The following is a 144,179-nucleotide window of genomic DNA, read 5'->3' as shown; positions in this document are numbered from 1 at the left end:
GTGGTGAGATGGAACAAGGGAATCAACAAGTAATAGAAGGGGCTAACAATTTAAGTGTAATGACACATAGTTCATTTCTTGTACTACAAACCCCTCCTCATAAAGAGAATACTTCTACTCCTAATTAGTTTGAGTTATCTATGAGTAAGAAAAGGATCATAGTACCAACAACTCTCTCGGTGGGTGATATGGTAAGAAAATGTCTTGGGAAGACTCCTAAAGCTTAAAGGGCCAAGATTGAGACTATACTAAATATTGATGAGAATACAGGGTAGTGGGTAGCATAAGAGATGAAGACAAAGGATGAGAAAGGTATAGATGAAATACTTCCCAAAGATTATACAACTAAGAAATCCATCCTTGGTGTTGTTTCCAAGGAAATATCTATAAAGATATGGAGTGCAGGGAACTCCAGGATTACCCATCACATATAAAAAAATTAGATGGATAAATAGGGGCTAAAGCTGTCACTAAGAAAAATAGTTGAATATGTTCATGAAATCCATAGCCCAAATGTAGAAATCCTGCCAACTACCATTTATGTCATCAATGTTGAATCTCCCCTAAATAAGAGTTTTATTGAATAGATCAAAAGGGATTGTTCCATTTCCCAATCCTATGGTGAGTGGTTGAATGTAGTTCATGCCTAGGCAACCAGTTATTTCTCCCACTTTATAAATACTAATGCAAGAGCTAATAGATTGATGACTATCCTAGGATCAAAGATGAATGCTTGGGAATCTGAAAAGATTAAATGGGATAAGTATTTCATTGACATTTTAGATGTTCAAGAATAGGACATAGATAGATTCTTGAATGAAAATTTAGAAGCTAATTTTGATGTTGATGTTCTATTCATCACCACGGTTAACCTAGAATGGAGAAACATAGTTATTGAACAAGGATTAGAATAATTCTTTGAACTACTAAAAGAAGTGGGGTGTTTGAAAGAAATCCTAGCAGCCAATATTAAATGCATTGATGTCAAGATCATGGAAAATGAAGATCAAAATAGAAAACTTCCGAAAGAGGTGGAAACAACCTTCTTCTCCAAGGTTAAGTTTTTGAAGGAAACAAGTCAAGTCTCAATGAAGGACTTAACTATTGTTTCTAGAGAAGATTCTTTGATGATCATCTACACTGATCATTTGGATATATAAGATAAGAACCTTGATCACATCTACAAGATTATGAAAATGTGGAAGCTTCACCTAGAGCAGCTTGGCATTCTACAACAATAGGAATTGATCATTTTTCTCATAGTGCACAAAGGTTGTAAGGAAAGTGGTGGTAGTTGTTCTAATTCCCAAGACCCTCGCACCAATGTTACTAATACATCTAGAGCTTAGGAAATGATCGAGGGGCCGCTTATCTTATTTTCCTATTTTTAGTTATCTTTTCTTTAGAACTATTTTTGTTTAAACAATTGGAAACTCCTTAAGTAGTTTTTTTTGAAACTAATTCAGTTAGCCCTATGTGGCTATATTTGTTATGTTTTGATCAACCTGAAAGGTCGACTCTTTGGATTGAGAATTTTATTTTGTTGATTAAGTTAGTAGCTATTTCCTTTTGTTAGATGGATAGTAAAGTTAATGATAATAGAACTGAGCATATGGTTATTTCTGGTGCATCTCTTTGATAATCATGTAGTTATCTTGTTTGATGGTGGTTTCATAAGAAATTTCTTTTTGCATGGATGTTGTTTCATTGACTATGCTAAAGTTATATTTTCATTTGTTTTAGTTTGGTGAGCCTGATCACTATGTAGAATCTTTAAGTATGTGTCATATGGCATATATCAAGTATTAATTACTCAATCTACAAAATTATTTTGTGTTTATGAGAGGATGTGTTCACTTTCCTTAAGTTCTTTTAGGTTAAAAGAGCAGATGTAATAATTCATTTACAATAACTATTGTACTGAGAAATCATTGTAGATGGGAGCAATGTCATTAAATATAGAGTCTTTGTGAGTTTGAAGATTCATTTGTGGTGAAAGTTATTTTCCTATCAATATAAATTGAAATAACTGGGAGGGAAAAACTATTCACTAACAACAGTCACTTATGATTTTAATGTATGTTAAATAAAATTCAAATGGGTGTCTAAAATTATCTTTACATTTTTTATTAAATATATTAAATAAAATTTATAGAAAAATCACATGTTTCAAACCCTCAAACTGACACACAAGTAACTACAAATAAATTTATCCATAATCAAGAATATAACTATATATTTAAATTAAACTTATATAAAATAGTAAAATAATAATTATAAATACCAGCACCATAATTTATCTTAAACCTTCTCTCCTAATGTTTCCAAACAAACTTTCTTAGGATACCAATTATGTCATAAACACAACTTTTAATAGAATTCTACTAGTCTCTATCTGTCAGAAAATTACAAAGAGATTTGAAAACCCCTACCTTCAAATACCAAGTCAATTTGTTAAGAAGAAGAATAAAATCCAATTGTAAACTTCACTCCCAAGCTTTTAAAAAAATATTTTACTTCAAAATCTAAATGTATAACCTATAACTTGTCTTCTAAAATCTATGTTCTAAATTATCTTATTGTTCTCCAAAAATCTTCTCACTCAAAATGACAAGAATGGTCTCTTAATAAAGAAAAATAAATAAATAAAACTAATAAAACTTAAGTCATTGAAATGAGTGAACTTACAAAGAAAGTAACTTAGCTAAAATTAAATAATAGTTTTCTCTTTGTTTTCTTATATTTTTAAAAATAAATAAAATCACTTTACCTTATTTTTAAGAAAATAAATACATAGTTTCCTTTTTTCTTTTTTCTTTCTTTTAATATTAAATAAATAAATATTCTTTATTTATTTACTTTCTTTTCACAAAATAGATTTGTCTTTTTATAATAAAATAAATTATTATCCTTTCCTTTAAATTAATTGTCTTATTTCTCACTCAATTTTTTTTTTAATTTTATTAATTAATATGTAATTAAATTTCATATAATTAGTTTAATCATTAATAATAATTAAAGTCCACTAAATATGTGCAACTTTAAATTTATTATCATTGATTAAATATTCATGATAAATTAATATTTAGTCTTTAATATTTGAGGTTATCCTTTTTCCAACTTTCACATTTAGACTTTTTACAACAAGTCTTTTAAATAAATAAAACAAATATTTAATTAATTTAAATTTCTATTTAATTAAATATCTTGATATTATAATTCTTCATTTTATTTAAATAATATTTAATAATTCTAATATTATGTGATTGATCTAGATATCACAATTAAACCTTTTACCAAATAAATAACATAGTCAATTCCACATAAGCAAACCAATTCAAAACCCAAACTCGAACAACACACACAAAGATAAACTCATGGGTTTGAAAATGGGTAGAGAGTTAGATACGAGTCCTCCTTGCTAGACAAGTGTTTAGGCTATGGTTGGGATTGGACCTAATCATTATGTTCCCATTCTTACTATTGAGTTATTGCAATAGGGCATGCTCATCCTGGCAATTTAGGGAAATCAATGCCTAGTACCTACATCTTGCATAAAAGATGAGCATGTACATGTGCATAAATATATCTAAACTAAATAAGAAATGGAATGGAGTGGTACATCATGTAGATCCTGACTAGCAAGTGACTACGACTCCCTCCCTTAACAACATCAAACACCTTAGACAAAAAAGTAAAATAGATATGCACACCATACACATGGCAGTATGGGGTATGTACCATAATGAATCATGAGTCAACTCATCAAATGCTCAAATATAATAATGCATTACTTTAAATGTGAAACAATCATCATTAAATAGATATCATCTGACATCATTATGAAAGTAATCACATTTACTAACTAAAAATCATTAAATAAACATTAACATGTACGTAATCATAATCACTAAACAAGAAGTGAAATAAAATCAACTATGTAATCATAAATGATATTTTGAAGTTGTGAACTAACATCATACCATATATCTCTAAAATAAACATGTGTATAAAATAAGCCTAAAAGAGTTCACCATATATAATATAAAGAAAACTACGGGTGGGCATTACATCCACCCTCTAGAATTAGGCTTACTCTTGGAAGCCTGCTACTATGACTAGGGTAACAAAAGGTCAAAACATACTATCCAAAAATTATTGCAAACAAGTTAACTATGAATACACTTTTAATCACTAAGAGCAATATGATTTTGGTTTAAGAATAAACCAAAAACTATATTGATCCAAGATTCATTTATTTAACAATTACAAAAAAAAAATCTAGACCAAGAAACCATCTCTCCCACTACACTCAAAATCAAGAATGACATCTTAGAATCCATTAGAAAATGTAGTAAGGATACAATGCATAGATATAATGTAAGATTCTAGAACATAGATGTTATGAGTTTCCAAGTTTCAAATTAAAAAATTATATCATTCCAAAGTATGTTGTTCAATTGTTTGGATCAAATTTTGATGTCAATAATTTTTTTGTTTAATTTTATTACATTTTTAACTAATTATTTAACTAAAGATGCACATATTCCTAGAGTTTCTTGTGTTGAAATTAGGACTCTCATACCAAATGTAACGCCCTACTTGGGAACCCAAAAGAAATAAACCTAAAATGTTACATAATTTATTGAACTATTTTTTTTCTAAAGTGACAATATCAAAGTAACAATGTGGAAGCAATAGACACAAACACAACATTTAAACATGCAATTACAATATAGATTTTATCCCTTAAGGCTCCCTTCATGTTGAATCATGTTTAAGATTTTTTTACTAAATGTTTAAGTCTTAAGTACAATGTCCATAATCATAAAAATATAACATATTAATCTCATAATAAAATGTATGAATACAACCGGTACAATGAAATACATTTAATGGATTGTTGGAAATATAAGAGTTACTGAAAGGGGATGGGTGAATCAATAACCACTAAAATAAATACTAGATCCCTTAAATGTCAATACAAATCAAAACTTTGATTAAAATATATTCTATTATAACTCAAAAAATTCGCATGCACTCGATTTATACTAGCAAATGTTGTAACTCGGTAACTGCTTAACATGAAAATCTTGAAGATATTATTTATGATTAATCTTTATTAACTTAGTTAAATACACATGAAAGAAATAGCATTAACACAATTGACTCCAAGATTTAATGTGAAAACCCAATTTGAGAAAAACCACCAATTGCAACTAGTTATTGATTTTTACTCTTCTAAAGTGAGCCCTATTAGGAGCCAACCCTGTGAAAGGTTACAAAACACACTGTTAGGTGTGAACCTATTAGAAGATTTAATCACCCTATTAGGAGCGACCTTGTTAAAGGTCTTGAGACATTTCAAATAGAAATGCCACCTTGTTAGAGTATTTACAAATAGTTGTTAAGCTAACTTGGTTAAGAGATATAGATCACTGCTACAATGGTTAGAAAGTAACAATGAGATGACCTAATTTTTGATGCAACTGAATTGTTGATTATAGATCTCATATTTTTCTTGTATACTTGATCCTTCCTAATTGAATGTACTTTGTAGCTCAACAAGGATATTATGCTTATCCTTCCACTTCGCTTCCTCTAAGCATCATCAAATCTTCTATTATGTTCCACACATTCAATCCTCAACTTGACTTTATATTTATATCTTACACAATATCAATTCGGATTGAATAAACTTAGAATAATTAATATTCATCTTCTCAATCAGCTAGAACCAACAACTAAATCACTTGAACTCAATATGCCAAAACAAGAAAATCCTTCGTTAGCCAACCCTCCTTGGTAGACACAAACTCATAAACAATTTTCCTATGTTAACCAAGTGAACTTGGTTAACACTACATATTCACAAAGTTCCTTTGGTAACCTAGTGATCTCAGTTAACATTGACTCCATCCAAAATTTCCTTCATTAGTTGAGTGAGCTCGATTAACACTCAACTTTCGCAAACTTTCCTTTGTCGCCCAACTGAACTTGGTAAACACTATCTTCTGAACTTGGCAAACTCTAGAATGCTTAGTAGACATAGGAAATTGTCTATATTGCCTAAGTGATCTTAGCATACACTAGCTACAATGATATGACATTTTGTGTAACGTCAAAGACAACACACAATTAATTATTTTCAACAATCTTCCTCTTCGACATTGATGGCAACACAATATGTCATAATACAATTAAAAATTTAGAGAAAGAATAAACTAAGGAACATATCCTTAGTTTCATTTTGATTCTCATCCTTAATAACTCCCTCTATTAGTGTGAACTCCCCCTACCTTCAATTTCTCCCTCTATCAATAAAACTCTATCTTCAACATCTTCTTCCAATAGAAAACTTTCCTTCTTTGATATCAGACCAAGTTCTCCTTCTTGATAGCTCTTGAAGTGATAAAATTTCTATGAGATATGATAGAAAAATTCTCCCTCTTTGACATCTCATGCCTGTTAGGATTAAACCTTAGACAGAAATAACAATTACATGTAAATATAACCAATATCAAAAAATAATAGATTACATAGAAAATAACACAAGACACCAAGATTTAATATGGTTCACCCAATCCTTGGGCTAAATCCACCAAACAACAAGTCTGATATTATTATGATCTAGTGATTACAACTTGATTACAATCCATAATCCCTTATAGCTCAATACCACCATAAGAACCAAATTTTGCTTCACCCACTATAAAACAATCCCTAAACCTAAGCCCTTTTATACAAGTATTTTAACCACTTTATGGTTATAATTAATAATTATATGTTAGCCCAAAATCTTGATAAAATAGGGCCCAAAAAATCTTATCGAGGAATTATGGAGTACGTATAGTACTTCCCTAATCAGTCACCACAATCTAACAATATCCTACTTGGGGACTAATTAGGCTCCACACTTAACAAAAATCTCCCACTTGGAGACTAATCTTGAAGTATATTATCCAGCTTTAACCGTCCATCATCCAAAACTAATCGAATGAAATGGTACCGCAATTGAATGTATTTTATTTTTGAATGCAAAGTTGAATTCTTTGCAAGATATGGCACTCAAGTTATATGTAAGTAAATAATTATCCCTCTAAGGGTGTCCCAATTCTTCCAAGAATAACTAAAGCTATATCATCTCCTTGGCTACCTCTATAGTAGCAACATACTTTGCCTCTGTTGTGGATAAAGCATTAACCTTCTATAACCTAGAAACCCATCTCATCCTTGCCTCAACAACAGTAAATACATAACCTATAGTACTCTACCTAGTATTAATATCCCTTGCCAAATTTGAATTAACATAGCCTTGTAAGCCAGTAGTAGAGCTCCGAAAGTGTAAACACTTACTAGATGTTTCTCTCAAATTTCTAAGAATCCATTTGATTGCATTCCAATGCTCAATTCTTGGATGACTCATATACCTGCTAATAACTCCCATTGCATGTGCAATATCTACCCTTGCACATACCATAGCATACATCAAGCTTCCCACAGTTGAAGCATAGGGTACCTTTGACATCTTATCCTCCTCTTCTTGTGTCTTGGGATACATCTCCTTAGTCAACTTCAAATGACCAGGTAAAGGTGTGCTGATAGCTTTAGCATTCTCCATAGAGAAACATTGCAACACCTTCTCAATATAATTAGCTTGATATAGCATCAATTTCATGTTCTTCCTATCTCGAAAAATCTTCATACCAAAGATTTGTTTTTCTACCCCCAAATCCTTCATAGAAAATGCATGTTCTAAATGACATTTCAACCCCTAAGTATGATCCATATTAGACCTAGCTACAACCATATCATAAACATATAAACGTAAAATAATGTAGTTGTCATCATCCAACCTCATAAAGTAAACACAATGATCTAAATGACATCTATTGTATCCATGCTCATGCATAAAACTGCCAAATTTCAGATACCATTGTTGAGGTGCTTGCTTCAAGCCATATAAACTTTTCTTCAATCTGGACACTAAGTCCTTACCTTTGATCTCAAATCCCTGTCGCTAAGCCATATATCTCTTCATCAAAATCACCATGAAGGAATGTTGTTTTAACATCAAGCTACTCTAAATGAAAATTTTCAGTAGCCATAATACTTAAAATAGTACAAATAGAAGTCATTTTAACAACAAGAGAGAATATCTCATCAAAATTAGTGCCCTTTTTTTGTGCAAATCCTTTTACCACTAATCTGGCTTTAAATATTTTCTTACCTCCATCCTCTTCTTTTAACCTGTAAACCCATTTATCTTGTAAAGCCCTTTTACCTGCAAGCAACTTGCATAAATCCCATGTCTTATTTTTAAGCAAAGAGTTCATTTTGTCTTTCATGACAAACTCCCACTGAATCTTTAAATCCACCTGGATAGCTTCATCATAACATTCAGGTTCGCTAGCATCAGTAAGTAAAATAGAATACAAGGAAGGAGAAAATCTTTTTGGAGGTCTACTTAGCCTTGTTGACCATTAACATTCAATGGGTTGTGTGGTATTTTTTGTTGTGTTTGTTGCACATCATGAGGAATTGTTGGAACATCATATTTAGAGTATCATCTAGCACTACATTATCATCTTTCTTCTCATTTTTCTGCAATAGATCTTTGTACAACACTTTCTCATTGAATATGACATCCCTACTTCTTACAATATTTCAATTTTCAAAATTCCAAAGCCTATAACCAAATTCATTAATACCATATCCAAAAAATATACATTTCATTGACTTAGCTTCCAGCTTGGTTTTATTTTTAGAATCTATATGAGAAAATGCTTCACAACCAAAGCTTTTGAGAAAAGAATAACTCACCTTCTTACAAGTTCATGCTTCCTCTAGAATACCACAACCCAAAGGACTAGAGGGACCTCTATTAATCAAATATATAATTGTATTGACAACCTCCACCCACATGTCTAAGGGCACCCTAGCATGCAACCTCATGCTCCTTGCACACTCCATTATAGTCATGTTTATGTGTTCAACCACTCCATTTTCTTGTGGAGTCCTTGGAATAGTTTTATGTCTATGAATACCATTAGTGGAGCAATAATCTTTAAATTCATGACTGCAATACTCACCACCATTATCAGATCTAAGATATTTTAATTTCTTACTAATCTTATTTTCAACCAAGCATTTCCATTTTTTTAAAGTTTGAAATATATTATATTTCTGTCTAAGGAAATAAACCCATACTTTTCTAGTTACATCATCAATAAATGTAACATAATAATGAGATCCACTGAGGGAAGATACCTAAGCTAGTCCCCATACATCTATATGTACAAGCTCTAATTTTTTTCTTTTATTTTCCTTCCCAGTCTTCACAAAACTCACTCTCTTTTGTTTTCCATATACAAAACTTTCATAGAAATCCATATTAACACATTTCATACCTGGTAAAAATTTCTTTGAATGTAGTACCTTCATATCTTTCTCACTTATGTGCCCAAGTTTTTTGTGCCACAACACTATATCAAAATCTACAGCAGCTATTTGTTCTCCCTGCTCAATTGTAGCAACTATTCCTGAACATTCATTTTTCTTTGAAACAATGAAAGTCAAAGGAATAATATGACCTATACAAAGATATAAGGTGCCTACTTTCACACCTTTTTCTACTAAAAGAGAACCTTTTGAAAGCTTCCAATTTTTATCACTAAAGGTAACTACACAACCCTCATCACCGAGTTGCCCTACTAGAATTAAATTTCTACTCATCCTTGGAACATGTCTTACCTCATGTAGTAGCCAATGATTCTCATTTTACAACTTAATCTTAACTTTTCCCTTTCCAAAAATCTAATAGGGTTCACTATTCCCCAAATAAATAGGCCCAAAATCCCCTTGGACATAATCAATTTTTTAAAGACAAAAGCAAAGCATCCTCTTCAGATTTGTTACTTACCTCATTTGCCTCCTTGTCTCCATCTTGCTTTACTCCTTCATTTTTCTTTCAAGTCTAGTAGTCTTTCTTCTTATGCCCTATTGTACCACAGTTTAGTAGTCATTTGGTCCTCTTGATTGAGACCTCTTCTCCTTTGACTTTCCTTTTGATTTCTCACGATTTCGATAATTATTTCCTCTTTCAATCATTTTGCCTTTGATTTGTGCATTCAAAGCACATCCTACTGTAGATCCATCTAAGGATTTCCTACGAGTTTTCTTGCTAAAAACAACATTGATCACATCATCATATTTTAGGGTACTAGATCCAAAAATAGAATTACTCATAGCCATTACCAATCCATTCCAACTTTCAAGCAAAGAACACAAAATCAAGAGAGTCCTAATTTTTGCATCAAAATTAATACCCACAGAAGACAATTGACTAGTAATAGTATTAAACTCATTTAAATGATCTATAATAAATCCACCTTCTACCATTTTCATATTAAATAAATGCTTCATGAGAAATACCTTATTTGAAGCAGAGGGATTTTCATACAATTTTGCTAGGGTTTCCATCAACTCTTCTGTCATCTTCATTTTCATAATATTAAATGTTACTGATGGTGTTAGGCATAATTGAATGCTTTCAAGTACCTTTCTATCAAAAAGATCCCAATCATCATTTGACATAGATCCCTAATTCTTAGTTTTGCCTTCCAATGACTTCCATAAATCCTTCTGATAAAGATAGTCTTCTATTTGCATCTTCCATAATTGAAAGTTCTGCCCATTAAACTTGTAAACCCTCAGCTTACCCTCATCTACCATCACTCCCACTCAACTGTGAGACTTTCTCGTAGAGAACAACTGGAAAAAAAACCTTTCTCTAATATTACTTGTTAGGATTAAACCTCAGATGGAAATAACAATCACATACAAATATAACTAATATCAGAAAATAATAGATCGCACAGAAAAGAACATAAGACACCAAGATTTAATGTGGCTCACCCAATCCTTGGGGTACATCTACCAAATAACAAGTCTAATATTATTACAATCCAGTGATTACAACTTGATTACAATCTGTAATCCCTTACAACTCAATACCATTGCAAGAACCAATTTTCACATCACCCACTATAAAACAATCTCTAACCCTAAGCCCTTTTATACAATATCTAGTGAATATCAATGTACCTTATGTATTGATTCATTTGCAATGTGCCTTTTCCAATACTACATCAACTAACTAATCTTCAACATAATTTGGTTGATGCATCACTATACTATATTAGGTGAGCTTCAAATAAGGGAATGACCCCTAACTTACCTCTTAGATTAAAAAAATTGCATCGTTAGGTAATGGCTTAGTGAATATGTCTACAATTTATTCTTTAGTATTCACATATTCCAATCTTACCTCTTTATCTTGTACCAATTCTCTCAAAAAATGATATTTTATAGCAATGTGCTTGGTTTGGGTATGCATCACAAGATTCTTTGATATATTAATTGCACTAGTGTTATCACATAATATAACGATTGGATCCTTGATCACTATCTTTGTACTTGCCAAAAATTGGTTAAACCAAACAATATTTGAATAATTAACTACTGCTTCTAGATATTCTACCTCTACTATGGACTAAGAAATACAATTATGCTTCTTTCTTATCCAAGACACTAGAATTTTACCAAGAAAGAATGCTCCACCACTTGTGCTCTTCCTGTCATCAACAATTCCTGCCCAATCAACATTTATGAATGCTTTCAAATCCAAGTTGCCTCCTTTTTTGTATCATAATCCATATTCTTCAGTACCTTTGAAATACTTTATAATTCTCTTGATTGCCATCATATGATTTTCTTTGGGATGTGTTGAGAATCTTGCCACCATACCGATTGCTAATACAATATAAAGCCTTGTATGCACTACATAGTGCAATTTTCCAATCATTGAGTTGTATGTGGTCTAATCTACCTCTTTGGAATCATCATTCTTGGAAATTTTATGTCTAGTAGACATAAGTGTTCCAACAAGTTTTGAATCTTCCAATCCAAATTTCTTTAGTATCTCTTTGATATATTTTGATTGAGTAATGTAGATATCATCATTCTTCTATTGGATCTACAGTCCAAAAAAGAATTTTATATCTCCAAACATAGACATCTCAAATTCTTTACTCATCTCTTCTAAAAATTCCTTGCATAAGTCATCATTTCCTATAAATAAAGTGTCATCCACAAATATTTCTGCTAGCACAACCTTCTTGCCTGGTCCTTCTTTGATACAAATTGTTGTTATCATTTGTTTTTTGAAAACTAATCTTTATCAAGTAGTTATGAAGTCTTTCATACAAAGCTTTGGGAGCTTTCTTAAGACCATACAACACTTTGTGTAATTTGTTAACCATATCTCTTTTGCTAGAATCTACAAAATCTTTAGGTTGTTCAATGTAGACTTCCTCATCAAGCATTCCATTCAAGAATGTAGATTTACATCCATTTGATAAACTTTAAATCCTTTGTGTGTTGCATATGTTAGTAAAGTTATAACACCTTCTAATTTTGAAATAAGAGAAAAAGTTTCACCATAATCAATACCTTCTTCTTGAAAATAATATTTACATACTAACCTTGCTTTGTTTCTTGAGACTTTTCCATCTTCATTCAACTTATTTCTGAATACCCACTTTGTGCCAATTACATTTTTATCCTTGGGTCTTGTAACAAGATTCCAAGCCTTATTCTTCTCTATTTTTTCTATTTCTTCATTCATATCTTCAATCCAACTTTCATTATCCTAAGCATCTTTAACATTTCTATGTTCAAAATCAAAAAGTAAACATGTACCTTTCAATTTGTTTCTTGTCATTGTTCCATCTAACTTGTCTCCTATGATCTAATCAAGTGCATGGTACTTTCTAACATATCTTGTTAACACATGTACTTTATATTTGGAATTCATTCTACTAATCTCTTCATGATCTTCTATATCAAGTTCAGGTCCCACTGTCTGTTACACGGGTCCATCAGAGTCGGTTTGCTCTAGCATTGGCTTAGTAGCATCTGACTATGACTCAAGTTGCACTAGTTGCAACTAGTATCTTTTGGAGATTTTGGGGACTTGGGAGGTAAATCCTCCTTACTTCCAAATATATTTGGCACTATATCAAGTTCATAGTAAACAAATCTTCTATCATACTCAAGTTCTCTATTGCTTTCCTCTTTTCTCTTTTCTGTAAATTCTTCAATTCTTACATGTGCACTTTTTATGATTTTAGGAGTAGTTAGATTCAAGAAAATGTATGCTATACTTCTTTAGGATTATCCTGGGAATATGTCTTCATCACCTTTGATATCAAATTTACCTTTCCTAGATTCTTTCAATATATAGCATTCGCTACCAAATATTTTCAGGTAACTTACATTGGGTTTGTAGTCATACCATATTTCATAAGGAGTTTGATTTGACTCTTTCTTTAGTTGTACTCTATTCAAAGTATGTACTGTAGTGCTAATTGCTTCCTCCTAGTATTTGCTTCTTTTCTATCATTAAGGTTCTTGCACAATACATAATGGATCTATTCCTTCTTTCGGTTATACCATTCTACTAAGGTGTACTAGGGGTTGATACTTCTCTCTTAATTTTTTTTTCAATGTAGAATTCATTGAACTCGTTAGAAATGAATTTTATGTCTTTTTTTGATCTCAAACATTTTAGTTTCTTTACTATTTCCTTCTCTACTCTTGCCAAATACCACTTAAATTTTTGAAAAGCTTTAGATTTTTCTTTTAGCTACATTACATTCATCATTCTAGAATAATCATTAAAAAAAAAGAATAAAATACTTATCTCCACTATAAATTTCTATTCCAATAGATCCACATAGGTTTGTATGAACCAACTACAAGACTTCTTCAAATTTATAGTTTTTACTTTTGAAACTAGTCTTTCCCATCTTTCCAATTTGATAATTTTTGCATAGACCCATATCAGGTTTCCTCAAACTAGGAATATCTCTTACTCTTATGTTTTTTCTTATCTTCACCAAATTATCAAAGTTCACATGACACAACCTTTTATACCATAACCAACTTTCTTCTACTTGAGCAATAAAATATGAACTCTCACTGAGATCTAGGTAGAATAGATTACCTTTTGTTTGTTTTCCAAATCCAACCATATTCTCTTTTTTATCTAGTAGTTTGGCCTTCCCATTCATAAATTCCACCTTGAATCCAATGTTATTCAACTATGTTACACTCATTATATTATGCTTTAGTCCTTCAACCCAGTAAGCATTGTCCCATCTAAGTTCAATAGTTAGTGAAATACAACCTTTTCCATTTATGCAACAAGGTTCATTGTTTCCAAATCTCACACTACCACCATTATAATGTTACATGTGTTTAAATTTTCATTTATCTCTAGTCATATGATGTGAGCACGCACTATCAATAATCCATGTATCATTTTTACTAACATGAGAGATAAGTTCCATTTTATCTCCTTCAACATCATATTCATCTTTTACAACAATATAAACCATTTCATCATCTTCACTACTATTTGAATCTTTAGCTATGAAAAAAGATTTCTTACCTTTGTCCTTGTAGTCTTTGTAGTTTTTGAAATCCTTCTTGCCTTTGAATTTGTTGTCCTTCTTTTCATCTTTGTCTTTTTTTTTTGGCACCTAGCAGCAATGTGTTGAACTCCTTCACAAGAGAAACAAATTAAAGGAATTTTACCTTTATATTTCTTTTTCCTTTGGGATACCTCCTTGCAAGTAATGCTTCAATGGCTTCAAAATCACTATCAAAACTATCTTCCTCTTCACTTTCAGATTATTTTCTATTTGACTTTTTGACTTTCTTCTTGTGTGATACCTTGGCCTCAAATGCAAACTCAAGATTGCTAGAACTAGGAATATAATTATCATAGTTATCTAGTTCAAATGTTGTCAACCTTCCAACTAGTGCATCCAAAGTTATAGTATGGTTTGGATTACATCTCATCTCTTGAATAGAAGACACTCTGATTGCATAGATAGGAAGAAGGGTTTTGAGTACCTTACTTACCACTATTACATCATCAATTTTTCCTCCATAGGCTTTGATAGCATTGACACTGGCTTTGATTCTATCAACATTTTTTTGCAATATTTTCATCTTCTCTCATTTTCATTTGATCAAATTGTCCTATAAGACTTTCATCTTTGGCTCTCCTTACATTTTCATCTCCTCCATATATGTCTTTTAGCTTGATCCAAATTTCATGGGCAATTCAAAAATATTTAACTTCATCAAATTCAGCATAGTTGAGAGATGAGACAATATCAATCATCATGATATTATGACTTTTATTCTCTGCAATTTCTTCAATAATCATAGTTGTAGGAGCCTTGTATTTAGCATCTAGATTCTTTAGCCATGTATATCCAATGGTTGCTAGGGTGAAAGCACAAAACGGTGTCACCCTTTAGGATATCTTGGAGGGTTTTGGTAGTAACCCTTTCGGTCGTAAGGGTTTCGGCCATAACCCTATCAACCGTACATGCATGGAACTTTCCTGTGCCTATGTGGTCACCAGGGTTATAGCCAAAACCCTTATGGTCATAAAGGTTATAGTTGAAAGCATACATGACATTACAAATAGGCCAAAAGTCACTTTTGGAGGTCATTTGCACAGTTGCAGATTTCAAATTTTGAGGAGCAGATTAGGATGTTTCGGTTGTAAGTGGTAGGTGGTTTTTTTTTTTAAATGTTTTGTCAAGTCTTTTTAGTTATTACATGTTATTATTAGTTAAATTAGTTGTATTTTAAGTGTTTTAGTAGTTATTTAGATTAGTTTTTTTTTACACATAGTTAGATCATATGTTAGATAGAACTATATTGTATTTCTTAATTAAATATCTACTTAATCATAAATGTAGATTTTACATCAAACATAGAAAACTCAAGTTGAGACCTAGATAACTAAATTAATTATATTTGAGAAAATATTAACATAGTACAAACCTATATAGATAATTAACATGTAGTGAAACATTAGGTAGAACTAAACTATAGTAACTTCTAGTTGTTCAAACTTGAAAACTTAAAATTTAACCAATTTCAAACTTAAGAAACTTGGAAACTATAATAACATGCATGTACATGAAACTTAGAAAACTTGTTCAGACCTCAAGATAGCTAAAAATTAGTTACATTTTAGAAAACATTAACATAGTAAACCTATGTACTTTAACATGTAGTCAAAAATTAGCTAGAAGAAAGTTGACTTAATTTCAAATTAGTTTTTTATCACACACACACACATATATGTTCATTTTTTTGTTCACATACATGAGTTATACATCAAGTTGATATATATTTAACATGTGTGTTAAATAAAATGATCTATATTTTTTAGTTACATTCAACTTTGTACATATATATACATACATGTTTTAAATTAAATTTAACTTTTAGTTTTATATGTACTTATATATATCTTAACTCTGCATTTATAGACATAGATCTTCTTTGCATATCATTATGGAATCTAATACTAGTGGTGCACCTACATCCTCAAAGGAGGCTAGTGTTTAGGGAGGGGGTTGTACTGTTGAGTTAGTATAATACGTAGAATGACATCATCCTCTAAGGAGAGACAATGTTTATTTAGAGATACAATTGCTAGTTTATCTCATGCTATAGAGTTTCTCAATTCTATAGTTTTGGCTTCTACCACTCTCCCTAATAGGGATAAGATTGTTTCTATGAGAGATGAGTTACACTGTATGATTTAGACAATAGAGACATAAAACCCATATGCTGATATCAGTATTGAGACTTTTTACTCTTCCCTTTCTCGTAGTGTCATTATCACTGTGAAGTATACATAGATTGATAGATAGGTCTCCACTGCCATGGTGAAGAGTATATTTCCCTTTTATATAGATAGGTCTAGGGTTAGAGGTTATTTGGCTACAAAGTGTATAGGTCAGCTTGTTACACCATTTATATATCCTTGTTGGTTAGCTACATATCACAGGTGGCCACAAAAGGATGAGTTTCCTCTTTATTTCTGCAAACAATTATTTGTCGAATTTCATTTACATCATGATGTAGATTATATAGATTTTATAATTCATGTTGGATAGGGCATTGGTAGATTATCAGAGAGATTTAGACCTGTAGACACCCCTATGCCCATTAACAAATGGGCAATGGTGGGTCATTTCGAGAGCTACATAGATGGTTGCTACGAGTATGACTATTCCAAATGATACAATTAGTACTCAGATCTATTCTAGCATTACCATAGTTGCTACGCAGTTATAGGAGATGTCTTCGATGTGGTAGATATATGTTATGATCTCATGCTACCATTTCAATAGTTGCATCCTCTAGCACAATATTTGATGATGTGTATGGGATAGTAGATGTACCATCTCCACTAGAGGTTTATGCTCTATCAGATGTGGATGCATTGCATCGTATGGCATCCTATTTAGCATTTGATCTTCTTGGTTCACATCAGGCATTATCGACAGTCATAGGGATTCCTCTTAATGACATTGGTGGATGCATTAGCCACATTCTCTCACACACAATAGGGTCATAGGGTTCATAGAGATGGGAGGATATCTATGCACCTTTTGTAGCACCTACTCCTATATAAGGCCCTATAACACCTGCCCCCACACCTACTCAGGATCCTGTAGCACTTGATCCTACACAGGACCCTACAACACCCCCCCCCCCTCACCATACTCAGGCCCCCATAGTATGGCAGAGTCTATTTACCACTATGCTTTCAGATGAGATGGTCAACCTAGACCGAGATACTTTATCACTACAAAATTCAGATATATGTTAGACTGGCAGAGCATTACATGATGCTACATATAAATTTATATGTTTAAATTTATTTGTTGCTATAATTTACACTTATAAGTTTAACATACTTGAGCTTTTACACATGTACTTAGAGACATACATATATTCAAGTGATTCAATCTAACTTATGCACATACATGTGTTCTATAGGGTCTTAGTGATAGTATGTTGCATTTTGGAGATCTTCAAACCCTAATAGATCCTGCATGACATGAGTCACAAGCATGTTACATTTTTTAATATATATTTGATGTGTGTGTGTGTGTGTGCGCGCGCGCGCATATGATATAATACATGCATGTACATAATTTTATAATTAAAAATTTCTTTCATTTGACACAAGGTTCAAACCCAAATCATATAGCCTTTTGGGGTTATGTATCAAGAGGGGGATGTGGTTGATCTTATTTTAGATGTCTATTTTATTGATGTCCAGACATTTTATATATATACATGTTATTTTAGATACTTTGATATGGAGACCTTGATGTTGTTTATATGTTATTTGGATACATTTGATGTGGTATTTTGGAGACATTTTATATGTTATTTGGATATATTTGATGTCATATTTTGGAGACATTTGATGTGGTATTTTAGAGACATTTGATGTGGTATTTTGGATACATTTTACATGGGTACATTATTTTATAGATGTGTTATTTTGTAAATGTACATGTCTTATGTTCATGTTGAATGTAAGTATGTTTTCAATATTCATATTTTTATTTCATATATCATGTGTTATTTTGTACATGTACTACAACATTTAATCAATAAATTTAATACATATTTAAGAACATAATGAGTACTAGTAAAGAATACATGTGTTACAACATTTAATCAATAAATTTAATACATATTTAAGAACATAAAGAGTACTAGTAAAGAATACATGTGTTACAACATTTAATCAATAAACTTAATATATATTTAAGAACATAAAGAGTACTAGTAAAGAATACATGTGTTACAACATTTAATCACTAAATTTAATACATATAAGAGCACAAAGAATACATATGAACATAAATAATGTAATGCACATTATAGAATCTAATAAGAGTGTATTTAATCAGTAAAGGGGTTGTGCTAATCAAATGTCTTAAGGGGAACTCTTAAGGGGAGGTCCTAAGGGGAAGTCCCAATGAGATGTCTTAAGGGGTTGTCTTAAGGGGAAGTCTTAAGGGGGGGTCATAAGGAGAAGTCTTAAGGGGAGGTCATAAGGGGAACTCTAAGAATGGGATGTCTCAAGGGGAAGTCTTATGGGGAGGTCCTAAGTGGAAGTCCTAATGGGATGTCTTAAGTGGTTCTCTTAAGGGGAAGTCTTAAAGGGAGGTCCTAAGGGGAAGTCCTAATGGGATGTCTTAAGAGGTTATCTTAAGGGGAAGTCTTAAGGGGAGGTCCTAAGGGGAAATCCTAATGGGATTTATACATATATATACATCAAACCATATAAAAAATATAAATAACATTACATGTTCATAATTTGTACCATATATCCAAGATCCATGATCAAATATATATAAGTTTATAAAACATATATCCAAAATGATGTGTATGTAGTAAATATGAAAGTATGAGAGTTGTATATAGAAAATAAGTACAAAGAGCTGAACTAGAGCTCCACAAACATTTTATTGTTAGGATCCTCTCTATTTTTAATTATCTCTAGTATATTTTCATGTTCTTCAATAGATAGTTTTCACTTTTGATTTCCATGACATCTTCTTCTTGGTATTGCATCAAATTGCAACTTGATCGCTATAACATGGTTATTGTATTGTAAAACCTTTTCTCCAGGCATGTATTCAATAAATTCAATACCACTGTCGGTTATCTTGTTTTGTTGATAATATGTTCCTTCAACAACAACTGATCCAATTGGATATGATTGTTCATCAGCATCTATAGTTCCTTCTAGCAACTTGTGTTTTTCTTTTGCGGATCTTAGAAGATAATAGTCTACATTTTCTACATTGTTTGCTGAGGCTTAAACAACAAAAACATCTCCTACATGTACATAAAAATAGACGTGTTTATAAAGTGAAAATTTTAATATATATAAGTTTATTTTAATGAATATACATGTGTGTCATATATGTGAGGCCTCACCCCGGCCCATCATAATATAGATATTTTATTAACATTTTGATATTCAAGACTTTGATATTTTGACAACTATTTGAGACTTAGATGGACAGTGGATTGTTTTATCTATTGATTTTGATACTTCAGTAGTGTTTTACATTTATGATATGCACTAAGAACCTGATATTGTGATTGAACAAATATGGATGTAGTTTTATGACATGATACTATTAGACTATAATGCAATGCGAAATGTTAATTTGATTATGATGATTTATGATATGTAGATAAAAGATTATGATATGTAGACAAATGTTAATTTGATCATGATGACTTATGATATGCATATTTTGATAGTTTAACATTTCTAACAAACTATTTGAAAAAGACTAGGGAAGGAAATTGAATTTGAATTATGAAATTATATGCATTTATGATATATGTATTTTATGCAACCTCCTTGGACTACTGATGCTCAATTTTAATGTGCAGGAAGTGGAACCATTGAAATTATTTGGCGGAACAAGTTCCAAACCTTTGTGAACACAGTTTAACTAAGCTGAATCTTTGGAAGATTCAAAAGCCTCATCGTGAAAGTATTTTCCTTCATACATGTGAGTTTCTTGCATGTGGAAATGTTTAATCATAAAGATGCATGAGGGGCATGTCATGGTGATGTGGAATGTGTTTTTATGTGTCACTTGACACTTGTGAATTTTGTGTGTAATGACATGTCATCTAGGGATTTTGGTTATGGTGGAATTTTACCCTAAAATTAATTACCTTGTTAATGAATTAGCAAACCCACTTGACAAGGGGTAGGATGGGTCACCATCAAAGGAAATTCGAATTTGGACTTGCATAGGGTTTTGAGGGGCCATTAGGTGGTCCCAAAGTGTCTTTTATGTTAAAATGAGTTACCCGTGTGATAGTATAACATGTTAGGGACCTAATTTTGACCATGATAGTGACTAGACAGCCTAGGGGACCCCTTTACCCATGCATTTTTCTATCAATTCGAAATTGGAGTTGTCACATGTAATTTCTCCCATGTTCCCACTAATTTAATTATAGAAAATTTAGAGGAGACAAGTTTGTAAGAGGAAGTGGCTAGGTGTCTTCACTAAAATAATTAGTCAGAAGGCCTTGTTAGAGAGTCTTGGTAAAATTAGTGGGTTCTTCACCCACTCTCTAAGTTTAGAGATAGTTGGGGTTTGGAGGGAGATTAAGGGAGCTCTACTACAACAATCATTGCCATTAGCTTGGATCAAGGTTTGTTAATCAAACCATGTTCATTTTCTTTCCTTTTAGTATTGCAAAAAAAATCTACAAGCAAGGAGTATGTGTCATGAAATCATGCATTGTGTGTTGGATCTTTGTATTGTAGATTTTGGTATTGTATTGTGAAAATGTGAAGGTGTATTGTGTTCATGTAAATTTCTTGGCTTTCCTTCTTGATTTTCTTGTCTTGATTTGTATGTTGAATGTGATCATGGGTGTGAAGTCTTCACTCACCCTTGGGAGGGAAGAGAAGCCTTGGGTGAAGGGATTAGTTGGGCTCAACAATGTAGTGGAGAGCCTTTTCTCTTGGAGAGAAGGGGGAAATTTTCATGGAGTATAGGCTCCATTGAAGCCATTATCCTACTATTATGATTGGGGGTGATAAGTGAAAATATGAATTTGGGGGTGATAAGTATAAATTATGAAGAGAAGAATGTATGATGCAAGCCTTATAGAGGCATGGTGAAATTCAAGGTGTGTGAGTTGTATTGACATGGCAAATCTCCTCTTGAAGAGCCCACCTTCATCCAATGTTCTTATGATTCTAATGGTGAATCAATGTGTAAACTTGGAAGGGTGTATTATGTGATGTCTTGTACATTTTCTCATGCATTATCATATGTTTTATGTGTGTGTATCTGGTTTGGATCTTGTTTCCCCTGCTCGGTGGGTGGCTTCATAGAAGCCTAGGATGCGACATGCGCCTCCATGGTTCCATGTTTTGTGGTGTGTTGTAGGTTTTGTGAAGATGAATTCATTGGAAATATTAGGGTTTATTCTTGGCAATGTTGGAAACCAAGTGTGTGTGGAGATACAATTTTTCATGTCATTGTAAATATGTCAAGATGTTAAGTCTCGATGTTCATCTCATTTTGATGTAAAGAGGGATATTCTTATTATTGTATCTTGTTGATAATTTGTGAGGAAAGATTGAAAAATATTTATATAGTTTACTTGTAAGGAAACATTCATTGTGAGTTTCACATTATGTAAATTGATGCAAAATGGAGAATCATATAAATGAAACCACTCCTTCCTACAATTCAATTAGTGTAAATATTTCATAGTGGTTACATCCTTTTGATATAGTTGATTTAATTCAATGCATAAATGATTGTATTGTAAATATATGTGTTTTTCATACAATATGATGGAAGAAAGTTAACATATTTTTATAGTTAATTCATGTGTATGAAGAATCGAGTCACTTGGACTTCAAGTTCTAATAAAAAATTTAAGGGACACCATCACCCCATCAAACATATGTACTAAAATTCCATGGTAGGAATAAGAGAAATTAGCTTGAGAAAAGAATACATAGTCCAAAAGCATAAGGTAACCATCCTATAGGTGCTTATTATGCCTCTGGAAAATGTATAGGAAAGAAAATAATTCCTTCCCTAGATTACAGATCAATGCACGTAACATTGGTTTGGGAGGGAACAATTCTAACATGAAGTTAAACCCTAATCCCCAAACAATCTCATCTTGGAATAATAAAACTTCTTTTGGGGATTAATAGTTTTATAAAAAAAACTTGTTCAATGCCTTTGTAAATGGTTAAGATCCCTCCTAGGTGTACATGCATGTGTTGAAATCATGATTAGCATTTGACATAGGTAGAACCCCCAACTTAGGTGCCTAGCCCTTGGGAAGGGTGAAAAAGGGTGTGTTTAAAATTTAATAAAAGCCTTTTTCCATCTCAACTACCATATAACACCTAGGAAAGAGTAAGAATGGACTTAGGAAGTGGTCCAAGTCTGCAATGAATGCCCAAGTCAAATTGCCTTGGGATACTAGTTGCACTTGACATGATTTTATACTTGAATGAAGTGACCCCACTTGAAAGGAGAGAAGGGCACATGACCCAAGACCATGAAATTCACATGGAAGGGATGTAAACAATGATTAAGTGATGGAGACATATGTAGTTTCATGGGGAAGGAAAGTACTAGGAAGATTAGGATTAAAATTGAAGAAATGAAAGACTTAGGGGGTTATAAAGGGGGTAGGTGGCATGTTAGGAAGGGAACTAAGATAGATGAGTTGCTAGGATATGGTGGGGTGTAAAATAATTAAGAATTACTATGGTACACGATTTGAAGGGGGAATGGGTAAGATGGTTTAGTGAGTTGCTTAAATTATGTATTACGATGCAAGGATGGTGTTAGTTAGTAATTAAAGGATAGGTAGTTAAATAATGGTAGAAATCATATGTAGGAAAATGTGTTTATTTTAGTTACACATTTTGGTCATGGGAAAAGGTTGAGATGTAGGAAATGGCATTTACTTAATGTAGAAATATAAAGACATATTTCCTTGGGAAGTGATAAAGTAGGATAAGATTTAGGGATAGTTTTAAGGGTTGGATATTAAGAGTAATTAGGTGTCTTAGCATAGAATGGTAGTTAGAAAGTATTATCGTATGTAGATAAATGCATGGTGTTAGTGGAGTGTTAGGATTATTATTTGGGTGATAGACCTTAATGAAAAAATGATAGGTTTTAAATTGATAATTAATAGTAAATGGAATAAGAATAATAAAATAATAAAATAATAAAATAAAAGTAATAATAATGAATAAATGAATAATTAAAAGTATAGTATGTGTAAGAATTATTTTGGTAGCAAATACTTAAATAAATAATCTATATAACATCCTTAGTACATACACGAGATTAACATATGAAAGAATATTAGTCATAAGGGACACATTAAGTAGTGTGTAGCTCTTTAGTAATGATAAGATTAGTGAGGACTATAGAAAATTATATATTAAATAAATATAGGATTGAAATTATTATGTAAGTTCTTTATTTACCTTCATTTAACCATCACTTAATTAATAAGAAAGTGGTAAGGCCATATGTAAGGAGTAAATTAGAGAGAAATCTTGTAATTGATCTTTTATTTGAAGCACTTATAGTTACCTTAATTATTTGACCCACTGCTATACTTCATCTTCCAAAGAAGAGAGCTCTAATGGTTCTGCTTGAGTGGATGGCAGGGTACCCGTGGCACTCTTTCTTCTTTGTAACTCTGTTGGTGCAGGAGCACCTAGGCAAGCTAAGTTTGAAACCTAGATATTTCCTTATTTTTGGCTTGTAGTGATGCTAGCCACATCACAAGTGCAATAATAGGACTAGACTAGTCCTTAGGTAAGGTTGGTTAAGCTAGAAGGATACAAAATGGGTCTATAGGCCTAAAGTTGCTCACTAGGTGTTTAGGTCCAAAATGTGAGAAAGTGACTAAAATAAGTTTTTAAAGGGTTAAGTAGGTTTTTGGAGTTCATATATGTCATTAATATGTCTATGTGGTCCTTGGAGCAAGTTAGAGGGTCTAATTCCCTCTAGAGCAAAAGTTGCTCAAAAGTTGTCAATGTTGTTATGACAACATTGCAATGTTTTCTTGCAATTTTGACAACTTTGTCATAATGGTTGGTTGGAAGGCCATAACCATAAAAATTGTTTGAGTTCATGTGAGGGAGCCTACAAGAGGTCAAATGGAAGGATTTTTATAGGTTGGACAAGTTGGTTTGATGAATTTTGCATTTGTACGGACTTTGCACATGGTTTTGTTGTCGGTTTTATGCATTCAAAGCATTTTTCAATAGAAGTGGATTGTATGGCCTGATATTTGTGTGGGAAAAGTTCTGAAATTTTGTTTTAAACCTTTCTGTATAGTTTTTTTGATCATTTCAATCATTTTTTTGTGGTTTAAAAACTCATTTTTGTTTTAGACAGTTTGTTGTTCTGAACAGGGCTGCATTTGAAAAATGGGATCTTAGGGCCACTTCCCACCATTGGAAACCTCTGGTATTTTGGGATTTGTAACTAAGGTCCATGTACATTATGTACCGAGAAGGAGGGCCATTGAAAACAGCAAAAAGCACTTTTAAAGTGATGCCCTAGGCAAGCCAAATGCAACTTGGCTAGGGATCACAGTCGGAAAAACAAGCTATGGAGGGGATTAAGAGTTCAAATGCCTCAATCTAGCCACACAATAATTAAGGAGAAGGTCTAACCTTGCTCCAGTCCAAAGGAGAGGTCTTGGAAAGGTTTCTAAGGCAGTTTTCTATCACAATAGTGATAAAGCCTTTGAAATCCTCATTTTAGCCAAATTTTGTACTTTGGTTGTACGAACAGTTTGGGGGTTGGAAAATTATAGAATCTTGAGCTAATCCGAAAAGGGTATCCATAAATATAATTTTTTTCTGGGTTGTTAAGAAATTTTCCAAGAAATCTTGTTGCTGGCTATTTAGGAGGGCTAATTCCTAGTAGCCTTTTTGGAGCATTTTGGTGTTTGAAGCCTTGTGGGTTGAATGTGCACATTAAATTAGAATTCTTTGGGATCTTGGATCTTAGAAGGAGTCCAAAGAAACCATAGATGACTAGTTAGCACCCTTGGAGGTCTAGGTGGACTTGAGGGTTGATGGTGGACTGGGGAAGGCTAGTGAGCAATGATGTTACTTTGTTGGTGTGCCTCCAACTAAAGGAATAGGATTTCTTGAGCAAGATCCTAGGAAGCATAGGGTGTGTAGAAGCCCTAGTGGGTCAAGTGAATGACCTAAGGAAGCCCTAAGAAAGCTTGGGGTTTGGAAACAAGGTTTTGGTGTTACATCATCTGTGACTCTAGCTAGTTGAGTTCTTCCCTATAGGAGCACTTGTTCCTCCTCCTCTTCTCATTCTTCTTTTTCCTCCTCTTCATCTCCCTTTGAAATTCTTTTAGAAATAGATGGATTAGGCACTAATCTTCTACTGATCCTTTTCCTTTTCTTCATCTTAATCTAGATCCTCTTATGTTTCTTTGGGATAGAAGGAGAAGGGGGCTCTTCTTGTACATGAGAAATAGAAGCTTTTGGTATTTCTCCCTCTTCTAGTTGGCTTGACACAATAGGGGGAAATTGAGGTTCATCCTGGACTTGGGTAGCTCCAGTATCTTGAGACCCTTGTGGACTCTTTTCTTGCTACTGGGGAGGCACTTGTTTTGTCTGAATCCTCTGAGGAGAGGTCCTCTTTCTTTTGTTTTTCCCCTTCCTTTTTAGAGGATGATAATATCCTACCAAGCAATCAAGTTGGTAGACTATCTTCAGCCTAATAGGAGACTGGAGCACAAAGGTAGGAATTTTGACTTTCCTTCCTTTACCCATTTCTAGGTGAGCATGTGCATGGAAGATTACAGTATTAGGAATTGGATCAAGTGAAAAATGTTTCTTGATCCAATCCTTTGTCATTCTAATGACATGTCTCACTCAATGATTAATATCATCCCTTTCTTCCCTGTCAACCTCTACATTTAGAATAGGTCTTTCACCAATTTTATCCATGTTAAATAGGGGGTCTAGTAACTCCTTTGAATCATGTTGCTTTATCTCCTCAAGGATGTTCAACTTGAGAGTCTTCTCTGCAAGATACAAAGTCATCCTACAATAGTCCCTAATACAGAAATCATAGTCATTTGTGGCATTCATCCAATGATCTTCAACAACATCTTTGTGATGGAAGTCCTTTCCTACTAGGCTTTCCACTTTCCCCATATTATCAAAGTATGGTTGAGGAGAGTTGTATTCTTCAAGAGGATAGTTCTCCCATTCCCATTCAAAGGTCAGAATATCCTATTTTTGCTTCACCTAATAGGGCCCAATGACCAATGGCCATTCCTAGTAGGGTCTATGTTGCCTCTTTATCTTCTCATAGGCCAACTCAATTTTCCTAGAGATCTCCAATAGTACCAACTTGTCACTAGGATACCTCGGGAGCTTCTTAGGATTGACAAATGCACTGGCTACCTATAGATACATGAATGTTTTGAACTAGATGAAGTAGGCCTCAAGAGCAATGATCTATGCTTTGGCTTCATTAGATAACCTTTTCCCATTGTCACCCTCAATGAATCATATGATAGAAAAGATGAACGCATCATTCACAATCATGTATTCCTTGCTCTATGCTAAGAGCCTCTTCTTCACCAATTGAGGATAAACTATGTAAGGTCAGGCATTGGGGTCCTATACACTACCTCTCCTATACAAATCGAGATAGTTTTTCACCCTTGCTACAAGCAGGTACACCAGGTAAGAAGTCATGTAAAACTTCTTATTGTCCTTCACCACCCTCAGTTGCTCACACAAGTTTTCACTTAGTGTGGTGGCCCAGTCCAATGGTACCTTTGCCTGTCTGATGGTCTCAATGAAGTTGACCATGAATGTGTTGAGGTGACCTGTTGCAGGTAAGCCCATGACTCTACTCAGGAGAATAATGGAGTATCCAATGTCTTCCTTCATGTATTCTTGAGTCATATCCATTTTTCTAGTTATCCTTCCCTAAGCATGCTTCTCAATCAGGTACGAGGATTGTATAATGTCAATGGCCTCTTGCTGATGCTCCCTATACCATCTCTTAGTCACTTCATAAGAAATTTGGATGAACTGGTCTGCTCTTGGTAGGTGGAGAACCTTCTCACTATTATTAAGTTGCAAATCCAATACCACTTCCCCTGTAATTCTCTTGACCACCCTCTCATCAGGGACAAAGTGTTGTGACAGAGCCATGACTAATTTAGCTAATTGCACCGACACAAGATGTGATGCTACATTCACCAATCCTAAATGAATCAACACGGACACCAAAGTTGACCTCTTTGTTGGCTTATTGCAAATTCTCAGGAATTCACCTAAATCTATGTATCTGAGGTTGATATCTCTGATTTTAGTGTAATCATCATGGAATCTTGACTTTGAAGGTACACCTTGGAACTTAAAGACTATAGGTTTAGGTGCTACTCCAGACATGGACACCATTTGGTTATAGTTACCTGCACATTGTGAGAAAAGCGTAATTAGTCCAGAGATAACGTAAAAGCTCATAAAAAATAAACATGAGTAAAAAAAAAGAATGCCCCCTTTGGGTGATTTATTATTTTTTATTATTTATGTTTTTTTTTAATTTTTAATTTTAATTTTTTTTCTTTTTTTGGTTTTAAAAAAAAAAGTAAAATAAATAAGTAAAAATAAAATGCATGTGGGGAGGGGTTTTGGAGGCGCATTATAGCCCTATGGCCACACAGGCGCAAAACACTACCATGGATCGCCTTTTTCCTTGTTTCCATGGGCATTGCTCTAAGGCAGCACCACACACTTAGTATGTTGGTGTCGAAAGCGCATAGCATAGCAGTGCCATATTTATTTTATTTTAAAAGCGCCAGTGGCACTTGGCGCAAGACTCAAAGGTCACGTGCAATACATTTAGCATCGGTGGCACAAGATTCAAAGGGCCACACTCGACATATTTATCACTGGTGGTGCTTGGCATTGCAGTGCAATGTAATGAAAGTCGTGCGGAATGTATGTAGCGCCTATGGTGCTTGGCACTTGGTGCAAGACTAATATCATACCTGCGACATTGGTCTCCTCTACGAAAAATGCAAAAAGGAATGAGTTTAGAGGGTTTTGGTGATGATTTTATAACGCCCACCCCCTACATTAGGCTGGATGTGCGGCGCGCCACGGTGCACATGCCCATGCATGCGCATGAACATTTTCATTTTTTTTTTAATTATTTTTTTTGTATTTTTTTCAAATTTTCTAATTTTTTTGTAATTTTTTGAATTTTCTAATTTTTTGTGATTTTTTCCATTTTTAAAATTTTTGTGTGTTTTTTTTCAATTTTTAAAAATCTAACTCTAACAAAAATTTCTTCTCCCAACTCTTGAAATATGAGTCCAAGAGTTCAAAAAAGTAGGGGGTCCCCATTCCTAGTGAGGAATGGGGCATGTGTTGTGGACACTACAATAAATAGCCCCAAAAAAAGGAAGAAATGACCAAGATATTTCTTCATCAGCAAACATTCCTCCAACATGTGTCAAACACCAACCAAACTTTGAACATCTCGAGTGTCTTTCGAATGACTTTACTATCAAAATCTTAGAATTTGAAACCTTCAAACTATGTGTGTGTGTTGTGTATATGTTCCCTTTGATGCATCAGGAGGTAGTCAATCAAAGTTTTCTAATAACTCAAAACAATCTTCCACTCCTCCCAGCTCATTCATTTGGAATCTCCACTAAGGCTTTTATCAACCAATTGCTTGACCAGATGAGAGAATTAGTTCAAGGGCTCTTGGCAAGATGCCACGTTCTTTTATTTCTGGCTTTTGAATAGTTGCTCTATGTCATTCAAAATGTTACTTTTGATGAAACCATACTTTGAATACAAGATACTCTATTGTGAGATGCATCTTTTGCCATTTTTTAGATCTTTAGAATCCTTCAGATTTAACACCGTATTTTCCTCTTTTTTCTTTTTTTTTGTTATGTATCTTGACTATGCTTAGATTATGTAGTCAAGACATCAGTGTTGTTTCTTGGATTTGATCCATTGTGAACATCCCTTGCGTTCCTCTTTTAGAACTTTTTGGAAACTCCCAAGCCAATCAATGATCTTAGCAACCTTTTGAGAAGACCCCTCCTATTTGAACCAGTTGAAGTCTGGATAATCTCTCGTCATCTTTGACTTCAATTCAACAACACCCAAAATAATCAAATTTTAAAATTGTTGAGAGCTTGTTGGCCTAGAGCTTTTGATTTCTAGACTGAAAATCCCCTATTTCCATAAGAAATGCCCATTACTTGGTTGGTATAAGACACACAGTCATCGAAATATTTTGACAAAGAAATACCTCTTTCTGAAATCAAAACTAATGAACAGTTAGTGGAATCTCAAGAAAATCTCAAGTACACCTTACCCCCCCAGGACTAATGCAACTTTGAAAGAAAACACACGACTAAAAGAAAATATACAACATGAAAGCAAACACACTTGACAGAATGAAAATCTAAGCTAAATGCAGAAATAAAATCTAACTAATTTTTATTTTTTGGCTTCAAAATAATGCTTCAGAAACTGCCCATTGACATGCAAAGGAAGAAATTCCCCCTATAAGGAACTGAGCCTAAAAGTGTTTTCTCCCAAAATTTTTGCAATTTGATAAGGGCCTATCCACAAGTGTTGAAACTTAGTATGACTACCTGGCTTTTCTTTCACCTTATCCTAGAGTAGAACAAGGTTAGAAATCTTGAATGATTTGATCATGGCTCTCTTGTCAAACCATCTTTTCACAATAGCCTAATGTTTAGCCATGTGCTCCAATGCAGCTATTTGTTTTTCATTCACCTCTAGAAGATTCGTCAATCTAATTTGTACTTTGTCAACATCTTTAGCATTCCCACTCATGAATTTCAAAACTGAAATCCTGAGATTAAGCGGGAACATTGGTTCTTTTTTGTAGACAAGCAAATATGGAAAAGTCCCCAAAGAATTTTTTACTCTCACTCGATCTATCCATAAGGCATATTTTAGTTGTGTATGCCAATCCCTAGGATTCTCCTTCAATAATCATCTTATTACTATGATCAAGTTCTTTTATGTAGATTCTTCTATCCCATTTCCTTGCGGGTAGTAATTTGAAGAGAACTTGATAATGACTTGATTTTCAAATGCCCACTAGGCCAAGAATGCAGATGCGAAAGTAGACCTGTTATCGCACATAAGGGAAAATGGCATTCCAAATCTAGTAACAATGTGTTCTTCCAAAAAGTTTGTCACCACCTTTGTAGTGCAATTTCTAAATGTTTCTACTTTCGTCCATCATGTATAGTAATCCGTAGCTGTGAGAATAAATGGATGTCCAATTGATGATGGTGAATTGACAAGACCAATGAAATCTAGCCCCCACTTTTTGAAGGGGCGTATCTCATACACAGTCTATAAGGGCATTGCTAGATTACTTTCTCTATTGGCACTAGTTTGACAGATATGACAAGAGCATACATGCTCGAAAGTGTCTTTGAATATCGAGGGCTAAAAATAACCCAATCTTAGAATCATGTGGGTCATTACTTTTGCTGAACCATGTCCTATACCATACTTATCATGAAAGTGTTCCAAGACTTCTTTTGCATCCTCATAGCCTAAACACTTCAGATAAATCCCTTCATAGTTTCTCTTGTACAACTTGTTGTCATGCAACATGTAAGATTCACATTTTATCTTTAGTCCCCTATGTTGTGAACTATTCATCCACTTTGGGAATTTTTCTTGTAGGAGATAATAAATAATTTCTTGATAGAAAACATCTATCACCACTCCTTGATTAATGTCAACTTGTGAAACAACCATCTTCTTCTAATCATCCTTACCCATTCATTGTCAAACTTGAATTCCTTTTCATTTGCATCCTGGTTATTAGCTATCATTTTTGACAACCCTTGACTTCTGACTAATCTCATAAATTGAATTTCAAGATCCAATTCTTGAATTATAGCCATCCACTTTCCTCTCCTTTCACCAAGTTCATTTTGCATTAAAAGTGTCTTCACTGCTAGATCAGGCACAATTGCATACACCTTACTTCTTAGTATGTAGTGACAGAACTTCTCCACTACCTTGATTAATGCAAAGGATTGTTTATCAAGGTCTGAATAATTCAACTCTGCATTCTTTAGAGGAAAACTCATAAAAGCAATTGGTCTTTCATCTTCCTTTTCCCTTTTCTGTGTTAGGATCCCTACACAAGAATGTTCAGAAGCAAGAGAATAGATCTTAAAAGGTAACTCATAGTCTAGACTCACCAAAACTAGGGAGATGGAAATAGAAACCTTTATGTCTTCAAATGATTTCTTTATCTCAGGCACCCATTCTGTCTTAGCCCTCTTTTTGAGTAAATCATTAAGGGGATGAACTATCTCTGCAAATCCACTTATGAATTTTTGCATAAAGTTTATCTTTCTAAAGAAAGACTTCAATTCCTTCCGAATTTGTAGAGGTGCTAACTTTAGAATAGATTCAACTCTATATGGATAAATGGAGATTTTGACTTCAAAAATAACATGTCCCAGGAATTTTCCTTTAGTAACACCAAATGAACATTTCATGGGATTGAGAGATATGTCGTATTTATGACACATATTGAATACCTATCTTAGATCAGCAATGTGAGTACTTCAATATTTTGAGAAGATAGTTAAGTCATCCATGTAGATCACTATACATATATTAATCAATCCTTTGAAAGCTTCATCCATCACACATTGAAATGTAGATCCTACATTAATCAATCTGAAGGGCATTCTTTTGTATGCAAAAGTTCTCGACTTTGTTTTGAAAGCAATCTTTAGACGATCTTCTTCATCAACCATCACTTGATTATATCCTGAGTATCTATCCAAGAATGACATCATTTTTGAACCATTAACAATTTACAAAACCTCATCCAGTGAGGGTAGAGGATAGTTATCCTTTTGAGATGCTAGATTCAAGTTATGAAAGTCAACACAAAGACGAATCTCTCCCATCTTCTTCCACATGAGAACCAAATTTTCCACCCATGTGGAATGGCGAATAGGAAATATGATTTTAGCATCTAGTAACTTCTTTACTTCTTTCATGATTAGTGGTTCAATGAGAGGATTTGCTTGTCTTTTTCTTTGTCGGAATGGTTTAGCATCAGGCTTCACTAGGATATTATGCATGATAATCTTAGGATCATAAGTTTTTAATTCTTCATAGCTCCAAGCAATGAAATCTTTATATTTGGTGAGTAATCTGAGCATATCTTCCCTTTCTTGTGAGTTGTGTGCTTTTCCTATCTGTGCCATTTTTGGTTCGTCATTAGTACCCAAATTGTATGAGTCACATTCTTCGATTCCTTTTTCTTGAGTTTCCCTTCTATTAAGTACTAATTAATCACGATCAAAGATGCATTCTAGTTCAACCATTGCTTTCAAAATAGTCTTGGTTTTTAAATTCAAAATCCCATCTTCATCTTCAAGTCCATCATCTTTAGGTTTTTCATGTGGTGTATCATCAATTTCTTGTCCCTCAAAATGGTGACTATTCATGATAAACTAGAGTATATGTTGATCATCTTGAAAGACCTGAAAGTTTGTGATATTATCTGGAATAGATAGAACAGCAACCAATTAAATTGAAAATCTTTTCAACTTGGTTGTTTCAACTAGTTGCAATGCACTGGCTGAGATGGCGAGAGCATTTGTTACCATTTCCTTTCTTCTTGGGATGGATTTGATGTTTAAAGCTTCAAAGTTATCCAGCATAGCCCATACCCTTTTTCTGTAAGCAAGTAATCTTTTATCATTGCAAGAGTATATGGATTTTACTTGTCATATGACCGATTGAGAATCCCCTTCAATTTTAAGAGTTGTGACTCCTTTCTCCAATGCAAAGAGAAGTCCTCAGATTAACACCTCATATTTTGCATCATTGTTAGTACATCTAAACTATAACCGATATGCGGCATAGAAAGACCTACCTTTTGGGTAGACCAATTCAATACCTGCATTAGCCCCCATTTTGCACTTGGAACCATCAAAGTAGAGTGTCCAAATTGCATTTTCCTTGGGTTTTCTAACTTTATGCTTGTTCATCTTTAACTTCTCTTTCACTTGAGCCTTGAATGACTATTTCTTAGGAACCCATTGTGACTTTCCTGGTGCAGGACTTGATAAGTCCCCTTCATAATCTATAGATAGAGGAAGTGCATGTTTTTCTTGCTTTTCTTGAATCTCCCCTATTAGCTCTTTGATTTCCTCAAATTTAGGTTTAGGATGAATGAGTACTGAAGTCCATCCTTTACCTTTCACATATCATCTTCTTCTTTGGACTTTAATCATCCCTAGAGGAGGAGAAGACAAACCTCCACCAGCTGAAGAGGTATCACTATATGACATGTTTAGATCTTCACTTTCCTCTTCAATCTTTTCGACAAGGTTGGATGATTCCATTGAATTTTGGCTTTTTGTAAGTTCATCTATTGAGGTGTTCTTATCCTTGTTTTCCATTATGTGTGTCAGTACCTTTGCTACTACTTCTTGGCAAGACAAACATTTAAATTTTGAGTGACTAACTTTATGCAACCAATAGAATCCTGGGAGGAGGAGGATTTTGAGATCATCTTCCTCTCGTAAACATTGTAAATTAGTCACCATACTATCTATGAACTATAATGGTTTCACTTTTTGGTACTAGCACCTTAGGTTCTTCATTTTGATCTTGAGATGAATTAGCTGGAGCCATATCCAATATTGTTATTTTGTATGAATCCAAATCTGATTGTAAGAATGCTATCTCATTCAGGGCATTGTAATCTATTATTATTGTTTTCAATTTGGGTTTAGCATCTATCTTGATTTGATTGTTTAATCCTTTCCATAGAAACCACAATTGAGTGAAGTCTGTAGAAAACCATCCTCTTAGACATTTCGTCCATTCTCTACTTAGAAGCAACCCATATGTTTCTGAGATATCAACCACAAGTATGTCAATAACATCCTAAATCTAAGGGTCAACTATTAACTATATCCGCACATCTCTCAACACACCAATGACTTTTACCTCTATTTTATCCAACTGTATCACCACTCGATTGGAGGGTTGAGGACTAACTCCTAGACTTTGAGCTATTGATAATGACATCACATTACATGAAGCCCCTAAATCAATGAGGCAATTGTGAAGATTCTTCCCATATATCTTGATGCTAAGAAAAAATGGGGGTACCTCAACTTTGTCCTTGAACATAGTGGGCATCGCCTCTATAGCATTAACTTGTTGAGATACTGTCTTTTGAGGGACATCATTCGTATTATGGGAAACCATTGTATTATCCAATGTCTTCATGAGTGCTTCTCTTTGTTGTGGACAATTATGTAACATCTCAAACAAGGACATATTGGCTTTAGTTCTCTTCAAATCTTCTACTGCATTGCACTTTTTAGTGGACCAAGTGAGATTCTTTAGTATTGTTGATACATTCACCTAATTCTGATTACGTTGTCCTCCATACACTAGTCTTACTAGTGGTAGATTATTACTTGCTCTTGGATCAGGTGGAGTTGGTTGTAAATTGGGAGGAATCCCATCTGTCAAAGGTTCCTTTCTATTTCTCAAATTATATGTATTTCAATTGTCATTGTGAAAAGCAAACATCTCATCATGTTGAATATCAGGTTCTTGATTAAATGGGAATGAAAATTCCTCACTTGGTGGTTGTTCCACTTGTATATTCTATGCAAAATCATAGGATTCCAAGAGCATAGCATTGAATTGCACAAGAGGGGGATTGTCATTTACATGTGAATTTTGATTCATCTCATGATTGCCATTATAGTATTGAGTGTATTTTGGTTATCATCATACTGATTGATATCAGCATATTAAACATTGTTGTTGTTGTTATCAACAAGAATGCTTTCATTATTTGATCGAGTGTTCCATTGTTAGTTCTGCCTTTGGAAGCCATTGTTGTGATCAGGAGGATTGAAGTTGTTTCTTGCATTGTTGTTGTTATTGTTCTAGTTAGAGTTCCTATTGTAATTCTGACCAAAATTATTGTTGTAAGGGCCAGCATTGTTTCTTTGGAGGTTGTTACTTTCTTCTTGTGACAATCTAAGACATGTCAATTCATTATTCATTTGTGACATAGTCTTCTTCATTTGACCAACTTCTAAAATAAGATTATTGTCTATTTCCATGGGAACTATAGCCTTTTGTTCAAAGAATGCTATTTTTGGAGGCTCATACTGTAGATATGTTATCACTTGAGTTTTTGGAGTGGGTGCCTACTATAATGGAACTGGGTTTATAGGTATGAACTAGATAGGCACTATAGGTACTCCCACAAAGTATGTTGGTATTGTAGGGACTGCTTGTGCTGGAAGCATCATCCATCCTCCATTAGGATTGGCTTGCTTTGTGAACATGATTGCCTCTACAAAGACTTTATCCAATGTTTCAATACTTGTTGTAGGAAGTCTTCTCAGAAAAATTACAGTAAGGTGATCCATAGCAATCAGATAAATCTAAATAGTGGCTTCAACTAGTATGGTGTATGACATTTCCAACTTGCGGTAGGCCATATGAAAGTGATGGTTGAAGTGGGAAACTATCTCAGATGGATCCCTTTTAATTGATATGAATTGTTGATGTATCATAGCTAGATTGATGAATGTTTTGAATTGTTCCAAGAATAATTTTTTGAATGTATCCTAATCTCCAATGCATCTAGGTGGAAAATTAACATACCAATTGAAGGAAGTTTCCCCCAAAGAATAGGGAAATAAATGAAGAACCACATCCTCATTAGCAACTTGCTTGCGATTGCAAATTTTCTTGAATACCTTGACATGATCTTCAGCAATTCAAGTCTCACCATAGATGAATCTACGGAAAAACTTCTCAAGATTCTTAGGAAGGTCATGGAGTGCACCTCTCAAGTTTACTAGTGATTCTACGGCATTTACAAAAAAGGCCATGGGAGGATTTAGTGGGCCTAATAGTGGTTATTGAGGAGTAACTATTGGAATGTGTGGTGGTCCCCTAGGTGGTTGGAGTGGAGGTGGAGTTGAAGAAGATGATGAAAGCTCGAAGAGAAGTAGTTGAATTCGAATTGTTCCCTTGTCACTACGTGGTTTGATGAAGTGGGTGAGCTAAAGAAACTTGTGTGCACTTTGTGTAGACCTTAATGCTCACTGAAATTGGGATTTTGGATCAATATACTCCAGCTTGCATCAACTCTTGGAAATAGTGCACCTCTGCAGAAGTACACTTTCTTAGCTTTCTGAATTTTGTGCACCATAGAGTTTTGTGCACCTACGAAGCTACAGACCTACATAGTTGTGGACCTATGTACCTGCATACCTACAAAGCTATGGACCTATGGACCTAAATTTGTCAAAAACTCAGGAAAATTTTCTAAACTTTTGGTGAAGAGCAGATTATTGTAGAAGTGCAAAATTCTAAAACTTAGACAAGTTTTCTTCCTTTCTGGGAGTAAAAAGGGGCCCTCCTTCTAGCACCACTTCTATTGAGTGATCATTTTACACAAGGTCAATGGTAGGAATCCATTACACAATTCCTCTCTTAAAAAGCTAATCCTTTTGGGATCAACTCCAAGGTTCAGTATTTGTCTTGTGACGTACCAAAATCCTCTCAGTTGAAGATAAAGGTGATTATTCATGAGAAGGCCTTTGTTGGTTCTATTTTGATCTTAGAATGAAGTAAATCTATTTGATGTCTCAAAATCACACACAAAAGAATAATATTTTTGTATTTGCTAGTTTTTTTATGAATGCAATTCTAATAGTGCAACTAAAATGAATTCCTATTCTAACAAGGGGTTAGTAAAGAAAATAATGAAACTGAAAGAAAATAACATGAAATTGAAATAACTTGAAATTGAAATCCTAATTGGACATAAGCTACAAAAAACAACATGCTACAAGCTAAACTTTTGAATAAATTGATAGGAAACCAATGAAAATAGGAGTGGCACTTCCTAGAATCAATTGATGCAATCATCGGTGAGAAAATTTAATAATCATATAATATTTCACCTTTCATCAAATTGCAAGGCCACATAAAGTGTTCTCATGCAAGACAAAAAGATATGCAAACACAATTTGATGATCTCTTTTTAAGCTCATTACTTTAACAGATTTTGTAAATCTATAGCAAACACTAGAACTAAAAGATCGCACAACTAGAAACAATGCAATAAACCTTTGGCTCAATCACAATCTCATGAACAGAATTCACAAAATAATGACACATTTAGGCAAGAATTGCTACACTCCAAATGTGAACACCAAAAGCATAATTTTATTGCATAATAATGGTGGCCCTTGTAACATTTTACAATGGGGTATTTATAAGAAATAATCTCCTCAATTTGTGTTGAGAGTGAGAGATATCTTCATGAAATAAAATGCTTTTAAAACATTAAAACAAACTAAATATATACAAACTAACAATTAATCTAGTGCTTAGGGGGACTCCATCCATATTTTATTCATTAATTGGATTCATCAACCCTTTACATGTCAAAAATAGAGAAAGCATGAGAGAGAAAGTAGGAGGAAGCCTCCAGTCAAAGTAAGAGCATCTAGAGGTGCCAAAAATAGAAGTAGGTCCTTTACTAGGCGTGTGTCATAGTTAAACTGTCATCAGAACACGTTCTTAATGCATGGAAGGCACTATTTTTGGAACTAGTAGTTAACTATCAATGCACCTCTAAATTAAAAATTTGTAGACCTGTGCACTTGCGCACCTACGAAACTGCGAACCCCAACAGGGTCAAAAATCTCAAAAATTTACTGTGTCAAAATTGGAATTCTAGCATCTGGGTTTTGTTCTTCTTCATCCCAAAGCTATGTTTGGATGTTTTCCCTTGAATTTCTCTATCATCTTAGTAATCTTAGCCTCATCTAGAAGATCTAAAGCCTCATATTTATCCTTGACCTTCTGTCTGTAGTTATCCACCTCAATTCAAGTCTCTGCAAAATCTCTGAGTTTGGTGTCCAACTCTAACAAAGCTTCTTCTATCCTGAAGGCTTGACAGATATCCTCATCATCAAAAGCCTCCACAAAAATCTTTCTAAAATTCTCCACTACTATCTCTATAGGTAACAACCACTCTCATTACTCATCTTCAAAAATATCCAAGCATGCATCACTGTACAACTTTTTTGCTTCCAAAATTTTCCCTTAGGCTTGGTCCTTGAGCCGATGGATCTCCTTGTGTAATGTTTCGATTACTTTATTGCTATTTGCTATTTTCTCTATCCAATCATCGATCATATCCAATTCTTCTCCAATATATACATTAATCAAAACCTAATATCTTTGGCCCTTTATGGCTTCTAGATTCTGTAAATCCTTACTCCAGGTACGTACCTCATCCATGATACTAAAGTCCTACTTCAAAATTACTACGATCTTATTCACATTCTCCTGTGTAGCATGTAGTAACTTCAGATTCCCTATGATAATCTGGATACCTTGCTCCTCAAAAATTTCTTGCCATTCCTAACAAGTTCTCAAAAATAGAGCAAGTTGCACACCTCCCCCTTCCCTAAGTATAGTGTTCAAAGTATGTTCCAGATGTTAAGGATTAAGAGGACCAACGACTTCAGCTAGATACCCCTTTAGGATCTCAACTTGCCTTCAAAGTGTTTGGAGTTCAATCTCATCTTGTTCCATGTGCCTGAGAACATCTTTGACTCCCATAGTCATCATCTATTAGGTTGAATCCCATGTAGGCCTTCCTAACATAACATCCTTTACTTCATAATCCTTGAGACTAACGACTTCTACATCTGTACCTTTAGGAGGGAGAACCACTTGTGCAAATAAATCCTAGTTCTGTATGGTAGTGACAAACATGAATGACATTGCATCATGTAATGGAGACTTAGGTTTGTTCAAGATCTATGCAATATCACAAATGTCATCCTCCAAAGCACGGAACTAAGTCTTAGCACTACTCATTATCTCCTTTCGGAACCATCTCAGAATGTGTTTCTCTATGACCTTGGCCCTTGATGATGAAGTGGTGTGTTCAACTACCTCCTTCCCTTTATCACTCTTTCTTGGAGTCATCTCTTATTGTTAGGACTCTCCTTCTATAGCTTTAGTCTCTGTAGATCTTGTAGCTTGCTCCTCAACATCTTGGGAAGGTTGTTGTGCATATTCTACCATCTATACCTCCTTTGCCACTTCATCAGTAGCCCTTGGCTCTAGTATATACTATGATGATGGTTCCTTTTGAATCTATTCCTCTTCTAAACTCAAAGGTGGGGGACTTACTGAACCCTTATCTACCATCGTAATCTATGGTGGTGAGGGAGGAGTGAGATCAAGACCCTATGTTTCTAGTAGCATATGTGTCTAGTCTTCCTATTAGAGTTCACCTATTAGGGTATCCCTGATCTTATCCCCAATCAACTTTGTACCTACAAGCATGAAATCAAATATTGACATCGAGAAAATGTCATCACTTTATTCACTCTGCTCATCCATCCACTACTGTACTTCATCTTCTGAAGAAGAGAGCTCTAATGGTTCTGCTTGAGTGGATGGCAGGGTACCTGTGGCACTCTTTCTTCTTTGTAACTCTGTGGCTCTAGCTAGTTGAGTTCTTCCCTATAGGGGCACTTTTTCCTCATCCTCTTCTGATTCTTCTTCTTCCTCCTCTTCATCTCCCTCTAAAATGTTTTCAAGAATAGATGGATTAGGCACTAATATTCTACTAATCCTTCACCTTTTCTTCATCTTAATCTTGATCCTCTTATGTTTATTTGGGACAAAAGGAGAAGGGGGCTCTTATTGTATAAGAGGAATTGAGGCTTCAAGGATTTCTCCCTCTTCTAGTTGGCTTGACACAACAGGGGGCAACTAGGGTTCATCCTAGACTTGGGTAGCTCTAGTATCTTGAGACCCTTATGGACTCTATTCCTGTTGCTAGGGAGGCACCTGTTCTATCTGAATCCTATGAGGAGAGGTTCTCTTTCTTTTTTTCTTTCCCTTCCTTTCTAGAGGATGATAATATCCTACCAAGTGATCAACCAAGAAGATTGTCTCTGGCCTAATAGGAGACTGGAATGCAAAGGTAGGAATTGTGACTTTCCTTCCTTTATCCCTTTACAAGCGAGCATGTGCATAGAAGATTACAGTATCAAGAATTGGATCAAGTGGAAAAGGTTTCTTGATCCAATCCTTTGTCATTCTAATGACTTGTCTCACTTGATGATTAATGTCATCCCTTTCTTCCCTGTCAACCTTTGCATTCAAAATAGGTCTTTCACCAATTTCATCCATGTTGAACAAGGAGTCCAGTAACTCCTTTGAATCTTATTTCTTTATCTCCTTAGGGATGTTCAACTGGAGAGCCTTCTCTACAAGATACAAAATCATCCTACAATAGTCCCTAATACAAACATCATAGTCATTCGTGGCATTCATCCAGTGATCTTCAACAACATCTTTATAATGAAAGGCCTTTCTTACCAGGCTTTCCACTTTCCCCACATTATCAAAGTATGGCTAAGGAGAGTTGTATTCTTCAAGATGATAGTTCTCTCATTCCCATTCGAAGGTCAGAATAGCTTGTTTTCGCTTCACCTAATACAGCCCAATGACCAAAGGCCATTCCCAATAGGGTCTCTATTGCCTCTTTATCTTCTAATAGGCTTGCTCAATTTTCCTAGAGATCTCCAATAGTACCAACTTGTCACTATGATATCTTGGGAGCTTCTTAGGATTGATAGATGGATTAGCTACCCATAGATATGTGAATGTTCTGAATTGGATGTAGGCCCCGAAAGCCATGATCTATGCTTTGGCTTCATCAGATAACCTTTTCCCATAGTCACCCTCAATGAATCGCATGATAGCAAAGATGAATGCATCATTCACAATCATGTATTCCTTACTCTGTGCTAAGAGCTTCTTCTTCACCAAGTAAGGATAAAATATGTAAGGCCAGGCATTGGGGTCTTGTATACTACCTTTCTTGTACAAATTAGGATAGTTTGTCACCCTCACTGGAAGTAGGTGCACCAGGTAAGAAGTCATGTCCAATGGTTTCTTTGCCTGTCTAATGGTCTCAATGAAGTTGACCATGAATGTGCTGAGGTGACCTACTGCAAGTAAGCCCATGACTCTACTCAAGAGAATAATGGAGTATCCAATGTCTTCCTTCATGTATCCCCAAGTCATATCCACTTTTTCAATTATCCTTCCCTGAGTAGACTTCTTAATCAGGTATGAGGATTGTATTTAGTGTTGATGGCACTTGGCACTATGGCATAATGTAATGAAAGTCACATGCAATGTATGTAGTACCGATGGCGCTTGGCGCTTGGCGCAATGTAATAAAAATTGCGCACAATGTATATAGCACTGGTGGTGCTTGGAGCTTGATGCAAGACTAATATCATACCTGTGACCTTGGTCTCCTCTGTGGAAAATGAAAAAAGGAATGAGTTTAGAAGGTTTTGGTGGGGATTTTATAACCCCCACCCCCTGTGCTGGGCTGAGCGTGAACATTTTCATTTTATTTTTTATTTTTTTAATATTTTGATTTTTTTTGCATTTTTTCTAATTTTCTAATTTTTTTGTAATTTTTTGAATTTTCTAATTTTTTGTGATCTTTTTTTTTTTTTTAATTTTGTGTTTTTTTTTTAGTTTTAAAAAATCTAACTCTAACAAAACTTTCTTCTCCCAACTCTCAAAGTGTAACTCTAGGAGTCGAAAAAAGTAGGAGGTTCCCATTCCTAATGAGGAATGGGGTGTGTGTTGTAGACACCACAACACAACTCTACTAAGTAGATTAGATGACCATATACCTTGTTAAAAGGACAAGAATCTCTGGTGTTAATTGAATACTTCAATCCTATTTTTTAGTATAGTTTTGCCCATCCAAGTTGCCAAAAAAATGGCAACTCTACTAGGGACTTGTATTGAATCTGAATGATAGACAAGCCTTGAGAATTCAAAAAAAAAAGATTCAATACAATAGGAAGAATTTGCTATAGCAGTGAAGAATTGTGGTGTTCATTTCATTTCTCTGCTGAAGTTTTGTGTTCCACAGTTAAGCTTTATGCATGGACAATAGTATCTTTCAAGGTTGAATGCAAATTGTATTGCTACTAGGTTTTATTTTCAATCAGTTCAACCGGTTTTGGTTTTCAAAGTACTACTGTAAATTCAAAGTTAGAATTGTTCAAAGATATTTTCTCTCTTCAAAGTGTTTGATGATTTGCAAGTCCCATAAGTTGAAACTTTAGTTCATATTTGTCTTGTTACAAATCATGTTGTAAATATTTCTCACAATTGTGAGTGGTGACTCTCTAAAAGATCTTTGTACTAGTGTAAATTGGTTTTATATAACTACTTACAAAAGGTTTTTGAGCTTGGTTATGCAGATGTGGAAGTTATGCTAAGTGTAAGCAAGAAGAGGGAATATATAAGTTCTTGACTAATAAGTTTTGAAGTATTGTGTTTGATCGGCTATCATAAGAAATTTGAATGTTAAGAACAAATCACTACTATGATTTAATTTTCCTCCTCAAAGAGGTGGCAGCTCTATAATGGTTTCATATGTGGTGTGAGAAAGTTCATGTCAACACCAGTGTCAAGCCAACAAATTAGTGGTTTCAGCATCAACTCTTGAGGTATTTCATTTGTGTTCTTTTCATGAAAGAAAGTAGTATAAGTATATGTTCTTCATCAAGTGGTTTTAAACACTAGGAAGAGGAGAATAGTGTGATAAGTTTTATACACTTCATGGTAATAAGTTTTAGTTTGTAAAATTTTTGTGAAGTGTTTGAAGAGATTCATTTGGTAGAAGGTTGTAAGCCTACTACAAATGTCAAATCAGAATTATCGTTGATGAGTGTCAAGGCTTTGAAAAATGAAAAGCTTATTTTCATCAAGTATGCAGCTAGTTAGTGATGTTTGTAGATCTTTTTCTACCAAGAGATACATGCCATTATGCTTTAATGGTATCTATGGTTTCCCAAATGTCATTGATATTAGAAAAAGGTTCCCTAAATTTAATGGGAACCATATTGTTTTAGCTAGTTATCATGTTCAAGTTTTCAGTTACTTTATGGGTGACTATGAAATTTCTCATGAAGATGTGCACATGAAATTATTTATTGAAACATTCGAAGGTGATGCTAGAGATTGGTTTTCCTTTCTACTAGCATGTTCTATTTCATCTTGGGATGAATTAAATTTAGCCTTCATGAAGCAATTTGGGGAAAGAGAAAGCATCTTTGATTATTTTGATAAGTTCTTGAAGATTCGAATTAGGAATGATGAATTAGTTACTGAATTTAATATCAAATTTGCAAATGTTCTAAGTGATATTCCTAAAAATGGTAAGCTAAATGATCAAATGTGTTTAGTAGTTTATCTTGATGCATTTGATAAGAAGATGAGTTATCTCTTAAGAGATAAAGAACCTAAGACTTTGCATCAAGCATTAATGATAGCAATAGAGATTGAAAATAACATTAAGTACTAATTAACTGGGAGTCATTTCTCTAGAAGTGTTTGCCAGTAAGATGATGTTCAAAAGAGAAATCAATGTCATGTAAAGTGTTCAAATTCAAATCAGCAAGTAGGTACCCCTGCTATGATAGATGATTTTGTTGAAAATTTAGAATTAAAGACATGTGTAGATGAAATTTCTTTAAGAAATGATTCTACTCTTGATGAATAGAGTACACATGTTTGTAATATTTCAATAGTGGATGATAAGTTGGATTCAAGTGATCAGTTAGATATGCAAGAAATGATTTCTCTTACTAATAGATTGCATTATGTTTATAATGTTATAAAATTTGAAGTTGAAAAATGTTCATTTCAATATGAGGATGAAGAAGGTAGAAGTGATCCTTCAAATTATGAAGATAAAGTTGCTGATATGACATATAATGAAGAAGCATCATGTGAAGACAATGATGAGAGTTATTGCTCAACTCAAGAAGAGGACTTTGATAGTATATGTTCATCTTTGTATGAATCCAATGCAAATTGGGAAGAAGAAAGCAATGATGGAAGTCAGTACTCTTATGCAAGTAAAGGTATGAGTTCATTTTCTAAATCTGAAAGTGAAGTTCCATTTTAGAATTATATAAATCAGCTTGAGGTTGAAAGTTGTGAAGAAGAGCAATCTACACAATATGAAGACAAACAGATCAGTTATAATAATGAATTTCTTAGTTGTGTGGATGAATGTCATAAGGTTGCAAGTGGTAGTAATCAGCATTAATAAATGATCCTAAGATTAGTGTAGCAACACCTATTGATAAAATTAAAAATGATAGGTTGCAAGACAATTGAATCATCTTAATGAAGATAATGAAAGTACCATTGATTTATATTCTACATGCTTTGTTGATGGAGTGGATGATGCGTCTTCTTGTAATGATTCTAATTTTTCTTCTTCATATGTTGAAAGTGTCCATGAAAATGATGTTAGAAGTGGTTTCAACATTTTTATGAATCCATTATATGGTGAAGAACTTGATGCTGATCAACACATCACTTTTCATAATGTCTACAAAGGAGCTTTGCGTGGAGTTGTCAAACTGCTTTTTGAAGAGCACATGGAATGTTCAGATTTAGTTGAGGATGATCCTAATGATGATACATTATCTTATGGCTATAAGAGATCAAATTATTTTTCTTCCAGGTGTGATAGTGAGAATGATGATGTTGCATCTTATGATGTTGATAACAAGGTGTTTGATGAAGTTGTTATTGAAAATCAGCATGCACTTTGTGATGAGTTTTATGAATACTCTAATATGATAACTAATCCACTCGCTGATTTCAAAGAACCATTGGAGGATCCCAGATTAAGTTTAGATTTTGATATTGATGATATTTGCAAGTACAAATCTGATTGCTCATTCAAGTACCATCTCGTTATACATAAGGATGCACATTTTCAAGGTATGTGTGATTTATTCCCCAAGTTGAGTATGATGCTTTCATATTCAAGATTGATAGCATGCATGATTCATTAAATGAAGTAGATTTTTAGTTTGAGTTTTATATTTTTGAGCATGCTGATTAGAACTTTCTTGATGAGCAAGTTGTAGAGAGTGATCATAGTTTTTATATGCATTATAAAATTGAAGGTGTAGATTCAATTTCGCCAAGTGAACTGATCCATAATGCTAATCTAATTGGTGAAACTGATAGAAGAAATATTTCTAGTGTACCTCATGAAAGTTCAAATGAAAATCAGATTTATGATAGAGGTAAAAAAAAATTGCTGAAGTTCGGTGGCCCGGGGCCATCGTTTGTATATAGTAGGGGTAGTTGTTTCTTGCTTTCAATAAAGTTGTGCGAGAGAAAAAAAAAATTCGGTCAGGTGTGTGGCCTACTTCTTCCAAAGTTATGAATCCTTTCCATTCCCACAAGGGAAATGCATCCCTAGACAGAGCTACTATTGGGACTCAAGATTGAAGCCCTAATTTTGAGTACCATTTAAAAAATCAAGCCCTATAAATGCTTTTAATGCATGTGTATCTGGCTATCCATTTAAGGCCTAAGAGGAGTTTAATGTTTCTAACACCATGCATTTAGTATGTCCATGCATCCCATAAAGATAAATTGCCATTCTGAGCCATTCTATGAAGTCCCATTTTGAGCAATGCCTAAATCATTTATGTGTGTCAAATAGCAATAGGAGGTCGTGTTCGCAATTGAATATCTCACACCCAATAATGTTTCATGACTTGCTAATTTGGGAATATTTAGTTTTCATACCAATGAATCTATGTTTTAGATTTTTAGTCATTTCAAATCCTTTTGACTAGGCTTTGAATCCCTCAAAGTTGGTCATTTACTTTTGTCAAGTTGATGCAAATTGTTCTAAATTCTGGAAGGCCCTATTCGACTCATTGACCCAGTTGGCCAAAATGAGAAATTTCCTTTTACATTGCATTCTATAGGTTAGATACATGATATGTTTCAATTTTTAAGTCTTGACAAATCCGTTTGGTCAGTTTCTAAATGCAATTCTAAATGCAATTTGTAACTTTCTACTAGTGTTAGTAAGTGTAGATTGGTTGGTACCTCTATTCAGGATGTCATATCTTTGAGTCCATGATAGGTGAGATTGAATGGATTGTACCACTATTTTCTCCTCTAAAAATACTTTAAGTGTGTCAATTTTTAAGACTTGACTAATCTGTCTGCACACACTTTCTCAAGTCCATTATGTTTGCAAAAAATGATTTTCTGACATTGCTTCTAGTCTGCAAATTTGAGTAGCCCACTTTGACCATTTTCTAAATGCATCCTATTATTTTTCATGAATATTGATTGTAGATTTCTATATACCTCATGACAGTGAACCCATTCCCCAATTTTCATGTCCCCAAGTGTTACTTTACCTTGTTTTCATAGCCAAATCCAAATGTAAATTGTGGTTTTCTAACATGTTTTTCGCAGGTAATTCTGGGAAGACAACTTTGATAGTCAATATTATTTGACTAAGAATTCATCATGAGATGAGATTTGATAGGGTAGGAGTGTGTGGAGCTGAGAATCAGTATGTTTGATTCCAGAGCTTGATCAAGTGTTTTGTTCAACTTCTAAGGCCGATTAAAGGACCTCTTGGTGTGAAACTGATAGTTTGCAGAAAAAGAGTTAAAATGAGTTTTAGCTAATCATTTAGTGTTCAAACTTGGTTTTAATTAGTATGATGAGTTTAATGGAATATTTTGACATACCAGTCATTTGAAAATGATTTTTTTTTAGCTGGACCCACCTTGACACCCGGCTAAATTCCATTTGATTGATAAGCCATCATGGAATTTTCAAAGTGATTAAAATAGGTTATAATGATTTTATTTTATTAAAATGTTCTAATGTAGAGTTGAGAAATGTTAGTGATGTTGAATCCAAGAGAGATTACTCTAAAAATGGGTGATCATGTGCATAAAATGCATTTAAGGTTGAAAATCCATAGGAGAGTTTCCAAATTGGGGTCGAGTTCTATCAATGGATGTAAGATTTCTAATGTACCAAACAATAGACTTATTAATTTTTACCCCCAAAAAAGTTGTTTTAACCATTGACGTATTTGAGATGAGTCCTATGTGGGAGCTTCATTATGTCAATTCATCGCAAGGCATTATCATCTAAATTATACCAAATGCATAATACATATAGATGATGAAATAGGAGATATATCTAATGATCACATGGCAATAGATAAAGCCTTTTCAAGTGACTTTATACCTATATTAAAAGATACATTAGGAACAGTGTTAGCAAAGGTCAATCTAAACATTTCCTCTCAAGATGACAAGATAATAAGACTGAGAGCATTATTACAAAGTATGAGCAAAGGAGAATAACAATATAAGAAGTGAATTGCTCTAGCAGACATGGAGAGCCCATGGTAGGCATAAATACTAACATAAAGTTTTTCTTTCTTGGAGGAAATAGTTATTTGAAGATTAGAGAAAGCCTTCATTCATGCAAGAATCTCATTGCTTGGTCAAACATGCCAAAAATGGATTGAGGAAAGAGAGGATGGGTTGTGGAAGGGACACATTTGAAATATGATTGCCTTGCATTAGACAACTGCCATAAGTGATGGAGAACTTTTTCCCTATAAGAACAATGCTCTCCATCTATCCTCCCACTCCCAATGATTTCTCCACAGTCAACCTTTCATCTACTACTCTGCAGATTACAAATCACACCATAAGTGGTTTGATTTCAGAATAAAAGGAAGGCATTGATCCTCATAGAAAGGCATGGTCTTTGATTTATTAGATGAGATTGTAGCTTTTCCACACACAGGCATTTAAGGGTAATATATTGGAAACAAAAGGTCAGAGCCACCAAAATGTGAAACAAGGCAAGAACCATCACAAAGCTGAAAGTTACAGAAATCTTGTTTTTGTCCATGCATGTTCTAATGTAGTTGCCTTAGAGTTGATTCATGGTAGGGGAATCATGTGGCACAAGTTCATTGAGTAGAAGAAGAAGCAAGGGTGCCCCTAGAACCACCAATAGTTGTGTCCGAGCAAGCAAATGTCAATGGTAAGGTATCTAGTGGCAGGGAGAACTCCATGATGAAGGAAGTCCTACCACTCATGCATGGAAGAGGAGGCTAATTTGGAAAATTGTAGAGTTTAAAGTTTTTAGCCATTAAAGTTCTGAAGGCAAGTTTTTTTAATCTTCTCACCCCTCTCTCAAATCTAGTCCATTCATAGGTTTTGCCCAAAACATCATTCATCAAAGGCCTATTAAGAGTAGGGGGAAAACCATGATAAGAGAATATCGCACATTGCTCTTGTCAATGAGAATAGAGTGTTTAAATACTATTTGACTCTCATCTTAAGTGTCTTTGAGACATAGGCTTTTGTAAGCTTCAAAATTGCATGGTGGAGCACGTGACCAAGTTGAAGTAGGGAGAAGTCAATTTTGACCAAAGAAGGCACTAGAAAAACTTGCTAGAAATTGGTGGTCATCATGTCATCAGTAGAAAATGTGAGGTTCCACTAGCAAGTGACATGGCGACCTCCCAGAAAAGTTAAAATTCAGCAAAAGGTTATGGGGGTTGTAGGACCCAATGATGATTAAGATGACCAGTTGTGTGGTGACAAGTGGCACTGTTTAAGTGGCCAAGGGAGGTATATGGGAAAATATTTTAAAATAATCAATAACTTTTTCAGTTTTGAGCACTCAGACCTCCAATTGAAAATTTTGATTTTAAACGGTGATTCACCATATTTTAGATTATAGTTTTTTAAATTTTTCAATTGTTTTGCATTTTAATGTAAAACATTGGATTTGAAGCTTGAAATTTCAAATGACTACCAAAGGCACATTTTTTGCCCAAAATATGTACTCCAATATATAGTTGGAACCAACAAGAGATAAATTTTTTGAATATGGGGTCAGAATTTGCATTGATGTTCAATGGTTTAGTCTATAAGGAAATTTGTGTTTTTCAAGGCATTCTGAGCAGAATGGAAAGAATTCATCATTGAGCATCAAAATTGATTGGAGAGTAGATTTTGAAGTTTTTTGAAGCCTAAATGTGGAGAAAAAAAATTTTCAAAAGTTTATCTTGCTTCTAGGGGCTATTAATTGATTTTTTGCCTTTGCCTTGATTTCAGATCTGGCATCAAAATCAGTTATTATTTTCCATCAAATGTTTGGGATATTTTATGCTTTTTGTGGGAAAAATGATTGAGGATTTGATTTACTAGTTGTAGAGAGAGATTAGAAAGATTTTTTAACTTCTAGGAGAAGTTTTCCAAGTGGACACATGTCAGATGCACAACAAATCAAGGAATTCATTCTCTTTCTTTCTCATTGTAGGGGTTCTAGTTTTGAAGAAATTTCTCACTGATGTTATACTAGGTTATTGTTGGGTATTCTTCCTATCTAATTAAGTGGAGCTCTAGCTGTGATGGCCACACATCCACTCTTGTGCAAGTTTCAATTTCATTTTATGTCTTGTTTCTCTAACATAATGGGAATTGATGATAGCTCATGTGACATATCTTGAGTTTCATTTAGTATTACCAGTTAAATGTATTCAATATTTCAAGGATAAATGAAAAAGTGGATTTACAATGAATTATTTGGGTTCTCTTATTTTGTCTCCTAATTCTTCATGTGTTATTGACTTTTTAATTGAGTGAATAAGGTTCATTTGATTTAAGGCACCTTGGATGAGTCTTGTATTAGATCTGTTGTTGCTTTTAATTCAAGGAATTAAGTAAATGCTTCAATGATTTGATAGAGTTTCTAGGTGTATGGAGGGGATACTAGTAAGAATGGAATTTTAAGGTAATCAAGTTAGGTCATCCTACTGGTAATGAATCTATGATGCAATGGATAAGGCATTGATCACTAAATCAGGTGTAGGCTAATATGAAGGTTGTTTGCACAAATATTTTAATCAAATAAATTTAGTTCTTCATGTTTTGTAGTGGGCTAAAAGGAATTAACCCTCTTAGCTTATGGATTCATAGGTTATGATTTGTAGCTATCTCATTCCTATGTTATGCATAAGTATCAGAAGACAAAAGGGTTTCATCTATTGTTATTAAGTTCAGATTACATGTTTAATTTTACTAGTAACATATATTATAACCTCAAGGTTAACCCATCTAGGTTTTGTCGAGCCTGAAGTGAAGAAAGAGTTATGCCTTATAGTTGGCCCAAGATTGCAATCAAGTGCATCCATCATAAGAATTTGCTAGCCTTAGATGTATTAGTTTGGTTTCTTGGTTAATTTCAAAACTATTAAATTAGGAGCCAAAAAAATGGTGACTCTACTAGGGAGATAAGATGGCAATACACCTTGTTAAAAGGTCAAGAATCTTTGGTGTTAATTGCATACTTCAGTCCTATTTTTTAATATAGTTTTGCCCATCCGAGTCACCAACAAAATGGAAACTCTACTGGAGACTTGTATTGAATCTGAATGATAGACAAACATTGAGAATTTGAAAAGAAAAGATTCAATATAGCAGGAAGAATTTGCTACAGTAGTGAGGAATTTTGGTGTTCATTTCATTCCTCTATTGAATTTTTGTGTTCCCCAATTAAGCTTTATGCATGGACAGTAGTATCTTTCAAGGTTGAATGCAAATTGTATTGCTACTAGGTTTTATTTTCACTCAGTTCAACTAGTTTTTGGTTTTCAAAGTATTGATGTAAATTCAAAGTTAGAATTTTTCAAAGATATTTTCTCTCTTCAAAGTGTTTGATGATTTGCAAGACCCATAAGTTGAAACTCCAATTCAAATTTGTCATGTTAGAAATCATGTTGTAAATATTTCTCACAAATGTGAGTGGCAACAATCTAAAAGATCTCTATACCAGTGCAAATAAGTTTTATATAACTACTTTCAAAAGATTTTCAGCTTGGTTTTGCAAATTTGAAAGTTATGTTAAGTGTAAGCAAGAAGAGGGAATATATAAGTTCTTGATTGATAAGTTTTGAAGTGTTGTGTTTGATCTATTGTCATGAGAAATTTGAATGTTAAGAATAAATCACTATTGTGATTTAATTTTCCTCCTAATGGTTTCATATGTGGTGTGAGAAAGTTCATGTCAACACCATTGCCAAGCCAAGAGATTAGTGGTTTCAGCATCAACACTTGAGGTATTTTATTTGTGTTCTTGTCATGAAAGAAAGTAGTATACGTATGTGTTCTCCATCAAGTGGTTTTCAGGACTAGGGAGAGGAGAATAGTATAATAAGTTTTATACAATTCATGGTAATTAGTTTTAGTCTGTAAATTTTTTGTGAAGTGTTTGAAGAGATTCATTTGGTAAAAGGTTGTAAGCCTACTACAAATTTCAAATCAGAATTATTGTTGATGAGTGTCAAGGCTTTGAAAAATGACAAGTTTATTTTCATCAAGTATGTAGCCGATTAGTGATATTTGTAGATCTTTTTCTACCAAGAGATACATGCCATTATGCTTTAATGGTATCTATGGTTTCCCAAATGTCATTCCTAATTATATTAGAAATTTTTTGCCTAAATTGAATGGGAACCATACTATTTCAACTAGTTATCATGTTCAAGTTTTTAGTGACTTAATGGGTGACTATGAAATTTCTCATAAAGACATGCACATGAAATTATTTGTTCAAAATTTAGGAGGTGATTGGTTTTCCTTTCTGCCAGCATGTTCTATTTCATCTTGGGATGAATAACATTTATCCTTCATGAAGTAGTTCGAGGAAAGAGTAAGCATCTCTAATTATTTTGATAAGTTCTTGAAGAGCCAAATTAGGAATGATGAATTTGTTCCTAAATTTAATATTAGATTTGCAAAGGTTGTAAGTGATATTCCTAAAAATGGTAAGCTAGATGATCAAATGTGTTTAGTAGTTTATCTTGATGCATTTGATAAGAAGATGAGTTATCCCTTAAGAGGTAAAGAATCTAAGAATTTTCATTAGGCATTCATAGCAGCAATAGAGATTGAAAATAACATTAAGTATGAATTAACTAGGAGTCATTTCTCTAGAAGTGTTTGCCGACAAGATGATGTTCAAAGGAGAAATCAATGTCAACTAGAGTGTTCAAATTCAAATCAGCAAGTAGGTACCCCTACTATGGTAGATAATTTTGTTGTAAATTTAGAATTAAAGACATGTACAAATGAAATTTCTTGGTTTCAAGGAAGAAATGATTATGCTCTTAATGAAAAAAGTGCACATGTTTGTAATATTTCAGCAGTGGATGATAAGGTGGATTCACTTGATTAGTCAAATGTGTAAGAAATGATTTATCTTATTGATAGATTGCATTATGTTGAGAATGTTATAAAATTTAGAGTTGAAAGATGTTCATCTCAATATGAGGATGAAGAAGCTAGAAGTGATCCTTCAAATGATGAAGATAAAGTTGGTGATCTGACATATTATGAAGAAGCATCATGTGAAGACAATGATGAGAGTTATTGCTCAACTCAAGAAGAGGACATTGATAGTATATGTTTGTCTTCATATGAATCCAATGCAAAATTGGGAAGAAGAAAATAATGATGGAAGTGAGTACTCTTATGCAAGTAAAGGTATGAGTTCTTTTTCTAAATCTAAAAGTGAAGTTCCATTTCAGAATTATATAAATCAGCTTAAGGTTGAAAGTTGTGAAGAAGAGTTGTCTACACATTATGAAGACAAAGAGATCATTTATAATAATGGATTGCTTAGTTATGTCGATGAATGTCATAATGTTGCATGTAGTGGTAATCAGTAGTATATAAATGATTCTAAGATTAGTGTAGCAACACCTATTGATAAAGTGAAAAATGATAGGTTTGTAAGACAATTGAATCATCTTAATGAAGACAATGAAAGTAACATTTATTTATATTCTACATGCTTCGTTAATGGAGTGGATGATGTGTCTTCTTGTGATGATTTTGATTTGTCTTCTTTATATGGTGAAAGTGTCCATGATAGTGAAGTTAGAAGTAGTTTCAAAGTTTTTACGAATCCATTGTATGGTGAAGAACTTGATGTTAATCAACACATCACTTGTCATAATGTCTACAAAGGAGCTATGCATGGAGTTGTCAACCCACTTTTTGAAGAGCACATGGAATGTTCAGATTTAGTTGAGGATGATCTTAATGATGATACATTATATTATGGATGTAAGAGATCAGATTATTTTTCTTCAGTGTGATAGTGAGAATGATGATGTTGCATCTTATGATGTTGATAACAAGGTGTTTGATGAAGTTGTTATTGAAAATCAGCATGCACTTTGTGATGAGTTTTATGAATAATCTAATTTGATAACTAATACATTTGCTGATTTCAAAGAACCATTGGAGGATCTTGGATTAGTTTTAAATTCTAACATTGATGATATTTGTGAGTACAAATTTGATTGTTCATTCAAGTACCATCCAATTATACATAAGGATGCACATTTTCAAGGTTTGTGTGATTTTATTCCCCAAGTTGAGTATGATGTTTTCATATTCAAGATTGATAGCATGCATGATTCATTAAATGAAGTGAAGTTTTAGTTTTAGTCTTATATTTTTGAGCATGCTGATCAGAACTTTCATAACGAGCAAGTTGTAGAGAGTGATCATAGTTTTTATATGTGTTATGAAATTGCAGGCGTAGATTCAGTTTTGCCAAGTGAGTTGATCCATAATGCTAATCTAATTGGTGAAATTGATAGAAGAAATATTTCCAACTTACCTCATGAAATTTTAAATAAAAATCAAATTTATGATAGAGGTAAAAAAAATTGTTGAAGTTTGGTGGCTCAAGGTCATCGCTTGTATATAGTAGGGATAGTTGTTTCTTGCTTTCAATAAAGTTGTACAAGAGAAGTTTTTTTTGATATCACATGTGTGGTCTACTTCTTCCAAATATTTGACTCCTTGTCATGCTTGCAAGGGACATGCATCCCCAGATAGAGCCACTATTGGGACTCAAAATTGAAGCCCTAATTTTGAGTACCATTTAGAAAATCTAGCCCTATAAACACTTTTGATGCATATGTACCCAGTTGTCCATTCAAGGCCTAAGAGGTGTTTAATGTCTCTAAATCTGTGTTCCTATCATCAAACTGCAAGATTCCATTGGGGTTTATTATTTGCATATCCTTTAGTAATCCCTTATGCATCTCAATGACTTTATGTTCAATCACACACATCTTTTCTATGGCCTCTTTTAAAAGGAACTCATTCCAACCTGTATTACTCTTCAAAATGAAGGTCATACAAGGATCTATGATCTCATAGGGTTTTCGCTCAAGAATTTCACTACACTATATTTTTCCACTTCATGCACCTAAAAGATGACCACTTTACACCAACTTCGTTCTATCTCCCATGCAAGAACAAGAGTTTGAACTTCTCCCAATAACACTTCCCCTTCTACATACATGGTAGTGAAGTCTAGAATAAACTTGCTTCCTTCTTTCACAACAGATCCTACCCACTCATTCATTGTCTCTGAAAGAAGTCTCCCCTTCTACATTTTCTTAACCAATTTTTGAGTGTCAAAAGAATTGGGATCAAAATATTGAGGCACTTGTATCAAAGGGAGGGCACCAACATTCATTAAGGAATCTATGTATTCAACCATGGTGACAATCAACTTTTTGAGTTATCTCTTTTCCTTGTTGTCCTTCTTTGATTGAGTTAATATATGATCAGTTGAGAACTTAAAAATATATTTGTCGATGTCTTTGGTAAGTACTCCCAAGTTGATGGTGGTGACTTTAAATTCCTTGGCTTCCACTTCACCTAAACCTTCCTTCTATCTATATGTGGGAACTTTGGCTATCACCTTCCCTATAATAGGGTTCTTAATTAGACGTGCATCATTCTTCACCTTTCTATTCTTTGGGGTACATGCCACATATTTGGTAACTATATCCTTGACTAAAAATGACACTGGCTATAGACTACATTTCTTACTCACAAAATTAGATGACCAAGGCAAAATAGTATTAGTCATCATCTCTCCTTGACTATTTCTAGGAGGAATCATAAAACTAGATTGAAATGTATCAGGAGTGGTTAGATCACCTTAGCATCTATCTCTTGAGTGCTTGATAGAGTAAGCTCTTGACCTTTTATGTTGTTCCTAGTCCATGATGTCAATTCTTTGAATTGTTTCCTAAGAAGGTGTAGTAGACTTGGTCTTAGACCTAGTTCTTGGAGTCATCAGTTAATTTGGGGACACTGCTTCTTTCTTCTTCTTAGTTGTCAAAGTACTACCTGCAACATTAGATAAAATTATAATGTTAGATGTTAAAGGTTTAGAGAAAAAAAATGCCCTTGTATGTTTGGCAACTTGTTCTTCACTAACTAATTTTATATTTCTCCTTTTTAACTAGTTATCTGTGCAAGCCAATATAGACCTAGTCCTGAGGTTTATATCATCCTCTTCATCTTGGTTCTAATGGATCTGAAGCTAAACCTATTTATTTTCTTCTTCCTAGCCTAGTTCAACAACATTTAAACCATCTAAGCTATTTTAGCCCCACCCTTTTTTTATTCCATTATCACCATCATTGAAATCTGATCAGAGATATCTATTCATGGCATCAAGGTTGCACAATATACTAGGAATGTGGCTAAACCTAACTAAAACCCTAGTTATCCCCTTCAATAATATAATTTTTTATTTTTGAAGGGTTAGATTACCCATGCATCACTTAGGTTGGGTCCCCTTGTTAGGTTCATTCACTCTAAAGTGTTGACCCCACACCCTATTCATTTAAATCATTTACACATCTACCTTTATATTTTCCCTATATCCATTTTTAGTGGGGTCAAGTGATCTAGTGATGACATTACAAGTTGGATAGGTGTCAACATTCTAGGAGATCTCAATGGATCAAAGGAAGAAATTCCTCAAAGGCTCGTGATCAATTGTGATTGTTGATCTAGATGTCAACACTTGTCATATTCTCACTTTCTAAAGTTGCAGAAAGGATAGCCAAAGTGATAAAGTGAGTGCTTGACACATGGACATGCTAGGACTAGACTCAGCTACAGGCCACAAAAGGGAATGTGTTAGAGCAAGTTGTCCAAATGGAATACTCAAGTTAGTTGGAGCTTCTAACTATGATAAAGGATCTTCACTTTATGGAGGTCATCGATCAAAAGTAGATCACTGCCTGTCTCTTTCTCATAGATGCATGAAGTTTAGCTAAATAAAGAAAGTGACAAGATGACATGTGTCCTATTCACCAAAAAGGTAATGAAAAGATTATTGCATGATTGTAGGCTGTCAAATAAACTTGCACAGGTGTGAAAGATAACATTTGTTAACTTCAAATGGTTATCCCATCTTCATAGGTGGTTAGGGGTAACCCAAAGTTAAGCTTATGAAGTGGTGAGATTCTTTGATTACATCTTCACGAGTTAAAGATGTGGTTAAATTTTAAGGTTGAAATGTTGTAAAACAAAGAAAAGGTTAAAGTCAAATAGTTTTGCATTTTCATTAGGAGTTAAGAGTAACCTAAGGTTAGGGTAGCGAAGTGGAAAAACACTTAGATTGCACCTTCACAAGTTTTAAAACTAAATTAAGGATTCAAGTTGCAAGGTTGTAATGGTATGAAATGGTTAGCCTTAAAGGGTTATCAAAACATCGTGAGTGAAAAAGCATTGAAGATATAAATAGTTGTAAAGCAATGACGAAAGAAAAATAGTCATTGCAACATTGCACGATTAAGCCAAGAACAACATTTTTGGTTGTGAAATTGCAAAGAACATCTAATAGTCAAAGGAAATGGTCATCGCACCATCACAAAGGTTTGAATTAAAGTGAAAGCTCAAGTCATGAGGTTGCAAAATGTTATCAAAATAGTTGAGTTAGTGGCTAGCAAAAAAATTGCAAGGTTTCATCTATAGTTAAGGTATTTGGTTACAAAGCTACAAAATAGGTGGTGATTAGTCAAAATAATAGGCACAATGTCACATGATTTAGAAAGACTTTGTATCTAGCAGGTGCAAAGAGGTGACATGGCTATGTCTGGGATCTTTTCAACAATGCAAGTAAGAGAAATGTTAAGTTCTAAACTGCCACAAGGATGTGAGATAGTGAGTTTAATGGTCATCACTAAGTCATAGCAGTTAGTGAACTGAAGTGATAGATAGAAAAAAATAGAGGAGAAGAATAAGATAATGAAAAAAAATGGTCACTCAAAAACTAGTGCTAACAAGGGCTTTAACTAGGGATTGTAAGTAAGTAACCAAACCCTTCAACAATAAGAACATATATAGCCAAGGCCAGAGGGCAACCCTATCTGATGGATTGAAAAAGCTCGAAGGCTTTAGATTGAGAATTGTTAATGGTAATACAAGTATTATCATCACCAAAAAGCATTTCCACATATTGAAGAAAATTAGGGACAAAACCCAAAGCGTGGAGCATAGCTAAAATGAAGGGCCATTCAATTCGATCATAAGCTTTGGAAAAATCATTTTTTAAGAACATAGTCTACTAATTGGACTTGCGAGCCCACTCCATGCCTTCTCAAACATCAATGATGTTGTCAAGAATATACTGAGACTTGATGAAACTAGTTTGTTTTGGGTGCACAATTAAGGGAAGAAGATGTTGAATCTCGAGAGATAAAGCCTTAACAATGATCTTGTATGACACATTAAGCAAGGTGATGGGCCACCACTTGAAAATATCCTTAGGGTCACCAACTTTAGGTTTGAATTTAATGTTTCATTTGTTAATGATGGCTCCTAGACTCTTAGTGTGGTAGGCTTCAAGATATACTTTGTGCAGGTCTAGACCAATAGACTCCTTGAAGTGTTTATAAAATTCACAAGGGAACCTGTCACACCTAGGGGATTTTTCATCTACCATAGAAAAGATAGCCTCCTTAAGGTCCCTGATGGTTGCAAGTTGTTCACAAAAAAGCTCATTGCTCAATCACTAGTTGGTTTGGAGTAACAAAAATACACTTTCTAAGAACTTCCTCCTAGGCAACCAAATTTCCCTACAAAGAAAAAACATTTTCATAATGATGAACAAAGGCTTGTAGAATGTCAAGGAGATTGGATAGAATAGCATTCTATCCACTAGGCGGTTTGGAGTAACAAAAATACACTTTCTAAGAACTTCCTCCTAGGCAACCAAATTTCCCTACAAAGAAAAAACATTTTCATAATGATGAACAAAGGCTTGTAGAATGTCAAGGAGATTGGATAGAATAGCATTGCCCTATTTAATCTTTTTAATCCCAAAGTTGGTATGACAGGATCTGAGAGCCTGGAAGAATTCTTTAGAAGCTTTATCGCCAACCTCCAACCAATGGAGTCGAGCCTTGATTTGGGCACCTCAAGCAGCATAGTTATTGTTAGAATCTGATAAGATTAATAACCCAAAAAACTAGTGCAAAGAATAAATATCTAAACTATGAATGCAAATGATACAAAATCAAAATAGCATCATAGAGTTAGTCTCCAAGAGAGTAATGCAAATGCTGGAAGCAAAATAGCATTAAGAAGATGCAAAAAATAAGAGATGCAAATACAAGCCAAGTAGCATGCTTATATAGGCTAGGAAGAGGGAGGAGGTGGCAACACCAACCAATGAGGAGCAACCATCTATCGGACCAAAGATAGCAAAGTATCTTCCTAAGATAGCTAATGGATGCTCACATGTAGGAAGGTGACACCTCACAACCATTCACCTAATAAGACATGCTTTATTAACCTAAGCAAGATTATTAAAAGTGTAGGAAAAACCTAGCAAAATAGGAAAAATAAAAAACTACACTAACACCTCCCCATAAGCGAAGCTTAGGTGGATGTAGAAATGGGTCCCGGCAAGTCAAGCCTGATGAGGTACCCATGTACATAAAATTCCCCCTAAAGAGAGAGAAAAGAGACTCCCCAAAGAAAATTAGGACTCCAAGTGAGAGGAAGAGGCCCCCCCCAAAAGATGAAGCATCTCGCACCCCTAGCAAAGCTTGCAAATTTTGTCTGGTAGATCCACTTACATCGAACAAGTTTTCTTCCCTTAGGAAAAGGGACAAGATCTCAAGTGTGGTTCCTCATCAAGGAACTATACTCTTTCTGCATAGCTGTATCCCACTCAGAAATATCAAAAGCCTCATGAAAGGATTGTGGATTTGAGACAGTAGCAACGAAGATATGCAGAGCATCCTGGAATTGTGAACGAGTCTGCTTGGTGTCTGATGGATCCCCAACCCAATCACCTGCAAACTACAAGGTCTGTCTAGCCCAAAGTGGACCAGAAGATGGAGAATCTAGAGGAGAATCATCAACCTTTGAATGATGACTAGGAGAGGAAGGAGGTGAGTCCTTTGAATCACTCTCTGCATCAGAAGTGGAAGTAGAAGACTGCTCAAGTGAATCTGACCCATTAGATCTATCATGTATTCCAAGTGACTCCAATGTAAAAGTAGAAGGTAACCTATGACCATGCTTTGCTGGTTAAGCTAATGCAAGTAGTGGAAGTTAAGATGGCCAAACTGCTCATGCCATAATCTGCTCACATCATTAGAGTGAGTGAGAAAAATAGTCAAAGGAGGATCAGGAACAAAGTGAGAAAACATATAGAGTCGTGACTGATGATCTGCTCTCCCAACTGCAACTGTAGAATCATTGTGAACCTCACATATCTCCACTGAACTAGGAGTGAACTCAACCTGCTTGCCTAAACTTGTGTGAGTGATCTGGTATACCGATAGGAGATTAGTTGACATTGAGGGTACACAAGGAACATCATGGAATGTCCCCTCCCCCACATCAATAGAACCTCTCCAACACACCTCAACAGGAGTGTTATCACCCATCAACATAGAAGGCATAGTACATGGCTCTAAGGATGCAATTTCTTCCTTAGATGAAGCCATGTGGTGTGAAGTACCCGAATCAAGAACCCAAGTGGATGGTGAGGAAGCAACTACAAAAAGAGCCTTGCCCTTTCCTTTCCCCTTGCTATTTTATTTTTCTTTGTTAGACCCTTCATTAGAACTTTGTTTGATAGACTCAGGAACACTGATATTATTCTTCTCAAGAATGTATGTCAAGTGATCAAGTTGTTTCTGCAAACATTTACGTTCATCATGACTAGGTCTTTTACAATAGGCACATTTGACCTTTTCTTTCTTAGGCTTATCGCCCTTGGAAGATGGTGTATCAATAGTTTCTTTTGAAGAAACTGGTATCTAATCCTTCTTCTCCTCGCTATTCTTTTGTTTCTTGTCCTTACTATTGTTGTTACTACTTTGTCCTTGTTGTTCTTTTGTGCCTTGGTTGGCAACCAAGGCATGTGACTTAGAGGACTTAAGAGTGCCCATCTGGATTAGCTTGTCCTGTTCTCGAGTGAGATTGACAGCAAAATCATCTAAAGATGGCATGGTGAATTGAGTACCAAGTGAACCCTTAGTAGCATAGAAGGTAGAGACAAACACAGAATATTCTGAACTTAGCTTAAAGAGAATACTAAGAATCAATTGTTCATCTTTCTTTTCAATTCCATATTGTTTTAACTGCAGCCTTAGTGTTGGGTGATGCGACGCGCTCCCCTGCTCACAGGTGGTTAATTATGTGGTGTTCCATGTTCACTAACAGTCATGGCTTTTGGTGCAATGGTAAATGGGCCCTGCAAGTGGTATCAGAGCTTGGTTTTGGCCTGGTCATGGGTTCAAATCTCCCCGGTGCCTTCCCGACCCGTGTAAGCACCTAGTATGCGCGTCGAGGGGGAGATTGTTGGGCGATGCGACGTGCTCCCCTGCCCACAGGTGGTTAATTATGTGGTGTTCCATGTTCACTAATAGTCATGGCTTTTGGTGCAACGGTAAATGGGCCCTACACTTAGTGATTTCAATTTGGTGAAGAAATTTTGGATTGTGTTGAAATTGCCTGGACTCAAACTAATTAATTCATTTTCCAACATATGACCCCTCATTGAATCTTGTGTGCCAAATAGTGTTTCTAGCTTTGTCCATACTTCATTTGGTGTATCCAAAGACTCAATGTGAAATAGCAAGTCAGGAGAAACAGACAAACACAATGTTCCATATGCCTCATTGCATTTGTTAAACCACTTAGGCTTATCTTCATCTTTAGCAGGTTCAATTTCAAGTCCCATAGTTATCCTATTTAATCCAGCTTTCCTTAAGTGAATTTTCATGAGTGATTTTCACTCAAAGTAATTTTATGGAGTTAGGATGGGCATATTTGTTTGATCCATGATGAAGAAATGCAGAGAAGAAATGCTAAAAAGAAGAGAACCTAGCCACGACAATGCCCCCCCCTTTTTACTCAATCAAAGAACCCCCCCAAAGAAATATGATTTGGCACTTTATTTAGTGCGTTTACAACTACCACTAGAAAGAAATACTTAGTGGTCTTGATTTCAATGCATTACAAACCCTCATGAAGAGAATATGCTAAAAGTGAAACTTGGGCACAATAATCAAGGAAACAAATAGCACCACTGCAATCTACTCAAAAAATTATGCACTTTCAAAAAAAGAATTACCTCGATACGAGGTCGTATGAGAAAGTTATGATCCTCTAAAGTTTTCAAAACGAGAACTGTGCATAGTCACGGCTGAGAATCTGCAATTTCTGAAGAATTCATGCATGAAAATCAAAAAACAACTCTACTAGTGGATAGAGCACAAAAAAAAGCCAAGTTCATAACAAGAATCATCAAAATCGGAGTCCGTATGAGCAAGAACGAGACATTTGAAAACTGCATTCAAATCTGCGACTACCAACAGAGAGGGGTATGGATGTAGCCTTTCATGCTCAATTTCACAAAATATACAACTTGCCTGCAAAATTTAAAAGATACCAAGATGTTTTTTTAGGGCTGCGAACAAAACCCAAAAAGCGTTTTTCTTGTTGATGTACAAAAGATGTTGTTGTAGTGTAAATTAGATGTCTTTAACAGTAAAAAATAGCTCCAAAAATCAAAAAATGACCCCAGCAACCAAAATATGACATGCAAATGTTGGATCAGCTTCTTAAGTCCATCAATGGCATGTCAAAACCTGCAATACTGATTGAAAACTCCAAATATGCAAGTTGGTTGTCAGATTTGAGATTGAAACCCCAGAGAAAAACCGTTTTTGTCAAAACTTTTTTGATTCTCAGGATCATCCAAAGATGCAAGAGAAGAGCATACTTCATTTTTCAAAAAACTACAATAAAGTTTATTAGCCCCCCCCCACCCCCCCACCCACCCTCGAATCTCTCAAATAAGGAAACTAAAATCTACTCTTGCACATAGAAAAGCTCTGATACCATGTTAGAATTTGATAAGATTAATAACCCAGAAAACTAGTGCAAAGAATAAATATCTAAACTATGAATGCAAATGATACAAAATCAAAATAGCATCATAGAGTTAGTCTCTAAGAGAGTAATGCAAATGCTGGAAGCAAAATAGCATTAAGAGGATGTAAAAAATAAGAGATGCAAATACAAGCCAGGTAGCATGCTTATATAGGCTAAGAAGAGGGAGGAGGTGGCAACACCAACCAATGAGGAGCAACCATCTATTGGACTAAAGATAGCAAAGTATCTTCCCAAGATAGCTAATGGATGCTCACATGTAAGAAGGTGACACCTCACAACCATTCACCTAATAAGACATGCTTTATTAACCTAAGCGAGATTATTAAAAGTGTAGGAAAAACCTAGCAAAATAGGAAAAATAAAAAACTACACTAACAGTTATCAGCAATTAGTTTCTCATGAAAAAGCTTGGCAAGTTGGACTTGCAAATCATGATCAAATGGGTTAAGTGTAAGAGCTTTAGAAGCCTTCCTAAGAGCCTTGGTATTGGCTTCATAGGATTTTTTTTTCAAAATAGCCAATTGTCGCCCATAGATGCAAAGAAACCTAACAGTTCTAGCAACAATATCACTCCACCATTGAATTCATCTTGATTGAGAATGAGGACATGGCTCCAAATTACAGACATGTAGGATGTGATCAATAGTGGAAGCATGCGTCAACACCAACATGTTGAGGAAAAATTGCATTCTGACAGCTCATTGGACAGTTGTTTGCCAAGAAATAAAAAAATTAATGGGATAGTGGTATGATAATGTCACGTCTGGTAGAGAAATAACAGGTTACTCTCGATCTTCAAAAACAAGAAAAAATATTATGCATTAATCATAGCACAATTGAGATGTTTTAAAATATGGTCATAGCTAGCTCAAAAATTAGACCATGTGCCAAACCCCACTCTGCTAGTGGCAGTTAGCATTGGGATAAAAAAGGCCCAATTTATTATGCATATAATATCACATTTCCCTTTCCCCAGTTGTCCAGGAAAAGGGAAAAATACCTTCCTTGTCAGAAGTCAACTCAACCATATTAAAATTGCCACACATAATCCAAGTAGCTAGTAGCAAGTTATCAACCATCCAACACCAAAGTTGAGATCTTTCCACAACATAATTGGTAGCATAAACATTAACTATACCAAAGGAATGATTATTGATAGAAAGAAAAATCCAAACAATTATGTGCATGGAGTAAGAACCATGCGAAATAATAACAAAATGAAGATGAGGTGACAAGAGAGTAACTACACCAACTCTACCAATTTTGTGTTGAGAAGAAAACATAATGTCATCTAGACAAATAACGTGACATACAAAAGAAAGCATGAAACTAGAAATTTTAACTTCTTGCATACAAAGAAAATCTAAATTACCAAGTCTATGACGAGTATCCCAGAAATAGTACTTTCTACAGAGGTTTGTAAGAGCTCAAACATTCCATGATAAACAATTCATGAAGACTCTTCCATATCTTCTTCATCCTCAAGGGAGGAGTAGTTATTTTGCAAAAAAGTATAATCTGGGTTGAAACCAGAGGGAAACCCTCTAAGTATGATGACATGTCGCTTCTTATTTGGTTTCTTAGTACATCTGGGAGGACTACAAGAATGTTACACATTCTGAGTCTCAATGGATGATGCAAAAAGAGGAGTGCAAACCACTACAAGAGTGGTAGTTCTCACAGCTACCTTGATCCCCTACAAAACAACAAGGTTTGAATCCTGTAAAACAATAGGAATTGACTACTGTGAAACCGTCGTCGACTTTGTAATGGCTGAGGTTTGCACTCCATTATGAACAGGAGGAGTGGAAGCTAAAACAATATTTGACTATTTGGGGGCCAAGGAAGCCTTGCCCTTGCACCCAATAGTGGTCCATTCCTCTCTTTTTTTTCCTTCCACTGGCTTAATAGGAGCATCCTTGGGTGGGGGTTTAACCATAGGCACTTCTAAAGGGCAATCCTAATCTTGTGTTTTGTTGATTGACACCTATAATAGGTGTTTGGCAAGTTCAAATAAAGCACCTTCTAAGAGAAGGTGTGGGAACCAATCTAAATCTCCATAGAATCCTTGAGACCCTTGGATAGAACCTCAACGCAAACACATTTTTTAGGGTGAGTGTTGAAAAACTTCTCATGTTCCTTGGTAACAACTTTTCCAAGAGTGTTGGCAATGGACTCAATAAAAGGCCAGCATGGCAAGGAAAGACTAGGAAACTCAACCCAAATAGGATAGGTTAGCAAAGTAGAATAAACAAAAACCTTTAATAAGGTTTTGCACAACTTCAAGGTAGACTCCGTAAGGAGTCCAGCTCTTGGTAACCCATTCTTTGAGCATGGCGTCAGGAGGAGTCCTACCCACAAAATAACCTATCAATGTACGTTGTTCTAACCATTCACATGCAACATCAAATTCTTGTATAGGAAGGATAATATTAGGATTACCTCATAAAAGACCTTCGAGATGAACTTGTGAGGACGTTTGTTCAATGGAGGCGTCATGGCTATCCGAAGCAACAATGTGAACATCGATATCAACTACTAGGTCACCGCTGGCCGAGGCCATTATAAACTAGCCCTAAAAAAATCCTACACTAAATGTGGTATGATACATGGAGATGAGAAAAGGAAAGCTCAGACATAGAGTCGTACATAGGAGATGCATGAAACCCTAACAGAACGAAAAACCCAAAAACCTCCCAATAGCTCTATGACTAAGACTTGACTAAAAAGTCAAAAATAAAAAAAGATTGTCGATATTTTGAGAAAACCTTCCAAAGAATTTTGCACCATGGATACTATGATTGAAAAGTTACCTCAATTGGATTTGTTGAACGATTTAGAAGATTTCATATTGATGTAAATCTTAGGGTCTCCACTTAATTGATTTCTTGGAAAAGCTTCACAAACTTTCATGTTGATATGATGACAGAGATCAAGTGAGATTGTATGTGTCTTTTTAGTGTCTCTACTATATGCATGTGCAACCATGGGAACATTCGAAATAGATTTATAGAGTGGATTTTCTTAAGAGAATTATAAAATTTCAATGCTTTGTCAGACATACACACAGTATAAAATCAAATAGGTACACTGAGATTACCTGAAACTAAGTGAATACTATCCCATAGAATGTGATTTCGTAGAGTGTACAAGTTGATTTAGTGAAAAGCGTTTACAAGATTTCTTACAAATTCAACAACATGTAAAGCTATTTTTCATTAACTTTATCAGCATCGTCCTCTACTTGTACACATGTGGAAGGATTAGAATAGAGCATGAATATTTTTAGAGTTGCATAAACAAGGCCTATCGACTACTTAGCAAGATTAGTTAGAGAAATATGGTCTCAAGGATGACATGAGCATAGGCTATGAACATAATGATTTGGTGAAAATTCTTTAAAATCTCTTAGGCTAAATGTAGCAGTGGGCATAAAGTCAAATTCAACAACCTTTGCAAATATCCTCTATGTACACTCATAGATAATTAGAACATGGGTTGAACCTTCATCACAATGATTTTACCAATTATTAGATATGTCATGGCTAATATATCTGTAACATGTGGAATCACAAGCAAAGCAGGTTAACTATTTGCATGCATCCTGCAAGGTATGAATGATTGCCAAAGCATAAAGGTTCAAAATGAAAATTTGCTAGATGTGTGGTATCAGAGCCCGAGTTTCAACATTGGGAGCTCTAGGTATATTGGAATGCTACTAGTTGTTAACTAGCTGAACAAAATAAAAACTTTGAACTATCATGTGTATCTCTTTCAAACTGAAAACTTGAAACTAGGTGAACTAAAACGGAACCTAAACTATTACTTGCATATCTTTCATACTTCAACACTTAGCTTTCAAAACAAAAAATTCTACTTAAACCTAAACATGGGCAAAACTGAAAAATTGAAACTTATTCTAGTTGCAAAAACATGTATCATTCTATCTATGTTGTAAGATAGTATACCTTTGTTTATCTTTGTGAGCATTAAGTTGCTCTTGATTAGAATGTATTAAGGGATATATTTTAATAGTTATTAAAGGAATGAATGTTGGATCGATATGGTTTTCGGTTTACCATTAAACCAGAATCATATTGCTCTAAGGGTGTTGTAGTATCCTCAGTGGAATCATATTCCCCTATAGGGAGAAAGGGTTCAATGGGACCCACATAGTGAGTATCTTAGTTTCTCATTCTTGTAGGCTTCCAGGAGTAAGCCTAATCCCGAGGGGGTGGATGTAGTGCCTGCCCCTAGTTCGCATTTTGTTATCGTTGTTGAACTCTTTTAGAGTTAGTTTTATGTTGTTGGTTAGCAGCATTCTTTTGAGATTATCAGATATTGTGCTATGGATTTAGTTTATTATGTGATGAGATTACTTAGATTTTGCATTTCATGTATGCATGATGATTATTTTCAGTGTTTGCAGTTATTAATGATGATTAGTTAGATGGTTTATTATTATCATATGTGTTTTCTTATGGATACTTACCCCATACTTGCATGTGTATGGTGTGTGTGTTTGCTTTGCGTGTTTGTTTTGGTATGGCGTGTCTGATGTGGTTAAGGAAGGGAGTCGTAGTCACCTGCTAGTCGGGATCTACACGATGCACCACTTCCTGCCATTGCCTGTTTAGCTTAGTATATATTGTGCTTGTACATGCATGGTTTTTATGCAGGTTGCAGGTACCGAGTATCGACTTTCCTAAATTGCCAGGATGAGCGTACCCTATCACATTATTTCAATGATAAGAGAGGGGAGATAAATTCTCAAGTCCAAATCTCAACCCTTTAAGCCATTTTTCCTAATTAAAAAATTAGGAAAAGTATCTGAGTTGAGTACTCTCCAAATACGTTGGATAACGTAATTCGTGATTTAAACCCTTGGTTTGATTTTGTATGTATTTTGACTATGATGGATTTTCATATTTTATTCTTGTGAGTCTTTAGTGTATTTTCTATTAATTAAGCCTAAAAAATATTTAATTAATGGTTTAATTTAATGAAAAATTAATATAGTATTTTAATATTTATTTTATTTAATTAATTAAAAAATTAATTAAATAAAATAATTAAATTTGAAAATAAAAGTTTAAAGTTTAAATTTTGGAATGTGACAATATTTATTTTAATAATAATATATTTGGAGTTCATTTTTAAATAAATAACTAAATAATATTATTATTAAAGCTAATAAATATTTTAGCAATTAAGTTTTGAAAAATAAAATTTAAAAGTGGAAAATATATTTAAATTAACAAAAGATTCTAAATTTCACGTGATTAAAATATAAATATATTAAGATTGAAAAGTGAAATTATTAAAGTTAGTGCATGAGATTTAATAAATAAATTAATTAAATTGAAAAGAGTAAAGTAAATATTATATTAATGATTGTGCATTATTTTAATATTTGCTCACATAGGAGATGGCAAATTCTCGAGAGTTGTCATGTAGACAACACAGAAGTTTGTACTCTAAGAATGCACAAGTTGTCTACATTTAGGAGTTAAGCATTTTATTTGAGCACATGGTGTCTACAACCTTAAGACTCATCTAAAAGGTTGGAGAAGACTCATGCTTGGTTGTCATGCTTATCTTCTAGTTGTTTCTAGAGACACTCTAGATGCATCTTAGAGGCCTTTAAATAGAGGCTCTCCTAGTGTGTTTGAACAAGCTATAAGCTTAAATGGAAGCTACAAGCCACAAGCTAAAATGGAAGCTTCAAAGCTTACATGCATTGGAGAAGCTCATATGCTCATATGTTCCTACATGCTTCTATGTTTCTATAAGCACCTCTAGTCACTTGGAGGATTCAATTGGCTTGGATCTTAGAGAAATTGCGAATGATGGAGAAGGAAGGGATTTTCTATGAACTTTTGAGGCATGGCAGATTAGCATCAGTGTCCAGGTGCACTCGTGATATTCGCATATTCTCTTTGCACTATTTCTCTTCCTATCTTCATCATGTTTGTTATATGTGTCTGAATACTCATGTGAATGATTCTACAATTAAATTGGAATATAGATATGTAGGGTTGCAAAGAAAACAATAGAAAATCCTAGTTCTAAATGAGAAAGAATTAGATCTATCAGGTTTGGGTTCAAATTAGAATCAAATTGATAAATAGATTTGAAGAGGGTTTCTAAATCTATAGTCAAACCTATTTAGAAATTAATGGTTAAATTTAGAGAACAATTATTTTAAGAGGAAATTCTTAATTCATCACAAACTACCCTGTCACTGCCCCTTGGATAGACCCAAACTCAGTCATTCATAACTTTTTATCGTGATCGAATTTATTCGATCGCTCCAATCAGAATTGGCGCAACTTGGCCCTCTCCAACATATTTCAATTTCAATCCGATCCAACGGTTTATTAGGGAGATATGGCCATCGTACTAAGACTATTTTATTCAAGGACAAATATTTCTTCATTTTCCATAACCAAGAGTTCTTTATGCTTAAACTTCACAAAAATAATATATCAAAGCATGGAATGAATTAAAGATATTATTGCAATCTTTCCTTAGTAGAATCTTATTAATATGCATTAGTTTTATATGGTTTATTATCTAATCTAATTAAATCAAATTTAATTAAGATTAGTTAATAGTAGAAGAAGTGTAATTAATTATTAGTCAATATAAGTAAATGAATTTTTAAATGAGAGAAAATTAAAAGAAAAGAGATTTTAATATAGTTTATATAGTGGACTTTTTATAATGTATATTGAATACTATTTAATATATATTAAACAATTTTAAAGTTGTTTAATGAAGATGATAATGTTAAGAATTTGAAGATTATTCATGTTAAAATCTACAATGAGTTTTATTGGTTTGTGATAAGGATTTTTTTTCAAACAACGTTTATATAGACAAAATATTATTAGAACAATTAAAAAATGGAGTCTAATGGTTGATTTTAATATTGATTAAATAATTGTAAGATGATAATTTATATTATGTTGATTTAAATTTAGAAACTCTGAATGATATTGGATTAAAACTGAATTATTATGTTATTGGTTAATACGTTTGAATACCTTAATGGAGTTAAGAGTTAGCCAAATATTAACTAATGAGTTTATGGAAGGATTCTATAGATCGAGTATTTATAGTTTGAGGAGTTTATTAGTTATTAATATTTTTAAGGACTAGCAAACTATTAATAAATAATGGTTTAAATAGATATCAACAAATTTGATTAGAGTTAATCTAGTGGAGATTATTTTTTGATTGAAGTTTTGATAATAATTTTTGGAGTTGGATTATAATTGATTTTAATCAATTGATATTCATTGAGTTGTCAATATAATTATATTATGCAATAGAGTTTTAACTTGAAATGATTATCATTAATACGAAATCGTTAAGAAAGATGAATGTAGTCATTATGGATAAGATTTTCAAAATAACTTGTTAATATTATTATTATTAAAATATTAATATTTGTGTATTGGATTGAAGTTGACTTTGACGTACAAACTATTGTTAGTCAACTAATACTCATTGGGTTGATGGTTTGGTTGTGAAGTTATTAATTAAATCAATTAATGAGAGTTAATTAGATTTAATTAATAATTAAGTTATGTAATGGAGATTTAATTGATATAATTCTTTTAATGAGATTGTAGAAATATTGATATCAAGTTGATAGGTCTTATTCTTATGACTTGAATAACGACTTTAGATATTTTAATGGTGAAGACTTAGTAATATATAATTGAGAATTATTAGAATGATAAAAGGTCAAAGATTGTGAACCGATATTAATTGATCATTCTAATGAAGTTATAATCTCTTATTCGAAGAATGATAATTGGTCCTCTTATAATATAACGAATAATGATCTTAGAAAAGTTGAAAGGTTAATCAATTAGAATATGGATCATGGTTAAATATAGAGAACAATTTAATTAAAGGTCAATGATGATCAGTTTAGTGAATATTTACCCTTAAGTTATTCTTAGAATGTAATTCTTAGTAATGGAAGGATAATGCTATCAGAGAACAAATGGGTTGACTTGTAGGTCAAATGATGAAACTTAGACACTTGAAAGTATACTTGCAAACAGAAAACTAGAAACCCCTACGCATTATTCAACTATGTGAATTTAGTAAATCAAAACATGTGTTTGCATCGTGTATTTTATATGCTTCTTGTTTTGGGTTTTGGGTTAACTAGTGATGACCAGTCCTAAGTTGTTATCAGAGGCTTGGGGGTTATGAGCTATGATGACATGTTGATCTTATTTGGTCTCGATCTTTATAAACCCAACCATGGTATGTGATGGAATGCTCTATGAAATGTTTGTATTTACTGATTGTTATTGTTCATCAGTCTTCATGTGTGAAGCTGAAATATATGTGTCTGAGACACTTGAGCTAATCATTTTTGAGTCATCGATCAGTTATCTTTGGATTATTTTCTAGTCGCCATGATGGGATTGAAATATTTATTTATTTCTTGATGATGTCATGTTGTGACATGTTTGACTCAACCATTTTGAAGTCTTTGATCAGTATGATTTTGAGATATTCTTGGTTGCTTGTAGAGAACCAATGGATATTGTGATTTATTTTGAGATATATTTTGGTTATTGAGAACCAATGGATACTTATGATTATCAGTGATGCCTTCAGTTTCCAATAGAGAACTGTTGTGGTCATGATTTTCTATGAATGCTTTTTCAGATGCTCATGGAGATTTGATGATTCTTATCTTGGAGATTTGATGATTCTTATTATGGATATTTGATGCTTATATTGTGGATATTTTATGATTTTTTTAATGGATTATCTTTTGAATTTTCTTTACAGTCGCTTGTACAGAACTGTGGTGATTTTATGATTCCATGAGCTTAGGGTAGGTAATCTACTTGTAGTGTTAGAAAGTGGCTTGCAATGGGGGTTGGGGCCCTAAGTGGCTGCCAGGGTAACTCATTGTAAGTTTGGTTAATAAGTGATAACATTTACACACTAAATGGGGATTAAATGAACCTAAAAAGATAATTGTTTTGGTTCTCGCCCATGCCTTGAGTGCTTGTACAGGCTAAGATGGGAGTAGTGAGAACGCATGGTTATGACCGTGCATTCCGTAGTATGCCTCGTCAGTATGAGAGAATACTAGTGGCCGCATGAGATCAGTATGGACCCGTGGAGTTTAGCTAACTACCAAGGTAACTTGTACATGATAATTGCGATGACACTTTCTCACTTGCAGAGTAGGTTTCCTACATGTCATTGTGTGCCTATGGGAATTAGATGTCGATTTTGTGTTTGGAACCTTTGAGTTAGTATACTTTTAAGATTATTGAACTTATAGAGATTTGTGCTATGTGTTTTAGATAGCTTGTTTGGGACTTGAGATTATCTCCTCAGCACGGTGGGAGTGGACCACTTAGGTTCCACGAGGTCGGGTGGTAGTGTTTTTTCACTCTTATCATTTGAGATCCGTCCGAGACACCGTGGCTGGAGTATTCTTGGTTGGTATTTATCTTCATTATGTTTTTAGAGCATTATGATAGATGATATACCTTATGATGGATGTATTTACTGATATGTTTCTTACATTGATGATTTGCATATGTTAGATGATGTTATCTTATGCTTTACTTTGCATGTTAGTAGGATGTTTTAGGAGTGACATTCCTACTATGATAATACCGATGATCTCTTCGATGCTTTGGGATGTTACGCACGGAGGGATGGCTAGGATCCATGATGGTCTAATGATGCTATTAATGGTTGGGAGGAACCGTGCACTTAGTTATTTATGTTTGTGATAAATGGTTATCTATTATGATGTTTATATCTTTATGATGATGATGTATCATGTATTGTTTATGGTTTCATTTACTTTAATTGCATCATGGATTAATATTGGATGATAATGTACTTTATTTACATGGATGTTCATTCTTTCATACCTTGTAACATGTACATTGGATGATTGAGCAATCTAAAATGGGATTACTAAAAGGACACTTGTATATGGTTTAAGAATGTTAGATGTATCATTGTTATTTCGTAAAGATGTGATGTTAGATGAATAGTTAATTTAGATGTGATACAACGTTAAGGGATCTTTAAAGAATGTAACTGTTATGTATGATATGTTTACTTTCATTTGAATTGTTACTATTGCTTCTGCGAATGTTATGGATGGTTTATCTTTCATGTTTTTAAAAAAAATATTGTTTGGCAAACTTAGTAAAATTCTTTGGATCCCTTGGCGGGGCATTACATGTGGCTAAGATGCATTCTGATAATATCACTAAATGTTTGATAAAATGAATCAAAGAGATGTCATACAAGGAATGAAATGAAATGATTGTTAAATTTTATTTCTTGAGAGTGAAAACTAGTTAAATGATGGCTATAAGAAATGGAAAATGGAGTTGGTATTTGAATGTTATTTGAAAAATATAATTTCAGCTAATTTTGTTTTGGAGACTAAAAGGGGAAGTACATTGTACCATGGTTCTAGTGGGGACATAGTGGGATCCACTCAGTCAATGTCTCAAACTTTCCATCTAGATTCCACACTATAATTACACTTTGTTCACTTGCATCTTTATTTAACTAATAATTCAAAATTTAAGGCAACTTAAATTATCATAATTTTACAAGATTTTATTTTAGAAATTATTTAAATCATTAAATAATTTATTTTATTAAAAAAATGATCTTAAAAGTTTGTCATAATATTTGATACATGATTAGATTTGTTTTTCCTAAATTGAGTTTGCCAATAATTTTTTATTTTTTTTGAGAAAAATGAAAGATTTGCCAATATTTTATCTCTTTCTTATAAGGGGTTTCTTAAAGTTATTCTAGAAATACACATACATATCTCCTTTGTACTCAAGACATGTCTCAAACATGCTTTTATCAAGTGGCCAAAATTACATTTCCACAACTATTGCATTGTTGTTTCTTACGAGTCTCTTATTTCTTATGAGTCTTTGTGTAAAATGCAAGTTCATGGTGAGGGTAAAAGGGATGTACACAATAGTGAGGAAAATTAATGCAACTCTCTTGTAACATAAATTTGGGGCATGATTGAAATTTGTATCTAAAATTATCTCCTAATTCTTTGTAGCCACTGCACTCATAGCACTTAAGTCCTTTATTGAAATAAAATATATGCTTATGGTGCCCATCAGGAAAAATATCTTTTGACAATGGTGCATTTGATGCTACCATTTGCAACGTGTTTCATTTGTTTGAGATGGATTAAACATCATTACTTGTAACGGTGTTTCCTTTCCCTGATCTGAGTTATATGTCATTATTTGCAATGGTATTTTATTTTTCTAATCTAGATTGGGTGTGATAGGTTGAAGCTCAATTATTACTTGTCTCTCTGATTAAACACCTTCCTTTACTTCCCTCCCCTCTCCCTATTGGTATCTTATTATATCTCTATCATGTTAATTTTACAACAACTACTTCTTATCTAAAAAAACCATATTCTTCTCTCTTGCATTAATAGGATTGCACCTTCTTTCAACTCATTTTAAATTTCAAAGTTAATATCCCCTTCCACATATCTTTAATTAATTGTAAATATAGATTAAATTTTTTTAAAATCATTTAATATAATTTGACAATTGATTGTTCAAGTTATGGTTGAGTTTAAAACATACATTAGAAATTAAAGAAACTCTCATCCAAATTAACATTATTTAGTCGTCAACAAATCCATATCCAACACTTATGTCAAATCATTTTTGTTGGACAGAGGATCATAGTCAAAAGATAGGATCTTGGGGAAGAACTATCTCTCATTATTCAAATCCAGTTCTTCTCGTAATAGGAACTTCATACTAGGTACTCTAAACCCAAGCAAGTATTCAAATATGGGCAAAAGACCTACTTAACACTGCCATTGAATAAAGACACAGACACATACAACTCTAACAAAACCCCTAACATTTTCAGCCTAAAAGATGATTTGCCTTCCTCTCTCCTTCGAATCCTTGAGAATCCTCACTGAAACAAACACAACTACAATAAACATGGGAACAATAATAGATCAAGATCATTTTTTTAAAAATTAAAATCATAATTACAATTAATTTTGAGAATTTTCTACCTCATTTCTCACCAAATATCTGATATTAGTATTTCCATTGGATTACATCAATATCTCTAAAATAAATGATAAGAACTTTATAGAAAAAGATATGAATACAGAAAGATAGATGTAGACAAAGATATGGATAAAAGGAAATATAGAGAGGAGTGAGCATAAATAAATAGACATACATATACAAAGTAGCAAGATGACGTAAATGAGAGAGGAGGGGGGATGCCATAAATAGTTAGAGATGTAGAGAGATATAAACTAATAGAGAGTGTTAGAAAGAGATAGAGAATGGTTGATAGAGCTAAAGAAATATGACTAGGAAAAGATAGAGAGATGTAGCTAGAGTTGGATAGAGAGAGGTAAATAGAGTTATAAATAAGTACAATTAGGTAGAGGTAGAAGTCCTTATTCACAAAAACTATTTCTATTTTTCTCTATTTATCCTTCTCCTATTTATATATTTTTTCATTAATATAGATTCGACTAATTATTAGTTCATACCAAGGCAGAATACTTATGCATTCATGTCAACCAAATATGACATTAACACTAACCAATCAAATACAAGAATTTAAAAGATTATATGAGATTTCAAATGTTTATATCTTTTTCTAATTTTTCATTATTTTATAAATCACATTTTTCATCCATTCTATTGGTCCATACTATTTTTGGTGGGGGAGAAAATTAATTTTCTTCAACCAAAAATACAAATATTTTCTAACAACTTCATCTTGCATTAATGAATGTATTAATTATAACTTTATCTTTTCCACATTTGTGACAAGTTGATAAGATTTTATTTTATCAATCATTTTATCTTCCACCTCACACAACATTGTCTAATCAATATTAATTATCACAATCTATTAAATATTTTTAATTTCTTATTTTAAATATATTTATTATTAGTTTTACATTGATATTTATTTTTGATTATTTGATATAACTTGTTCCTAAAACTTCATAGAATACATAAGTTCAAATTATATATATATATATATATATAACTAATAAATATGTCTTTTTAATATAATTTCAATATGTTATATCTTTGTATTTGAATTTCTAATTTTTTTAAAACTTTATTTTTTAATAAAAGTAGTTAAATTATTACTATTATTTTTTTTTTAAAGAGAGGTAAATGCTTTGACCTGGAGCTATGAACCAGTGAGGCCACGAACAGGGGACCTCATCCCCATGAGATTTGAACCTTGATGGCAAGGATAACAACGCAACAACTTAACCATCACAGCATGCCACTATTGGTGATTATTATTTTACTTTTATAAAAATAAATTAAACAATATTATTTTTTAATTATATTTTATGATAGTATTTCTAATATGTATAATTGATAAGTGTTACAATTTTTAAATTATATTATTTATTATTATTAATATTTTTTATTTAAACAATTTATCATTTAGTTTAAATACATTTAAACCTTAAATATATATTTTAATATTAAATTAATAATTATATTTTATATCAAAAAACATACTAAAGAAATAACCACAAAATAGAAATAATTCAATTTTAAAAGATATATAAATTATTATTAGATTTTTATAAACTATGTATTAAAATTAAATAGTTATATTTTATATTTTATTTATTACATCATATTTATTCATTAACATCAAATTTATATGTATTACATCTATTTATTATTTACAAATGTACACATTAAATTATATAGATATTATTTCATAATTAAAAATTACTTAATTCTATGAAAAATTTGGAAATACAAAACATTAAATAGTAAACCTTCTCCAATTGTGTAAAATTAAACAATTAGTTTTATTTATAAAATATTTTAATATTTCAATACGTTTCATTTTTTCTTATAGAAATGTGAGTTTTAATATAAAAATTAAATTCTTAATTTCATTAATTAAAATATAATATATTTATGCCGTAGGCATTCCCTATATGAGATTGAGAAGTTGGAATATCAATCCAATGGTTTAAAACATAGATGAGGCCTTGACAACCATGGAAGTCTTCTGCGCCGTCGGATTGCTTATTCATTGTTTTAGATTTTTTCAACAAAAGGCATGGAGGGGCCATGCGAATAACCCAATGCTAGCCGATACAATATTGTTTCCTTATAACTACTCTAAGCTTAAGTAGATGGCTAGCTTTATAGGCAAAATATCTTTCAGAGTTCAACGGTCAATTCATTAGTGAAAAGAAGGATAACATTTTAATGGCTGGGATACTTTTGATGGTCGTCCATGCTTCTAAGCAGCTTTGCACCGTGGGATGACTAGCATGGGGCTATAAGTACTTGTGTTTTGGTACATACTTGCTAACTTAAGGACTTCTGTTTTGTTCTTTTATGTTCTTGAAAAGTAGTACCTCTGTTTTGGTACATACTTGCGAACTTAAGGACTTTTGTTTTGTTCTTTTCTGTTCTTGAAAAGCACAGAATGGCTCGTGAATTGCAATGTCCTTGCCCCGGTTGCAACATAGTCTTCTCGAGTTATCAGGCTCTCAATGGACATGTAAAGATACATTTCGGAGGTATGATCCATGAAGCAGAATCAGGCGATTTTCTTTTTTGTCTAAACACACTTTCACTTTCACTTTTTGTCTAAACACACTTTCACTTTTGAAATGTTTTGAAGTGCAGGTGTCGCGGCTTCGAATTCTTCAGAGTGACTGAATAACTAATTGAAATTGATTTGTTTTTCCAAACTTAATTTTAAAGAATCAATAATAGACAATTGAAGAAGTTCATTTTTTCTTCTTTGTTTTGAGTTTAGAAAAAGTGCTGATATTCCGGAGCATCTCCTGTCGGATGACTATGAAACTAAGGAGCAATAGTTTGCTATTATAAGGCGCATTAAGGATTATCTCCTGTCTGATATTGTAAGGAGCATTGAAGAGCATCTAATGTCATCTATGAAATCGATGACCTCCTATCTGATATTGTGAGCCGCATTCAAGATGATTTCCTGCCTGACATTGTTGAATATATCTTTGAACATCCTAAAAAGTTGAGATGGGTTGTTCTTTTGGGAGTAATTGGTATATAATAAGCTAGAGATGGGTATGTAATATGACAGACAATCACTTATATTTGTTAGTGTAGACTTTATTGTAATAGACTATAGTAATTTGTGGACAACTTCTGTTCTTGTTCATGATTTGCATGCTTTCTCTATATTTAGTGGATTCATCTCTGATGGTACAATTATGTCCGATAGATATATAATGGAATAAGAGAAATAAAAGTTAGGAAATATGCCGCATGAGAATGTAATGGGTTTAAATTATCTGAAATGAGAATGCAATGACTTATAATTATGTCAATTTGGAGTGTAATGTGGTAGAATTGTGAGTGATGCTCAGAATGTGATATGAATATTTAAAACATAATTTATTTAATAGAATCATGAGAATATGATTATACCTTTGCTAAATGAAATAAAATGTAATTTCAAATTATGGAGATTCATAAAAGTTTTATTTCTAATGTATGTAGAGTATTAAAAATATTTAATTTTAGTTAAGGTATTAATATGATCTTGATTAATAAGTTATCATTTGTTAATTTTAAAGAAATTATTTTTTATTTTTCAACTAATAAAATTGTGTATTACTTTATTTTCCCTGATCAATATTAGTTTAGTTATTGTTAAGAAAAAAATTCTACATGACTCCCACATTGAAGTATTATTTTAGCTCGTTATAGTTTCTAAATAAAATATAAACTCCCAAGTATGAATGGAAACATTGAGGCTTTGCACATATCCATGGTTTCATCTAGCTATGCCAATCACAAAACATTAATAATATTTATATCTGGCACTATGCTTTTAAAAATAAATGATCTTACTTTCTAATGCAAAAGTGTGTACCCTATAGTTTTTGCATATTTAATTTATGATAATGTACAATAGAATATTTACTTATAATACAACATAGAATTATTATTCTATAATCAATGTGTCAATGCACACTTATATTGTGCTTTAAGATCCTTATCATTTCTATAGTATGTGCATGATGAAAGAAAGAAACAAGGAGATATAGGAAGTATGGGAGGGAGAAATGGGAAAAATGACAAATATTTACTTAACCTTTCATGACTTTACGATGTACCTATTGCACACTAAGGTGCGATTGCTAGTTTAATTTTTTACTATAACCATGATTTTATTTTGACTATAAAATATGAGCAATCTATCAGATCACAAGTGCATTTCTAGGCAAAAATTAATGCATTCATAATATTAATTTAGATTCTCACTCATCTACACCTCTACAACCATTATGCGTTAGGCAGGAACTATGACACATTGCCTCTCTTGTTTATATTCATAAATTTTAAATCTCTTTAATTTGACATCTACACCTCTACAACCATTATGCGTTAGGCAGGAACTATGACACATTGCCTCTCTTGTTTATATTCATAAATTTTAAATCTCTTTAATTTGATATCTTTCAGATTATTTTGTTTGTTATACAAACAATTAGAGGATCTACAAATTGACTATAAATATTCTTAAAATAAATAAATAAAATCCCTTTTGCATTTCTTCATAAGGAAAACAAAGAAAAGCGCAGGTGAGCATGCCTTTGGATATCTGTCTTTGGTAGTTCTCTACAAAATTCCATATCTATCTGCTTCTCACATGGTCTGTTATCAAATTTCCATTTGAATTTACATACTCTTGGCCTTCCATTACTCCCCTCTTTATATCTACTCAGATCAACTCTGCTGCAAATATTCTTTACCGGCAAAACCCTCCAAAAATCATAGATGGATACATCTTCCAGCACCCCTTCTCAACGATCCGATGAGCCAGCTTCTGAGTCTTCCCCCACAACATCATCATCATCATCATCATTTGAAGGAGGAACAGCAGCACCATGGTACTCACCACCACCTGCAAACCGTTACAGACAATTGAGACCCATTCCCGACATGCAGCACTCATATGCTGCGTTTTCCCCAGTTCCCCAGGCCTGTAAAATCCCCATCTTAACTCAGCCTTATAATTTTCAAGTACCCCAAAAAAGAATAAGAAGTCCCCAAGACATTGAGAAATTCCATTTGTCAGATTCTGGAAGAACCTTCTTAGGTTTCGTTGTAGCACTCAACGATTCAATCAGAGGACACAAAATCTCAGATCCTTGCATTGAATCCCCAATCGTGAAAGCAATCCTTGAGGTTTTAGAAACAATGAGCAATTGGGTAGATGAGATTCCCCCATTGCAGCAGCCCGCGAGATATGGAAATCCAGCTTTTAGGCTCTGGCAGGAGAGGCTACAACAAGAGGGGCAGGAGTTGATGCTTAAACTTTTGCCTGAAGAGATTTCTGGTGCAGCAATTGAAATTTTTCCGTACTTTGCTGATAGTTTTGGGAGTGCCATGAGGATTGATTATGGAACAGGGCACGAGGCCAACTTTACGGCATGGTTGTTGTGCTTGGCCAGATTAGGTTTAATTGTTGAGGAAGATTATCAAGCTGTGGTGTCAAGGATATTTGTTAAGTATTTGGATTTGATGAGGCGGTTGCAGACTACTTATTGGCTTGAGCCAGCAGGGTCTCATGGAGTTTGGGGACTGGATGATTACCATTTTTTGCCTTTCATATTTGGGTCTTCACAGCTTTTGGATCACAAGTATATGAAACCTAAGTCAATACACAACGAGGAGATACTTAGTAGCTTTTCTCACGATTATTTGTATTTATCGTGTGTTGCCTTCGTGAAGAAGGTTAAAAAGGGTGCTTTCGCAGAACACTCGCCCATGATGGACGACATAAGTGGTGTGGCTACTTGGGCTAAGGTCAACAGTGGGATGCTTAAGATGTACAAGGCAGATGTGCTGGAAAAAGTGCCTATCATGCAGCATTTTCTGTTTGGGTCGATTATCAAATGGTAAGCTCTTGACTCTTAATGAATCTCCAAGTTTCTATTTTGTTTGCATTTTTATCAAGACAAGAACAAAACGAAAACAACAGAGACATGTTTAGAGATCGACATTTGCAGCAAATTTTCAGAATTGTGTTAAGCTTACACGCGTTGCTTCAATAAGCATGTTGCTTTAGACATGCAGGACAGTATACGTGCAAATTTTATGCCATAAATAGTCTTTTAGTCGTGTAATTGTTGGTTCTAGTTTGCTTTATTTTGCACGTCAATTGAAGCTCATTTGGTTTAAGGCAATTCGATGTAGGCTAAATACGACGATTTGGACTACCGAAAACTATTCCATTACTTAAAGAAACTTGGAGATTTAGGGGAGTGGGTTGAAATCATTTAGCAAATTTTGATAAACTTTCTAGCCTGCCCACTGGAAATTGCTTTGCAAGAATTTGTTTGCATTTTAATTCACATATTTCAATGTGACACAAAACTTAACATCTTTGGTAAACTTTTCTTTGAATTAGAAGGGGAGTTGGTTCTAAACAAAAAAATATCGTAGTGTGAATAATATGTACATGATATTGACAATTTTATGGTGTTTCTTTAGGGCTGTTCCACAAATAACTGGGAAAATTTAGTGCTTGCATTTTTCGGATTACTCGGGTAAAAAGGTTGATACACTTTACCTCAAAGACCATAAGCTTCCCCAGTCCATGATAGTGCGTTGAAATCTTTTGGATTTTAACTGTGTTTATTTTTTATGCATCATCATTTTGATCAAACTCCATGATCCATTATCAGGATGATAAGTTAGAGAAGAGAAAAAATCATCCTAATGATGGATCATGGAGTTTGATCCTAAACATTGATGCATAAAAAATATACACAGTTATAATCTAGAAGATTGAACACACTTTACCTCAAGACATCATGTTTTTATGTCTTTTGATTGAACGATGTCCCTGCAACAATTAAACTATTACTGCTTTTGTTATTTGGTTACATGTGGAGAGTGAACAAATGCAAGTAGACACAAGGATTGCATATATCTAAACACAAGGATACAGACACTTTGGTGAATTGTATTAAGGAATCAATGCAAAGCCCCAATCTTCAACTCTAAGTGAATCTGCCCTACAAAGTTGACAAACTCACCATAACTCGCTAAAAGTCATATATTCTACCTCGACACACACAAGATGTTACAAACTAAACACCATAGTTGCATTCAAGTCCACAATAACCAATTTAACGTCTACTGCCATAGAAAAGCTTTTTGTGAATATTTAGCAATATTCAACTCATAATAACACAAAATATTTCAAGAACAGTTTAGAAGTAAGATAGGCATTACTAAATTCTATTAAATAAATAGTGAATTCTGGATCTCAAACTAATTGCCAAAAGCACTTAATTATAAGCATGTCCAATATATTGCATGAAAACTTGCAGAACCTAAAATTGTACACTTCCTAACCACACTGGATTATATCCCCTTTTTGCATTAATTTGATGAAACTAATAATTTAATTAATGATGTACGAGTATACAAATGGCAAAAGCCTTCCTTCCAGCTCTCCAATCTCCATCTTCAAACCTGTAAAATTACCAGTGAAAATCAATACATTTTCTTTTTCCTTCACCCAAATTTTTTTTCATTTCCCCCAGTTTAGGGACCCAGAAAAGCATGTCTAAATTGTCTCTGTTCCAATTTGTATTTTAATTTCAGTGTGAAATCTTTGTTAGGAGTTCTCACAACACCTCTTACAACATGCTAAAACTAGCTTACCATTTAAGACCATTTGCACTCTTACTTGACTCCCAAACTTAGTAACTCAGAATTTCTCCTTTGGTATGCCTACTTTTGAAGGAAATGCTTAGTCATACAATTAAATTCTCGGGAATTTGAATTTGAAATAAAACTGGCTCCATTTGAGGTGCATGTGGGATCCACAAGTTCTCAACACCCACTTTGTAAACTTTTGAATTTTGACAATGTCAAATACCACTAAATACACAAAATTACAACCATAGGTCTAATATTTTATAAAAATATTTGGCTTAGTAAGTACCAAAAGCTAACCTAAATCCAAAAATCCAATAAAGCATAAAATGTAAATCTTTTTGGTTGATGCTGATTGCAAATTCACTTAGGATACTCCTACATCATATACCCAAGGTAGAAAGAGATAAGATAAATTTATTAATGTCCAACAAGAGACCACAAAAGGGTTTAAGGGACTGAAAGCATACAACAAAGGCACTGCCAAGAGCAAGATCACCAAACGGTGACCCAAGAAAGAACAGACAAGAAAGAAACAGACCCAACAAAGGAAGATTAGAGGTCCTTCCCAGGCAGGAAAAATCCAGCACTGAAGGATAAGATTTGGGGCGGGGTGAGCTTGGTCCTTTTAGACTACCACTGGAGGTGGGCAGTCACTGCCGAAACTTTTGTAGACCCGATGCTTCTGTTGGATCCATCTCTCTGCTTTCTCCACCAGAATTCTCTTGTTCATTACTTCCTGCAATCTCACAACATTATCTTTTTTAATCCTTTCTCCACTTCTACCCTTGAGAAAATTCAAAGTATCAAATATAATCTTTTGCCAATATAGTCTATCAAGATCAGAACAAACAAACGAGTTCATACCTTCTCCTCAAACAAAACAAATGTCTTCTTAACAACTGAGTTCATACCTTCTCTTTAAACAAAACAAATGTCTTCTTTTACATCTTATGCTATTTTACCTTTCCACTCTCCTTCCGCTGGTCTCCATGGATTTTCACTGTTTTTTTGCCCTCTGAAAGACATGTTACTGCTGCAATCTGATTTTCTTCATTGAAGGCAGCGTCAGTACAATAATTATGATGCTCAATCTCTGCATTCTCTATCAAGTATTCTAGCTCCCTTATTAAGGTATCTTTAGCTTCCCCGTTTTCAATCAAAGAATTGTTAGAAAAAACCTCATTTATTTTCAGATTCTGTCACTCAAATTCAGTTTTTCCAGTATGACATACTGCTGCGATAAGTTTCTCTATTGCTGGGAAAAATCCTATGATTTGATGAGTCAAGATATTGGTGAGTTATGATTAAGTGATTGCTGATTAGATGATAGAACAGTGACGATATAATGAATGCTAGTTTGGTATATTGGTGGATGATGACTGAATTAATGTTTATTCGATAGAGTGATGCTTAATTGCGGTGTTGTATGTTTTCTTGATCCCCAGATGGAGTGATGATTGATGTGGTTTTGATGATGTATTGCTTGTTCTCGCTGATTAATGATTGATTGATTAAGGATTTGTTTGGACAGGTTCATGAGTGATGATTGATATGTCATCCTTCAATACTTGGAATCATATCTCCTTTATATTTTATTTTTTATAGGATCGCCACTTTCAAAATAATTTAATCACCACTTTTCATTGTTGCCTTTGAGAATAATATATTATTTGTCAAATTGATCTCCCTTGGTCTTCCCTTTGTATCTTTTAATGTTATGGAGAGATTCACCTCTCCATCATGGCTGCCCTTTGTAATGATCACAACCTATCACAAATACCACCCTTTGGAAGAGTCACAACCCTTAATTATTTCTATCTTCTGAAAAAGTCACAATCCTTCATAATTGTCACTCTTTGAAAGAGTCACAACCTTTCATAACTTTTGCCCTTTGAAGGTCGCTTCTTTATTTTCTTCTCATTTATTTTTTCTTTTCCATTAATTCTTACTTGATTTACAACTTCCCTTTTTTCTTCCTTTATCCCTTCCCCTCTTCAAATGAAGTTCTCTTCTCCCTTTTATATCCCATGTTTTAGGGACTCAACTTTTCATTTCATGCCTTTTGACCATTTATCAAACTTAACAAAATTTAATAATGTATATTTTTAGTTTTTAAATTTTTTTTTTTTTTAAAATTGTTATTTATTATTAAATCCTATTTGAAAAAGGGGTTATTTCAAGTGACCAGTACTCCATTTTTTGTGTCCTTGGATTGTGAAGATTCAACTTCAACATTAACATTTGTAACTTTAAGATTATTTTCAGGCCTATTTGTTTTTGCTTGTTCAGCTTTGTGACCCTCTCCTCCACAATGAAAACAAGCTCCTTGAAAGCCTTCTCTATTAAAACCTCGACCCAATTTTCCTCTATCTCTTGAATTTTTAATCTCTAGGACCATATGAATCATCATGTCTCTGATTTTTTGCTGCTGCCTTGTCCTTTATTTTTCTGATATGGACCTGCATTCTAATCTCCATGCCATCTTTCATCTTTGCATCACAGCCTCATCCTCTTTGCTTACTTTCATACCTTTGGTTCATCCTCTCCTCAATTTTTAAGTCAAATTGATATGCATCTTCCATTGTGTGAACTCTCTCCACATTTCTTCTTGTGTGCTTGATCTCAACATAATGTCCTATTTCCATTTTGCCCTAGAAGTTTTCCCTAAAATCACAATTGCATAAGATTAGGGTTGGGGTTTACCATGTATAAGGTTTTGTTCGGTTGTGTAATCTTTAATTTGAAATCCAGCAATATTGTTATTATTCATTTATAATCAAAATGCCACAGTTAGATCTCCATTAATTATAAATAAACACGTATAAAAGATTGCTAGAATTGATTTTGATGTGGTTCAACCATGGAGATGATAAGGTGAAGGGGTTCAGCGTGGTGTCCCAGGAACCTCCTACGCCAGGCCCAAGAGTGAGTACATTATTTCCCCCTTGGCCTCATGTGACCCTTGCCATGGTTATGTGGTGGGTTAGTTTGAGGTCCTATTGTCATTTCCCTCCATCTAGCCATCCTCAACTTGTCTTCCTTGATTGAAAAACCTATTTCCCATGATGGAGATTCTAAGGGTTGTCCACAACAGGGTGTCCTGAAAGTCTACCCCTTTCTAAGCCCAAAGACAGTCCACCTCATAGTTGCTGCATGGAGTGATGTACTTAGAAAGTGACCTCATTGCCATTTCCCCTGATTGGGAATCCTCACTTCACCATCATGACAAAGTATGATAGTCAGAAGTGAAAACACATATATCAACTTATCAATTCAATGTGCTTATGTACTGAATATATCATGCATAAAGAATCAATCATGTATCCATTGTACTATATTTATAAACAATGGCATATTCAGCCTTGGGACATATCGCTGTATGTAATATAAGCAGCTATTGCAGATCAAACTGTACATCTAAATTTCAGTAACATTCAGACATGGATAACTCATAGGGTTGTATATACATAGGGAGTTGCTCATACCAGAGAATGCTGTGTGTGTGTGTGTACACACTAACAGATTGCTGAAAATATGAATATGTTGAGATAGATCTTCCTTTCTACTACTATGTCTTTTTCCTTCCTCTCCGATGACAGTATGAATGACTGAATTGAGTCTCTATATATACAACCTCTATAGGTGGAGGGGATGGGTTGTATCTCAAAAGACATGACTCATGTCTTTTCCATAACTGCATCTCTACATTATAACGGGTTTTGAAGTAAATCATAATCTTAAGACTTATGCTAATTGATTTGACATACTAATTGTCTCCACTTAAATTGGTCACATCCTTCAGTGAATTCTATTATTTCTGTTAATGTTTTCACTGATATTAATTTGGCTGCTTGCTATTAAAAGTTGATATTCCTTTGTAGTATTGCGCCTCTCTTCTCTCGAACATTAATTTGTCGTTTTGTCTTAAGAGATGATATCTCTTATTCTTGCTACTCATAAAGCAACGATATTATTGATATTCACTGCTGTCAATATTAATATCATGTTCGTTATTATTATTGTCGTACACCAATTTTGACTATCTTTGAACACCAGACGTTTGCGAAATGTTTCATAATTATGGCTTATTTGATGGGGATTTGCAGTCCTACCCTCCAATATTTGCTTGCCCTCAAGCAACCTTAGGTTTGAGTGGTTAAATATGTCAGCTTCTTCCCAAGTTGCATCTTCTATTGGCAGACCTTTTCACTACTCCTCAATGGGCTTGTTCCTTTGTCTTTTCTCTCAGACATTAAGTATAAGTCTCTGGGATCAATTTCCCTTCATCATCAAGTGGTGGCAAGTCTGGGCATGGAGTAATATGTTACTCCAATACCTTCGTAAGGTGATAGTGTGAAATATGTTGTGTATTCTACTGCTAGGCAATAGTTCCAATTCATAAGCTACTTCTCCAACCTTTCTTAGTATTTTATATGGCTTGTAGGACCCTGGCTTAAACTTTCCCACTCCACTTGTTTGGAATGATTTTTTCTTGTATGGTTGTATCCTCAAGAAGACCAAATCTCCAATATGTTTGGTTGGTTTTGTGTTTGGTAGGGTTTATCCTTAGGTGTGTTCATGATGTCAACACTTTGTGGTATGAAATCTTTATCCCTTGGGACACGATTTCTGAGCAGATCAAGTCTCCAAATGACATTGCTGTATAGCCATACAATGTCTGAGAATGACTCATCCAAATGGACACATGAGGTATTATCACAGCACTCTCCCAGATGAAGCCACTTAATCCATGCATTTTGCTGTTCTTTAACACGGTTCCTTAGATATCCTTCTATCCACTCGTGACAATTTCTATTTATCCATCAGTCTGTGGATGATAAGTTAACATTGTTCTGTCTACTGTGAATAACTCTTGCCAGAATAGGCTAAGGAAGTGACTATCCCAATCGCTTACAATGTTTCACAGTATCCCGTGTAATTTGAAAATTTCTCTTAAGAATGCTCTGGCTACTTGGGGAGCTCTAAGTTCAAATGGGATAGCCATAAAGTGTGCATATTTATTTAGGGGATCAATTACAACATAGACACAATCTTTTCCTAGGACCTTGGGCAGCCTTGCTTTAAATCCATAGATATGCTCTCCCATTTTTGATCGGGTATAGCAATGGGTCGAGTAATCCTGCTGGATATATGTGTTTCTCTTTGTTCTTTTGGCTTACTAAACATGTTTTAATACATCTCTTTTAAGGGCCTTCGAAGACAACTTTTTTCTAATTAGTTTGTATGTTTTGTAATATCCTTGGTGTCCGACTGATGGATTATCTTGTTAGTTGTTTAAGATCTCTTCCTTCGCCTTTGATTTGGGTGTGATGTAAATTCTGTCCTTAAGGATTAGGTCATCCATAATTTTATTTCTCTTGTGTTGTACCTTCTCTTCTTTCATATTTTTTTAGAGAACGAGTCTTTGGCATATTGATTGAGTATATATGTCTTCTAGTGTGTGGATATTGTTGTCATAGAGCAAAGATGGGATCACTCTGATAAAGCATCAATTACCATGTTGTTCTTTCCCTTAATGTACTCGATATTAAAGTCATATGTTTGTATTTTACTCACTCATTTTTGCTGCCCATTATTGAGGCCTTTCTGGCTTAGGAAGAATCTCAAACTAGTGTGGTCAATTCTCTCTATGAATTTCCACAAATTAATTATTGTTTGAATTTTGCAATTGGGGGCATAATTGCTAGCATATCTCTGATATAAATCAAGTATGTTCTTTCTATATCCTTGAGCTTCCTATTTTCGAAAGCTATGGGGTGCTTGTTATGGATTAGTACAACTGCAGTGTCCCTCCTAAGGTATCACAATATAGCTCAAAGGGTGAGGATAAATCTGGAGTTGTTAAAATGGGCAAGAGCTCATCACCACTTTAAGCCTTTCAAAAGCTGTCCGCGTATCTTCATTCCAAGTAAATGCTCCCTTCTTGGTTAAATTTGTGAGTGGGGCAATTAGTTCTTAAAAACCCTTTAGATACCTTTAGTAATAATTGCAGAGTCCCAAAAATCCTCTCAGGTGAGCTAGAGTCTTAGGCTTTGGCCAACTTTTAATAGCCTCAATCTTCTCTTCATCTACCTTTACTCCTTGCGCACTAATTTTGTGCCCCAAGCACAAAATTTCTTTTATACCAAACTTGCCTTTGGATAATTTTAGCTTACAAGGAATTGTTCTCAAGCAATTCATCTACATGCCTTAGATGCTCTTCCTAGGTTTTGCCGTAAATGAGGATGTCATCAAAGAAAACCAATAAAATCCTTGTTAGCCAGTCTAAAAATATGGTACATACAAGTTTGAAAGGTGGTTGACGCATTGGTTGGCCCAAACAGCAAGACTATAAATTCAAAATGGTTGTAGTGGCACCTGAAAGTTGTCTTAGGTATATCAGTTTCTCTCAAACTGATTTGGTGGTATCATGATCTTAAGTCAGTCTTTGAAAAATTAAATTGCTCCATGGAGGTTCATTAATTAATTTGGGGGATATAATATTGTTTTTTAATTTAATGCTCTATAGTCGATAGACACCCTCATTGTGTCGTCCTTTGAGAGTACTATTGATGTCCTTTGAGAGTACTATTGATGAGGCAAAGGGATTGGAACTTGACTGGACATGTCCTTCTCTAATAGCTCTTTAATAGCCTTTTCAACTTCCTTGTGTTTGCAAGGATAACAATATGGAGTGGAGACTACTGGCTTTGCACCTTCTAACCATCTTTTATGGAAATTCTGGGTGAATGTCACCAAACAACTTCTTATGCTTCCTCAGTAGAGTTTGTATGTCTATGTGGATGGATTTTTTGGTAGAGGACTTGACCAAGCATTGGGAAACCTATTCCACTTGTCCTTTGTTAACGGTTCTTTCCAATATTTTAGAAGATATTACCCTCGGAGATCCATCAAATAGACCATGTAAGGTTACCTTATTCCCTTTGTGCATAAAGCATATCTCCTAGTTATGGAGTTTAAGTATGCAACAACCTAGGGAGTATATCCATAGAGTCCCCAAAATCACATCAGTGTCTCCCATTTTTGCGATGTAAAATTTTCCAGTTGGCTGGATGCTTTCCAAAGGCGATGTTTAATTGAGTGATCTGCCTCTTACATGGGGTGGTAGCCCCCTCAACTGAGGTTACTTGAAAACCTTTGAAGTCTTTTTGCTTCCAATCCTAATCTTGTGATCAATCCTTCATCAATAGAGTTATGGGTTACCCAACTATCCACAAGGGTCGTTACATTTTTCTCTTTTACGACACCTCAGATTCTAAAGGGATTGTGTTTGGATTGCTTTGGAGATGTTTGCCAAGGTTTCATTGTCTTCATCATCATCTTCATGTTTTGTCCTTTTGCTTGGATTCTATTCCTCACTTTTGGGTAATGTTGATATGAGTTTTATTCCATTACAACATGTAGAAACAAACACTCAGTGTTTCAGAATGAAACACTACCACTTAATCCTCTCTTGAATAAGGTCACTTCTTATGCTAAGCTTCGAAAGTAAGATCATGAAATGAATTCAGGGTTCCTTCAATTGTGGATTCTTGCTTAGTGAAATAATGTGATTTGCTGGTATCACTATGGAGACTTACACTATTCGTTCCATGGATATCAACTTACTTCTATAGAGTTGGCTTCACTATGTGCAATAAAAACATAGTTTTGATTTTCCAACTTTGTACTGTCAACTTGAACTTGAACTTAACTTCTTCTACTTCTACTTCTACTTCTAACCATGAACACAAGGAAGCCTTGATGAACTTGGATGCAATCTTGTCACTTACTCCACTCATCTAGTGCAAGCTTCTAAGGTTATACTCAAATGGTTTTCAAATCAATATCTCCTCTTCAATCCCATCAATGGATGCAAACTGAAGATTGAATATCCATTGAAGTAAAGTACTTTCAACCACTAACTCACCACACAAGGCAGGCTTACAATCAACAAGAGGCTAGTGACCTAGTTTATGTGAGACAACCAAGTAAACATCCACAATTTCTTTCATTTAACTAAATTACTTCTAAAAACATGAAATGAAATCTACTCCAAGTGAGGGAACACGTCAAAGCAACATTAAGTAATCCACCACAAAGACCAATAATGAATCATCAATCACTTTGATGGTATAATGGAAACAATTTCAACAAGTCTTTCCCTTAGCTAGCCTGGTCTAGTCTAATCATTTTTTTCTAATTTAATAAGTTACAAATGAGAAGGCCTTTGCCTTTTATAGCTGTTCAATTACAATAAGGGTCAAGATCGATTCAAGATCAAGGGTGAAGATTAATCCCTATAAATCCTAACTAAGGGTCAACCAATTACATGAAGGCACCACTCTATGGACCAATAAGAAAATTACAAACCTTTTGAGAACCAATGATAAAATCGTACACTTGGCATAATATGATTCAAACACATGGAAGTGGAATTTTTGATTGGTAGAAGACAACTAGGTGCTGCTTCAACGTCTTTATCCTATAGAATTGACCAATCTCTTTGTGTTGAGGAAATATCTCTTAATACTCAACATTGCCAAGCCCTCAATAGTGATGGCATATGCACTCCCAATTGCTTCACCTTCCCAGAATATCTCTTCTTCAATCCCATCAATGGATGCAAACTGAAGATTTAATATCCATTGAAGTAAAGTACTTTCAATTACTAGCTCACCATACAAGGCAGACTTACAATCAACAAGAGGCTAGTGACCTAGTTTATGTGAGACAACCAAGTAAACATCCACAATTTCTTTCATTTAACTAAATTACTTCTAAAAATATGAAATGAAATCTACTCCAAGTGAGGGAAAACTTCAAAGCAACATTAAGTAGTCCACCAAAAAGACCAATAATGAATCATCAATCACTTTGATAGTATAATGGAAGTGGAATTTTTGTTGGATTCTGTAAAAAGAACTTGGATTAATGGAGGAAATTCAAGTTGGTGATAAATTTTCTCTGACTTTCTCTCTTCTTCTTGTTCTTTGTTTTCTTGAACTCCAGCTTAATCTTGACTTGAATTTGTGCTTTGATAATTTGGCTTTGAACTTTCATCTCATTCGAAGCCCTTGAGCTTGAGCTATCTTCTTGCAGCATCCACTTTGTTGGTGTGATGATGGATGATTTTGCATACCATCATATTTTGATCTCCCAAGTTGCTCCAAGAGTGAACCCGTTTCAACCTTCCCTCCTGCATTCTCCAATTTATTTTGCAAAATCAAGAGAGAGAAAGCATTAACCTCATGGAATGATAAGTAATATGTAAAAAATCGTTAAATCTTCACAAAATAAAGTCGTATCATTGACACAAGGACAGATTTTCTCAAGCTCAAGACCAGATGTCTTTCTTCCTGCATTTCCCTAGTTCTGATTCTATTGGTAAGGAGGTCTTAGTCTCGCAGATTGAGGTGAATTCTTCTTAACATCTGGGAAATAAACAAGTTTTTTTTTTTTTTTTTCCATATATTGCATGCCCAGATTTCATTTTTTTCTTGCTGTCTTTATCTCTGATTTTGTGAGAAATCTACCACGGATATCCAATATTGATGCCCGCAAAACAATCAGCTACCTTCTCAAAGTGTTTTATTCCTTTTTCAAATTGATTCAGTGTCTTAGGAAGATATTTCATTGCCTCAAGAAGGAAGGAAATCACTGCTATAGCAGAGGTAAATCGGCCTTTGCTTTATGTTGAAAATGAACTCTGATCTCTTCCTTATATAGGCGATTGAAGTTGGAAAAGATGTCATTCTTTATGCAGGCCGATATGCCTATTATGAGCCAAGGAAATTATTTTGTTTAATTTTTTTATCATCCACCAAGGTCAACCTTGCTATTAAAAAATATTTAATCTCATCCTTTTATTGCTGTTTGATGAAGTCTCACTCTTGGGGCGGACATCTCACATGCCCAAGGATTTTACGCTCGGAGAATTGATGTTCATTTCTAATAAAAAGGGATCTAACTATGGCATTACAATTATAAATGAATACTAAAAATATTGCAGGATTTCAAATTATGGAGTACACAATTGAAGGAAACCTTATACATGGTAAACTGTAGTTCTAATATATGCAATTGTGATTTTAGGGCTAAGTTCTAGGGAAAATTGGAATGGGACATTACAATTGATTTCAAAGCATTTTTCCTACCATCTTGTGAGAGGCAGTTGATGTGAACTAGCCAAAGGGCTCAAAGAGCATTAGAAAGAGAGAGAAACTCACCGCCACTACGAGTGATCAAATGAGCAATGAATTAAGGGTTTTCATGGAACAAACAACCCAAACCACCCAAGCCCTGATGGAGCAAAATGAGAGGAACAAAATAACAAATCAACTCCTCCCTAGAGCCATGTAGAATACAAGTATAACAGGAGGGATACTAACTCCAATCATTCGACAAATCATAATGGTTCTCCTAGAATACCAAATCCTAGACAAACAAGAACCCCCTTCCTACCTAGGGAGGAACTTGAAGAAGAAGAAGAAAGGAACATCCTTCTAATGAATAATATTGATGAAATTGTAGAGGCATACTCTAGAATTGACCTCGAACTTTGATAGGATATCTCTTTTAAGGATTATTGTGATGTTAAGATGAAAGCCTCCCCTAATAAAAAATGAACGGCAACATAAGATAAAGATCTGAAAGAAAGAGTGAATAAAATAGCCCTTCCTAACTATTAATAGAAGACCATTGACATAGGTGCAACATGCAATTGTTTGTTTAACAATGTATCTCTTGCATCCATATTAAATGCCTTGTCCAATGGACTTCTTTTGAGGATGGGAGTTTGTACTTCATCATTCGTAGAAGCCTGGAAGGTATAAGCAAGAAGAGACGTTTGGAGGCTGCAACTGTATGAGTGGGTAAATTCATGGTTTTTTCCCCTTTCTGATAGGATAAACACTTTGATTTGCTTTTAGAACCATTTTATCAGCTTTTTGTTCTTTTATGAATGCTGCTTTTTGTGCAGGAGACAACCTCTTCTCATCTAGGTGTATACACATTCCCATTCCTTTACCAGCATGGCTCATAGTGAAGTTTCACTTAAGAATATCAGCTATTCTTTTGTAAATTACAGAAATTACACTTCCAAATATATCCCCCCACCTCCTACAATTTGTGAATCCTTGTGGTATGCCTCCATAAAGGAGTATCAATTTTGAAGTTTTGGTTTCCTTTTGCACGCACTAAACTCTTGACTACTGGCCATTTTTGCAATCTGATTTGCTTGCTATTATAAGAAATTGCATAAATTTAAATCTGAAAAAAACTAAGAAATGCAAGCATACAAGTGCAAAATAAAGATACAAAGGCATTATTAGAAAGAGCTAAACTTGTTTCGTTTTTTCTTAAGACTTGAAAAAATTCATCAAATTCTAAACGTTCTTAAATAAAAGACTCAAGAAGAGGGTCAAATGCTCACCTTAGATGCTTAGATCTTTGTTGAAGCTATATGGCACCCCACAAATGATCCCCTTCGAAAATAATCACCTGCCCTCTGAAATGCCAAAATGGAGACTAAATGAGATGAGAGCAAAAAAGAAAACAAAATGATATGTTTTTACTGTGAATGGCCTCATAAATGACTTTTTTAGAGTTTTAGGGAGAATATAATATTAAAAAACACTTCATTATTATATTTTAAGTGAAAACAAGTTGACTGGACCCTGATGCACATCCATGCCTGTAGATGCTCTCTGGATGTGCTTGGTGTGCATCTGGGTGCATCTACATCTCAAGATTAACATCAGTTTTCTTCAACTTCCTGGGACTGGTTTTATTGAATAACATCTGAGGATTTGAGTCTCAAGGTTACTACCCCTAGAAGAAAAAAATGATTTAAAAAAGGACGAATTTTTTTTTTAATTTCTCCAAGATCATTTGACAAGGGTCCACCAATGCCAACTGGTTTAATCCTATCTCTGGGGAATTTGGTTATGAGAAAATTAAATAAACACTTAGAACCTTAATATTATATTAGATTCAGTTCATTTTGGATTTAATTTCAAACACCCAAGGCTCCATAAATTTGACGACATCTCCCTTTATGGTTAGCAGAGATTAGCATATCCTGCAGCTCAATGTTACACGGGTTCATTTGTATTTTTTCCTCAAATTTAGTCAAGTTCTCTTCAAATTTCCTAGCACATTCTACTTAAAGCTTTAATATAATTGCCTAGACTATCTTTGCAAAGTAATTGACTGGCATTCAACTTAAGCATCCCAATTTCTTTATCAGATTTAGTTTGCTTTCCTTAATTGAAACAGTCAGTTGAATGGGAGGATGGTCATATAGGGAATAGGGGCAGATCTTAACATCATTGTTATCAAGAGAGGAACATGAGTGAAAACCATTCCTGCCATAGCAGAATCTGTCAAGCCTTGAGTACATCTGTTTATCACCATACTAGTTATTGCTCCATGAAACTGAAATATGATTACTATAATTTTTATTATGTTCCTTGTGGGGTCAGTCAGATTCAAATCTCTCTTCATTTTGGACCAAATGAAGAGATCATTACCTTTAAAGTCAAACCTGATTTGCTCCACACTTATTTTCTTTATATTCAATTGTTTTAAGATCACTTCATGAAATCCATGGGAACCTTGACCAACTTATTTGCTAATTGATTTGATGAATTGGCTCTTTCCTTATATTCCTTGATTCAATAGAGGCATACAATGAGCATGAACCCAACCTATTTCCCTGGTTATCAGCAGTGACCCACACATCTCATTTGTGGGGAGCATCTTGACTCAACCACACAAGATGACTGCTTGGCCAATTAATCGGTTTGGAAACTAGAGCTTTACACCCATTACTTATGGATTGGACATCCTTAAGCAGTGACCAAATGACCTGTTGAACTCATTTAGTTTATCAACCAGGGACGTATACTTGAAATGGTATCTGCAAAGTATTTGCTCTAAACCAGCCCAATTGCCATTAGTAAACTATGAAATTGAAATGCTAAGTACAAAATAGAACAGTTAACGTATTTCAAAGGAATTGAAATTCAAACATGAGACTACTCCGTTTGCCCATGCTGCAGAAACAACCAACAGTTATGTTACTGTGTGGCTGCAGGAGCAATAGAGTACTAACTATTCTAAGAGAAATAGGAAACTAATTCTACCAACTGAATTCACTCACCAAGTGGCCCCCCTTGGATTAGTAAAGGAACAAATGAACAAGATAAAGTGCTGAAAGTCGACAATGTCATTTTATTGATATTGGAACCATAAAAAGTACAAATTGAAATAACAACAACAAAACTATATATTGACTACTGCCATGAATTACAATCGACTTCTTGACTAACTAGAGAAGTCTGAACAAGAACTTATATATAACATCTATGGAAAAACAAACTTCCTACTCCTAACATCCTTCAACAACAAGGATTAGTAGAACTTAAATGAAGTACACCAATATAGGACACATTCATCTTACTGAACAAGTCTTCCACAAATCTAGCACACCATGACTCTGGATTTGTGCATGAGCAGTTTATAGTTGCCTTGACCTGATCTTCTGCTTAACCGCTTGGATGTGGTTATTGCATGAATTTTCCATTACACACTTGGTAGTGTCCCTTTACTTCCATTGACTTGTTCTTTCAAAAGGTTAGTACACATGCCTAATTTCGAAACATAAATCCATTTCAATAATCCATAGAAAGCATTAAATGTACAAACAAACAAACTCTAGCTCATGACACATAGCTGCAGGAACCTATCCCATAAAGCTTTAAGGACGAAAGCAACATATTTATCAATATACACACACATGATTTCATTTATCAACCATAAGTTCTAACTAGATGTTATAATTTTGAAACCATCATTTGTCATTAAGAGTCCATAGTAGTGCATAGTAGTTTATAGGTTTATACAAAAATATGATTAAAAGTCTTTAAGCTTAAAGGATAAAAACCCTCCTAATAACCATAAAAACCATAAAAACTAATACTAATATTAAACCCCATCAATGACCACTTGAATGAGAGGATAATGACAGAGCCCATCCTCCCTTTCCCATGTTTAGTTGCAAAAAGGTAATCCATAGAAATCAACAACCTTTACTTCTTGTATGTCATGTCCCCGTTTGAAACCTTAATTATGATGCTCCGATCCTTCTTCTGTCATGGCAATCCAGTAGCATAATTTTGTGAAGTCTCCAGTGAGACAAAATTATATTAATGATTGCGAAAACATATTAAGTCAATCAGTTATAGACAGAAACAACCATCAATATTAGTAATACTAGAGAAAATGGATTTTTAAGTCATATTGATTACCGTTCTAAGGAGGGCCGATATAGGTGAAATCAAGTGAGTAATAAATTAGTATATGTGCCAACTTGATTACAAGCCAATATATATATCAATTTAAATGAAGATTAACCAAGCAAGTTAGCAACCTGAAGCGATTAACATTAATCAACAACAGTCCTCAATATGGAAAGGTAAAAAATGTACCAGTTACAGAGGATGTAGCTTCCTCTTAATTGTCAGTACTGCTAGTGGAAATAAGCATCAACTAATGATTAAGAAGACAATTAAATTATTAAAGTAATCAATTATAGATGATGACTTAAGATCAGAAATTAGGTGGTGCTATGACCGTAAAGATAGGGAATAGGCCAAAGAAATATATTCTTTATACTAAGGATTTCAATCAATGAATACTCGTCGACAATATAGTTGTTTCAAAGCAGCTAAAGTTAGACCGACCACCTATAGAGTTGTTGACTGGATGAGAGAGCTCCATGTTGTAGTTGATTGCATATGATGTTCCCACATAAGTCCATCTGCAGAAGAGACTATCGTGGATATTACCAGAGAATACCGAATTTTTAGGAATTGACTAATCTGATTGTTAGTCATCGATATCAGTAAGATAGCAGTGGTCAAGACAATACCAAAGCTATGATAAGAGTATGCAAAGACAGAGAGTCTAACAGTGACATCAAGTATTCACTGTCGATGACTAATAATTATTCATGACAGTAGATAATTGAGACTTGAAAAAATTATCATTATGTTTGACACTGTTATAAGGTGCGATAATCTTAGTTAAGACTGCAATTATTTAAGAGAAATCATGAATCTTTCAATAAAATGAATTTCCAAGAGTTGTGACCCATTGACTATGAATGGTATAAAAAAGGCCTTTACTAATCATTAGTTTGGGGATCTTGGGAAGATCAGAAGTTTTTAGTTTATTCATGATTGAAAGGAATGAAGATAATTATTATTTATCATTGGGAACTCATAAAAGGAAATGAAATATACTATATTGCTGGCAAGCATTGTGTGACAGAAAATTATACTGTTGCTCATCTATAAGTAAACACTGATTTACAGAATGAACTACCTGAATCCTATTAGGAATAAAGGACCCTTGAAGGGTCATAATAATATAAAAATAGCCTATTCCTTAATCACTTGCTAAAACTATTAAGAGGGTAGGTTGGTCATGTCAGGGAGATATGCAGTTAAACCTCACAATGTAGGAGGGTACCAAGATGGTGTAAGGACATATATCAAAAAACCTAGAGGGAGAAGTCGTGAGATAGGTATGAATGTGTTTCATAAATCTTGAGGGAGCCTACTTGTAGATTGGTGCCCCAGTGCCCTAAGGACAAGTAACTCCTTATCCTTCCTAAGGTTATTGATTAGGAGAGAAGAAAGGAATTAGGTTTTAAGTGTGTATTATGAATCAGTGCTTGTGCTCTTAATTTAATCTGATATATTTGCATAGTGATGTATGTTAATCTTTGGGAATTGGCTGTCTCCTAGAAGGGAACATCACAAATTTCCATTTCCAAGTGAAATCAAACCCCAGTGGAGAATTTTTGGGTAAACTGAGTGAAGTCCCAGTAGGCTACATTATATTGTAGCATCAAACAGTCTATGCTATCCTTAGAGTTACAAAACATTCTAACAATGAGCGTCCTATTGGATGCCTCAATGACCGACTTTCTATCAGTTTTTAGCTTTTTAAGTTTGTTTGTTATTCACTATCTCATCGTATTTAATGGGATTTATATTATGGACATGGATCACATTGGACCTAAGACTTCCAGGACATACCTCAAATCTTTTTTGATCATTCTATGAATCCCTTGTGTCTCTTGTCCAAAGTTGAAACAGAAGCAAGATATTTTGTATCACTTGCTGAGCTTTGGATCTGAAGACACTTCATAATTATTATTGGTCTTCTTTTTTTAATGGCTAACTTGAGACTCCTTTTTTATTTGTCCAGTCTTCCCAGCTTCAACAACCTGTTGTACTAAAGGTTGACTGGAAGCAAGGATGCCTTAATATTCTATCAAAGAAATATGTCACTTTTATTCGATGGATCTGCCTCCTCCGAATCAATACTTCATCTTACAGAAGAATAGCAGTTTCAGATCATATCAGTTTTAATTTGATCATTGATGGGAGGGTGTTCCATTATTTAGTGGCCACTCTTTTTACTTTACACACAAAGCAAGCATTTTTGCATCCTAAGTTCTAACAGATTTGGTATACATTGAAAAACCCTATTTCAAATTGAAAGCATAAAACTTAAGAATTTCCTGAGGCTTCACAGAAAAAACCCTGGCATTTAAATGAGGCAATCCAATCTAGTTTCTTCAGTTTACAAGACTTCCAGTAATGACTTCAATGCACATGGAAGCAAATACCAAAGCTGTGACAGGACAATCTCTGCCTCCAACAATTTTTAAGAACACAAAACCACATTCAAAGAACTTGAATCATTGCTCTCAGGCTGACACTGTATACAGACCAGCCCAAGTTCCAAAATGACTGACTCAGTTTCTTTTGTGCTTATTAGATTTTTCAAATGTTACCATAAATCAACTAAGCTGGATCATACAACGTATAAACCATGTTTTTTTCTCCTGCATAAAGATTTTACAATCATCAACAAAACATTTGGATGGTAGGGCCCCTTTGTTTAAATAAACAAAAATATCTGTAACTTTTCTAAGTCTGTTCTCTTCCTTTTTGACAAATTCATTCATCTCTTTGTTAAGGGAAATAGTCAACATTTTCTTGGGACCAGTAGGTTGCTTTTTGTGTTCACTTCCTCCTGAGTCAGGGATCTTTCGTTTGTATATGTTGTAGATTTCACCTCTGTAACAGCTGCTAGCAGAGAACCAATCTTACTCCAGAAGCATAGTGGAATCTTGTCTGTAATGCCTGTTTGAAGGATTTTTTAGAACCCATGCAGAGGAATTTCATTATTTATTAGTTCAGCAGAATTGCATTGTTATCAACTCGTGCATGCTTAACAAACATACCCATGAAGTAAATAAGTTGGGTATCTGAATAACCATTCATGGGGACAATAATTTCCATATAAAGCACATTAAATGTACTCAAATCGTCCAAGAAAGTAAGACCAAAAACCAAAAATTGGGTTTACATAGGAAAGCAAGCAATTTAAAGAAAATCAAATATAATCAAAAGCATGAAATTTGACACAAATGGAAACTACAAATCATAGGAGAGCTGGAATAACTATAAATTAAGGAAATGAAGAAAACCAAACTTTTTCCCAGAAGGAAATCTATAAGAGCACTCATAGAGGATAATATTTGTCTCCCTCAACCAGCCTTAAAGCATTCTTTCTTCTGCCATTTTTGTTTATCTTCAAAATATGTTAATGAAATTTTTTATATCATTTTTCTATATAGAATTTAATATTTATCATACTTTTGTTTGATTTTATTTTATTTTTGATAATATTTAATTATGCTTTCTAGGGAGATGGATGCCCCTTGATTTTGTGGTGAGTGGTACTTGAAGCGGGAACGAGGGAACTCTTCCCAAAGTCTTTATTTAGGGAATGAATTTTTGAGGTTAGGGGAGGAGTTCCTCTTGGTTTGTCGTTTCTTTGGGATGTAAGAGAAGTTCATTGCATGCTTGTCAAGCTTTCAAATTCAATATAATATAAGGAGCATCACAATGCCAAAGCAGGAGAAACTATTAGAATATTATAATGTTTTTTTAATGGTCATCTAGTTAGTCTTTAGTATAGTTAGTAGTTTCTATGTTTGGCTTTAGTTCACGAACATTTCTTTTAGAAACATCATCTTTGTAAATCTATATAAGGAGCTTTCATCTCCTTTGTTTAATATAACTACAACAACATCGATTTACCATAACATGGTATCAAAGCAAGTCAATGGGATTTCATAAAATCTGGCAATATTTTTGAGAAAATTTTGAGCCTCTTTTGATTTGGAAATATTTTCTAGAAATTTGTTTTTCAATTTTTAGAAATAAAAAATTGATAGAGGTACTCTATGAAACTTTTGTGGTTCGTCTTCGAGGATTTTTGTTGGAAATTGCAAGCTTGGTTAAGGGTTTTGATTCCATGATTTCTTGGTTGCAGCAAAAATCTTTGTTTTTTAAGGGTTGCATGTACTTGCATGTTTGTTGCATATACTTACATGTACTTGCATGTGCTGGTTTACCATGTGAGATCTCATGTTTTGCTGCCCTTAAAAATTCTGATGGGTTTTCATAATTTTTTTTTCTTCAGTTTTTTTTTTGATGGCTTTTCATAATTTTGCCCCTTAAAAAATTTCTAATGGGCTTCTATATTTTTTCCCTTAAAAGTTTTTGATTCTCTAATTTGCAAAGTTGTGTGAGATTTCTTTGTGGGTTTATAATTTTTTCCTCAAAAATTATCTGGGGGGTTTTACAATTTTTCCTCAAAAACAAAGCTTTGTATTCTCTTATCCATGTCTCCGATTTTGTTTGGTTTTGATTGATTTTCCCCTTAAAAATCATACTGGGTTTTGATCAATTTTTCACCTCAAAAATTGTGTTGGGTTTTAGTTGGTTTTTCTCCTAAAAAATAATGGCTTTTTGCAGCATCATGCTCTACAAAGTTTGGAGGGTTTGCTGAATTTTCCTCAAAATCGTGCTAGCTGCTCTCAGTGTTTGTCTTTATCTCCAAGGAAGAGCAACTTTGTTATCAAACACCAGGTTGGATGTTTTTGTGATGATTTCTAGTCAGATGTTTTGCTGATTCTAGGAGGGTTAGTGGTAGACTTATCTCAGTGGCAGAGTCAGCGACAAGCTCTTGTCTCTTGTTGCAAAGCATTGTGAAGAAGGGGCACCCTTATCTATTTGTTTATGGGCGTATTTTGGCTTCTTGAAATGCATAAGCATTTTGCAGATTCAGGGAGGGTCTTAGCAGCAGCAAAATGTTTTGAAGAATTTGTGACCAAAAGACATCAGTTGGACAATGACCATAAGGGAGGGTATTAGAATATTATAATATTTTCTTTAATGGTCATCTTAGTTAGTCATAAGTTTATTTAGTAGTTTCTATTTCCAATTTTAGTTCACGATCGTTTCTTTTAGAAACATTGTCTTTGTAAATCTATATAAGGAGCTCTCATCTCCTTTTTTTAATCCAACTACAACGACATCGATTTACCATAACAAGAACTGTGTGTCTTAGGAGGATAGATCAAGCAATCAATCAAAGCATTGCTTAAATTACCTTCTATGTAACATAAAAAATATTATGTATTTTGGTTTATAGGATAACTTTTTCAGTTCATGTTGAAACTCCAGAGGGCAAGATTCCAAAACAATACTATACATTAGCAGCTCTTGGCTCTTAAACATAGAATTTTATATGGCTTCTTATATTGTCTTTCTTCTTTGATTTGTTAAGTATGAAAGATCAACACAAGACAATATAGATAATTTGAGCAACTTAAGTCTTGCTTATGGGTGTTATTCTAGGTTTTAGAGGAGAAATTTGATGTAATGCCTTGCCAAGGAATTCTTGGAAGCGAAGGGGTTAAACATGCGTTAGACAAGTATTTTTTGAAACGTAGAGTAACATAACATATCAATGTGCATATTGTAACCACAACATAGCAATAACCAACATGCTAAGAATAACTATGCCATCACTTGATTGCACACAAGAAGACTTTACAACACTTCTAAAGGTTCTGGAGCAACCTAAAATTCAAGCATGAATGAAGCAGGCACGCTAAAGCCACTTCGTGAGAGTTCGAACTTCGTCACGAACCTCACAGATCATGTTTGGACCTTTGTTGATGGTCGCCCATGGAGGAGACTACTACATCCTCGTGGCAATTCAATGCAAGAAGCTAAAAAATACTCGTAGGGTAAACATAACCAGTCTTATTGGAATCCTGACAGTTATGACTAAGAAGGCATCTCGAGGGTAAAGGGTATCCAAATATGTAATTATATTTTTTGACAGATCCTTAAGAAGTGCCCACTATTTTAAATGCGCTAAAGTGCATGCACTAGAAGATTGGGTGCATGTACTAAAATACAAGACACATGTGCTAATCTAATAATCAAAAGCACTATTATGAGAAGCACATTCACTAATCTGATAATCAAAAGTGCTATTATGAGAAGTACTTGCGCTAATCTTTAGGGCAAAAGTGCTGATCTATGAGTGAAAATTGCTATTATGTGGATCAAAGATGCTAAATTGATAAGAAAGTTCTGTTTTGGCCTAAAACAATTAAAAGACTGGGTTTTTTCTAGTTCTACAATCAGGTAGGCTTACTGCCACCAATGTATGACATAGGATACAAGCTTGCTCCACACCGAGGAGTACCAGATACACACAAATTGAGGCAACACTCGATTGCAATAAAAAATCAACACAGTGAGTGTAAGTGTCAACACGTATAATACTAAAAAGAGATCAAGAGCATGTACATTTATGAAACTATAGTAAGTACATAGAACTTGAGTTGGCTGAAGCATAGCATGGAGCATTCAATGCTTGAAGCCTTTGACATTGGAGGAAGACCATCACCTATACCTAGATCCACAATAGTGGTCAAGTGCAATGCCACCCTACCATGTGGAAACCTTAGGCCCACCCCATTGTGCTCATAGAGATAGTAACCTGTGATTGCATAGATCAGCAAAGTGCATGAAGGGCGAGAAAACTAAAATCTAAGGGGAGAGGAAAATCTACAAAATGGCAAGCCCATAAACCCACTATTCAATGATTAGAAGATGGAGATGTAGCAAAATTGATTAAAAGACCATACAATCTGGTGAATGCAAAGAATTTTGTACTAGGGTTTGAGAAATAACATTGTGCCAAGTCTATGAAGGCAGAACCATATGATTATTAGGGATTGGAATTTTGTACAACATAAGGGTTCAAGTTTATAATTGATCTGCAAAACGACAAAAGAGATAGTTGATGGATTTGGGAAAAGGAAAAGCAGATTGGAGAAATTAGTTATGACAATTACCTGCAACAATTGCATCACCTTAAAAAATGGACAAAGGAACCACAACATTGCGTTTCAAAGTACAAGTTGCAATTAAAATGGATACGAGGAAGAGTGCCAAAGCAAAAAAGACAAGGCCAAGAGTTCAAACTCAAATGAGGGAATGAGGTGATGAGAGGCACAATCACCTTCAAGGGTATAAATGATGTAGATTGTTGAAAATGGAGGTTGAAGAATCGACACAACCACCTCATAAAAGAAAACCTTAGCTGTGCATAGGTCCTATGGGCTCTCTAGATGCTTGTATTTTGCATCAGAGACTTCGAGGTACCCCATCAAGCTATGGTTGGCAACTACAATAAGCACACACGACAATCTGTGTTCAACTTCTAGTGACAATCATAGTTTCCTTTACCATGCATGAATTCACAGTCTTTGGCATTTCAAGCATGCACAAGAAGAAGATTGCTAAAGTGTAGAAAATGACACCTGAGAATAAGGACACCCTTTTACGGACAATGTGTTAAGATGACTTAACAATGGCTAAATGGGACAGTCTCATGCAGTCATGCAAAGGGCACACGGTGGAGAAGTCATTTCTTCAAATGAGGGGATGGGAGTTGTCTACTCGATGTCTTGAAGAGTGGATTGATAAGAATGAGTTGCACATCTTATATTGTTGTAGCTCAGGTAGCCTTGATGAATGGGCTAAGGAATTGTGTCATATACAATTGGGCTTTTGTATTAGCAGATAGGATGGAGGAGCTCTTGCCACTTTAGCACATGACCTTCTACATGCCTTACCATGCCATAGGGCTCTTTCTTGATGCAATTGTCTCCTCACATACACGAGTTGGTGCCACAGGGCAGTGTACACCCTGACCAACAACCTATCTTTTACTGGCTATATCTAGACATCTTAGGACCTAGTAGGGAGGTTTAGTTGAGTAAGAAGTGCAAGTGACAAGTAGTAGTATCAAAGATGGAGTCCAGGATAGATGGAGAGGATGGCGATGATAGTGGACGGGAGTTAGGGGACATGTTGAGGGCTAGAAGAGGAAGTTTTGAGATGGTGAGCCAAGGAGAGGATCATTGGCCCGAGGGGAGACAGTGGATGTAGAAGTTGGAGTTGAGGGCCCTTCAAGAGTTGTATTTGGTACTCCAACGACAAATGGGCTTGCTTTGACTCTTCTAATTGGAGGTAGCCACTTGGCTCCACCTATCTCGTTGGTGATGATGATGGGAGCTTTACTCATACTGAGATTTGGAGGTACACAAAATCCTGTCACATTGACACCCTCAAAGCACCGTCACCTTCACACCTTTGAGTATGAGCATCACAATCATGGAGCAGTGAAATGAGCTTGTTCCAATGAAAGTTAGAGAGCCCATAGTAGCGACAGACCTCGAGGTGGTGGTCAAAACAAAGGCCAAAGAGGCAGATGGGTTAGAGGTGGTAGCCAGGGGAAAACCTTGGCACCTCCTCTCTTGACTGCTCCATGGCTACCACCTTTGTCCCGACCACCTTGGTGACCAACTCTATCTCCACCACCTCTACCACCTTGGGCTCCCCTGCTAATGTGGGCACTCTAACCTCCATCGAAATATGCTCATCTCACTACTCCATGACTCTGGTGCTCATACTTGAAGGCATGGATGTGAGGATGATTAGGGGCATCAGTGTGAGAAGAACTTGCAACTTCCCATATCTTTGTACATTTAAGATTTCCATTGTCATCCCAGACGAGATAGGTGGAATCAAGTGGTTGTCTCCAGATAGAAGAGTCAGAGCGAACCCAACTATTTCTGGTGTACTGGATACAACCCCTCAACTCCGACCTTTGTGTCCCATGCCTTCTCCTTGGTTGAGTGGTCCTCTACGCGGCTCACCATCCTAAAACTTCCTTTGCTAGCCCTCAACATGTCCCTTGATTCCTCCTGTCCATTATTGTCATTGTCCTCTTCATTTTTCCCAGACTCTCTTGGATACCACTACTTGTCGCTTGTGTTTCTTGCTTGACTAAACCTCCCCAAAGTCCCAAGATGTCTAAATGTGACCAATAAAAGGTAGGTGGTTGGTCGGGGTGTACACGACCTTGAGACATCAACTTGTGTATGTGAGGAGACCCCTACGTATGCACAACCTCAAGGGAGAGCCTTATGGCGCGATGAGGCATGTAGAAGGTCTTTGTGTTGGAGCGTCATGAATTCCATCCTATCTACTAGCACGAAAGCCTAGTTGTATATGACACCATTCCTTAGCCTATTCTTCAAAGCTATCTGAGCTACAACAATATTAGACATGTAGCTTGCTCCTGTCAATCGATTCATTAAGACACTGAGCAAACACCTCCATTTCCACTGTCAAAGAAATGACTACTTCACCTTGTGCCCTCTACTTGCCTGCGTAAGACTACCCCATTCGGTTGGTGTTAAGTCATCTCGACACATCGTTTGTAAAACGGTGTCCTTGTTCAGGGGTCATTTTGTGCACTTTATCAATTTTCTTGTATGTACCCAGAATGCCAAAGACTTGGAACTATGATTTTGGTGTCGCTAGATTCAAAACACTGATTGCCGCATGCCTATCATAGATGTCAACCATGTCTCAAAGGGATACCTCAAAGTCTCTAATGCAAAACACGAGCATCTGGATAGCCCTCTGGTCCTACGCATGCTTGAGGTTTTCTATTATGGGGTGTTTGTGTGCATTCTTCAACCATCATTTTCTATGATTACACCACCCTAGGGACGTGGGGACGATAGAAAGAGGGGACAAGTTTCTAGGACAGGGGGACAGGGGGGCCTTAATTTGGGGACAGTGGTGGGAGACGGGAGGGGTTATATATACTATACACATGGTAGTTAAAATGCTAGTTATCAAAAGATGTATTGCAATATAAAATATAAATAGATGTAAAAGAGTGAATACTTGAACATTGCATTAAATTTGAACGTCGAACATTGAGCATAAATAGTCAAATCGACAAATAGTCAACATTGGGATCTCCCCCCATCGTCGATGGAGGTGGTGGAATCTAGTGGCGCTACTGAGGACGGAGGAATGAAGTCCATAAGTCCCCAGTGTGTCCCTGTCTCCGGGATGTGAGACAAAAGGGAGGGGGGACGCATCTTCGTGTTACTATATTTTCTACAATCTACACCATTTTAACCCTTGAAGGTGATTGTGTCTATCGTCACCTCATCTGAGTCTGAACTCTTGGCCTCATCTTTTTCTTGTGGTGCTCTTCCTCGTATCCATGCTTCCTGCAACTCATACTTCGGAAGACAATGTTGTAGTTCCTCTATCCATTGTTGAAGGTGACAAAACTATTGCAGGCAACTGTTGTAATTGATTAATACAACTTCCTTTTCCTTTTGTCGAATCCATCAACTATACTTTGTTGTTTTGCAAAGTCAATTATAATCTCGAACACTTATGCCACACAAAATTCCAATCCTTGTACAGTTCTTTCTTTGACTTGGCTCAATTTTTCTTTCTCTAGCTCAAGTATGGAATTCTTTGCATTCACTAGACTGTATGGTGGGTTTATGTTCTTTCCATATTGTAGTTTTTCTTCTACCCTTTGATTTATTTTTCTTGCTCTCCGAGCACTTTTGCTGATCCATGCAGTCACAACTCACCAAGAAGGCTACACTCACACCAAATAGATTGGATGACTTAATGACAATACAAGAATCCTAGTGAAAACAAAATGCAAGATCTCAGGGTTAGTACTCAAAGCTATAAAGGCTAATAAGTAGGGACTCTAGTGGAATTCCATTACTTGGTTCTCACTAGCCCAAGTAGCATCGATTCTTTGAACAATGTCTGAAGATGACTAGGATCAGAATATATCTTCGATCAACATGCTCAGGTGGTCAGATATTGTGTCCTCAATCAACGTTCTCAGATGGCCATACACTTACTTACTGTCGATCGACACCCTTGGGTGGCCAAGTAGTTAAGTAATCTTACAATTAAGTTTTAACCCCATTTAGTTTATTATGTTTTCAATTATTAATTACTTTACCACGTTATCGGCTTGAGCTACTCCCCATGCCGAGGTATATGTGGGAAATCGCTCCACAACTCTAACCCAAGAAATAAAACCCTCTCATTATACAACGAGGCACAATGCAAAATGCATCAAGGCACACACCATAAAACCCAAAATTTATAATGGGACATGATTGGCTTTAAACCAATAGTGTAGGTCTCTCAAGATCTTGACATGGCACACTCAATGTGCTCGTGGTGTGGTCTCAAACACCAACATCACGCATTCTAGTGCAATTGTAAATTAATCACGAAGGAAAAATCTCAAAGAAGGATTCATCTACAAATTTAAAAATTACAGAGTAAATCATAGCACACTCAATTGAGTACTTCATTGGGAGTATAGATTCGTCCACAAATTCAAAAATTACAAAGTAAATCATAGCTTGGTTGCAAACATGGAGGACAATCCACTCCAATGAGTTTGAATATGTGAGCTAGCTATATGACAAATCTGAGCGGTATACAAAACAAGGAAAACCCCAAAATGCCCAAAAATCAAATATCATGGAGTTTAATGAAATCAAAACCTATTTTCCCTTAGGCACCCAACATCACATTTATCAAATAGAAATTGCATTTCTGGTCACTTCACAAAATTTTTGTAGCAAAATACACCAAAACCCCAAAATCCAAATGGGAAAATACAAAAATTCTCAGACCCACCCAACTAGATGATGAAATCAAATAAACATGTAGGAATACTAATTCTCAGCCCACTCTACTATTCAAAAAGATTTTGTTCAAGAAGACAATGCAAATTGGAAATGGTGAGATGCCCGACCTAACGCAAATGGATAAAATCCAAGAGGAGAAGAAAATGAAGACTCTACCGAATCAAATGAAATCTTCGGCAAAGCAGAGCAATCCAAACCCAAATCCAACGAGTTGCTCTGTGCAAGAATTCAATAACTGAATTTTACCCAACAAGCAAATGATCAACTTTTCCAATGCAAATTTGGAGCAAATCTTAAATTTATCATAAAGCACACGTGAGGATTGAGTGAAAATGAACTCACTAATAAAATATAAAGAACCTTTTCAAAAGTGACTTTTAAATAGAATATTCAAATAATTAAATAAACTATTTGACCTTTCCCCAAATTAAATTAAATTGATTCCAGAGAACTAGAATCAATTTCAATTAAATCTTTTCACGACAATTGAGCAACCCTAATGCACAAACACGCTCATGGATCTCATATAATATGCTTAATGAATCCGGATTTACCAACACGTAGTGGAGGGAATAACATATTAATATGGATACGTTGTCCATATAGGAACACCATAGGCTTAGTATGCAAAGGCCAAATATCTTCCGCGCCACTACCAAAGATATAGACACACTCAAATCTTGCAGTTTAGGCAAGATGTGTTTGTTATCTATTCACTAAAACAAGAAAACATCAAGTGTAGTTGCTCACAATATAAATAGTTGAAGCGCATAATATACATGATAGGAAACAACAAAGGAGAGTGATACATTGTGTAGATCTCACAAATGAGTGATTACATTTTTGTCTCATTTCCTACAAGCACAAAGGGCATGATGCATAGCAATTGTGCAAACGGAGTAGTGAACATTATATCATTTGAATTAACTTTGCATTTTAATTTAAACATTTAAAAAAATCAGCTTACAACATATGATCATAATCAGTGAAAGTAAGCAATTGAAATATCCAACAACATACAAGGCACCATATATCAAAGAGTCCAATCAAATCATCTTGATCACATAATCAATAGCCTAGAATGCAAAATACACCAAATATCATGATAAGGCATCATGTCAATCACTAGCACCATCATGCAAATATGTTCAAATTGAAACTAGTAACACAATCTAACCATCTACCACATCCAAGATACTGGCAACCAAACTAATGAACTTTCATCGATGCATTTGTCACACAGACAATCTCAATATCAAAACAAGAGCATATCTCGAATCAAAATAATCTCGGAACATAATGCAATCCAAGAGGCACTACATTTGAAGCTATGCTCTATGGAGTTTCTAGGACGGGAGCGATTTAGAGGACGGGAGCGATTTAGGGGACGGGGACGTATTTCTAGTACGGGTACAAGTACGAGTCAAAGCCAAAATTTAGGGGACGAGACCTTAAGGGACGACGATAAAAAACATAGGGTTTTTTAACGTAGAGAGACATAACTTAAATATGCAGAACATAACATTGATGAACCATTCAACATAGACATTTAAAAAGGAAGAAGCTCAATACATTGATGCAATCACAATGTCCATGTAACATAACAAAAAAAAAATACTAAGTAATCTCGTAAATCATATTTCATTGCAACATATATGGCGTAAATGTAGCAAAAATGCCCAAAGGCTCCAAGTATCATGCATGAAATCAAATGACATAAATGATAAACAATAATAAAACTAATAAGATGTCTCATGAAATCAAAATTCATAATGTATTTGCAAATGTCAAAAAATAAATGCCATTGCCAAATATATGGCAGGCTATCCTTTATGAATCTAAATCTAAAGCAACATCAGGCAGAGTGTCCTCATCGAATGGAACCCCAACCAATCCTAGAGGTGTGTCATCCTCCTCAATCAGCAAGGCATCCTCGGGATTAACATCCGAACGTAATGTGGTAAACTGATGATGTCGAAGAGTTTGCCGGTCACATAGGTGCAAGACATTATGAACAACTACTAACTTCTCTGTTCGTTTAGAGGAAAGGTTATTCCTCTTAACTAATTGGATGAAGCTATATGTGGACCAATTCCTCTCTACAGTAGAGGAACTTGCAACCTATGAAAGAAGACCAATGGCAAAAACTCTCAGCTCAGGTGCATCTCTACCATGCCATGACCACCAATCAATAGGGTCCCTTTGAGCTAATGTAGCTCTATTTGTCCTAGCCTCAGACTTACCAAATGTTGGATCACAAATATTGTTGAAGTCAAGCTACTGCTCCCGAAGAATACTAGCATCTCTGTTGTTAAACATTTTTGTAAGGGCCTTGAAGAAGCCCTCTTTCACCTATGTTGAACAAATAAAAAACCTATTAAATTAGTAAAATTACCAAATGTCAACTAAATCAATAACGAATCATGATTAATGACAGCAATAGTATTTAAATTAAAATTGAAAATGAAAACTTAAAGCTTTCTGCCATATAATAGCAATAGCATTTAGAAATTTAAATTAAAATTAAAATGAAATACTTGAGATTTTAGAATTGAGACTCAACTCCTCATCCTAGATGGAGACACTCTCCCAGGCCTTGGTGCATACCATTTAGGATTGACAACATAGGCTGCCATATTAAATGGAGTGTTTTTATGGTCCACCTCCTCATCACAATGGGCTTAAGATGCTCCTCATAAAACACCAAATTGGTGTCCTTGCCATGAATAACAAGCTTGACCTGCCCAAGCATGCTATCAAAAGTCTCATAAATCTCTCCAAGGCTAGGAGAGTCAGTATCAACATATCTAATGTTGCCACAATAGGCTGAATGAAGGAGCAAATGTAACTGAAAATGCAAGCAATTAGTGATTAGTAAATTGCATGTGAGAAACATCATAAGCAAATGTTGAAATCAGAAATAATTTTATCAAATCAGCAAATAACAATTATTAGTATTAATTTATTAAAGCTTCTTACCTCTTTGTGGTCCACCAATTATCATCCAAGTTTTTTTTGTTTCACACTTTCTCTATTTGGGGTGCTTCATTCATGCCACCTATTCTACTCCACATTGACCACCATGGATTGTAAGGCCTCTTGGACCTCACACATCCAATCCAACAAAATAAAGTAGCTAGCATATCTAGTCTCCACGGGCTTGAGGACTCTTTTATTTGAAAATGTCCTAAATAACACAAGGATAGGTGATGATTGCAAATAAACATTTGCACATCTCTAGCTTGACATACCAAAGCCTTAATCCAATCAATTTTACCAATGTCCTTGAAGATGTTATTTAATGCATGTACACAACATGGTGCCCAAAAAATGTCTAAAAGTACTCTTCACCATCAAACCAGCTGACATACACACCCGAGCCGAATCAATGACTACTTGCACAACATTTTGAGGTCAAACCTCTTCTATAGCATCCTTCAAAATCTGAAATTGAAAGGATGCATCCTTCTTCTTTCTTGAAGAATCAATAGATCTAAGAAAATAAAAGCCTTTTGTGCTAGTGGCAATAATATTGATAAGCCAATGTTTGATACAGTCCACCCATCCGTAATGATAGAGCATCCATCCGTTATCTATGTTTGTGTTGTATCCTCAATTAATTACTTACTTATTAATACTTTTTTTATCAAGGATAGTGTTGTGTAGTTTGCAAGGTTGCATGGGGACGGGGTACTTGGGGTACTTAGGGTACGGGTACGGGTATTGCTATTTTTGAAAATAGGGGACAAGGGTACTTGGGTATGTCAAACTTTATTTTTAATTATACTTTTATATTTATAGAAAATTTGAAATTATGAGTCATGACAATGGTTTTTCTAAACAAGAATAGTGATAAAGTTTGCAAATGTAATGCATTGTTTTCAGTTTCAGATTTGCTATAGGTTTGTAGTAATGATATATGATAAATGTTTAGATGCATAACAGAGAAGGCATACTTTAAACATGAACAAGAACATCATAAATCATATGACAATGACATATTCGAAATGATTAACTTCTAACTTGAACAGTGATAAATTTTATTGTTAATCAATATTGTATCAAATTTTCAAACTGATTAGGCATTGAATCAAGCTTGATAAACAACATGTTGATTCTCTCGACCAAGTACCCAGTACTTGGGTACATGGGTATGTGTACCAGGGGTGTGGGTACGAGTACCCATGCAACCTCGGTAGTTTGTCTCACCGGGTTGTAGAAATGATGGACCAGCAGCATATATATCTTTGCACATTTGCTTATAAAATGAAGAACATGTAACATGGTATGGTATATAATGAGCAACAAGGAACCTACCAATAGATTCTTCAGCGTTCTCTTTTGTAGCCACATTAAACAAATCAGCAACATTAGTCTCTCCTTTGGTTTTCTTTCCCTTTCCTCTACCAGTGCTGGTTGTGTTTGTGGGAGTTGTGCTACTCAGGTATAGTGGCTTGCACATTCTCTTTTGAACTCCCCATTTTCAAACCCTTCACCTCCATTTGCAATCTAGTCGCCTCTTTTTTTTTGTCCTATGTGATCAATTTACATCATTTCACCCCTTGTCCACCCATCCATAAAAGGTGGCAATACACTCTCGTGTAGCTCCCAAAATAATGTTTGTGACATATATTGCACTCCCATTCCCTTCTACCCCATTTATTTTTCTTCTTATCCTTGTCCACTTTTATGGCTAATTGTAGTAGAGGTTTCTTTGGGTCAAATGGGCCTTTGACATATTTTTTGAGGGCTTGGGAAGGACACTCAAATGGATTTGAATTTGGGGTTGCTGCTGTTGCATCTTCTCTTTGTGCATCCACATTAATTGAAGCCCTTATGGCTGCCCTAGACCTTTTCTTTGTGATCTATGAGTTTCTTCCATAACTTTTATGCTATGACTGCCACTCTACTTCCCTCATACTCACTCCCACTACTGCTGCTCATGTTTTCAGATTTTACAATGTGATGTAGTGCTGCAAGTTATTGCAAAAAAAGATATTTCAATGTTTCCTTCAAAATGCCTTCTCTATGTGATGAAAGAATTGGAAAATGACAACAAATAGCTACATAGTTTGAAATAAACAAGAGGAAAATGAAATACATACCTGGAATGAAGAAGGAATGAATGAAGAAACTTCCTTTGCAACTTCAAAAAGCAATCTTAAAGCTCACAGTTATTGCTGCTCTTTGCTTTTCTCTTCTTCTTAGCAAATTTGTCAAAACTACAAATGAGAAGAAAAAATTGTAATGTTAGTGTTTTGATGCTCAAACTAGGGTTTCACATATTTTAGAAACCACTAGAAACCATGTGGGGCTTGCTGTCAAAGGAAAACATAATTTCTTTTTTCTTTATGGTGTTTTGACGCTAAGCCGCTAGGAAATAGGGGACGACATTCTATCTCGGGGATGGGCGAGGGACGACATTGCTGTACCTGGGACGGCATAACGTTTCATAGTTTCTGCCTGTTCACAAAACAACATTTCTGCTACCGTTTGCTGTCAAGCTAAATTGGGGACGACATCGGGGATGGGAAAAATCCATTCCCACCCCAAGATGGGAACAAGCTAAAAAATGATGGGGATGTGTCCTCTTGGAGCACTAATTTTGAAGTCTAATATGAATATAATTTACATTTGAATGGACATTTTGAATCCTGTGTACCGGAGTGGCCAATTGGTGCATTTAGATTTCTGCTCTGCCTATATTAGATCTATTGATTATTTATGTCGGTGTTAAGTTTAGCCTAGAAATAAAAATAAACAACAATGAGGAAGATCAAAATAGATACAAGAGACACAAGATTATCCTGGGAAAACCCTTCCACTTGAAGGGAAAAACCAACCACACAAAAAAAATATCACTTTTTTTTTATAAAGAAATGTTCAAGTGTACAATGTTTTTCGCTAGATACAATATATATGACAAATAGACTCTTCACATCACAACTAAAGGTCTCTTCAATTTCCCAAAACAAGAATCTTCATATTCCAAATGCATGCCTCTACGAATGATGCATGACACATGTTTTTATATAAAATATAATCTCAGTTATTATCACAATGTCTTCTTCAATTAAAGATGACCATAACGGTTATAAAAATTATAAAAAATAAAGATCTCTATAGCAGCTACAATCATCAACACTCTTTCTTAGCAAGAGAGAGATCTTCAATATAGTAGTCATAGATAATTGCAATAAAAAATGTCAATCATAAATTCTCATCACACAGATTCTCATAAAAGATGTGTTATCTCAGCATAACTTAATTCATGGACTCACTCAACATGAAAAGCATGCAAGGGTCACAACCAACTTACATCATGGACTCTCTCAACGTTATCTTGTCATGGAATCTCTCAACATGACATCCAACTCCCATCACAAAATCTCTCAACGTGATGATATCATTGACTCTCTCTACATGGTGTTCACTATAATTTACCTCATAAGTGAAAGAGTTACCATTGCTGTCCTTACAACTTTATTTTATTTCACATAATAAGAACTCATAATCAACAAGAAAGGAAATCACAACCGAGACTCTTTCTTAACAAGAGTCAAATTCTACAATACCAAAATGTTAACAATATGTATAAGAATGGCGGGGATTCCATAAGGGCTCCCTCTCAATCAAGATCACCACAATAAGATAATTGATGTAACCTCCCTGTGAAGCTAAACATCTCCCTCTGAATATGTATCATCTGTTCTCCCTCTCAATCAGAATCACCACAATAAGATAGTTGACGTAACATCCCTCTGGAGCTAAACATCTCCCTCTGAATATGTATCATGAAAGCAACATCCTCATCTCATTGCTTCTTGTTGTGTTCTGCGACCAAGAGAGATAAAATAACTCATCATACAATATATGGAGATCAATGTTAAAGTCATACACTATTCCCCATGATAGAACAAGAATTCACGATCTTTAGTATGCTCATCTCTTCAGAATTCATGCTATTTTCTCCATTGTCATCTACAACCTCTTGTTATGGATTGATTCCTTTACACAAATCTTGACAGTATCATTACTACTATCTCTAAAGAATACAAATAATGTCTTCTTGTTCATGTCAGAAATATGAACAAAAGTTGCAGAGCATAAAGACCTTGCCAAAACTATAGAAAATGATGCTGAAAAAATATGTATAACATGCCCTTATTACACATAGTCTCTAGCTGATGATTAGACACATATGCTCTACTCAATGATTACTGAGAAAAAACTCACAAATTCAATTTCAGCAAGAACAATTCTTCTCAATTTGAAAAGTTTCCTATCATATACAAAATATATTAAAAAATTGAACTTTTAAGCAACCCCTAACAAATGACTTCTAACTAAATAAAACATGCAGGCTCAAAATGAAAGAAGGTACGTAGCTTGCTAAACATCTCCAGTAATTCTGCTTGAATGGATTTATCAACTCCATTAGATATCTAGATATGATGAGAAGAAGGGCCAGAGCCTTCTCTATAGGTTTCACGACAACCTTGTCTGCCATTTCCTTGAGCTGATCGGCCAAATGAATGAAGTGAAAAAGACTCCAGATTGACCTCTGGAAACCTTTTCATCATATACTTTTCCAAGGCACCCTTGCTGCTAAAAACAAGCTGCTTGGTACCTTCTTGTCCTCTGGACCGGAAAAATCTTCTAGAGCATACAACAAGCCTTCACCTTTCACTCCATCTAAGACAACGGTTAAATTTCCAGTCGCTTGCATTTCCTGCCAGGGCTTCATAGCCTCGAGAGGAGTTTCACTCCTAGTTTAAGAGGCTCAGACTCAATCTATAATTTCAGTGTGACTCGCTTTAGAAAGCGCTTCATTGGATTATTTTGCTACTGAACATTTTTATCCCCATGTTTAACTTCCCATAAAAGTCACGACGTCAAAGAAAAAAACTCAGTGTTGAAAAAAGAATCTCAAAAGCATGCTGATATGAAAGGGGACATTAATCGATTAACATCTTGAGATGTAACTGACAAAGTTAAAAAGCCAACGTTATACATAAAGATGATTAACAGTACAAGAAAACAACAATCTGTTATAGAAATAAAATTTCACTGGGAGACAATCCACGATAAGGGTAACACAAAGGAGTGGTGCCAACATAGCAACAAAAGGAGATGAATAAATGTGAAGACTGAAGTGCAGAAGATGAATACCAGCATAAACCACCCCGAGGAAAAGCATAGGTTGTGATTGCAAAAGGTCATGACACTATCTGAAGATTAGTTCCACTAAATATCAGAGGATATTGCCCCATAGAGAAGAGCTCAATCGCATACGAGAAAACAACTATATTTTTCTCTCTCAATTTCATAACAATGAAGAACCGACACATAATGGCCCGTTCATGGGCTTGTTGGGGTTAATCCAACTTTGAAGAGGGCAACGATGTTTTGGATACCTCCAAAGGATGGTTGGATTAAGATTAACTTTGACAGGGCGGCCAAGGGAAACCCAAGTGTTTCAGGGTGTGGGTGTGTGGTAAGAGACCACAAGGGCAACTTTCTTGCTTTTGCAACCAAACGTTTGCAGGATGGAACAAATAATATTGCAGAATGTTCTACAGCCAGGGAGGCTCTGGTCTTAGGAGCAAAAATTGGCTATAAAAGAATTCATCTAGGTGATTTAGGAGATCATCATAAATGGCATTAAGAGAGGGAAGATGGAGGTATGGCACTTGGATCAGTGTATACAACAAATCAAAGAATTGCTTCTGGAATTCGATGATTGTAAGGTTTCACATTCATTTCGGGAAGCGAACAGGTTGGCAGACATGTTAGCCAACATGGGCGCCAATGCATCATTGGGTCCACCAATGAAATCGTTGAGGACTTGCGTCACCTTGGATTAGAATAAAGAGAGCACTTTTGTTCGGCCAATAGACACATCGATTCACACAAATATTTTCAAACTGGATGGTTTAAGGGGAAGACATCATGAGTCTGACTCCCGATGACATTAAATCATTCCACGGTAAGCAAAGATTTCCAAACTACTGATGTATCCCTCGCGCATGTCAATTGGAGTGTTGTTTTGCCTTGGTTCTTCGTTCCAGAGAGTTCCAAGGCAAATAAATTCAACTGAAAGGCAGGCCAAGTTCATTTGTTTTCCACTGCAACAAAATTGGAGGAAACTTTCGCTTTGGGTTCGGATTCTCAAATGCAAACCTATGAAGGCCAGATTACCACATGGCGTCTCAAACACATTTTTGTTTTTGATGACCTGGCCTTTCTGGAGGGAGTACAACAGATGCTAGGACCAAAATATCTGAATGCATTCAAGAAGAGGAGATCAAATCTGGAAGTCATGTCATTGTTTGTTGCGTGCGCCTTGATGGTGGGGGAACCGAAAGAAGAGGTCCACTGGGTTGTTGTTGCATGTGTGGATAGGCAGTGGCTTCTGGGGTTGGAGGACATAATTGAGAGAGTTGTTCTGGGTGCAGGTATTGAGATGGGAACTGAGCCTTGGAGGCTAATCGATGGAGGGGACTCTTCGATTCAGCCACTGGTTGTGTGGCTATCCTCAAATCTGCAAGGTGCCCATATCCCCAAAGCAGAACAGGGGTGGAAAAAGATAGTGGAGTTCCTGACTGAGCACATTTGGGTGTCGGAGGAGAAAGAACGAGGTTTTATGAAGGCCATGCCAAGGAAGAGCATGCTCGCTCCTGGAGACAAATACGCCACCAATTAGCGAAGAAATGCCACCTTAAGGATGGAGCGGCCACATCAAAAGGAGTTTGGGTGGATGCCTTGTTGCTTGTGGAAGAGGGGGAGGGCAGTGGAAAGTGTCGTTGGGGGTGGCAGGGGATTTCGATGATGGATGACCATTCAACTCGAACATTCACTCACGAGGAAGCTGTGCGATGGTTCAAGGAGTAAGAAATAACAAACAATGGAGATGACGATGGCTCTGTTTTCTTTGTTTTGATCGTTTATGTGTTTGGGTTGGGTGGTCTTGTCTTCTTCAAAGTGTTCATACTCTGAATTTTTGTCTAATGGCATGTGTATGGTTAGGGTATGGGTAGAATAGGCAGAAAGGCATTTAGCCATACCAAAGCAATGTAAATCTCTTTTTATCAATATAATACAAAATGTTAGCTATCAAAAAAAAAGAACCAACACATAATACTATAATCCAAGGTTGAACTGAAGAAAGGAGATCATAAGATCTAAACGAATATATCCCACAAGAATGAAAATGGTAGATTATATTGTCTTACGAGTCAAAACAAACCATAACAAACATCTTGCACAGATTATACATTACAATCTAAACCACATACAATGATAAGAAAAGACACTAGTGTTTGTAACAGAGCAAAGAGAAAGAAAGAGGGAATGCCATAAAGTTAGAAACGGGCTCCTTAATAACTCTTTGTGTGTCACAATAATTTCACACTTCATTTCTTGAATGATCACCTTCCAACTTATAATCTCTGCGACACTCCCTTTCCGCGATTAGTGGATCGAAGGCCAAGGCTCATGTTTAACATGAAAGACGATAAATATGCCCGATGGATGAAGAAAACATCACAATCAATCAATATGAATAAACATGAAGACATATACTGAAGTCTTGATTTAAATCTGTAGTCTCATACATTGAACAACATCGAGGGCCACAGAGAATGAGGAAGGCACATCTCATATCCTCGACTTGAACATATCTTCCTTAGAAACATGACATATGCTAAAAGTGAGGAAAACCTCTTCTTTAATTGCTTTTATCTAACCAAGCTCTGATACCATGTTATGTTTAGACCAAAATAAAAATAAACAAAAATAAGGAAAATCAAAATAGATACAAGAGATGCACAAGATTATCTTGGGAAAACCTTTCCCTTTGAAGGGAAAAACCCAACCACACAACAAAAATATCACTTCTATTGAAAATGAAATGTTTAGGTGTACAAGGTTTTTTGCTTATACAATGTTATATATATATATATATATATATATATAACTAACAAATAGAGTGACTTTTCACCTGACAACCAAAGGTCTCTTCAATTTCGCAAAACAAATTTCTTCATATTCCAAATGCATGGCTGTACACATGATGCATGACACATGTCTCTATATTTAATATTATCTCAATTATAATCACAAATACCTTCTTCGGCTGAAGATGACCATAATGGTTATAACAATCATAAAAAATAAAGATCTCTATCGCAGCTACAATCTTCAACAAGCCACTCCATTTTTGTTGGTGACTGGATGATATGATTTTGTTGAGATTTTCACAAAATTTGTTTAAATTAAAAGGGAGATATGAGAAAGAACATTTCTCACATGTAATATCTAATCTAACATTCGATAGAGCTCATACTAAATGCCTTCATTCAATTAAGATTGGTTGAGTGAACTAGATGCACATCTCAAAGAGAACCTTTTTTTGATGTATTCTAATGAAGGAGCATCCTGGGTGTAAGGGAAATCTTGCATCACCCAAAATTATTTCTATTTCCAGTGTTCCAGTTTTGTGTTTTTAATAAGGGCTATTCCTATGCAGAGTTGCTATTTGAGGAAGCTTGCTAATTTTAGTAAGTTGGTATTATGCGCTCAGATTGTTCAAATCTAATATGTGGAGGTTTATCTTCGACATATTAGTTTGCTAGATGAGTTTTATTGTCATATCATATGTATTGGTGTAGTTATTGTGGATTTTTGGTATGAATTTTGGCTATCCAAACTTCAAGTCCAATGATGAAGGCCTAAATGGCTCTAACATGTGGCGAAACCTTGACTGATAGATGCTTACGCGAATCAGCCATTGTAGATCTCTAGGTGAGGATTCCCGAATGGAGTTATGATAGCCCATCGGGTCAACGGTTTTCTAGTTATGGTCTCTAGAAGTGGATCCATCTGAAAATGTAATTTGTAAATTGTCTTGAGTCAATCCTATGTAATAAAGTGTAATGAAATGATATAATATGAGGTTGGTTGACCTCAAGGGTAGGGCTTAGTGTCTAGATCCTTCTCAAGTGGTAAAAAGTGCCTATATAAGGAAGTCTTGTAGGTTGTCTAGGGCAGTTCTAGGTGATAGTCATAGCTCTGTCTTGCAGACTGTTGTAAGGAAGGTGCCCATGTGGGTTTGCATATTGTAATTCTATGATTCGACATTTGCAGCGATAATAAGAAGCTCATATTTTGTTATTTCAATTTGTGTTTTTGTTGTGTATTGTGGTATTAAGAGGAGCACCCTTCATCAAGTGGTATCAGAGTAGGAGTTCTTGAGTATGTAAACATATCACCGATTGGGAGGTAATTTGCACTAGGACTGTGGTTTGGGCTGAGCATGTGGACATATCGTCGATTGTGAGGCAGTTTGCACTAGGGTTTCAGCGGAAGCGTGAAAATGCCTCCACGAGGAGAGTGTGGTGGAAGAGCCACATGTGTTACACCTGAGGGTTTTAGAGCCCTCCAGAGGCAAATGCAAGCATTGGAAGAACAAATGCGTAAGAACAAATGCGTAGAAGGATGAATCTTGTCGTAAGAGATGAAAGTGAGGATGAAGGCAAAGAAGAAGAAAATGTTGAAGAAGAGGCGGTTCTGGACCCTAACAAAGAAAGGTTTTTTAGGGTCATCTCTAAGATTGGGAAAAGACATAAGTTTGAGGTTCCCACATTTTTGAGAAATCTTAACCTAGAGGAATCTATCAATTGGATCAATGAATTGGAGGCATACTTTGAGTATGAAGATATTGAAGATCTGGATAGGATTTAATTTGCAAAGGCCAAACTGAAGGGTCATGCAAAGATCTGGTGGTAGGAGATTCTATTGGAGTGAAATAGAAGAGGAAAGGACAAATTTACAAGATGGAATCAGATGATAGCCAAATTGAACTAACATTTCATTCTCTTGGATTATGAGCTTGATCTGTTGAAGAAAATGTAGGTGTTGAACCAAACATGAAGATCAATTTAGGAGTATATCAAGGAGTTCTACCGAGTTCTCACCAGAAAAAGCCATGCATTAGCTGACAAGGAGAAAGTTGCCCATTACCTTAATGGGTTGAGGCCAAGTATTCAAGAGTAATTGAGTCTGGTCCAAATGAACAATATTGAAGAGGCATACCAGTTTGCCCTAAGAGTTGAGGAAAAGTTGAACAAGAAGTTTGATAACAAAAATAGCTGAAGAGGTCGTGGCAAAAAATTTGACAGACGGTCTTATGGAGGCCGAAATGATGATCAAAAGAAGGATGAGGCTAGCAGCAACAACAAGAATCAGAGGGGAAACAATCATTTCCATGATAAGAATAATAGAGATTACAGAGGAAGAGGGCAAGGATCTGACAGAGGAGGTTTTCATGGAACCTATTTTCACTATGGAGAAGAAGGGCATAGGGCATTTGAGTCTCCTCAGCGCCAAGGAAGGACTGATAGAAGAACTGGAGGCTAGGCCAGAGTTGTGCATGTTTATGAAGATGCTAAAAGAGAAGTCCTAGTTAACAGAAGAGTCTTGTTGAGTGGTAAGAATAAACTTGATCAAAGGAGCTTGTTTTACACCACGTGCAAATGTGAAGATAAGTGTTTTGATATGATTAGAGATGGTGGAAGCAGTGACAATCTGGTGTCAGAAAAGATGGTCACGAAGTTAAATCTCAAGATGCAGAAACACCCACTTCCATACTGTATTGCCTAGGTGCAGGATGACCACAAGGTCATGCTCTATGAGCAGTGCCTGGTGAAGTTCAAGATTGGGAGCTACTAGGATGAGGTGTTTTGCAATATCATACCTATGGACATAGGTCATATGTTGCTGGATAGGCCGTGGCAGTCTAACAGGCATGCTATACATGATGGGCGTGCATATATGTATGCTCTGACAAAAGATGGAGTGAAACATAAGTTGAAGCCATTAAAGGAGAAATAAGAAAAGGTATGTAGTGCTGCTAGAATATGTTTTGTTGATGGAAAACAGTTTTTCAAGGGTATAAAGCATATGAGCATATGTGTTTTGCTATAATTCCCAAAGATGGTAAAGAAGTCGAGGAGGTGCCTATAGAAGTTGCAGATTTGTTGGAATAGTTTCCAGATATTGTATCAAATAATTTACTTGATGGATTACCCCTAGTGAGGAAGATCAGTCACTAGATGGACTTGATTCTAGGAGCCAATTTTCCAAACAAGGCAGCATACAAAATGACACCAATAGAAAGTGAAGAGTTGAACAAACAAGTTCATGAGTTGTTGTAGAAGGGGTTGATTCGAGAGAGTTTGAGTCCATGTGTTGTATCAGCAATATTGGCACCTAAGAAGAATGGAGGATGGAGGATGTGTATAGATTTACAAGCTATCAACAAGATCACAATCAGGTATATATTTCCATTGCTGCGGATGAATGATATTATGGACTGTTTGAGTGGAGTTGTGTATTTCACAAAGATAGATCTGAAGAGTGGGTACCATCAGATTCACATCAGCAAAGGGGATGAGTGGAAGACTCCCTTCCAAACAAGGGAGGGACTATACGAGTGGTTTTGTCATGACTTTTGGCCAAATCAATGCACCAAGCACTTTCATGAAGCTCATGAATGAGATTCTAAAGGAGTTTCTGGGCAAGTTTGTCCTTGTTTACCTAGATGATATTTTGATTTTTAGTAAGACATTGAAGGAGCATTTGATGCACATTCGTAAGGTGTTTGATAAGTTGAGGGAGGAAAAGTTGCTAATAAATTTAAGAAGTGTAGTTTTGTGAAGGAGTTGGTGTACTTGGGATTTGTAGTATTAGCACAAGGTCTGAAAATAGATCCTGAGAAAGTGAAGGCTATCCTTGAAGGCCTACTCCAAGGAGTGTAACAGAGATAAGATCTTTTCATGGACTGACTAGTTTTTACATAAAGTTTATTAGAGGTTTTAGTAGTATTCGTGGACCTTTGACTGAAACAATGAGAGGAAATAGGAAAGAATTTAAGTGCACCGCAGGAGCAAATAAAAGTTTTAATATGTTGAAACAAAAAGTTACAAAGCAACTTGTTTTAGCACTTTCAAATTTTAATAAGGTGTTTCAAGTAGACTGAGATGCTAGTGGTACTACAATAGGAGCTGTTTTGAGTCAAAAAGGTAGACCTGTTGCTTATTTTAGTGAGAAATTGAATGATGCCAGAAGAGAGTGTTTTGTTTAGATCATGAATTTTATGCTATAGTTCAAGCAATGAAGAAGTGGAGACACTATCTTCTTCCTAAGGAGTTTGTTTTGTATATTGATCATCAAACTTTGCAATATTTGAATACTCAAGGAAAATTGAATGAAAGGCATTTGAAATGGGTTGAGTTCTTGCAGAGTTATACATTTGTTTTATAACACAGGAATAGAAAGTCTAACAAAGTTGCAAATGCTCTAGTAGAAGACAAGTTTTGCTGACAGAAATGCAGATTGAGGTGGTTGGGTTCAAGGAACTCGAGAATTTGTATCCAGAGGATCCTGATTTTGGTAAGGCTTGGAAAGCTTGTATAGAACTTGTTACACTTGACAAGACTAAGTGGTTGGATTTCATAATCCAAGATGGTATGTTGTTCAAGGGAAGTTAGTTGTGCATTCCTAGAAGTTCTATGAGAGAGAATCTCATTAAGGAGAAGCATGGTGGAGGATTGGCTGGACACTTTGGTAGAGATAAAACCATTGCTTTGGTTGCTGAGAATTATTACTAGCCACAGTTGCAACAAAATGTGAATTAGTTTGTGTAGAGTATGTCAGATTGAAAAGGAGTGAAGCAAAATACAGGGTTATATCAACCATTACTTGTACCTTAGAAGCCATGGGAAGATGTCAACATGGATTTCATTCTTGGTTTACCAAGGACACAACGAGGGCATGATTCAATATATGTGGTGGATAACAGATTTTCAAAAATGACACATTTCATTCCCTACAAGAAAACTATTGATGTTGTTCATGTGGCATAGTTGTTTTTTAGAGAAGTGGTGAGACTACATGGTCTTCCAAAGAGCATTGTTCCTAATCGAGATACCAAGTTCGTTGGGTATTTCTAGCGTACATTGGGGAAGAAATTGAAGATAAATTTGAAGTTCAGTTCATTGCATCATCCACAGACTAATGGACAAACAGAGGTGGTGAATTGGAGTTTGGGGAATTTACTGAGATGCTTGGTTGGGATAAGCCAAAAGGCTGGAATCTGATTTTACCACAGGTAGAATTTGCATATAATAATTCTATCAACGGGAGTACTGGTAAATCACCATTCCGGATTTGTATAAGGGAATTGTCACAGAAATGCTTCTAAATTGAGGCAGTTGGATAAAGGAGAAATAAGTAATGTTGAAGTAGAAGGTTTTGCTGAACATTTGAAGAACATCCATCAGGAGGTGAAGAAGCACATTGCACAAATGAATACACAGTATAAGGCTAAGGCAGATGTGAAAAGGAGATATAAGGAATTTCAGATTGGAGATGAAGTCATGGTTCATTTGAGGAAGGAGAGATTTCTAGTGGGTACATATAATAAGCTAAAAATGAAGAAGGTTAGATTATGCAAGATAGTGAAAAGGCATGATTCTAGAAATGCCTATGAAGTAGAATTGACAGTTGAATTGAATATTTCACCAGTATTTAACATTTCAGATTTGACTGAATATTATGAAAGATGTGATAGAGATGAAGTTGCAAAAGCACAGTAGAGTATTTCAACATCTACTTCAGCGACAAAGGAGATTGACGAGATATTGGACAGTCGTGTGGGAAGAAGCACAAGGAACATAACATATGAAGACTATCTGGACAAATGGAAAGGAAGGCCAATGAAGGATTCATCATGGCTAGCACACGAGGAGGTTGACCATTTTGGTTTTCCTTTGACTACGTGAGACGTGACAGAGTCACTGCTTAATTACCCATGAGTTTGATGCAGAAGCATCTTGGGTGTAAGGGCAATCTTGCATCACACAATAATATTTCTATTTCCAATTTTGTGTTTTCAATAAGGGCTATTCCTGTGCAGAGTTGCTATTTGAGGGAGCATGCTAATTTTAGTAAGTTGGTATTATGTGCTCAGATTGTTCTAATCTCATATGTGGAGGTTTATTTTTGACACATTAGCATGTCAAATAAGTTTATTGTCATATCATATGTATTGGTGTAGTTATTGCAGATTTGCGGTATGAATTTTGGCTATCCAAACTTCTAGTTGAGCAATGAAGGCCTAAATGGCTCCGAAATGAGGCAAATCCTTGATTGATGGACCTTTGCGTGATCAATTGTTGTAGATCGCTAGTCGAGGATTGCAAAATGGAGTATAATAGCCCATCGGGTCAACGGTTTGCTAGTTATGGTCTCAAGAAGTGGACCCATCTGAAAATGTAATTTGTAAATTGTCTTGAGTCGATCCTAGGTAATAAAATGTAATGAAATGATATATTATGAGGTTGGTCGGCCTCAATGGTTAGGGCTTAGTGTCTAGAACCTTCTCAGGTGGTAAAAAGTGCCTATATAAGGAAGGCTTGTAGGTTGTCTAGGGCAATTCTAAGTGATAGTCGCAGCTCTGTCTTGCAGACTATTGTAAGGAAGGCGCCCATGTGAGTTTGCATATTGTAATTTTGTAATTCCACATTTGCGGCGATCATAAGAAGTCTTTATTTTGTTCTCTCAATTTGTGTTTTTGTTGTGTGTTGTGGTATTAAGGGGAGCACCCTTCATCATATTCCATTGAGCGAAAAATCAAGGAAGAGTTAAGGTTTTTGGAAAATTGTGAAATCATGATAGGACAAGTCAAAGGGGAACCACAATGGCTCTATCTTCACTCAGTTAAAAGAACAATGATGATTATTTTCATAGGATCGATAAGAGGAATATGGTGGGCAGAATGTTTGTAATAAAATTCATTCTAGACCATCAAGGGTAATGTTAGAAACAAAACTTGCTAGGCATGAGAAAAATAAGGAAACAAATATTTCTTTAAAAAAATGCTATGTTACCCCAAGTTTCCGAGATGGGGGGATGATGAAATAGGTTACCGGGACGAGTTTTGTTTTGGCTGAAATAGGGGAAAGCAGGGAACGACTATATATATATTCATGAATTTCAAAATTACATAACATTGTCACATTCATCATAGCAACATAACTTAAAACTATCAATTTCATTCATCAAAGCAGCATAGAACATAGCATCAAATCAAATCATCATCTAAGAACACTAAAGTCTAAGAATTGGAACATAGGATGACATCAAATGAGAGAATCAATCTGCCATAGATGGGCATTATGTTTAGACTTTAGAGCCCTTTCTTGTGGGTTTTGGAGGGAAACTGAATTTGTTGTGCCAAATCTTCCTAGATAGGTAGCAGCCATCTTGTTTGGGCAATAATTAGCTACAACAATTTATTTCTGGGCAATTATTGTTGCTATTATTTTAATTTGGGGCTTTCGAATAGGTTGAAAATCACCATTTATTAATTTTTTTGAGTTAAATAATATTTTAAAATTTGAAACTTCAAGTAGTCCCTGGGACGGATAGGAAACGGCTATGGAGTCCTCGGGACGATCAACACCAGTTGGAAACACGTTGACCGTTTTTGAAGTTTTGGGGATGGGTTTCAGATTTTCTTGCTTGAGTGGGGACAGCTTGGAAACGTTTCCTGTCGTCCCCAAGTCCTTGAAACGGGGATGGTTTTCGAAACTCAAGGCTTAGGGCTGGAAATGCATCCCCGGGGAACATAGGAAAAATGCAACCTCCTGAAGTGCTCTACGTTTCAGAGAGCACAAATAATGCACCCACTGGACTGATTGTAGTAAATGAGATATTGGTGGATTTAGAGATTTGTGACCAGCTGAAGGAGGTGCTTCAAGTGGTTTAGGAGGCAAGCATAAGAGCAAGATGCTTGCTAAATGGAAAGGAACTACAATAACCTAGAGAAGCCAGAAAATAAATGCTCACTAGTGTAGTAAGTTTCATTTGAACTTTTATGGTTTTCACTATGAATTTTTCTGTGTGTTGAATCTATTAAATCAATCTACCCATGCCAGGTCATGCTTTGCCATGACATTACTGGTCATTTTTTATTTAAACTTTGTGTTCCAGATTGTGTGCATTTTAAGACAATGGTGGGCATGGTGAATGTTGGAGTAACGAAAATGCACAGGATGAGGATATTAACAGTTGCATTTATGGTTTTGAATTATGGCAAATTTTGTTTTAAAAATATGATTATATTGTTATTTTAGAGCCTAATGTCCCAAGGGATGAAGACTTGAGCTTTAGTGCCACTCTCAAAACACAGTAGGATAATGGCAGCTAGCAAGTTTAGAAATAAAATGATCAGTAAGGAAATATATTGTAATGTCATTCTCATATTCAGTTTCGGCAAGTAGGCACAATCTTTTATGATATATAGGTTCAATGTTAAGGAAATTCTTAAACTTGGTGATCCTTTCTCTTTCTCCTTCTCAAATTTGCAAAATGTTTTAGCATTGTTGCTATGCTTGCACCATCTAAGAAAACAATAGAGAAAAAACGTCTTCCCTATGGACGAGTGCAACAAATAGTTTCAGGCCTGGCAAACCAGGATAAGCACTCTTTTAAACACTCTTTTGTTACTCAAGAATATTACTAAGTTACCGATTCGGCCTCCTGGAGGCTGGATGCGGAAGCGGATATGGACAGGTGCTGGAGGTGGATGGATGTGTTGTGGGTGCCACCCGAATGCCACTCATAGGCACCCAGATGTGGACAGATGCCTGTGATTGGCATCCGGATGGCACCAACAGGGCACCCGGGAGAATCCACAGGCTTCCTTGCCTAGAAAAGAAGGCAGACATTTTTTAATATTTTTTTTACATGTGGCATAGTGCTATTAGGCTTAAATCATGAGTAAAATGAGTGAAATAATTAGATAGATGTCATGAAAGATAAGAGCAATACAATAGATCTGAACAACAATGAGACATTGATGCCTTAGAGAAACTGTGGGTGAAAACTTCAACCAAATAATACTATATGTCAAGTGCTTAAAAATGGCTTACAAAACTGATTCCACAGCTCCTCTTGAATTGCAATAGGTTTCTTTGCAAGGGTTTCTTTTGGGCTGCTGTCTAGTTGAGCTTATATGGAAATGCATTTTGCAAACCTTTGTAAGTTAGAGAGCATTTTAAGTTGTCATTTTTGTGAGAAATAGTGAGAGGAAATTCTCTCTTCAAATTATAGGGCAGGATTTTTTTGTAATTAATCTATGCCTAAAATCTGAAACAAGTAAAACAGATTGCAGATTATGTACCTTGTACAAATAACTTTCTAGGGGTTTTGCATCTAAACAAAATACTTGAAAGAAACAATGTAGATCATCTTTTGATCTTCAAGGTAAGAATACAAGACTGAAATTACTTATCTCATTTCTTTGCATATATATGCATCCTCGCACATCCCCCCGCCACCCCCAAAAAAAAATCCTGTATCTGCTTCGGTATCCGCATCTGAATCGGTAACTTAGAATATTTAAGAGCTACAGAGAAGGAGAAGCAGGGCAATAGGAAATCAATAGAATTCACTTTGTTGGCAAAACAATTTGCCAAAAAAGGAAAAATTTACAGCAGATCTCAGTTTTAATGTTAAGAAAACAGGCTTATGTTTTGAAATTTTTTCCAAATAGGCTATTACAGTGCTGTCAAAAAATTCCAGCAATACTGGGACGTACAGCTTAATAATGTGGAGGAAATTGGTGTCTTAGTCATAGACATTGAGAGTCGTGAAATTGGAGGAGGCCATTGATGAAGATGAAAAAATATGGAGGACTCCCAATTAAGATTTAATAGGCAAAGCCACAGAAGAACTTGCTTCTGTAGGAAAATGTGGTATACATCAATTACAGTAGAGTTTGTTTTAAAGGGAGGCAGTTGTTGCTTTGATGGACAGAATTGTATAAAAGTTGTACAAAGCCTTCAAAATTGTCAAAAAATATAATTCTGGGCCGTAATGTTGGAAAGGGAGGAACTGATGAACAGTTGAAGAGCAAACTGTTGTTCCTCCCAGGACAAGGCAGAAATGGATAGAAATTTTGGGATATGATGGCAATGACTAGCTCAATAAATATCAGTGATGGGTTGTTTAAACAAATTAGTGAATGAAATGAGTGAAAAGTTGTGCAATTGAAGCATGAGTCCACCTGCCAGCACTTAGATGTAGGGCAACCCCTTTGTGAGGGAAGTTGGCATAAAATGAAGGGCCACTAAGAAGGCAAGCCAGCCACTAATGAACACATAACTGATGGAAAAGATATGAATTGAAGATAATGACTACTTTTCTTTCTGTGCAATTAACAAAGTATCAACAGCTACCAGTACTGCTCAGTGGTATGTATTTTCATAAAGGTCTTGGTGCGTGCGCTATTTATCTTATGCTGCATGACTCCAAAGCACAAATTTGAATTTTTCTTATATTTTATATAGTGGGAATAAAGTATATATCTATATGTAGAAGCTGATAGTTTATCAAACCACCTCTTGTGCTGATAACTTCAAGCTTAAAAGGGCTGATTTTCATTGTACATTTTTGTTCATCTTATATGAGTAATCCGTGTGGGTCCTTGACCCTCCCTGGGACATACTGACAACCCACTGTAAAAAAAAAACTTTTAAAAATAAATTAAAAAAACCAAATCAGAGCACACGGAGATCCCCCAAATCAAGAGTCAAGAAAACAACCAAAGCTCATTTAGCTTTTTTTCACATTTTACATCTGGCATTTTGATATTTGTCATTGTGGATATTTACATTTCGAGTTTCAAGTTTTTAAGTATGAATGTTAAATGGGAGTCATATTATGAATATTGAATCGAGGAATTGTTGCAAATTTGGCACAAAGAAGTTACTTTTTAATTTTTTTTGCTTTGTGTAGTTTGTTCAAGCTGGTTTGTTGCTTTTATTTATTTGTATTTAAAAAACTGAGTATAAAGTGTATAGATTATTTTACCGGCTGTCCTCAGAGTATAGATATTTTTCTGCTGTCCTAAAAATTGCACCTCTTCATGCCATATTACCTTTATACTCGAAGCTTGGACAAATACTTTGTAAGAGGGAATGACTTGGAGTCAAGCCTTGCAAGATGCCTTTAGGCTTTTTTCTGTGTTACTTGAATAATCTAAAACAGTAACTATAGTTAATAATTTGCCAACTCTGTGTTAAATTTCTTGAAACTTTTCCCTCTGAAACCTCTAGTATACATTCAAATATATATATTTTATTTAAAAACTAAAACTAAGCATTTTGTTTTTGGGTTTCAATCATTTATAGCTCAAGTGATATGGTAGTTTCAGTCAAAAGATTCATTGGAGCAACAAAGGTTCTTTGGAACATTCTGATTGGCGTCTGAAAACACATTATTGATGCAAAAATATGCAACCATGTTCAGATAAAATCTGAGGATGGGTTAATATTCTTTGTACAATGTCAATAAGTTTTGGACCAATTTGGTGTTCATATCCAGTTGAACCAAGTCCACTAAGAGTAGAAGAATAACATGGCTCCAAAAAGACAATTCCCGCAACCTCTCACTAATTTGAATTGTTCTCTACATCCACCAACAGCAAGTCCAATATTATTATTATCCAGTGATTATAATCCGCAATCTCTTACAGCTCAATACCACCGCAAGAAGCTACAATATCATCATACATTATGAAATCCCCAACCCTAAGCCATTTTATACAAGCTTTTTGTCGCTTACAAAATTAAGGCTAGAATAAGTTGTCTTATATGAAAATAACAGTCGATGCCTTTTACAATAGTAGTGTCATTTTTGGCTTCGGGGGCATTGCCCCCAAAACTCTTCGTGCTTCATTGCCCCTTGACCCCACCATGTACTGCGACAGGGAGCGCACCTAGGACACTGCCTTGGAGGTGTTGTTCCCAAACCCTCATAGAAATAATCTTGGGGGAAACTGCATCAAATAAGCCTCCAAGTCTGATTAGGCTCCACATCACAACTCTAAGAAAATATCTAGAATAATGTGAAATAATGTGGCTGGAAATTGGTTTCTTAAAAGATAATATTTTGGGCTTATTGTGATATATGCAATAGACATTTTGGAAAGGTGTATTTAGTTGGAACGAGAGATGCTACATGAGAGAAGAAATGTGTTCGACTACTTTCTAATTCCAAGTTTGATTGTTTGTATATTCTAATGCAAAATGATTGTGTTCTTTTAGACCTAGCTTGAATCATGTGCATCCATTGGCATATTCTCATGACAGTAGTCGTTTTACTGCAGGGAGTGAGCAAAAGGAGTTTGCAGAGAATGAAGCTTATGCTTGCAATGATTTTTAGGGAGTTTTAGAAGTTATGTAAGGAGGATGATACACGTACATGGGTCCTGATGTTGTATTATGAACATTATGATAACTCACTTCTTTCGTGGACAAACTTTCAACATGTTGCTAATTTTTCTTTTTTTAGGCCATCTAAAATAAAAAATATATTGTATTTTTTGCACTGATGTATCTAAGACACATCTCATTTATCTAAAGGAATCCTTACGATCATCAATAACCACCAATGCAAAGTAACAGCAACATTCAAATACTAATGTTTGTACCAAGAATTTTCACATGTAAACTCACAAGGATCGTAAATTGAGATCCAAGGTTATGTGCTCAGAAATTGCATTGAGATTCAAAATTAAATATACATTTTAATGTTATCCGAGGCTTATGTTTATCTCTTTATTTAAATTTTAAAACTCGAAAGACATCATTTTGATATCTTAATTATTATTCAATTTCCCAGTTATTTAGATCAAATAGGTGAATGGGATTGCACGAATAGAAATCATTAGGTATTTCCGATCTGTGCTCAAATTTCTGAGAACATTCGTTGTGGATTTATAACATGTTTTGCTTAGGATTGATCCCTTCTTATTTTTATTTCTAATTTTTTGATTTTCTGGAAAACACTAGTGTAGGTTATTTTTCAAGATTATTTTGGAAAAGGCATATGAGTTTTTAAGTCGTTTATTTATTGTTTAAAACAAAGTAAGATTGGCTCAAGGGTATGAGGTATACTTATTCAAAGAGTAGAAAAAAGCATTAAAAAACATAAATGAAAGAACCACAAATCTCAAAATTATATATGCAGACCAATCGAATCTATTGTAAAAAGCTATTTGAAATAAGGATTCAAAATATATTTTAAAATATCATGGTAACCTCTTTCAAATTTAGCTTCCATGTTCTTTTTCCTCCATGAAAATGATGTGATGTAGCTCTTTATGTTGACAAGATGCACAAAATGATTGAAAGAAAAACGATTATGATGAGAGAATGCTAGAAATGTGGTTAGCAAAAATGAGATGAATGAAAGAAGAGTTGCAATTTACCAATTAAGTGCACAAAAAGACAAATGTCATAAACTATGACAGTTATGACAAAACAATTTTTTTCCCATAAACTATGACAATTTATGACATAAGAAAAAAGGAAAGTTATCATACATTAATAGTTTATGACAAATAAAGAGGACGTGGCAGCTATAAAAATGGAAGTGAAGCACAAATCAAATTCCATTTGAAAAAAGGATGGAGTTTTTGAATTTTAAATTCATTTCTTTCCACAAAATGGAAAATTAGGATTTAAGAACTATGAAAAATCCATGAATTCATAACTAGCCATTTAATTAATGTCTGTGAAACTATGGGATAAGGGATAAATAAATGACATTTAATTAGCAAAACTTAAGACATGAATAGGGGATAGATTAATGGTTAATTAAGTTGATGATCAATGATGAAAAATGGCATGATTAGACATGATTAAAATGTTAAATTGATTAGAAAATAATGTAAATTAGGGACAAAAATTAATGGTCGATGACATAGAAGAATGCCAAAATATCACAATATAGAAGACATGTATAAAATGAGGGGCCACAAGCATGGACCATTTTTTAGTGTCTAAACTTAAATATATTTGAAGGCGTAATTGTTAATTTTTAAACTTCCAAAACTCAATGTATGATTACAAGTTTGTTCCTTGATTTGATTGAAGTCCTGAGTGTCAATTCTCTAATATTTGTTTTGAGCCAAAAAAGATATGAGGTATCAAGCTTCTTTCTTGAGATTCGTTTGGATACTACAAATAAATTACTCTACAATTGCAAATTTGATGTTTTCATTCACATTTACACAATATTGACATAGCCCCTCATAAAATCATAAATAGATTGTAGTTACCTATATTTAAATGGGTAAAATCTTAGTAAAAAGTGGGGAACTAAGTAAGGATGTACTTATTTTAAACATAGACAAAAACTAATTGCCTTATATCGCATCAAATATAGTATGCATTGTGTATAGATCAAACAAAGTTCTACATTATAAGAAAGGTCGATTGTAAAGAAAAATGTGTACGTAAAATTTATTTTACTTTGACTTAAGAGAGTTCAAAATAAAAAGAAGACAACTGTCTTAAAATAGTAGGCCATTATATCAAGTATGACTTGTTTTAGGAGGCAATCTTGTTTCTACCCAAACTCTCATCAAGGTATATAATAGAAGAAAAACCCTCATTGGAGAAAACAAAAATATTTAGAAAACAAACCCATGTAATAAAATAAATTAATGAAGGAGTTTTAATGACATTCACGAGACCCAAAAATCTAAGGGTTTTAAGAAATGCCAAATTATTCCATCTTTAGATTGTTACGAATCTTGAGTAAGAAACTTGCTTTTTTGTGAAGCCTAACATCCTTAGTATGTTCATACAAACAATTCTCTTTTAAGTTGTAAAAAATTGGCGATATTTATTTTCATATGTTGCACTAAACTTACAAAGTGACATGACAAGTGCAATGGGTGGGTTAGATTGGTGTGGGTAAAAATTTACTTTTTAAAGTGTAATATTACTATTCTTTTTATATTAGCCTACTTGAGGCTCGAGGGAGCATATCTCAAGAATTGTTTATACAAGCATCAAAAGGACCAGTACAAGAAAATTTTACATTTGATAATTAAATTAGAAATTGAACACAACTATATTTGGATTATTAATTTAATAATTAAATACTCATGACCCATTTCGATAATGGAGGTTGCATGACAGAAATGTTAAGCGCCAACATGCCAAGAATTTGCCTCTTAATTTGAGGTCTTATGGGTTGAGGGGTAACATGCATACGACTTACCAAAACTCTAATATATTTTATTATATGCTTCTTTAAATGTATGATGTTGAGATATTAGATAATTTGTTAAGCATTTTGTTTATAATACATATGTTATGTCTTAAAATGGACACACTTCATTTTGAGACCTTTTAGCCTTCCTTAGTGTGGTTTTGGTCTCCTTTTCTCCTCTCCTCTTCCATTTCATGCTTCTTTGTCATATCTTGCTTTTCTAACATGGTCTTCTAGGTGTCGCTTTGCTACCCTTTTGACCATATCTCTTGATCAACTTGTAATCTCTCAGTTTCACCTGCGCCTTTTTGGGGCCTTCCTATCTTGACCTCTGGGACCAAGTCGACCTGGGTTGACCTGCACTGGATTAGGTCGACCCAAGTTGACTAGTCCGCAGTGATTGCGGGGTTTGGGGCCTGAAAGTCCTTGAGTTTACCAATTAATTAAATTTACTCCCTAGTCGGCCTGAGTTGTTTTCCCGTTCGAAAACTAGTATATAAGAAGGCTTGAGGACTTAATTTCATATATCATATTCTCAAGTTATCTCATCTCCACCATTATTTTTCAAGCGAACATCTTCAAGCATTCAAGTCTAAGCATCTCATCCTTGAATCAAGCTTCTTCCTTCAAGATGGTAGTGGAGTTTGGCTCTAAGGAGAAGATCCCTCATTCAAATCCGTTCAAGTTCTTCTATTATTCATCCACGACATGTCACATCCATTTCCATACATGAGGTTTTGGCTTCTTTGATGTATTTATGGTTTCTTTGAGTCAAGGCTCATACTTGATCACATATTAAATGCATTTGTGTCTTCAAAGGTAATTTTATCTTCCATTTGATATTATTCAGATCTACTACATGCAAGAATTTCCTTTATCAATTACATTTCAATTTACAGTTAATTCCTTAACCTAGGGCTTGACTAAGGCAAGTTCTCATCCAACCCAACAACAAAAACTCTTTATTTTTTGTGGGTAGGAGCAAGATAGTAGAATTTCGCATGCAGGTCTAGAAATAACTCTGTGGAATCTTTCTGGAGAAGTTGGTCCAATTTTGTTATAGTATTGTCAGGCTATGTCAACTTGCAGGAATCAATCCTTCCAAGTCGACCTAGTCCTTTCATCTTTTCTGGACGAGCGATTTCTGGGTTTTGTTTATTTCATTGTTTCATTTGAGGAGCCCTAGTCAAATATTTAGAAATAGGCTTGGATCTGCAACTTTCTAAGCTAAAACACATCTTCCTCTACACATTTCAAGGTGAGTCTTTTATATTATATTTCCTTTCATATCCATGTCTTTGATTTATATCTTAATTGGGCTTATTGTACACACTTCGCATCTTGATCTACATTACTTAAGCAATTGGTTCAATTTGATGCACACATTATCCTATAAGGGCCAAAGACTACATTTCCTTATATTGTATTCTCTTTTATTATTCGAATTTGGTATAAACACACTCTCTCCCTTGGGTTCTAGCTAATCTAATTTGGATTTTAAGGAGAGTCATACTTGGAAATTTCCCTCTTTCCGTCACATACATATTTGAATGGCCTAGTGGTATGGAAAAGAGAAGATATACAATCCTATTAAGGTGTCTCACTTTTACCCCTAAACAACATATAATTATGTGAATTATTAGAATTTAGTATTTCGTTGTTCTATAAGGACATAGTTACATCTTAGAATCATACGATTCATTTGTTTATATAATAATTTTTTAAGTTCATTTCTACAAAGGGATTTGTCATGTCCCCTTTTCAAATAATTAAAAATAATAATCTTTGCTAAGGCAGGCAGGCCCAAAAAGGTGAAGTTTTGAAAAAAGGGGATAATCTTTGGAAGCTAATGGACTAATAAATGAAGATTATTATTAAAATATGTTTTATTAACCCCTCTTGGACGTGAGTTAGGGTTATGCCCTCTTTTAAGGGGTTTGGAGGCATTTTGGGCTGATTCCAGAACTTGATTTTTGCTCATTTCTTTGTTGTTCTTCAGAGGCTGGCAAACCTGTGGAGAAGGAGACCCAAGAACGAGAGTTTGCAGGTTTCTAGGAAGGCTAAGGACAGGAGTTTAAAGCCATTCCAAGTGCATGCTCATGCAGAGTTTGCCTTTGTGCTGAACAGTGCAGATTTGTGGGTTTTCGGGTGTGTTTTTTGTAAGAATTTGGTGTTTTCGATTGAGTATTTCATATCAGTTTGGGTTGCTACTGTATATCAGACATTTAGATGTTAAAATAGAGTTGAATATATGTATTTGGTCATGATTACACTTCTATGATAGATTATCAGTGCTTTTGTGGTGTTTCCAGCTATTTTGTTTTGTTTTCGAGAGCTCGATGAGCATTGTTTTTGTCCTCCGTTTGGGAGTTGTTGTGTAAATGTTATACAGATATGGAAATGTCATTTTGTAGGCTGTTATGCTGCTGAAATTTCTATAGAAAATGTCCACTTTCAGATTTATTAATAATATGTGAAGCTGTGAAGTTTTTGGCACTATTTTCGGCATACCCGATTTGGGGTTTATTGAGAAATTGGTGGATCTTTGAAATATTGGTTGTTTGATCTTAAAGATCTTATTAGTGGCTTGAAATATCATATAAAATCAGAAAAGGGACATTACAGTGGTATCAGAGCTATGATCTTGCCAACCTAAGAGTTTGTAGAAGTTTGCATGTTAGTTTTGACAACTACCCAAATCTTGCATGACATAATTTATGGTTGCATGTTGCTTCTAATCAGCTGCATGTCAAAATTTATGGTTGCATGCTACTTCTAATCATTTGCATGTTAGTTCTTGGTGAATTTGGTGGTTGCATGTTGCTTCTAATTAGCTGCATGTCAAAATCTATGGTTGCATGCTACTTCTAATCATTTCCATGTTAGTTCTTGGTGATTTTGGTGGTTGCATGTTGCTTCTAATCAGCTGCATGTCAAAATCTATGGTTGCATGCTACTTCTAATCAATTGCATGTTAGTTCTTGGTGTTTGAAGAAGTTATAACCTATTGGGGTTACACTCTACTTTATCCAGAATGGACAGGTATAGTACAGAGTCTCAGAGGACACAATCTTGGACAATTGATATCCAGAGTCAGAACAGTAGAAAGGATGGTTATTTAGACATTCGAGATAAACTTAGGAAAATAAGCCATGACATGTCTAAACAGTTGGTTGAGCACCACCGTATGATGAATGACATGTTGTCCGACCCAGCTAAGGTGGATAAGTTGATTGGATTTCTATTTGGCAGATTTTCTCACAGGGCAGATGACACAATTACCAAGAACTTGCATGAGGAGTTTGAGAAACTAGCTTATAGCCAGGCAAAGGTCTCAGATTCTACTCTGCCACAGGAGGAAGTGGGTTTAGATGATGATTATGAGGATGTTGTTGTGCATGATGGTGAGATACCTGGTAGAGATGAGCAGACATTGAGCATTCATGACTTTGTTGAGAAAGAGTACTAGACACAGTTAGATGCTTCATCACATGAGGTTGAGGCAGGTAGTACTTCACATGATTTGTCCAGCCAGCTGAAGGTGAACAAAGATAGTATTGTGACTTCATTATCTCATCATGACAAGATGCAAGATATGATAGAGGATCACATTCAGATGATTCAGTTACAGGGTAGACATAAGGGAGTTCAGGAAAAGTCTCCTTGTGTTGACTTACAAGCGATTAGGGAAGGAATGGGAATGACGAAGTTGAGTTATTTACATCTTCTATCAGATCGTGACCATCTTCTTAGCCTTGTCGGAGACTATTCAGATGCCTTGAGGAGGAAGGAGGAGGAAGTTGACAGGCTTTCTCACGAGCTTGAGGACACTCAAGCTTCTTTGGTGAATACTCCATTGGCATTACAAGACTAGGAGAGACATGGGGATAAGCATGGCATGGAATTGAGTTTAGTTTCATCTTGCACTCCTAATACTTAGCTTTTTGCGAACGGTAGATCATATGTGGACATTGATAATGTTGCGAGTTCATCTTGCATTCACATCTAGGATATAGGGACAATGTCAGACAGGTATGTGGAATTAGTTGGTATTGGTCATATTACTCAGGTGAGGAGTTTGCTTGAGTTACCAGCTGATTATAGTTTACGGATATGGACTCGAGATTGTTATATTGGCATTTGGGATTCAGTTGACTGGAAATCTTTAACACTTTTTGGTAGCAGTGATTATTTGGGTGCTATCATGGATTTGATTAGCAGATTGCATGGTGTTGTCTTTTCTTGTGCCAGGAGCTTATCCGATGTTGGTATTAGTTTTTATACACCGGTGTTGGGCTTTGTTCATATATCCAATCGACCATTTTTGCTGGAATGTGTTGATGATCTTTCATATTTGGCAGTGTGTACAGATGAGTCTCAGGATCATATTGGCATTGATGACATCCAGGAGGATGTAGTGGGTAGTTTTGAAGACTTAGTTTCCTTGGTAGTTTCTTTTGGTATAGAGGAGTTGGATAACAGTGCTACAGTTTTTGATACTCTGTATGTTGATATGAGCTTTGGAGTTGATTTGCATGATATGGATCGTAATACTGTAGAGACCAGTAACCTTGAGGATACTCCTTTAGATAGTGCGTCAGAGGAGGTTTGTAGGATACAGTCTAGCCAGTGCCATCATGTGTCTAGTCAGTTGAGAGTTAGTGAGCGAGACATTGCTATTGCTTGCCAACATTTCGATGTTGCTCGTCAATTGTTAGCAGTTTATGGATGGGGTTCTCCTACTAGTGATGAGCAGGGAGGTAGTTATCTTTCCTTGACAGAGTTCCACTCTTTATGGGAGGTTATCCAGATTTTGAGACAGGATTATATGTAGTTGGTAGCCGACAGAGATTATCTTATGGAGTGGGGCAGTACAACATACGATGCATTGTTGGCCAAGGAAGATGAGGTGAGTGAGCTTACTCAGCAGCTTGAGGTGACTTCTAAGATTCTTGAGAGTACATAGTTGGCTTTCAAGGAGTCACAGTTTCATTTGGCTAAGGTGACCATGGAGCTAGAGCAACTACAGTCTTTACCAGATTCTGTACAGTCACAAACTGTAGTGTCTGGTGATCTGAGGATGTCCATGGTCGAGATTGTCAAAGACAGTGGAGATGGGGATGCATCCATCCTTGATACTAACATTGGCATATCGGGTTCGTCCCCACTAGAGTAAGGATCAGTTGAGTTGGGTGTTGCAGCAGATTGTTGTGGTATGCCTGACATGGTTGTGACCTCTAGTACTAATGGCACGAAGACTAGAGATGTTGTATCAAAGACCATGTGTGATGTTGGTGAGCCGACAGTTGGCATGGTTCTTGCTATTAATACTACTCCCTTGGCGATGTCTTCAGAGGTAGTAGTCAGTTCCAACTTGATTAGTGATCGATTGCAGTTAGTTACATCTAGATTGTAGTCTGAGCCACTGACTGAGATTGGTGCATTCTATTGACATTACATTGTGAGGTATGCTCATCAATTTACCTTTGATGACCATGTTGGTGAGATGATGATACAGAGATGTACTTTGGTTCCTAGTGCTTATCATCAGATATGGGATAGTTTGATGCCTCGGGATGAGAGTTGTGATGGGCACAACATGGCAATAGGTTCTACAGTTGATAGCTTGATAATACATGACTTAGAGCAAGAATTTTGGAGTGATGCTTCAACGAGTGTTGTTATTGATTCTACTCCTTTGGCTATGACATCTCCTCACTTAGCTCGTGATCAGTCACAGTGGGTTGTATCATTTGTTCATGAAAAATTTGGTTTGGGTTCCATTTCTTGTTGTTTATCTTGAGATGGATTTTCACCATCAGGGGTGCATGGGAGTTATGGTTATGAGACAATGGTCGATGATTTGCAGAGTTGTGTTGAGTGTAGGAGTTGTACAGTGTGTGGATTCTCCATACTTGGTACAGTTTCATTCGAGAGCATTCACCATTGTTGCAGAGTTGGATTGTACATTCCGTATAGGCCAGTGGGATGCGTTGATGGTATTTACTGTGTTGGCAGTTTGATTTGTCCACTTTACTTGGGTTTTGATGTTCTAAGAGTTTGTGTCTCATGGGTTTCTGACTGTGGAATTTGTGACTTTGGAGTTTGGTTGAGTTGTAATTGTCAGTTTGATTATAGATTCCTCTTGGTTATATTGCAGAGGATATTGTAGGAGCCTGTGTTAATTGACAATAGTATAGTTCATGACTACATTTGGGATCCAGGTGGATTGATTGGTTTATTGTTTAGCCATTTCTTGCGGACAAGCAATATTTAGAAGGGGAGGACTTGTCATGTCCCTTTTTCAAATAATTAAAAATAATAATCTTTGCTAAGGCAGGCAGGCCCAAAAAGGTGAAGTTTTGGAAAAAGGGGATAATCTTTGGAAGCTAATGGACTAATAAATGAAGATTATTATTAAAATATGTTTTATTAACCCCTCTTGAACATGAGTTAGGGTTATGCCCTCTTTTAAGGGGTTTGGAGGCATTTTGGGCTGATTTCAGAACTTGATTTTTGCTCATTTCTTTGTTGTTCTTCAGAGGCTGGCAAACCTGTGGAGAAGGAGACCCAAGAACGAGAGTTTTCAGGTTTCTAGGAAGGCTAAGGATAGGAGTTTAAAGCCATTCCAAGTGCATGCTCATGCAGAGTTTGCCTTTGTGCTGAACAGTGCAGATTTGTGGATTTTCGGGTGTGTTTTTTGTAAGAATTTGGTGTTTTCGGTTGAGTATTTCATATCAGTTTGGGTTGCTACTGTATATCAGACATTTAGATGTTAAAATAGAGCTGAATATATGTATTTGGTCGTGATTACACTTCTATGATAGATTATCAGTGCTTTTGTGGTGTTTCCGGCTATTTTGTGTTGTTTTCGAGAGCTCGATGAGCATTGTTTTTGTCCTCCGTTTGGGAGCTGTTGTGTAAATGTTATACAGATCTAGAAATGTCATTTTGTAGGCTGTTATGCTGCTGAAATTTCTATAGAAAATGTCCACTTTCAGATTTATTAATAATATGTGAAGCTGTGAAGTTTTTGGCACTATTTTCAGCATACCCGATTTGAGGTTTATTGAGAAATTGGTGGATCTTTGAAATATTGGTTGTTTGATCTTAAAGATCTTATTAGTGGCTTGAAATATCATATAAAATCAGAAAAGGGACATTACAAATTTGATTTTTTTGGCATGATAAGGTGTTTTGAGTTTTTATTATTATTATTTATTAGTTCATATTATTGTGCACTTCATTTATCTTTTAACTCAATACCAAGTGTAATTCCTCCCTTAGATGTCACCACATTTCCTTTAAGACATATTAAAGTGTAACTTTTTTAATAGGTGTCATGATACTAGAATGTATATCCTTTCTTCTCATAAATGTATGGTTCATGCTTCTTTTAACAAAGAGAATGATAAAAACTAATATGATGTTGGCTGAAAAATAAAGAAGGTTGGAGTTACATGTATAACTATTTGTCACTTATATAAAATAAAAGTTATCTTGTTATTTTGAAACTAGTATTTTAGTAGTAAAGAGACTAAGCATTTGTAAAATCTCAAGGTGTCTTCTTTAGTACATGTAAAGTTCTTTTTAGCAAATGATTTATCTATATTACAATTTCTTTCAAATTTGTTGTGGAATGATCTTTCAAAATTTATTGTGTCAATATTTAATAGTTAATTTTTTTTTATTGGTAAAAGGCTTAAATCCCTATATATTTTTTAGATTATGGTAAAAACAAGTTTTGAAGGGACCTTGAAACCCTTTCACATCCTAAAAAAGGAAAAAGCAATACAGCCATCAGGAAAAGAGTCCTTAAACCTACTAGAAGTAGCACCAAAATCAGGTTTTACAAGGACTTGAAACCACATACATAGTCCAAATAAAGAACCTAGGTTTTACAAGGACCTGGAACCTCCAATACAGTTTAAAACTAAAAAACCAAAAAATAGGACCAAACATAGGAACCAAATGTAACAACTAGCAAAAAGGACCTGAACAAGAACCCAACCAAAAAAGAAGAACCAAAGAAACTATTGTTGTTTCGTGATCATCTTAACTGCCTCCTTACCAATCTTAGCCGTATCCTGGATGGAGTTAGCAGCCGAAGAAGCAGCAATAATCAAAGCTTTCTTCCTCAAACTCTGTCTTGTCCTCTTGCTAGGGCCCTCCGAAGATATGGTTCCTTCATTTGCTCTTTTTCCCAAGTTCATCACCCGAGCACAGATGCTTGAAGTTACCTGCTCCATTTTTGTTCCACTTTCCTTGACAAGCATTCTAAATTTCTGCTCATAATCCTTAAGTTTTTTTGGGATGTCTCCCATTTGCTCCTCCAAGTGTTTGATAATAGCCCAGTCAGCCTCCTAGTTATGTTGCAAGGTTTCCACTTTCTTCTTCAACCCCATTATTTCATTATAAATCCAAGAATTGACTTGGAGGAAAGAATCAGCTTTAAGTTTGGTAGAATGCAGGAAGGAGAGCTTGGTTTCCCTCTCTAGGGAGTCACCTGCATCTTCAGCAGTGGTATGTGGCAGGGACCCAACTTTATCAATTTGTTCCTCCCCATCCAACGGCTCCTCCTCTCCAGTCTCCATAGGGTCATGTTGACTATGGACCTCCTTATATTGTCCCTCAGTCTCCTTTGCAGGAGTGAAAGCCTTCCCCATGTTTTCCTCCTCACTCATAATGGCAGGACCATCAATTAAATTAAATTGATGGCAGGACCATCAATTAAATTATCTTTATCTTTATCACCTACCCTGGACACAGTCTGAGTACCCTCATTATTAGACTTGCTTTGTTCCGAGTTATCCTCAGTTGTTTCTTCCTCTCTCCCTTTCTCATTTTTGCCTTTCATTTTTGGATAGCCTTCCAGGTTAGAGCTAAACTCCCCAACATCCATCCCTTCCTCTTCCTCTGGGACTTCCTTTTCTAAGCCTTCCGTACTCTCCACCTTAGTATCCTCTTCAACAATTTGTCTTCAAGAGCTAGAGGGTTTCAATTTTGCCTTATCTTTCCCTTTAACATTCTCATCAATTTTACATTTTATGGATTAAGAATCCTTATGTTTGCCAGTGGAGGGAGACAAAGCAATGGATTTATTTTTACAAAAACTCTCTATGAGCAATATCAGACCTTCATGTAAAATGGGTCGTGACTCTTTCTTTCTATGGGCATGCAAGCTTTGAAGCAAAGAGAAATGCAGATAGAAAGGGAAGGAAATTCTATCCTTATACCTAAAATGGTTAAGAAAGACAAAGTGGAATTTGTGCACCCTTTTATTCCTACCATCAAGGATAAAGTACTCACAAATATAGCCAAGCACATCATGCCAAATACCTTTAATCTGTTGCACATCAAAGAAG

The 144,179-nt window shown here is 34.9% G+C and overlaps 1 protein-coding gene across 3 annotated transcripts; it reads left to right on the top strand.

The window, feature by feature from the left end:
- The first annotated feature begins 79,536 nt into the window (after positions 1-79,536).
- LOC149530457 (phosphotyrosyl phosphatase activator (PTPA) family protein) lies at positions 79,537-132,346 on the top strand. 3 transcript variants are annotated; one of them, XR_016358756.1, is made up of 3 exons: positions 79,564-80,881; positions 101,564-101,677; positions 131,918-132,346. XR_016358756.1 is itself a non-coding variant. In XM_089810042.1 (2 exons), exons 1-2 carry the CDS (start codon positions 79,758-79,760, stop codon positions 131,922-131,924), a joined length of 1,131 nt encoding a protein of 376 aa, XP_089666168.1. In that variant the 5' UTR covers positions 79,537-79,757; the 3' UTR covers positions 131,925-132,346. The 3 variants fall into 3 exon arrangements, 2 of the variants coding, with proteins under 2 accessions (XP_089666168.1, XP_089666167.1); XM_089810042.1 differs by lacking the exon at positions 101,564-101,677 and having other exon boundaries at positions 79,537-80,881; XM_089810041.1 differs by lacking the exons at positions 101,564-101,677; positions 131,918-132,346 and adding an exon at positions 100,447-100,586 and having other exon boundaries at positions 79,607-80,881.
- Positions 132,347-144,179: the final 11,833 nt, after the last annotated feature.

The sequence above is a fragment of the Cupressus sempervirens genome, chromosome 11 (genome assembly GCF_028749045.1).
Source record: "Cupressus sempervirens isolate cs-2001-9-10 chromosome 11, ASM2874904v1, whole genome shotgun sequence".
Taxonomy (NCBI): Eukaryota; Viridiplantae; Streptophyta; class Pinopsida; order Cupressales; family Cupressaceae; genus Cupressus; species Cupressus sempervirens.
The sequence above is the reverse complement of the archived record's forward strand: the minus strand, read 5'-3'. Positions and strand labels throughout refer to the sequence as shown.

Coding starts and splice junctions, on each gene's coding strand:
- LOC149530457 (XM_089810041.1), top strand. CDS start 79,758: ATGGATACATCTTCCAGCACCCCTTCTCAACGATCCGATGAGCCAGCT.